Raw genomic sequence first — 144,179 nt, 5'->3', positions numbered from 1 at the left:
CAAAGAGAATTATGAAATATCTCAAAGGAACATCAATTGTTGGGTTATGGTATCCTTCTCAATCTCCCATTCATTTAATTGGCTATTCAGATTCTGATTTTGCAGGATGCAAGCTAGATAGGAAAAGCACAAGTGGCACTTACCACCTTCTTGGTTCAAGCCTCATCTCATGGCATAATAAGAAGCAAGCATGTGTGGCTCTCTCTACTGCAGAGGCTGAGTATATAGCTGCTGGAAGCCGTTGTGCATAAATCCTATGGATCAAACAACAACTTGCAGACTTTGGATTGCAAATCATCAAGGTCCCTTTGATATGTGACAATACAAGTGCTATCAATCTTACCAAAAATCAGATTCAGCACTCAAGAACTAAGCATATTGAGATACGCCATCATTTCATCAGGGATCATGTAAGCAATGGGGATTGTGAAGTGAAGTTTGTAGAGACAAAACTGCAGCTAGTTGATATCTTCACAAAACCATTACCAAAAGAGAGGTTATTCTTTTTGAGAAATGAGTTAGGTATCCTTGACCTTCAAAATCTTTCCTAAATCTGTTTTAATATCTGTTAGAGTCTATTTGTGAAGACAAATAGGGGAAGAATTGATTGATTCTTGTGTATCTTTCTCTGAAACTGTTTAAATCTGCTGAAATCTCTGATATCAAAACTGTTTATGCTTCTACGGATAGAAACAACTGATTGTTTCGTGTAAACAACCGATTGTTTGTCTGGAATTCTGTTTTCAATATGTGAAAATCTAACTTGCTGCTGTAGGAAGCAGTATATATCTGTTTTTGCAGGAACTGCTTCAGATTCAATCAAATCCAACACAAGCAACCAGGGATTTGTCTTCATCAAATAGGGGGAAATTGTTGAATCAAGTGTGTTCAAGCTTTGAAGAATCCAAACCCTTTGAAGGTTGATGGAAGGCTGGATGTGCTTGTTGTTGTTGAGCTGTCTTTAGATAGGATCTGGGGTAGATTATCTGTGTAAATCCACCCTTGATTGAATCCAAAGCTTAAGCATTCTCAAACCTTTTAAAAGAAAAGTGTTTTTCAAACTAAGTGAAAAACAACCTGTTGTTTTGTCGAAACAACCGGTTGAAAACTGTTTTTGATGGTTGACTTGCTGTCAAACCAAAACAAACGATTGATTCAAGCATTCAACCGATTGTTTGTTTTGAGACCATAACAAAAAATTGTTTTGTGCTTTGAATGAGCATTAAATGATTTTATAGCTGAATACACTCTAGTTTTAAATGCTTTGACCAATCTTTGAATGCAATAAATAGTTTGTTTAGATTATGTAACAAACAACAACTTAGTTTTAATAAAAGAAAAACATATTTGAGTTTTTCATTGATTTTGCTTTTGAGGAGTTAGAGATTGCTTTTGAGATTGCTTGGATCAAAAAGAGTGTGATATAGGATTTTCATCTTGTATTGATTTCAGATCTTTTCTGTAACAAGTGTAATCCTTTGTACCTTTCAAGAAACTCTGTGTGTGAAACTGAGAAGTGCTGTGTGTTCTTGAGGTTGTCCAGATCAGCATTCTTAGTGGTGTTTGTGTTGAGCCAAAGGAAATGTGTGTCTTGAGGGGATCAAGGTCACTTCTTTGGTGGTGTTGTAAGTAATCTAGGGTTGACTGTTTAGTGGATTCCCCAGTGGTTTCTGGGAAGACTGGATGTAGCTCTTGGTTAAGAGTGAACCAGTATAAACCTGTGTGTTCAATCTCTCTATCCTTGAACTCTTTAAATTCAATTTTATATTTGTGAACTGGTATAAACAACCGATTGTTTCTGTGAAACAACCGATTGTTTTTCTGCTGTTGTGCTTATTTGCTTTGTGTTTTTGGTAAACTGAATTTTGATTCAAGTTTTCTCAAAGTAATTTCATTCTATACTTAAAAGTTTGTGAAAACCCTCTTTAAACCATTCACCCCCTTTAGTTTAAAGCCATACATTCTAACAATCTCAGCTCAGCATTTTGAGAGAGAGATACAAGAAGGTGAAGAATGTTTTGTGCTTTTAGCTTGTTCTATAGTTACTGATAAAGTACAAAAATATATGTTTGTAGTTCAAGACTTTATGGATGTATTTTCTGATGAGATTCCTGGACTTCCACCTAAAAGAGAGATAGAGTTCGCAATAGACTTGATTCCTGGAGCAAGCCCTGTGTCAATTTCTCCATATCGAATGGCACCAGCGAAGTTAGCTGAATTGAAGAAACAAATAGAAGACTTATTGGAGAAACAATTCATTCGACCTAGTGTTTCTCCGTGGGGAGCTCCACTGCTATTAGTGAAGGAAAAAGATGGTTCATCATGTCTATGCATAAATTATAGACAATTAAATAAGTTAACAATCAAGAATAAATATCCTCTTCCTAGAATTGACAATATGATGGACTAGTTGCATGGGGCCGTTGTCTTTTCTAAGATAGATTTGCGTTTAGGTTATCACCAAATTTTAGTAAAAGTAGAAGATGTTCATAAGACTGCTTTTAGGTCAAGGTATGGTCACTATGAATTTTTGGTTATGCCATTTGGCGTGACCAATGCTCCAACTATCTTCATGGATTATATGAATCGAATCTTCAGACCTTTTCTTGATAAGTTTGTGGTAGTGTTCATAAATGATATCTTGATCTATTCTCGTACAAGGAAAAAACATGCAGAACATCTCAAAACTACCCTGAACATTTTGAGAGAAAAACAGTTATATGCCAAACTTTCAAAATGTGACTTCTGGATGTCAGAAATACAATTTTTAGGACATGTTATCTCTCCACAAGGAGTATCATTAGATCCTTCTAAAGTAGAGGTCGTACTTCAGTGGGAACGTCCTAAAACTGTTACAGAATTAGAAGCTTTGTGGGGTTAGCAGGATATTACATGAGATTTATATATAGGCTTTTCTAAAATAGTGGCTCCTTTGACCCAATTGACTAGAAAGGATCATCCTTTTGCATGGGCTGAGCATTGTGTGAGAAGCTTTGAAGAGTTGAAAAGAAGGTTGACTAACACTCCTATATTGATAATCCCTAAAACCAATCAGCCTTTTGAAGTTTTTTGTGATGCTTCCTATCAGGGATTAGGTTGTGTTCTGATGCAGAATAAGAAAGTTATGTTGAAGATGGATGAAGCTTCTTATCTGCTGTCCTAGTATGTGTTTGATGAAGAAAATTGCTAGTTTGCTTTGAAGGTTGTAATGTGTTATTAGGTTATCTTGTATATAGGTTAGAGTGAGTTTAAGGTTGCCTTTTGCTTCATGACCTACTCTATATGTCTAATCAAGGTGGTAAGATCAAGCACAAGAAGTGGCTCAATGTTTTCCTAAAAGATCTTTAAGTTTTCTAAAAGAAATCAGATTACTGCACAAAAGTAAATCTGTTTATTTGTAAAACAATAGATTTATTTTTGAACTGCTAAAGTGTTTATCAAAATTTTGTTAGGACACCAAAAAGTTGTTTCAGGCAGTTATTTCTGTTAAGATGAGCTGACAGTTTTTCAGAAAAACAATCTGTTTGTTTTGAAATTAACTAGTTCTTTTTATAACAACTTTTTAACTGTTTTTTTTAAAAAAAGTTGTTAGAAACTTATTTCTATATAAAGAAAGGCTTTTCTCATGTGAAAGTTTTGTTGAGCAATCACGTTTTAAACAGAGATCAAACGTTTTCAGTGAGTTAGAAGGATTTGAATGAATTTTTGAAAGGTTTTTCAAAAAGAACTTCAAGAGTGCTTGTTCTTTGGATGCCTTGATTTTGGTAAAGGTGTTGGTGCTGTTGTGCTGCAATTTGGGCTACTGTTTTTCCGTTTCTTGCATCTTATTTCTGGTGTTCTCCTTCCTTAATTCATTCTTGTGTAAGAGTGTTTGGGTAAGTCAGTTCTTGATAGGGTTTCTTGAAGTGTAAGTAGTATTGAAATAGGGTTTTTCAGCTTTGAGTGCCTTGTTCTTGTAGGGTTCAAGAACTTCAAGGTGTTGTATTGATTTGAATTTTTTTTAGTGAATTTTACCTTGGAGTGAGGTGAAACTGGATGTAGCTCTTTATGAGTGAACCAGTATAAACTTTGATTACATCATTCTTCTCAATCCATGCACTCTTTACTGCTTAATTGAATAATCTGTCAGGAAATAAATCTGTTCTTTTAAAATTGAATATGTTATTTCTGGGCTCGCTCATACTGTTCTTTCTTATTCTAGAAAAATGTTTTAACCACAATTAGACTTTCTGAATATGAGATTTCACTGTTTTAAGACAAATAATTTCTTTACAATATCTTTGTTAAAGATTCACTTTCTTTAAAGAATTGTATTAAAAGAACTTGTGTTGATCTCTTCGTATAAATCTTGTTCTTATAGCTGCTGTGAAATAACTCATCTAGTTATAGAAAATTTCTTTGTTTGATCTCAATACTAATCTGAATCAATTATGTTTTCGATAAAGTGTGCTGAACAATAAATCTGTTCTTTTTAATATCAATTTGTTCTTTTTCTTCAGAATTTCTGTAAACCAGTTTGTGTTTGCGAAAATTTTATAATTTCAATTCACCCCTCCTCTCTTGAACTTAGACACTAATAGAACCAACAAGTTGTTGCCTACGCTTCTTGTCAATTAAAGGTGCATGAAAGAAACTATCCAACTCATGATCTAAAATTGCTAGCAATTGTCTTTGCTTTAAATATATGGAGACATTTTCTTTATGGAGTTAGTTTTAATGTGTTCAGTGATCATAAAAGCTTAAAGTATTTGTTTAATAAAAAGGAGCTTAATATGAGGCAGATAAGGTGGATTGAATTTTTGAAAGACTATGATTTCTAGTTGGTATACTTCCATATGAAGGAAAATGTTGTTGCAGATGCGTTGAGTCATAAAAAGATACAAATATTGTCACTTATGATTAGAGAGCTAACATTGATTGAAGATTTCAGAGTATGAATTTGGAGGTTTCCATGTCTTCAAATTACATTAGTTGTAATACACTTGTTATAACTAATGAATTTCTGGAGAAGGTGAAGGAGAAGCAGTTGGAAGATTCGAAATTGAAGAAGTTCATGGACTTATTTGTTGAAAACGAAGCTTAGATGCCTCCAAATTCATGAAGACTGCCTGAAGACTTTGTTGTTGTGTTTAGGATTTAGTTCTAGGTAGTTTAGAATTTGCTAGATCCACTCTTAATCCAATTCACAACTGAATCAATCTGGTTTTAAAAAGAAAAATGTTTTTCAAAGCTATGTGAAAAACAACCTGTTGATTTCCTATTTTAATTGGTTTTTTTTCCTCAGCCTGTGTGAAGGGTCTTTTGAACTGTTTTGGTTTTGGTTGACTTAACTGTCAAAACCAATTCAACCGGTTAAATCAACATTTGAACCGGTTGATTTTTGAATTTCTTAACAAATTTTCATAAAACTGTTAAAATCTATTTTCCGTTATTTACAAATTGTTTTGGCTCATGTTTAACTGATTAAAACAAATAGTTTAATGAGCTATAAAGCTGTGACTACCGTTCTTATTTGATGAACACACACCAAGTGATTGAGAAGAGGTTTTGTGAAAGTTTGGATTCAAGAAAGCAAGATTGCCTTGAGTTGTGCTTTGGTTAAAGAGTGGATTAGGAGCAATTGTGATTTCCTTTAATCAGGTGTAATCTATTCCATATTCTCTTGTAATTGTTTTTCAGTTTGAATTCTTGAAAACTGTGTATCTGTAAGGCCAGAGGGTTGTTCTAATTGTGTGTGTGAAGTCAAAGAGGGTGTGTTCTTGGGTAGTCAAGATCACCTCTTTGAGGTTGTGGTGTGTTGTAATCTGTTGTTGGTTACTTAGTGGAATACCCAGTGGTTTTCTGGGGAATGGATGTAGCTTTAGTAAGGAATGAACCGGTATAATTGTTTGCGTGATCTTCTCTCTCTTTCTCAATCATTTAGAATCTGTTTGGATTGTGATTTCATTTCTGCTGCCATAAACAATCGGTTAAATCGTATTTTCAACCGATTGTTTTTATGATCACAGTTTTAATAAATTTGTTTTCTTGGCTAATATGATTCTTTGATCTGTAAATCATCATCAATCTTCATTCTTAGCAAGTATTTTGCAAAAAACTTGCCTTAAACAATTCACCCCCTCTTGTTAAGGCCATTAATTCTTACATTATTAAATAATGATAAAGCTAAAGACTTCTCTTTAGGATTTGATGGTATTTTGAGATTCAAAAATAGAATATGCATACCAGAGGATAATGAACGAAAGCAAACAATGTTATTTGAAGGTCATAAAAGCAAACTCAATTTACATCCAGGAATGACCAAGATGTATCAAGGTCTCAAGAAGTCTTATTCATGGCATGGCATGGAGAATGATGTAGCCAAGTTTGTAGTTGTTTGTTTGACTTATCAGAGATTGAACATCAACGGCCTGGAGGCATGTTAACTCAATTAGATATCCCAGTGTGAAAATGGGATAGTAACTCAATGGATTTTGTTACCCATTTACCACGTACTTCGCGAAAACATGACTTTGTTTGGGTTGTAGTGGATAGGTTGACAAAGACGACACACTTCCTACCTATAGATTTGAGAATCTCTATGCGGAAGTTACCTCATATTTACATAGATGAAATAGTCATATTGCATGGTGTACCCTCCAGCATAGTTTCAGATAGAAATCCCAGATTCACCTCCATATTTTGGAAAACACTTCAAGAAGCTTTGGGGACTAAACTCAAACTTAGTTCAGGATACCATCCTCAGGCTGATGGACAATCAGAGAGAACTATCCAGACCTTAGAGGAATTGCTCAGGATTTGTGTGCTATATCATTTGGGTAGTTGGGATGAAATTCTACCTTTGGTAGATAGAGTTCACTTACAATAACAGTTACCAAGCTAGCATAGGAATGGGTCCTTTTGAGGCATTATATGGAAGAAAGTGCAATACACCTCTATGCTAGTTTCAAGATGGTGAGAGTGTGTTAATTGGACCAAAATTAATACAACAAACCAATGAGAAAGTCAAAATGATTCAGGAAAGATTGAAAACATCTATCAGCAGGCAAAAGTCTTATGTAGATCAAAGAAGAAGACCTTTAGAATTCTTTGTGGGTGAGCATGTCTTCTTTAGAGTTACATTGTTCACTGGTGTAGGATGAGCACTCAAATCCAAGAAATTGACTCCTAAGTTCATAGGACCTTATCAAATTCTCAAAAGAATAGGTCATGTGGCTTATGAAATTGCTTTACCTCCTCTTTTAGCTAACATTCACAATATTTTCCACATATCCCAACTAAGAAAGTACGTATCTGATCTTAGCCACATTTTAGAGTCTGATTCAATCCAGAAAATTTTGTTGAATCAAGTGTGATCAAAGCTTTGAAGAATCCAAATCTTAGCGTTTGATGAAAGGCTGGAGTTGCTTGAAGTTGCTGATGTGTTTTAGAGTAGGATTTGGGGTAGTTTATCTTTGTAATCCACTCTTTGTTGAATCTAAAGCTTAAGTGTTTTCAAATCTTTTAAGTTTAAAGTGTTTTGCAAACTAAGTGAAAAACAACCTGTTGTTTTGTCGAAACAACCGATTGTTTTATACTTAGGTGTTTTTGGAAAAGTTTGAAAACTGTTTTGGATGGTTGACTTGCTGTCAAACCAAAACAACCGATTGATTTGCTCTTTCAACCGATTGTTTGTTTGAAATTCTAACAGAAACAGTTTTTTTAGTTAAGTGAGCTTTAAATGATTTTATAACTGAATACGCTCCTGCTTTAAATGCTTTGACCAATATTTGAAAGCTATAAATAGTTTGTTAATGTTTTATAACAAACGACAAGAAAGAAAAACAGATTTGAGTTTTTCAAAGAGCTTTCCAAAGATTTGAGTTTTCACTTTGAGCTTTGGTTATTCAAGAGAGAAGTGGAATATGATTACTCTGTATTGATTTTAGTTGATTCTGTAACAATGTAATTCGTTTTGAAAACTGTGTACATTCTGGTGTTGAAAAGCCAAGAAGGGTTGTGTACCATTGAGGTCGTCAAGATCAACATTCTTGGTGTGTGTGTGCTGAGCCAAAGGAAGTGTGTTTCTTGAGGGGATCAAGGTCACTTCTTTGGTGGTGTGTGTATGTAATATGATTTTGATTACCTAGTGGATTCCCAGTGATTTCTGGGAAACTAGATGTAGCACTTGGTTTAAGAGTGAACCAGTATAAACTGTTTGTGCATCTCTCTCTTCCTTAAACTCTTTAATTTCAGTTGTTGTTATTTTTACTGGTATAAACAACCGATTGTTTTTGTGAAACAACCGATTGTTTTTTTGGTGCTTTACTGTTTTGAGCTTTGTTTATTGGCTAACTGAATTCCTAATTTGGTTTCTAGCAAAGAAATTCATTCTAGCTTAAAAAGTTTGCGAAAAACCCCTTTAAACAATTCACCCCCTCTAGTTTAAAGCCATACATTCTAACAAATTTGTCATTTGAAGTGAAGCCAATAAGAATTTTAGATTCACAAGTGAAACAACTCCGTGGAAAAAGTATTCCAATTGTGAAAGTATTGTGGGATCTCATCTTTGGAGATTCCACTTGGAAAATTGAAGAGGAGATACAAGCATCATACCCTAATCTCTTTCTTGGTAAGTTCATTTTCGAGGACAAAATTTTTTTGTAGTTGGAGATAATGTAACAATGTAAATTTTAAGAAACAGAACCCCCCACCACGATTTTTCTTTCTTCCCTTTCTCTCCATCCCTCCCTTCTCTCTTCTCTCTTCATTTCTCACTCCATACATCATGTTATATTTAAGGAGTTAAGGAACATTTTTACCCGATCAAATTTTTAAACAGAGCCCTTAAATCTTGAAGCTTATCCAGACTTAAAGGATAAAGTTCTAGAAGTTGCTTAGAAAGCAAACAATTAAGGTAAGAGAAGCTAACTTTAACTTTTAATAGTATCCTAGGCTAGAAGATCTGAAAGTGGAAGGGACGTAGTCCCAAATTTTAATTTCTCTTGCAGGGATGTTATTTGATAAAATTGTTTGATTTTATATTGTGTGAACATGTATAAATATTATATTTTGATAGTTTGAAAGTTAAATATTGTTTTTGATGTTGGAAAAGTTCTTGAATGCTATGAATTTTAAAATGTTATGTGATTGAATGATATGTATTATATATGAATGATGAAAATTGTATGAAATTGATGTCATATATTTGGGATAATGTATGAGTTGTTGTTTGATGACATTAAGTATGAAAAGCCCATGTTTAACAAAGATCCTCTAGCTTCATTGCTGATCTAAGTCATATAGACTGAGATATCAGGTGGTGAGAAGCTTAGAGGGAGTTCATACGCACCAGGTCCCGCTGTAGATACTCGGTATTGGATGTTTGAACTTACCCTGATCCCTTCTATTGGATTCGTTGCTAATCTTTGGATCAAGTGTTAGTCTTTACTAGGGACATACTTAACACGAAATCATTTTTATGTTGCAAAATACATAACAAACACAGAAGCAACAATATGAAGAACAATGGAGGAAACAAACCGATAAAGAGATGAAAAAAATCAACATAAATGATAAAAGTAAGGAACTTTGATTAAAAAAACCCAAAAAATTAAATTTATGTTGCGAAAAAACTTAACAAATAGATTAAGAGAATCCGCAAAAAAAATAAAAGCAAGCATTGTAGAAAAGAAATGATAAAGAATACCTGTTCTTCAAAAAAGGAAAAGAAGAAATGAGAGAAACGTGAAACATAAGCATAACATATGAGAGAAATGTGAGAGACAGTTTTGGAAGGAATGCAAAGGGTTAGGGTTTAGGAAACGAAAATGAAGAGAGTGGAAGGAATGAACGTTTATATAAGCACTACGTGGCTTCATGTGGTTACGCCATTTGTCAACGTTTCATTGGTTCCTTCCTTCAGATTTTGCACATTTGGTAAAAAAATTAATTTTTTTTACTGAAATTTCTTTATTATTTATTAGTTATTTGTTATGTAATATTTCTTTTATTTATTTTTATTAGGTGTCATTTGTTTTTATAGAATATCCTATTATATGTTACACCTTGAATTATAGTTTGAAGTGAAATCACATTGTGACATTCAATTTATATTACAAAATGACAACATGGATATGTCCCACAATTTCATACTGTGTAAGTTGTTGTTTTGACCATGCACAAACTGATTTTTATTAGAATTGTGGTTTATGCCATCAAAAAAATGTTTTGTAATTCAATGTTTTTTTTGTATGATTCATCGGTCAATACCTTTATTACTGAAACAATAGTATAACTAGTAGTATAAGTCATATAGACTAAGATATCAGGTGGTGAGAAGTTCAGAGGGAGTTCATACGCACCGGGTCCCGCTGTAGACACTATTGGATGTTTGAACTTACCCTGATCCCTTCTATTGGATTCGTTGGTAATCTTTGGATCAGGTGTTAGTCTCTAGTAGGGACATACTTAATGAGTTTTCTGGAAGATGATAGATTCATGTGTAGTCAGATGGATTGAAATGAAATCTAATGATTGTGATTAAAAATAAATCCATGTGTGGTCTATATGAATAATGTAATTGATATTGAAATTTTATATGACAACATTTAAAGAAATGTTTATAAATAATTAGTTTGATTAGTTCTTTTTGCATGAATTAGATATGTTATGGAGTTTATTTTCATTAGTTTATCCTTACTTTTATTGTTGTGTTTTGAACTACGATAATTATATTATGTACACGAGCAGATAATCATACATGTGTAGGAGGATTTCTACTTCCATGACCACTGTCCTGCTATCTTAATTGACCAACCCTTTGTGAAGTCTAGGTTAGTGCGCAGTTGGGCACCGTAACCCAGCTTCCGGTTCATTCCGCATCGCCAGTTCTGCTTACCAAAAATGGCCCGTCCTAAAAGGTTTTAGGATGTTTAAACCTTATATTGTAACTATTTGTATTCTTATAAGTCATAATTTTATAATAAAAATATTTTGAAAAACTACAAATTTATATAGAAACCAATAAATAATTTATTGAAATAATTAGATGTATTTTCTGAGATGTTAGATAATATAACTATTAAGTAATTGGAATTGTAGTTTCTATATATATAGTTATATTGAAAAGGAAACTGTTTTGGTTTCCGTAGATACAACTTAGTAAGTTACGAACTTAGGAGTTAAAAGACCTTGAAAGTTTCACCATCCATGATTGAATGATTAGCCCAACACTTTTCTTGTCTTCATTTCTGTTCCTAAGTCCCTCGTTGTCTCCTCTCTTTTACCTAGCTGTCTTATTTTCCTTCTCTATTTTTCCGTTTTTTAATGGCACAAAAAAGACCAAAGTATCAAACTGAAAACAGAACAGTGTATTGAATACAAAAAAAATGCAAAAGGAAAAGATATTTTTTGGATGAATGAGTATTATTGTGTACTTTTTTTTTTGCAAAAATATGAACAAATAACATACATGAAATGTATAACAATATAATAAATTACGTTTGCAGATATTTTTCCCAGATAATCTATTTTTTTTTTCAAAAATTAAACTTCTTAAATTTTATTTATACAAATAGATGAGTTTACTCTTTACATGTTAGAATTCAGCATCTGGGGAACTGAGTTCATACCTATGAACAATGGTCTTTTTTTTTTTTGTTGAATAATCTATTTTTTTAACTAATTTCTATTATTTCTCTCTCTCTGTCTTTCTTTTTCCTTTTCTTTTTCTTTTTTCTTTTTCAATTGTGGGTGTCTCTCTCTTCTCAACAAACAGATTATTTGTATTTGTTGTCTCTGAATTCTAAGTGGTTTCACTGAAAGCTCAAATTTGTCTTTCTTTCTACCGTTGTCATTAGAGATGACTTCCCTGAGAGAGCTTCTAACAGAAGAAGGATTCTACAAAACAACTCCAAACCTCAACCCTTTGAAGCCAAAACTCAAACTCTCACCACAAACACCAGAGATAATAATAAACTCACTCCCTCTACACATTTGCAACGATCGAAAAAGCCTTGATTGCTCCAACAACAGTAACTTCGACAACTCCACGATACGAAATGGGTCTTGGTCTTTTCATTCCAACACTCAAAGGGTTGGTTCAGTTTCTGAAATTTGGAACAGTTCCAAGTCATTTCTATCACCGGGTTCGAGAACCGTGGGACCTCCCATGAATGAAGTAGCCACCAGGGCAGTGGTTTCTGTCCTCAGTGGCTACATTGGAAGATATGTGAAAGATGATCATTTCAGGAAAGTACTCAGAGACAAGTGCAGTTCTTACTTGATCAGAAGGAGAAACGGTTCTGGGTCAGAAGATGAGGTTCTGGTGAACATGAAACTAGGCATGGAGAATATTCACAGGTTGGCGCAGGATCAAGGGACAAGGAAAGAGATAAAGATGGAAAGCTTAAGAAATTCCATTGAGCTTTTGACCGTAGTTGCTTCATTGAACAGTAAAAGTAAAACATCAAGGGAAGTTGGTTCAACTTGTGGAATACCCAATTCCCATATCTCTGCTTGTGCTCAGCTCTACTTGGCAATCGTTTACAAGCTTCAGAAGAACAACAGGATTTGTGCTAGGCACCTGCTGCAAGTGTTTTGTGATTCTCCATTTTTGGCTAGGACTTACTTGCTTCCTGACCTTTGGGAGCACGTATTCCTTCCTCATCTTCTCCATCTTAAAATTTGGTATGCTGAGGAACTCGATGCACTTTCGGCTTCGACTGAATGTCAGGATGCGAAGGAGAAGACAATGAGGACATTGAGCAAAGTGTATGGGAAAAAAGTGGATACAGGAACTGCTTTGTTTGCTTTGTATTACAAGCAGTGGCTTAAAGTTGGGGCTAATGAGCCTTCTCTTCCTGTTGTTCCATTGCCATCAAGACCAAGTCGCGGATCATCACGAAAATTATCTTCAGATTCTTTTGTTTTGCATTCCTCAATCAACAAAAACTTGTAAGTGACATGAATATTTTGCATTCATTGGTTCGTTCATTCTAGTTATGTTTTCACAAGAAACAAACCAGGTATATGGTACTTATGAGTTTTCTGTGTTTTGGTTGCTTGCAATAGATACAAGGAGGTATTTGGTCCCAAACAAGAGCTGAAATCTACCACACTGGCTGATCAAAATGGATTGCTGAAAATTAGATGGGGCCCTCGGAATGATGAAAATTTGTATGGAGATGAATACAACCGCAGTTTACTTCAGGTAAGTTTGTTTAAGTGTCTTCATTGAATATCAGATTGAAAATATAGAATGCATTTGAAACATATAATATCTTTTTATTTCTCTCCATTGACAGAAACAAGACACAGTATTCCTTGGAAAATCTTCAATGTTAATTGACAATAGTTATGCTGAATTAAAGCCAGGGTCACAGAGATTGGACTATGTTAAATGCTTTTCTTGCAGGAGTATGCAAGCAGAAAGCTTGGTGGACAGCAGCAACTACACATCCTGCAATGCTTCATTTAGAAACGAAACAACTGTTCTTTCAAGTGAATTTGTTCGAGCTATTACAACTATATGTTCATCAGATATCCTCAGTGAATGTGAATTTGCAATTCGTGTGATTTCCAAAGCTTGGTTGAACTCTCATGTTGACCCTCTAATTGAAGAAGCAGTGTCACAATCTAGTGTAATTGAAGCTATCCTGGAGGTACTGTTTGCCTCAAGTATAGATGAAATTCTAGAATTGGCTATATCAGTTTTAGCAGAACTAGTAGGGAGGAATGATGCAATTAGAGAAATTATACTGAGCTGGGATCCACAACTAGAAATCTTTGTGAGACTTCTAAGTAGGACTGGTCTGTTCCTAAAAGCTGCCGTTCTGCTTTACCTGTTAAAGCCACAAGCAAAACAGATGTTATCACCAGAATGGGTGCCACTTGTACTTCGAGTGTTAGAATTTGGGGACAAAGTTCTAACCCTCTTCACAGTACAATGCTGTCCTCAAGAGGCTGCAATTTACTTTATAGACCAATTTCTTACTGGTTTTGATGAAGATAAGAATTTAGAGAATGCTAGACAGGTTGTTTCTCTTGGAGGATTGACCTTTCTTACGAAAAGAATTGAAGAAGGAGAGGTTCACCACAGAAACAATGTTGCTTTGATTATTTATAGTTGCATTCATGCTGAAGGAAGCTGCCGGAGTTTTCTCTCTGACAATATAAAGAAGAGTTCTTTACTAGAACTCATTGTTCTCAGCAATAGTAAAAGTTGCAGTGGATGTGCCTTTACTGTGCTAGCTGAGTTACTCTATCTTGATAGGCATGTTTTTCATTACCTAACTTTTTGTAGGGTTTTTTTTTTTTTATTTCTTTCCTTTTATCCTTCTTCTCTTTGTTTGCTTACTTTCTTTTAGCAAAGTGCTGACACGAGTCTTTTGAAATTATCAGAACCACCAAGATTTTAAATTTCTTGAGGGGACTTAAAGATGGATGGGGTGGCCTAAACACAATGCACATTCTGTTCATGTACCTTAAGAGGGCCCCACCCGAAGAACGTCCTCTGGTTGCAGTAATATTATTGATGCTTGATATTATGGTAATTCTTTCAGCCTACTAATCCTACTACGGAAACATTAACCTATTGTTTGGAGAAAAACATTTCGGTGAATATTTTTCCAAGTTATTCTATAACCAATTGTTTCCAAAATCAAGCTCTTAGACTGTTTAACCGTCCATTAGTCCGTAATGTATCAAATTTAGTTTCTTGAAGAGTTCATAAATGGAAAAGCAGTTGTTTTGCAGGAAGATCCTTTCAAAGAGAGCTTTTATAGAGCAGAAGCAATTGAGGCAATTGTGGTTGCTTTAAATTGTCAAGTATGTAATGCTATAATACAAGAACAATCAGCAAGAGCTTTACTCTTGTTAGCAGGACACTTTACTTATACAGGAGAATCATTAATGGAGAGAACAATTCTACACCTAGCTGGCTTTCAAGAAAATTGCATAGAAGATTCCTCTTATGGCAAGGAAATTGTTGTTTATGATTCAGCTCCCAAGGTAGTCATTGGATTATAATTATTGCAATTTCTGTAAACAGGAATCGTTTAAGTATCACTTGTTATTCAAGTTATTGATTGGTTGCATGTTGTTGATTAGAATGAAGAGGAGAATGAAGCTGAAACATGGCGAAGAACAGCAGCCTGTGTCATGTTCGAAAGTGGTAACCATAATTTACTAAAGGCACTTTCAGATTCTTCAACCAATGGAGTCCCGAGTTTAGCACGAGCTAGCCTTGTAACAATTTCTTGGATGAGTAGCTACCTTCACTTAGTTGATGATAGAAAGTTCCCACCGATGCCATTCTCAATCCTCACGCCACTGCTGCTAAAATCCTTGAATTATGATAAGGATGTTGAGGCAAGAGTGTTGGCTTCATATTCATTGCTATGCCTTGCAAAAAACTCAGGTATGAACTAAGAAACCGTTGCCATATCTTCAGAAATATTATCTAAAACTTCTCCTGAATGGGACAAGTTGCTTCAGTTTTGCTCTCAAACTTTTAGATTTGGCATCAGAACAAAAAGGGGGCTTCAGAATATATTATTATAAGTTAACAAGATTTTAATTAGAATTTTGCATCCTTGTTTAACTCCTTCTTTTGGCTAACTTCTAGCAGGATGTGTCTCTTTCCTACAATCACTGGATAAAGATTCAATCAAACATCTTCAGAATCTCTCTCTAGTTACGTGGACTGCCAATGAACTAATTGAAATCATCTCCAAAAGCAACTTGCAATACAAAACAATGAAAAGCAAAGCTCATTCTTGAATTCCGTGTGTTGAATTGTTCATTCTCTTTCATACACGCGTGATTGTAATCACCACCCTTGAGTTTGCATAGCTGATTAGTTTGAGTGGCATTGTTTCTACCAAAAGTCTACTTGTTTCATTTTATGATAGCTTATGGTCTCACAACCTGAAAAGCTTGTTGAGCCAAAGAAAGAAACAAATATCACGGGGAAAACAGTAAAATAGTCTTGGGTGCTAAATCATATCCAATACAAGTAGTTGCCCATTCATCAAGCTATTATCCTTTTGTTCCAATATTACAAAAGTGTCCTTATGTCAATGTCTTTCTAACATCACCCCACGAAAGGAAAAGGAAAGAGGACAAAAAAGAGATGAGGAAAAGGGGGGCACTTTATTAAGCATTTTGCATGGATTACAAACTTATCTCTTGCGTGGTTGTGCATGTGCACCTCCATGCTCGAGGCTGTGACAGAGTAAAGGACAGAGTAAAGTAAGCACCCCCCCCAACCCTCTCTATAAGGAAAAATGAATCTCTTGACAAACATGTGGATGTGAATGTGACCATCCATTGCAGGAACTGTTTTTCTAAGCTTATAGTAACTTCAAAATTAAATCCATGTACACACATAAGCAAGCACGTAATAAACTTGGATTAGTACTAGTGTCCTATTTCGAAGCAACTTAGTTTCATAAAGACTCCTCAACCCTCTTCAAAGGTGTCTAACACTCACTCTTTCTACAACCTAAGCAAACTGAGTTTCACCCATTAATTATATGATTACACTTTTAGTTAAGTTTCAATGATTTACATGCACAAAGAGAAACTCCCACACTTGAGTAATAATAATGAGTATTGGGAAATCTAAATGGAAAGGATTTTCACAATGGTTCACAACCCAATTTCAAGAGAATATGACACTTCTCAAGTTGTTTTTAACTGTATTTGTTTATTTTTATAGAAAAATGTTACTTTGAAGTCATTTATTTATATTGTAATTTTGGTACATGAACCTATCAACACTGGTTTTATATAATATAACATTTCAAGTCACACTTAAACTCTAACTGGCCTCTTTTGTTCTTTAAATTTTCCAACAATTGGTTTTAAGAATAAATGAATATGGTAAGAAACCATACTCAAGAAACTATGCAAAGCTGAATAAGTTTTTGCAACACTTAGATTCCAAATGTCAGCTACTTTCAGGCCAAAAAGAAACATGCTTCGCTGGAACACAGCTCAAGTCCCACGTCATCTATACATTGATGTTTTGGCTCTCTGCATATGGCCTTTGGTACGATTCATAAATCTTGGCATCTAATGTAATGCTAATTTCCCATATATATAAAGACAAAGCAAGTTTTCTTCAAATGGTTTCTATATAGTCGGTTGATATACACTATTTTCCTCCCATTAACTGAATCACCCATCTATTAGAGCAACAAAGTTAGCCTAGTTTATGATGCCATTTGTCTTCTTTCATTGGAAGAATGCTAATACAGTTTTTGTTATTATTTAAATCTGTATTGAAAATTACAAAATTTTATATGAATCACATTTTACTATGTGATTCTCCTACAACTATACAGTGTATACATGAACTAATTATGAATCATTCTTTGAGATGAATATCACATGACTAGGAGGATTCAGCAATGAACATAAGTTTTGTCTTTGAAATCCTCCCCCACGGCCAATAGTAGCTATTTTGGTACTGTTATTATTCCTTCTCATTTTTAAGCTCCATCCAATTGGGTACCAATGAATTGTGCAGCAAATGACAGGGTTTTTGATGAGCCATGTGCTTGCAGTGGCTGGCCACTAGTGTATCTTCCATTGTCTTTATGTGCATTAGAGGAACCCCATCTGTAAGAAAACAATGAAAACAGCCATATACATAGTAAAAAGAGTAAGACAACAATCCAAACTCAAATTTTGCAGGAAATATATGACCAATCATCCTCATTTTTCAATATGCATGGTCCCCATTCTTCACTCTGTTCACATGCTGCTCTCAGTTCTTGGTCTCCAATAGTGTCTCATCTGTGGAATGTTGGAATAATATTGACGAACCAAATACTATTCAAAGTTCAAACCCTCTCTTTGCACCAGAAAGTACACGGTACGAAAATTGATGAGAGTGGAATGTACCACATAACATTTAAAACTGGTTAAGGGAAAAGTGGGAATAAAAAACTATTAATCTAAAATCTAAGTTTGAATATAGGTTCAAATGTAATGTTAGATTCCATTAGAATCGCAATAATCCAAATAATAGTTACAAGATTGTTGGAAATGCAATTAGGGGTCTTTCATGGTGTGTTTGATTTATTAAAAAGTTATACACTTATTTAATATTTTATTTTAAATAATAAATAATTCTTCCTTTACTTTTTATAGAAATAAATAAATTGAAATAATACACACACATATATATATATATTTAAAGTTTAAATTATATTATTGAATTTATATTTTAGATATAATGATTTTTATATATAAATAAATGTATATATTTTTTTAAAAAATTACTTGAATTCTCTTAAATCTAATTACTATTTTATAAAACGAGTTGGCTTATAGCTTATAGGGCACCTCGACGTGAGCCTATATGTAGGTCGCCAAAAAAAGTATCCCATCAAACAAAAAGTCTGATTTCATCAATTAAATATAAAATTTCATTTAAGAGTAATAAAATAAATCAGTGCAGTTTACATTTGCCTATCAAAAAGGTAAAAATTAAATTGTCTTTCAACAAGAGCTAATTTTTTTATCATCTTGCAAAAGTAAACATGCCAAATAGGAAAATAAAGTTCAAATGATTTATTTTATAAAATTAATTAATTTAAATAATTAAAGAATGTAAAATACATTAATAATTCAATTTATATTTTATTTCAGTATTTTATTAAAGAAATAAAATCTATAGAATAAACTAACAATAATAACAAATATTTTTTAGATCAGTATAATTAAAAAATGTATATAATAAAATTTTAAACTAAAATTTTATTTTATTTTTCATTTTCTAAAACTGAACTAGCAATTCCACTAAAATCTACTGGGTTGATGAATTAAGGACCGGACAATAATCCTAAATAAGGCAAACAATAATAGATTAATAAATTAAAATACTTACTTCGACCAACTATTAAAGTGAATTCACATATAAGTCTATCAAATTCGAAGGAAATTTTATTATCATTAATAAAAGTTTTTAGAAAATAATTTTTGAGCGATTAGACAATAGTTTTACAATCGCAATCTATCAACACGTAGTTTATATTATTGGAAAATAGACAACGATTCTAAAATCATCGTTTATAAGCTACATCTAGATGACGGTTCTTTTCACAACCGTAATGTATAACGAAAATCAAATATAGGTATACACAGTTCCAAGAAGGGTATACCTGTCGTGTATACCCCTTCTCTAAAAGGTATAAATGGTGGTTATGGGCATAATTGTCGTCTATTATGGTCGTTTTTAATTCATTATGTTTTATGTGTTTTCCCTTCTTATTTAACTAACATGTTCATTTAAAAACACAGCCAGATACATAAATTCAAACACATTCATTCAAAGAAGCAAATTATATATATATTGAGAAAATATATTACAAACACTAATACATATTCCTATCTATCTAATTTCTATACTATTCATTAGTTATCCTAAAGTTATAGTAATTAACGAAATATGTGGCCCAAACATTTCTCACATAACCTAGGGCTTCCAAAGGCAGTGGTTGTTCCATAAAGCACTACAAAGTAAGGTTTAAGTTAGTGTTAAGATACATGTACTTTTATTATAAAGAATAATTTAAATATTATTACTTGTTCCCAATCTTTTCGAATGCCTAGTCTTACAATGATAACCATCCATTGCATAACGTAGTAGTGACACTCATAGCCTTCCAGTTTTTTATTACATTACAATTCAATATAAATTAAAAGTTAATATTGATATTTTGATAAACAATGAAAAGAGAAGACAAAAATTACAAACCTGTAGGTTCAACCATGTCATCTTTTGACAATTTGCACTGGTTAACCTCTGAGTATGTTATATCCATGCCATTCCTTGATTAATTGAAGAAACCTTGTTAGTAGAAGTTTAAGTATTATACGTAAATAAGTTTATAATGTAATTACACATCAACTATTTGTTTCAAATGTGTGGATGACTTCTTGTATAGTGAACAAAACCACACAACAATATTATCAACTACGGATAACAAAAGTAACTGCCAGTGACCCCTACATCATCCATGAAAACAATTAGTAAATATTTTAAACATGAAATACTAATAATTGACGACTTATAATTGAACTTACTCATTAATATAAGGACAAATATATATTTGTTTTCCCTTTGGTGATGTATGATTGGGTTTCAAATTTCTTTGCTCCAATTGGATTAATGAAATAGGGATCCAAGAATCCATAAACATCTTGATTCCCGTCATTAATAGAAACTCCAGAGAAATACCTACAATTTATTAGTTAAAGTGTAATCAATAATAATTTAACAAAAAGTAAATTGAAATATAGGTGAAAGATACTTACATCATAAAAAATTGAACGATGGTTATATTAAGCTCCTGGTTTCGAATTGCAAATTCTAAAACATTTGACATCTATATGTACAGGGGATGCCAATGTTTCTTCCAAAAAACGTATCATTCCACAGAACCTTGAGTGGGTTTGTACCAATAGCCATAACAACTGATAATAACAAAGCTATAAGATTGTCAATGGGAACCAAAAGCTTCTTTTGCGGACTTGGTTTCTGACGAGGTCTCTACAAAATAAAGAAAATTTGTATTAAATTAGATATAATACATAAATATAATTTAATAGAATGAAATTAAAGTCTTATCGAGGGTTCTGGAATAATTCGAACAAGGTGTATGGGCCAGGCTATGAATGTCTGAACTGCCTCAAGCACAATAGTTACCTCATATGTGGAACACGAGCATCAACAACTCGTACTTTATCCACCATAACCTTCACCACATCAGGGGGGAGAGGCATGTTATGTAAGGTAGTGGCCTCTTCAAGACTTTTCCAATGGCCACCACTTGAGGAAGGATGCTGCCTATATAAGTAACTCACATTAGCTTATCTGGCCAATGACACCCCTTGACGCTGTAGGAGCTACAAAACTCCCCTTTGTGCTCCTAAGAGTGGGAACAACAAGCGGCTCAGCACGAAGTTGTTGCGATAAAAACTCCTATCGCAACAGTCGATTCTTCTCCTCAAACTCTAGCCACATCCACTCACACTCATGTTGCATCTTCTGACTTAAATCCTCCATTAATTGTTGTCGTATCTTAGACATCATTTCTTCGTTGGTCACTACGGTGGAGAGGGGTATGAATTTCGTGGTGCAACTACAAAATATTGTCGAATTTCAACCCCTTTTCCAGCTGCACGTACACGATAAGGGTGCTTAGGTCGTCCAATAACTTGATGCATGATATCTTGACGACAATGAGGTACAAAGTTACCTTGGGAGTTTTGCTCAACCAAGGAATCCTGAAAGAATCCAAAATTATATAAGTTTTTAATATAATTAATGTTTTAAAATAAATGAAAAAGTAGATGAAAATAACTTACAATGTTTTTAAGACTATCCGTGATTGCTTAAAACTACATGTAACCGAGTTTTTCATTTGGGCCATCTTCCATTTTTGGTGGTGGATAGGTGGAGATGGAGGTTCATTGACCCTTGTTGATATGATTCCAATAACATGAAAGAGATATTATAAGGACATGTTATGGATTCAACTTGAGTTGGAATATGATTAGGCACTTTCTAAGAATTGGATCAGTGTTCTTAACATTCAAGAACTCACCAAATCACAAGTAACCAAGCTAAACTCTTATAGAAACCCATGAAAAGGCAAATGAACCGATTGAAATACAAAAGAATACAAAAGAACCGAATGGAAACATAAAAAAACACAAATGAACCAATTAAATCTCCATGAAACTCAATTAACAACACAAGAGCAGCAAGCTAAGAAGAACTACTGAATGAAAACACAAAACAAACAAGATTAACCGATTGAAATTGAAAGAAACATCTAAGACATGTTTTAGAATTTGTTTTGGAATGAAAATGGATGAAGAAGATGAAATGAAATAGGGAACTTATGTGGTTGGAGTTCTTGGAGATGAACACGCCACTTGAAGGATGTAAGGCTTCAAGATGAGTGTAGATGGCGCCACTTGAGGTTCCAAGAATGCACTCAAGATGAGATTAGAAGAGGAGAAGACACAAGTCTCTCAATCACTCACCAATTTGGGAGAATTTAGTTACTCAAAATATCAAATCTGAATTTCAAGGAATCAAGCCCTCCTTTTATAGGAGAAGGACCGGTCATGAGTTTACAAGAAGCTTACAAAGGAAGCTATCCAAGGTTGCCTTGCAACTCTTCCACTTCTAACGCCTAAAGTGGAGAATGAAGGGATACCTTCTAGACTTTTCCTAAAGGTAATGGGATACCCATAGACATCTCCACGAGGCATAAGTTTGGACTTCCTTTGATTAGGAAAACGATCCTTTCTCAAGTGAAGCCAAACCCAACCACCAACATCAAACAATAATGCTTTTCTCCTTTTGTTGGCAAGTTTAGCATACTTGCCAACTTTCTTCTCAATTCGTAACTTGATGTCATTATGCAAATATTTTATAAAAGAAGCCTTTTCAAAACCATCCTTTCATAATACATCATCAAGTATAGGAATAGGAAGAAGATCAAGAGGTGTGAGGGGGTTAAACCCAGACACAACCTCAAAAGGAGAATGGGATGTGGTAGAATTTACTACGCGATTATAAGCAAACTCAACATGTGGTAGTAAATCCTCCCAAACCCTTGGATTCCCGGAAATAAAGCATCACAACATTTGTCCCAAAGTTTGATTAACCACTTCAGTTTGACCATCGGTTTGGGGGTGGCAAGTAGTAGAAAATAAAAGTTTAGTACCAAGTTTCCCCCACAAGGTCTTCCAAAAGTCACTCAAGAACTTGGAATCCCTATCAGATACTATACTTCTAGGAAGTCCATGTAAACGAACAACTTCCTTGAAGAAGAGATTTGCAATGTAACATGCATCATCCACTTTGTGGCAAGGAATAAAATGTGCCATTTTTTAAAAACGATCCACTACACAAAGATGGAATCCTTACCCTTTGATGTCTTGGTTAGTCCTAAGATGAAATCCATAGAAATATCAACCCAAGGCATTGAAGGGATAGGAAGAGGGGTATATAAACCATGGGGTTGCATTCTAGATTTAGCCTTTCGACATGCAATACATTTATCACACAAGTTATGAACATATTTTTGCATATGAGGCCAAAAGAAATGCTCATGTAAAACATCTAAAGTTTTGGCTACCCTAAAATGTCCCATTAATCCACCCTCACGTGCTTCTTTAATAAGAGATTGTCTAATAGAGCTTTGGGGCACCCAAAGTCTTTTGCCTTTAAAAAGAAAGCCATCTTGGATAAAAAAAATGTTTGTGTCCACCCTTAGCACACTCTTGATAGATAAGAGAAAAATCAAGGTCATCATGATAAAGTTCCTTGATGTGATCAAACCCAAGATATTGGGAACCTAAAAGATTTAGCAAGGTATAACGTCTAGAAAGTGCATCGACCACAATATTAATTTTGCCTTGCTTATGCTTGACCACATAAGAAAATTGCTCAAGGAATTCCACCCACTTAGCATGCCTCTTATTGAGCTTGTTTTGGCTTTTCAAATATTTAAGAGATTCATGATCACTATGAATCACAAATTCTTTAGGAAAAAGGTAATGTTGCCAAGTATACAAAGCTCTAACAAGTGCATATAATTCTTTATCATAAGTGGAATAATTGAGATGACTACCTTTCAATTTCTCACTAAAATAAGCTATGGGGTGGCCCTTTTGAAGGAGAACAACCCCAATTCCAATATTTGAAGCATCACATTCTATCTCAAATGTTTTAGTAAAATTAGGAAGGGCTCAAATGGGAGCATTAGTCAATTTTTTTTAAAATATCAAAAGCCTTTTGTTGCTCTTCTCTCCATTTAAAAACCACATCCTTTTTTACTATATCATTTAAAGGTGAGGCAATTGTACCAAAGTCTTTCACAAACCTTCTATAAAAAGAAGTAAGGCCATGAAAACCTCGTACATCATTCACATTGGTGGGTGTTGGCCAATTTTGAATTGCTACAACCTTTGATTGATCTACATGCACCCCTTTAATACTCACAACAAACCCTAGGAATTCTATATTATCAAGTGCAAACATACATTTAGCAAGGTTAGCATACAAATGTTCTTTCCTAAGGGTTTCTAATACTTGTCTAACATGCATCTTATGGTCAATCAAAGACAAGCTATAAATGAGGATATCATCAAAATAAACAACCACAAACTTGTCAATGAATGGTCTTAAAACATGATGCATGAGACACATGAATGTACTTGGTGCGTTAGTTAAACCAAAAGGCATAACTAACCACTCATACAAGCCAAAGTTGGTCTTAAAAGCGGTTTTCCATTCATCTCCCGATTTAATACGAATTTGATTATACCCACTTTTAAGATCAATTTTGGTAAAAATTTGTGAACCATGCAATTCATCCAACAAATCATCAAGCCTAGGGATGAGATGCCTATATTTGATTATAATGTTATTTATGGCCCTACAATCGGAACACATCCTCCATGACCCATCCTCTTTAGGGACAAGTATGATAGGCATGGCACAAGGGCTCATACTATCTTGAACCCACCCTTTAGCAATTAAATCTTCTACTTGTTGGCGAATTTCTCTAGTTTCACTTGGGTTGGTCCTATATGCGGGACGATTTGGTAAAGAAGATCCCGGAATTAAATCAATTTAGTGTTCAAACCCTCTTAAAGGTGGAAGTCCTTTAGGAGGATCTTGAAACACATCATGAAATTCCTCTACCAAATTATCCAAAAAATGTGGACTATCCTCAAGTTTTGCTAACTCAAGAGGTCTAGGAATAGCTAAAAAGATAGGAGTGTGAGAAACTATTACCTTGTTGACCGCATGGCTAGAGATAAGAAGGGCCTTCTTAGAACTCTTTGTATTTTCACTCTCCTTCTTTTTCTTCATAAGAATTTGGTCCGCATGGACTTCTCTTGGAGAGAGAGATTTTAATATGACCTTGTGTCCATGGAAGTCAAAAGAAAGTTTATTGGTAAAGCCATCATGAAAAACTTTTCTATCAAATTGCCATGGCCTTCCCAAAAGAACATGTGTAGCTTCCATTAGTATAACATCACACAAGACCTCATCTTTGTATTTACCAATAGAGAAATTTATGAGGACTTGTTTGTTAACAATGATTTCGCCCACCTCACTTAACCATTGTAACTTGTAGAGCTTTGTATGAGAGATAGTAGGCAAACCAAGCTTATCTACTACTCTTGTACTAGCCACATTGGCACAACTACCCCCATCCACTATTAAAGAACAAATGTTGTTTTGAATGAGACATCTTGTATAAAAAATATTTTCTCTTTAACTTTCATCAAAGAGTTGTAAAACTTGACCAAGAAGACGTCTCACAACCAACAAATCTCCTTCAAGTGAACTTTCGCTCTCATGCTCACTTGATGGCCTAGAAGGTGAAGAATGCCTAGGTGAATCAGAATCATGATCACTAACTATAATGCCATTATGCACATACATATTCCTTTTAGAAGGACAATTAGAAGCAATGTGACCATATCCCAAACATTTAAAGCATTTCTTACTAGACGATTTGATTGGTGATTTAGGAGTAGAAGTATAAGGCTTAGACTCCTTAGGTTTGAAAGAAGAATCCTTAGAAGGAAGTTTAGAAAAAGATTTTTTATTTTTCCAAGAGTTGTTGTAGTAACCATCATTGGGAGAGTTTTTTAAAGCATTTCTCTTAGCATCTTCAACTTCTACCTCTTTCTCTTCTTCTTCTTGATCACCATCACCTGTATCAATTTCAGAAGCAGTCGTCGCCTGTCTTGATTGCTCATTCTCATTTACCAAAGATTCCTCGAGCTTACGATACCTTGCACGAGACATTAGGCACGAGGTCACATTCTGGGATGTTATGTCTTGAGCTTTCTTCCTACGATCCTATTATAAATGAAATAAACAAAGTGAAACAAATAATATTAAATAATTAGTGTTATGATAATAAATAAAATAATTAAGTAATTTCACTTACTGTTTACTCTTCAGATTCACGACTTTCAATGAAAAGATGTCATGTCTCCTCATCAATATTGGAGCACTTTGAACAAGGATTTTGGCCTTTATTAGGACCAAAAACATATTTCGTCGTCAACTGAGACTTAAACTGATGAAATTTAATGGCAACCAAAGATAGAACCTTCAATCTCAGGCTCTACACATTAGGGATATCAAAATGCATCTAAAAAAAATACCATGAAATTAAAATTGATCAATTAATATTAAAAAGCAATATATGATAACAATAATAATGTATACATTACTAGGACATCCTCCCAGAGCATGTTCTGGTCGACCTCAGTCACATGATCCCACGAAGGTGTCAATATGGAGATCCTCCCTTGAGCAACAACTCCAAGATAGTTGATGAAAGTATCAACATTAGAATCAAAAGGCACTCCGATTGTTTTACTCTTAGGTGTTTTGAAAAAGGTTGAAAACTATTTTGGTGGTTGACTTGCTGTCAAACCAAAACAACCGATTGATTCGCACATTCAACCGATTGTTTGTTTTCAAATCATAACAAAAAACTGTTTTGTGTGTTGACTGAGCTTTAAATGATTTTGTAACTGAATGCGCTCCTGTTTTAAATGCTTTGACCATTATTTGAAAGCTATAAATAGTTTGTTCATCTTTTTTAACAAACAAGAACTGAGATTTAATCATAGAAAAACAAATTTGAGTTTTCCACTGATTTTGCTTTCAAGAGTTAAAGATTGCTTTGAGCTTGCTTTGATCAAGAGAGAGTGGAATAGGATTTCATTTGTATTGATTTCAGTTCATTCTGTAACAAGTGTAATGCTTTTGTACTTTGTGTAAACTCTGGTGTGATAGGCCAAGAAGTGTTGTGTGCTCTTGAGGTTGTCAAGATCAACATTCTTGGTGGTGTATGTGCTGAACCAAAGGAAGTGTGTTTCTTGAGGGGATCAAGGTCACTTCTTTGGTGGTATGTGTAAGTAATCTAGGTTTGGTTACTTAGTGGATTCCCTACTGGTTTTTAGGAAACTGGATGTAGCTCTTGGTTTAAGAGTGAATCAGTATAAACTGTGTGAGCAATCTCTCTCTCCCTTAAACTCTTTAATTTCAGTTTGTATATTTGTCAACTTGTATAAACAACTGATTGTTTTTCTGGTGCTGTATTAAATTGCTTTATGTTTTTGGTTAACTGGATTCTGAATCAAGTTTTCTCAAAGGAATTTCATTCTAGACTAAAAAGTTTGCGAAAACCCTCTTCAAACCATTCACCCCCCCCCTCTAGTTTAAAGCCATACATTCTTACAATTGGCATCAAGAGCTTGGTTCTTGAAATTTATTCAAGTGTCGTCCTAAAACCGTTTTTATATGGCTGATAGATTACCCTTTAGGGAGGGTGCTTCAATCAACAAACCACCTCTGTTTTGTGGTTTGAACTACCAATTTTGGAAAGTCAGAATGAAAATCTTTGTTGAATCCCTTGACAAAGGAATTTAGGATGCAATTGAAAATGGCCCATTTGTTCCAAAATTTGAAAAAGATGGATCTTCCATTGAAAAACCTTGGTCTCAATAGACTGATTCTGAAAGCAAGAAGGCCAAATTTGATTGCTTTGCTAAAAACATCATAACTTCTGCCTTGAATTCAGATGAATTTTTCAGGGTCTCTCAATGCAAATCAACAAAGGAGATGTGGGACACCTTGGAGGTAACTCATGAAGGTACCAATGAGGTGAAAATAGCCATAAAGCATACTATAATCCAAGAGTATGAAATGTTTAGAATGCTCAAGCGTGAGACTATTGTTGAAGTTCAAAAGAGGTTAACTCACATCATCAACCATCTCATGAGCCTTGAGAAAACCTTTGAAAAAGAAGAGCTAAACATCAAAATCCTCAAATGTCTTGATAGATCTAGGCAACCTAAGGTAATTGCTATCTCTGAATCAAAAGATCTAACATCATTAAGTATGGCTTATTTGTTTGGCAAGCGTAGGGAACATGAGTTGGAGATGAATAGACTCAATGTTCAAGAAAGTGAAGACAAGCATGTGAGAAACATTGCCTTAAAAGCTGTCAAGCACAAAGGCAAGCAAGAATCCAGTGATGAAAGTGATGAAGAGAACCTTAGCTTGCTATCTAGAAAGTTTAGAAAATTCTTGAAAAGGAACCGCAACATAGACCATCAACAAAGAAAGGTATGGAAACAAAAAATCCAATGATTTTAATTCCAATAACTATACTTGTTTTGGTTGTGGTGAGCAAGGGCACATAAAGGCAGATTGCCCAAATAAAGAAAGCAAGGAGAAGAAGCCAAGCTACAAAGAAAAGAATTGAAAGTCAAAAAGGGCCTATATAGCTTGGGATGAAAATGAAGTTTCCTCATCAAGCTCCTCATCAAGTGAAGATCAACATATGTCTAATGGCTGATGAAGATGATGATTGCAGCAGCTCAAGCACTGTAAGTTCAAATGCTTCCCTTAGTGCTGAAAGCTATAGCCAATTGCTTCAAGCATTCAAAGAAACTCATGAAGAAGCTAACTGATTGGCTCTTTCAAACAACCGATTAAAAGGGCTTAACAACTGGCTTGAAAAGAGAGTTAAGGCACTTGAAGAAGAGCTGGAAAAATCAAAAAGTGATTTTGAAAATCTGGAAACTAATTGCAAAAACTCTTCTTGCAAGTGTGACACTCTCATTTGTGAAAATTGTGAAAATTTTGAAAAGAAAGTACATTATCTTGTTAGTACTGTGGATAAGCTTTCAAAAGGAAAATCTAACTTTGAGAATGTCTTGGCATCTCAAAACTGTGTTTTTGGAAGAGCTGGATTAGGTTTTAATCCACAAAACAAGCAAGATAATTTTTCAAAACAGCCAGTAAAACAACCGATTGTTAAGTCGAAACAACCAGTTGTTACATGCTTTTATTGCATGAAGAAAGGTCATTCTGTCAGATTCTACAAAATAAGGAAATATTCTATTCCCAGAGGCTTTATGAAATGGATTCCCAAAGGTTGTGAGGTTTCAAATGAAAAATATAAACCAAATGGACCCACATTTGTAAGGAGACCAAACCTTGTTGCTTGAATTCATGTTTATGCAGGGAATCTAGAAGAACATGAGGCTCTGAGTCATCTGATCAGGTTCTTGGAAGGAAAAGATTAACATTGGAGCTGAATCAATGTTATGTACCAGTCCAAGTTTCTCTATAGTCAAAAGAGGCTTCTTGATCACAAACAAATGACTCATTGAAGGGACTTCATAAAGGATAAGACCTTCCTTATCTCTGTCTTTAATTCTTTTTAAATTCAAATTCATGCTTAAATATCTCTTGTTAAATGTTCAATTACACCTACCTTGAATTCTTTCTGCTCATTCTTAAAAATTCAAAATCTGTTTTACTACTGCAGAAAAACAATCGATTGTTTCCTCGAAACAATCGATTGTTTCCTCTTTGACAGCACTGTGAAAGAATGAATTTAATTCTTTTTTAAATTTTGTCTATTGCAGATCTCAATTACGAAAGAATCCTGAGTCAATAAAGTTGTGTTGAAAGCCTGATCATGTTCTGGAGGAAGTTACAACATGTCATAAAGGAATATATTCCAAAATCTTGAAAAATCCAAGAGCTTTTATGACTAGTCAAAGAGCACATGCAGGTCTTGGTCAAGTCTTTTCTCTTTGAAGACTGAAACCCACTCACATCAATTGATTGCAGTATGGTTCAATTTCTCTTTAAATTCTAGTGCAGGTGTTGTCTCTCACAAGAACAATCAATTGAGCCATCTCTTGCAACATCTCTTGCTCTCTTTGTGTGAGACTTCTTTGCCTCTTTTTCAGCTATCATGGAATCCATTCCTCCTACATCAAAGAGGATCAAAACAAGAGTTGTGAGGTCTGGAGGGAGACTTGAGGACTGGTTTTCAGGAGATAATGAGCTCATTGAAAGGTATCGCTTTGAAACTAGCACAAAGGTGATCAACAACCCCAAAGTTGTTTCCTTTGATTGCTTGAAAAGCCAAAAGTTAGACAATGTGAGGAAGCTTCTCAAAGACCAGTTGCTGAGAAGGTTCTTGGAGATGAAGGGAAACATATACCCTGATTTGATTCGGGTATTCTACACCAATCTCAAATTTGAAGGAAACAATCTTGTTTCTCATGTGAAGGGTGTTGACATGGAGATCACTCATGATGTGTGGACTGCTGTAGCTGGCCTGAAATAAGTTGGTCTAAGGATCAACAAGGGAAATCTTGGAGTAGTGGAGGATTTTAACAAAGTCCAATACTACAAGAGTTGCTTGAAGAATCAACAAGCCCAAGTGAGAACTTGTTCGGTTGGAGGCTTGAAGCTGGATGAAAGGGTGCTTGGTCTTATTGTAACTTGGATTCTTACTCCAAGGGGGAGCAACCATTCTGTCTTAACAGAAGAAGACCTTATATACATCTACTGCATCATGAAGAAGATCAAGATCAACTGGATCCATATCATTGAAGAACATATGCAAAAATCCATGAGGTTAAGTGACTACCACTATCCCTATGTTGTTTTAATCTCTAAATTCTTGCTCTATTTTGAAGTGAATCTTGAAGATGAGACCTCTGAGTTGGTTAAGTCAACACAAGAAATGAACAATGGCTCTGTAAGCAAGATGGGATTCACCAAAATAAATGGAAAATGGGTGAGCAAAGATGGTGATCATGGTGGTTCATCAAGTGCTGCAACTGTTGATTTTGATGAAGAAGATCAAGCTGCTAACATGGATATTCACCATGAAGAACAGCCTGCAACCAATTTTGGTGCAGGAGATCAAGGAGATGAGATGCCTTCTATGTCTTCTTTTGAAAGATACATGGTGAATAGGCTTGATGGCTTTGCCGAGAATAAAAGAAATCTCCATGATTTGTATGTGAGCAACTTCCAGAGCATAGACAACAGATTCAACAACATGGATACTCGGTTTATGACCTTGGATGAACAGATTAAAGTTGTTCAGAATCAGATCTTTGAACTTCAGTATGGCAAGGATGATTAAAGGAAAAACAACCGGTTGAATGCTCGAAACAACCGATTGTTTTTACCCTGTATCAGTTTAAGTGATTTTGTTTTTTAATTTCTGTATAATCTGGAACAATTTCCTTTTTATCTTTTCTTATTGTCTATTTGTGAAGACAAATAGGGGAGATTTTATGTTGTGTTGTCTTTTATTTTCTACAAACTTTATGTTTTGTTTAAGTGAACTTTAATTCTGTTGTTTTCTGCTGATATGTTGGTATTCTAACTGCTGATATGCCGTTTTTGTTTTACTGCTCTAACCTTCTATCAGAGATATTGTACTTTGCTTAAACTTTGTTTTGCAGGAACTACTTCAGATTCAATCAAGTCCAACACAAGCAACCAGGGATTTGTCTTCTTCAAATAGGGGGAGATTGTTGAATCAAGTGTGTTCAAGCTTTGAAGAATCCAAATCCTTTGAGTTTGATGGAAGGTTGGATGTGCTTGCTGTTGCTGAGGTGCTTTAGAATAGGATCTGGGATAGATTAACTGTGTAAATCCACTCTTGATTGAATCCAAAGCTTAAGTATTTTCAAACCTTTTGAATTGAAAGTGTTTTTCAAACTAAGTGAAAAACAACCTGTTGTTTTGTCGAAACAACCGATTGTTTTACTCTTAGGTGTTTTGAAAAAGGTTGAAAACTGTTTTTGATGGTTAACTTGCTGTCAAACCAAAACAACCGATTGATTCGCACATTCAACCGATTGTTTGTTTTCAAATCATAACAAAAAACTGTTTTGTGTGTTGACTGAGCTTTAAATGATTTTGTAACTGAATGCACTCCTGTTTTAAATGCTTTGACCATTCTTTGAAAGCTATAAATAGTTTGTTCATCTTTTGTAACAAACAAGAACTGAGATTTAATCATAGAAAAACAGATTTGAGTTTTTCACTGATTTTGCTTTCAAGAGTTAAAGATTGCTTTGAGCTTGCTTTGATCAAGAGAGAGTGGAATAGGATTTCATTTGTATTGATTTCAGTTCATTCTGTAACAAGTGTAATCCTTCTGTACTTTGTGTAAACTCTGGTGTGATAGGCCAAGAAGTGTTGTGTGTTCTTGAGGTTGTCAAGATCAACATTCTTGGTGGTGTATGTGTTGAGCCAAAGGAAGTGTGTTTCTTGAGGGGATCAAGGTCACTTCTTTGGTGGTGTGTGTAAGTAATCTAGGTTTGGTTACTTAGTGGATTCCCTAGTGGTTTTTGGAAAACTGGATGTAGCTCTTGGTTTAAGAGTGAACTAGTATAAACTGTGTGTGCAATCTCTCTCTCTCTTAAACTCTTTAATTTCAGTTGGTATATTTGTCAACTTGTATAAACAACCAATTGTTTCTACGAAACAACCGATTGTTTTTCTGGTGCTGTATTAAATTCCTTTGTGTTTTTGGCTAACTAGATTCTGAATCAAGTTTTCTCAAAGGAATTTCCTTCTAGACTAAAAGGTTTGCGAAAACCCTCTTTAAACCATTCACCCCCCCTCTAGTTTAAAGCCATACATTCTTACAAAATGTTCATATATAAATTCCCTCACTGTGGTCTTTACCGGTTGCATGTACATCATCAACTACATCGTCATCTTCATTCATTATCATTGGTGTCAATGAACGAGGGTCACCATTTTGAATATTAGACAAGTCATCATCAATGGCCTCCCTTTTTTTTCCCGTGTAAAACGACATACCAATGTTCTAACGTAGGATCTTTGACGTAGAAAACCTGAGATGCTTGTTGAACCATTATAAATGACTTATCTCGATAATCTATCTTTCGAAAGTCCACTAATGTGAATCCTGATTCATCAATTTTTACCCCACTTATTGTCAACCCATTTACACTTGAAAACTAGAACAAAAAACTTAGGATAGTCAACCTCCCATATCTCTTCTATAAATGGCTTTATGAGCATATATGTAAGGTATAACCTCATCAGTGTTATTCAATATATTCAAATGTGCTTGCAAGACTTCTGACCGAGATTTACTTACCACATGTACACCACGTAAACATTTACTTATAGAACGTCTGTGTTGCCATGAGTTGGTTGGAAGACCTATTGGATTTGCTTTTGACATGTACTCTGAACAGAATTCAATACTTTCTTCAGCTATGTACCTTTCAATCATTAAAGCTTCTGGACGATAATGATTTTTGACATACTCTTTCAAAATTTTCATATATCGTTAAGATACATTCATCTTAAGTACGGCAAGTGCACCGCGTTGTCAGAAGTAATAATTTGTCTCTAAGGACGAATATCGAACCCACAACGAACAGTTGAATAATCAAGTAAAAGATTCACTAAATATAAAGCAAAATAATAAAATTTTGTTGAGATTTGTTATGATGACAATGATTAATAAGAAAACAAGTCAAAGAGTTTGTTACTTCAATTGGAAAAATAGGGATTGAGGTTCATCTTTATCACTTTTTTGTATTTTGATTAGCATGACAATATTGTGTCCTTTGATTGATATTGATGCCCATATAAAAATCATTTATATTGATTCCTCGCAAATAAAATTATTAAGATGCTTCCTAAATATCGATTCCTCGCATATTTATAAAAACAACTTATCATTAAGAATTGATGTTGATAGCAATTAACATTTCAAATCTATTTATAGAATTCAAATATGTTAAGCATTATCGTTTGGGGTCAGAACCTTAGAAGTACTTTTCAGTCAAATCTAAGTTTTGAGATCATGGAAAACAATACATTACAAAAAAAACAATAATACCAATCATCAATCAAGAACAAAATATTATGTTTAGATATCACTTCAATACATAAGAGTTTGAACTTATTACTCCTAATCCCAAAGGATAGAATTAGCCACACATGATGGCTATTACAAGCAGGGAGAGCAAGAAAATAAGATTCTGGATGTTTCTCATTGACATCTACCTCTTTTAGGGTTTTCTAATAACTTCTCTTCTCCCAATTTGATTACAATTCACTCAATGATGTTTTCCTCTCAATCATTGATTCACTTATGTCTAGGGTTGTGCCTCAAGCCTCCTATTTACCTAATTTGCTTGGGCTTAAGTGACTTCTCGCTTGGGCGCTTATGGGCTCGCTTGGGTGAGTTTTACGTAAAGAGGCCCAACGTTACAGGAGCAATCTCGCTCAAGCGAGAATGAGCTCGCTTGAGCGAGATCCACTGGTGACGTCTTGGCTTTTTGCGAGTTTGGGGGAGCTTTGGTGATGTTGGTGCATTCTAACTTTCCCTTTTTAGCTTTGTATATTCTCCTTTTGTCCAGTTATCTCAATTCTTCCTTAGAATCCTGAAATTAACACAATTTTGGGAATAAATCAATCTTATTTAAATTAAAATCACAAAATATGTAAAAAGGTATAATTTCATAAATTAGAGATTATTTTATACTTATTTTATCAATTAATACCCATAAGTGTCTATATTTTAATATGAAATATTACTGAAATTTGGAACTTATCAGTACACAGATCCAAACAATCTAGCATATCTTACCAGATGCACAACTAAAGGAACAATGATGTCAAAAAGGATGGAGGAAAAAACATCTCCAAGTCACACAAGATAACAACAATTTCATCTTCATGTTCATGTAACTTTATTTGATCATTGAATTTACAACAAATGGAAGAGAAGAATGAGCACATACGGGTTATGATATGTCTAACATTTTTTGGTAAGATCCCGTGAATAGCTACCGGCAACAACTCTTGCATCAATATGTGTCAATCATGAGACTTCAACCCAATTAGCTTGAAATCTTGCATTGATACTACACTCTTCACATTTGAGGAATGCACTTGTGGTGCTTTCACACCCTTTAGACATGCTTTATGACCTTTAACACTAGACCCTGATAAGTTATCATATGTCGGAAAGTCATGGATGGTGCAAAATAACATGAAATACATCTTGAAAGTTTCATTAGCAAATCAGTATAATACTTTAACACACTGATCCTACATTAAATTAAATCTTCAATTAGGGGACTTAGATTAACATCTATGGTATTTCCTAGTTGTCTTCGACTGGATATTATCATAGAGAACGTCATGTATTTTCGCTTCATGCACAATCAAGGAGATAAGTTGTAAATAACTAGTAAAACAGGCCTTGAACTATGATTTGTACTTATATTACCAAACGAATTCATTCTGTCTGTAGCTAAAGCAAGTCGTATATTTCTTGACTCTTTACAAAACTTTGGAAAATCGTCATCAAATTTCTTCCATTGAATAGAATTAGCTAGATGACGGTACATGCCATCACATTTTCTCTCATTTGCATGTCATCTAAGATTTTTAGCATTATTTGGGTTTGCAAACAAACGCTTCATCCTTGAAATGATGGGAAAATACCACACAACCTTCATTGGGGGCCCATGCTTTTCCATTTCTTCAATAGTATCATCATCTTTTTGTTTCAACTTATAATGTGATAATCCACTCCTCGAATAAATTTTTAACAATTCAAAATCCTTCATGTATATAATACAATCATTAGGACATGCTTGTATCTTTTTATACTCCATACCCATCAGACAAAGAATCTTTTTGGCCTTATAATTACGATTCAGTGGAGGCAAGAGGGGCCACAGAGACACAAGAAAAATGAGTTTAATAAAAAGAAACCTTACCAATTCATGTTCCATGCTTAGTGGAATTCTTCGGGGCAAAAGCATTCCTCCCATGCCAATACTTTGACTATAACAAACCCTATCATATGCTTCCATTGTGGAGGACCTCATCTAAAAAAAAATTGTCCCACAAAATTTGTGACTTGCTTCAATTGTGGAAAATTGAGTCATTATCGGAAAAAATGCAGAAAGCTAAAGAAGGAGCAAAGTAATAGAGGAAGTAGAAGTAAAGGAAAAAATCAGATTGAAAGACCAAAGACAACAGAGTATTCATTATTTATTAATAGTAGTGAAGTTGTTCAATCTGAATATCTAATCTAAGGTAAATGCATCATAAATGGTCACTTCATTAATGTATTATATTATTCAGGTGTACTCACTCCTTCATATGATTTAATTGTGTCTACACTACCAATGTCCTAGTCATCACTTCACTTCTATGCACAAATTGTCATATTTTTTATAACCAATAGGTCTTTTTCTGTAAATCTTATGTCTACCCTTATCCCATTTGGATATTGTTCTAGGGATAGAATGATTATCTTCCAACCATTTGGATGTACAATATCTATCTACTTTAAAAATAAAGAAAATTCTAGACATTAATAAGTATCCTATTGTTTAAAAATCATATTAGGAATTTAAAACTTTCACACATTAAAATATACATCAAAATCAATTTTATCATATTTTATTCTACAAATATATAATCATAATCATTTTATCAATAACAATTATATAGATAATTTCTTACATTGTAATTCTTATTGTATTCCTTATTGTATTCCTTTATAGTCTCAGTTGCATGCTAGATGTTTTTGTTTACTCTTTACATTAATTTTTGATGTACAAGCATTCTGTTAGCTTAGTAGCTCTCATACTAGTACCATGATATCATTCATATACTAGGCTCATTTACTTTTTATTCGACTAATGTAATGTTGTACCAACAACAAATTAATTTGACCTTTAATGTTCCTTTTGTATTTCTCATTTCATTGCTTTATAATTCAGTATTAGGATTATGTTTTTGTAATGCTAATAATCTTTGTTTCAGGGTAGCCAGGAAGGATGGTATAATGGGGAAGCATCACAACTGAATCGGGATTGTGGACTTAAAAAGAAGTCTAATACTAAGAAGAATTTACGGTGTTATGAGTTTGAAGCTAGGGTTTTAGACTACTATACCCATTTTGAAAACATTAAAAAAATTAAAGAAAGGAAATGGGAAAGGGTAATGAGAAATATAAGTGAGAAAATAACCAACCCAAATATTTTCAACCATCACATTCTATTTTGAGTAAGAAAAAGAAGGTTACCTAGAAAACCTAGATGGAGAAAAAACGCACCTTGGAGAAAACCTGTAATACAATAAGAATAACATATAAATGAGAAAAAGATAGTGTAGCCAAATATTTTCAAAAATCGCATTTTACTTTGAACAAAAAAAATTTACCTGGAAAACCTAGATGGAGAAACACATAATGCACATAGGGGGAAACCTTAGACAAAACGCACTCAAGGGAGCACTGAGTGAAGGTGTGGAAAGGAGGAATTTCAAATTTATTGTTACTAAGGGAGAACTAAGCATGGAACACATATTTTCTATGTCAATTTCTATTTTAACCAAAATAATTTAATCATTCTCTAATTTATTATGACAGGTTGTTTATAATTATCATAGAAAATTATCATAAATCCATAGAATATACTTTCTATGTTAGTTTTTATTTTAACCGACATAATAAGTAACATGCTATTTACTATTATACCATCACCTAATTTATTATGATGGGTGGATTACGATCGTTATAATAAGTCATCATAAAATAATAGTTTTGTACTAGTGTACCATAATTCAATCTATCTAATATAACAATTTGATCCATTCTAACAATAATCAATGCACAAAATAATCGATTTCCTAATTGGAATGAATGTTTACAACACTCCATTTGATAAATTATAAATACAAGACACATGCGATCACATATGATGTCCTAGATTGAATTTTCCTCTATCAATGGCCCAAAAATGAACACAAACAAAGCATAAGGCATTGTTCATCCACATTATTTCCTAAACATTGTGCACAATTTCTTTAGCAAAGTGTCAATCTAAAAGCGATGTACCAGATTAAATCTGCCTCTTTTATACTCCAGAATGAACCTACACAAAGCACAGGACATTGTTTACCCACATTATTGTAGTAATATAAAGCTGAAAAACACGAAAATATTTGTTTCCTAAGGCGTGAGTGATCATTGTCCATAAGGACTTATCCACAGTATATTGCACAAGTCCCCCTAGATACAACATGAACTTCTCGGATAATTTCGATGATATAAGAACTACCAAACAACTCTTAAAAGAGTAAGAATCCAGGATATTGAAAATTATTAGAATAAGAAAAGATTAAGAAAGAATGAGAGAAAGGGAGAAAGGAAACCGTGAGAGAGATACATTATGTTGGAGCAAAGAAGAAGATGTGTATTTATAGAAGGAAAAAATGTCGGAGAAGAAGGTGGAACCTGTTTGGAGAGAGTAGAGAAGATCTAGATCAGGTGAGAGCAAATTCAAGGATAGCTCATTCAAAGTAGGTGACAACATCTAGAGGCATCCGAAGGAGGCGGGAGGTTGAGAACCAGTCTCAGAGGTTTCTGCATGTCATCCTCTTCTATCTCCTCTGTAACGACCTAGGAAGGTTGTGCCTTTTGCGATAATAAGATTTTAGTAACAATACCCAACATATTGGAAAAGATAGAAGATAGAAAGAAGAAAGAAGGAAATCTTGGATTCGGATAAAATGTAATGCATAAGAGCTAGTATAACAAGCTATATGAACCTCCTACATTGATGAACTTAACTCACAGTGTAGTTGGTATAACAAGCTATATGAAAAAAAAACTTAGTATGTGTTAGTGGTTTATCAATCACAATACACCCCCACAATTCTTGTTGTTATCGTTGTGTTGTGCTTACTAAACCATGTGTGTGCCCGATATTCATGAGTGTTATAGAGATCTCGCCAAGATCTCATGCAAGTGGCCCCACTTGACACTCATATATGTGATTTCATCAAGTGTATGCTGCAAATCATAAACTACCCATAAGGGATATGCAAATCATTAAAACTTTGTTAATCATTAAAACTCTTTTACCTCATAATTGTTGAAGATGGTTGTTGCCCCTTCAAGACATGTGTTTGATGAAGCCATTTGTGTAAATTTCATTTGTATTTACATTTGCTTTAAGAATGTCTTAGGTTTAGTTTAGAGGTTGGTTAGAGTAAGGTTTTTGCTAGGTAACTCACCTCTTAATCCCTGACCATGTGATAAGAGCAAGCACAAATTTTCTGAAATTGTTTTTCACATGTTTTGCAAAAATACCCATACTGCATAAAAAATAAATATGTTCTTTTCTAAATGAATAGATTCTTTTTTAAATTGATGCATTGACTAAGGCCTTTGAAAATTAGTCTTCACTCTCTCAAAACGACTGTGTTTCAATAGTTAAGTTTTTTCTGTTATCGTTTTGAAAAATGAATTTGTTCATCTGTAAATGAATGGATTCTTTTTAGTCTGGTGCCATGTGTATCTTAAAAGCTTTTTTCGTTTTATCCTTGCACCAGTGTGTTTGACTAAGTCTCCTTCACATAACAGATTCTCTAACTGCTTTTGAAAATAAATCTGTTCATTTTTTTTTTCAATCTGTTCCTTTTATAACTGCTTTAACTGTTTTTTGAAAATCTGTTATAAGTTGTTTTTCTATAAAAAAAAAAACTTGTTCCTGCGTTTAAAGGTGGATCATACAATTGAGAAAACAAGTTTTACAACAGAGAATTAAGGATTTACAGAGAATTAGCATGTGTTCTTGAAAGATTTTACAAATCAAAAGAGTGCTTGTTCTTGGTTGGCTCTAAGGCTTGGTTTGATGTGCTGCTACTGTGTGAGCAATCTATTCTACTGGTCTAAGGCAGATTTCTGCATCCTCTATTAGGTGTATTCGTTTCATATTTCGAATTATTGTATAGTGTGATTGTAAGCTCTTCTTGATAGGGTTTCTTGATCCTCTTGACAATTTTAACTGCAAATTTTATCCTCTTGATAGTGCAGTATTTAGCACTTTCACACACCACAGGAATGGACAAATTTGATCTTAAATCAATTTAGTGTTAGAAGAACTAACGAGTGACTTGTTTTTAACCATGTGAACCTTATGCATGTGATCTCCAATCACAAAGGTTGGGTTTTCATCACTTGTTTGTTTGTAAGTGGCTTAAGTGTCATTCCCCCTCGATGTTTCTAAAACCAATTTTCTTCCTAGGGGTTTGTCAGAAGATTTGCCAAAGTTTGTTCTGACTTGACATAGTCAATATAAATCGTTCCACTCTTAAGCAAATGTTTCACTAAATTATGTCTCAATTGTATGTGTTTGTTTTTTCCATTGTAAGTTTTATTTTTAGCTATAGCTATTCCGATTGGTAATCACAATGCATTGATACAGATGGGGTTGGTTTTATTACTAACAAAATATTTGCTAAGAAGTTTTTTAACCACTGAGCTTCACTACTAGCCATTTCGAGAGCAACAAACTTAGATTCCATTGTTGTTGATCTTACAATAATTGTTTTTCCAATTGATATCCATGGAACTGCACCACCCCCAAATGTAAACACAAAACCACTAGTGGATTTTGTCTCATTTGAATTAGAGATCTAGTTAGCATCATTGTACCCTTCTAGCACAATGGGAAATCCATTATATTCAATGACACAATCTATTGTACCTTTCAAGTATTTCATGAGCCTCGCAAGCGCATCCCAATGATCCTGACTAGGACATTTGATATGATTCCTGTACCGCCCTGGTAGTCGGAAGTGATGACGTGGCATCAAGCTACAGTATAGGCATGTTGACAAGATGCCAGATTTGCAGAAGGGAAGGAAGTCGGGGGGCTCGTGTAGTCGCCAGTTATTAAGTTGGCGTGCTCCGATCTCCAGCATACCAGAACCGGCGATCACCGGGTTAAAGATGAAGTCGCCAGATGTAAACTCAGGCGACCAAGTGATTGGAGATCGCCAGAGCAAGCACATCGCAGAAGTGAAGGTGGTGCAGATTATGAAGGCGGCCGACGAGACCACAGGGAAGGTGTACGAAGGCACCCTAACTCGCCAATTCTAGTAGAGATCGCGCTCCCAAGTTAGCTATGCACTGGGCAGTACCATGCATAAGTAACTTAACCAAAAGAGAGTCAGAAGCAGCGCCCAAGTCAAGGAGGCTCCAGATGATGGCACGTGTACGTTTGGATGCGAGCCACGTGTCCAGATGCGTAACTGCCAGGAGAGAGAAAGTGACCAGGTATATAAGGGTTTCCCAACGAACTTTTGAGGTACGCACGTTCAGATTGTATTCTTTACGCTTGCGAGTTCTTGAGCATACTGTGAGAGAGAATTGGTTCACGGTTCCTTGAGAGTTCTTGAGTGTTACTCTGGAAGTATTTGGTGGTTCAGTCACTGACTTGGGCGTTGGAGTGCGATCGGCCGCAGCGGCGCCGCTCTGTTCTTTTGCAGGTTCTTGAGGTGGATCGTGACGAAGGACGGAGATTGAAGCGGTGCACACGTCGATCCAAGTTTGACGAGGCAAGTTCCAACGTTCTGGTCAACAGGCACGTCGATCCATTCAGAATAACCGAGGCGCTCGGGAACGGCGCCTACCGCTTAGAGACGTTGGAAAGAGGGGCGATTCCTCGCACTTGGAACGCCACGCACCTCAAGTTATATTACAGTTAAGAACTTTGTGTTGAAGCTGGAGGAAGCTTCTTCCCTACCAAGGCTTGATGTGTGTTTGATGAAGAAAATGGCTTGAGTGCTTTGAAGATTATAATAGGTTTTTAGATTCATTTGTAATTAGGCTTGTAAGTGTGTATGATTGCCTTTTGCTGTGTAACCTATCCTAGATGCCTAACCAAGTCTAGATCAAGCACATGATGTGGTTAAATGGTTTTTGAAAAGCCTTTTAAAATGTTTTTAACAGTTTTAAAACAGTACACAAATAAATCTGTTTTATGGAGAAACAATCTGTTTATTTCTTGAACTTAGACACTAATAGACACTAATAGACCCAACAATTGACCCCTCCCCTCTTGAACTTAGACACTAATAGACCCAACAATTGGTATCAAGAGCTAGGGCTTGTATTTTGCTCAAGTGTGTGTATGATGTCTGTGTTTAAAATGCCTTTTGCTGAAGGTGCATCTATTAATAGACCTCCTATGTTTGGTGGTGTTAACTATGCTTTCTGGAAAATCAGGATGAAGATCTTTATGGAATCTATTGACATGGGAATCTGGGATGCAGTGGTCAGTGGACCTTTTATACCTATGCAGGTTGTCAAAGATGAAAAATAAAGAAGCCTTGGTCTGAATGGAGTGAAACTGAGAAGAAGAAGGCCCAATATGATTCTTTAGCCAAGAATATCATCACCTCTGCACTGAACATGGATGAGTTCTTTAGAGTCTCTCAATGTAACTCAGCAAAGGAGATGTGGGATGTACTAGAGGTGACTCATGAAGGAACTGATGATGTGAAACGGGCAAGGAAGCACTCACTCATTCAGGAGTATGAGCTGTTCAGAATGCAATCTAAAGAAAGTATTGCAGATGTGCAGAAACGATTTACACACATTGTAAATCACCTCACTGGCCTTGGTAAAGTCTTTGACAAGGAAGAGCTTAACATTAAGGTATTGAAATGTCTTGATAGGAGCTGGCAGCCAAAGGTAACAACAATCTCAGAATCCAGAGATTTATCCAAGATGTCCACTGCAACACTTTTTGGAAAGCTGATAGAACATGAAATTGAGCTGAAAAGATTGAAAGAACAAGAAACAGTGGAAAAGAAGGCCAAAGGAATTGCTCTGAAAACTACCATAGAACATGATACAAGTGAGGAAGAAGGTGATCCAGAACATGATGAGACTGTAAATCTGCTCACCAGAAAATTCAGCAGATCTCTTAGAAAGAAAAACCGTGACAGAACTCAGCAAAGAAAGAGGTATTCCAAACAACCTACTGATTCAAATTCTTCCAATTACACGTGTTTTGGATGTGGTAAACCAGGTCATATAAAAGCTGATTGTCCAAACAATCAAAGTAAAGAAAAATCAGCAAGCAAGAGGAGTGACAAAGGGAAAGGTAGAAGAGCATATATCTCATGGGAAGAAAATGATGTATCCTCATCTAGTGATTCTTCAACTGAAAGTGAAAAAGCAAATCTTTGCTTCATGGTGAATGATGAGGGATCCAACTCTGACTCAGTAAGTAATTTTTCCACTGATTCTGAAAACTATGATCAACTGCTATTAGCCTTTAAGGAAACACATGATGAAGCAAACAGGTTGGCTATAATGTGCAACAGATTGAATAGAGTAAATAGGGTACTTGAACCAAAGGTTAAAGCTCTTGAAGAAGAACTGCACAAAGCTAAAACTGAATTAATTAGTCTTGAATTGACATGTTTGCATGCATCAATTAAAACTTGTGATAATTGCAAAAAGCTGGAAAAACAGGTTGAGTATTTGTTAAAAACACTTTCAAATTTCACTAAGGGAAGAGAAAATCTTGAAACATTATTAGGTTCACAGAATGGTGTTTTCAATAAAAATGGTTTAGGATATAATCCTGGAATGAAAGGTAATGTGAAAAAGCTGTCAAGTTTCTTTGTTCCTTCCAAAACAGTTTTTTCCTCTTTTAGTAATTCAAAAACAATGCATACTGCAACATGTTTTTATTGTATGAAATCTGGTCATGTATCTAGAACATGTAAGGCTAGGAGATATCTTGTTCCTAAAGGATTGGCCAAATGGCTTCCTAAGGAAAGGTGTTAATCATGCTGGACCCTAGACTAAAGGGGTACCATATATGCTAAATCTGTTTTGTTGCAGAAAAACAGCAGGAGAAACCAGTGGTACCTAGACAGTGGCTGCTCAAAGCACATGACTGGTGATGAGACTCAGTTCATAATTCTGAAACTCAAAGCTGAAGGGCATGTCACATATGGAGATAACAATAGAGGAAAAATTCTTGGAAGAGGAGATGTTGGTACTAAAGACTCAACTACTATTGAGAATGTCCTATATGTTGAAGGGCTAAAACATAGTCTTCTAAGCATTAGCCAGCTGTGTGACAAGGGATACAAGGTCAATTTCGAAGCAAATACTTGTACAATTTCAAATGAAAATTCTGGTAAGGTGCTGTTCACTGGAAAAAGGGTAAACAACATTTATCTCCTAGACATTATAAAGAGCTGTTCTGAAAATGAGTGTTTGCTATCTAAGGACCATCTAGGACTGCTAGCTTAGCTGGAAATTACTATGCTTTGGTGATTGTTGATGACTTTTCAAGATATACATGGACTTTGTTTCTTGCTTCTAAAAATGATGCATATAAAGCCTTTAAGAAACTTGCTAAGGTTCTGCATAATGAGAATGAAAATAGGATAAAACAAATTCGTAGTGATCATGGGGGAGAATTTCAAAATGCAAAGTTTGATAAATATTGTGAAAAACATGGGATCATACGTAGTTATTCTGCTCCTAGGACACCCCAACAAAATGGTGTTGTTGAAAGAAAGAATAGATCACTAGAAGAGTTAGCTAGGACTATGCTAAATGAATCTGGTTTACCTAAATATTTTTGGGCTGATGCTGTATATACTGCTTCTTATGTGCTTAACAGAACATTGATTAGACCAATTCTTAAGAAAACTCCCTATGAATTGTATAAAGGTAGGAAGCCTAGCATTAGTCATCTTAGGGTGTTTGGCTGCAAATGCTTTGTTTTAAATAATGGTAAAGATAATCTGGGGAAGTTTGATCCTAAATCAGATGAAGGAATACATATTGGTTATGCAATAAATGGTCATGCTTATAGAGTATATAACAAAAGATTGCTTGCTGTTGAAGAATCTATACATGTTGTGTTTGATGAAACAGATTTTTCTGTGCCCAAATCTGTTGTGGATGAACCTGGTATGGATGATTTAAGAAAAATTATGCAACAGAATCAATCTAGTGAGCTTGATGCTACTAATCCAAATTCTGTCAAAGAATCTACTGTGAATGCAGGACTGCCTAAAGAATGGAAAACTCCAAGGGATCTCACTCTTGACAATGTAATTGGTAAAATTGAGAAAGGAGTCTCAACAAGGAATTCACTCAATAACTTCTGCAGAACAGTAGCTTTTGTGTCACAGATTGAGCCTAAAAGCCTGGAAAAAGCACTGCAAGACAGCAATTGGATAACAGCAATGCAGGAAGAGCTGAACCAGTTTGAATACAATGAAGTGTGGACTTTGGTTCCAAGGAAGCATGAGATGAACATCATAGGAACCAAGTGGGTGTACATGAACAAGATGGATGAACATGGAGCTATCACTAGAAATAAAGCAAGACTGGTTGCTAAAGGGTATAACCAAGAAGAAGGTATTGATTTTGGTGAAACCTATGCACCAGTAGCACGTCTTGAAGCTGTCAGACTTCTTTTAGCATTCTCCAGCATACAAGGTTTCAAGCTGTTTCAAATGGATGTCAAGAGTGCATTTCTAAATGGCTACATCAATGAAGAGGTGTTTGTATCTCAGCCTCCAGGATTTGAAGATCACAAGAATCCAGAACATGTGTTCAGGCTTAAGAAAGCCTTATATGGATTAAAGCAAGCACCTAGGCAATGGTATGAAAGGTTAAGTGAATTTCTGCTGTCTCAAGGATATAGCCGTGGCAATTCAGATAAAACACTCTTTCTAAAGAAGAAAAGTGAAGATATCATACTTGTGCAAGTCTATGTAGATGATATTATCTTTGGATCCACAAATGAAGAGATGTGTGAAGACTTTGTGAAAACCATGAAAAGTGAGTTTGAGATGTCAATGTTAGGGGAAATGAATTTCTTCCTTGGTCTACAAGTTAAGCAACTCAAGGATGAGATTTTCATAAGCCAAGAAAAATACTGCAAGGAACTGCTCAAGAAGTTTGATATGAACCAATGCAAAGCAATCAGCACTCCTATTTCAACAAGTTGTCAGCTGGATCAAGATTCTGCAGGAAAATCAGTGGATCAAACGAAATATAGGGGTTTAATTGGTTCTTTATTATATCTAACTGCCAGCAGGCCTGACATTATGTTTGCTGTATGTCTATGTGCTAGATATCAATCTGATCCAAGGGAATCACACTACAATGCAGCAAAGAGAATTCTGAAATATTTGCAAGGATCTAAGGATGTTGGATTGTGGTATCCTAACAAGGTATCTTTGAATTTGATTGGTTTTTCAGATTCTGATTTTGCAGGCTGCAAAGTTGATAGAAAGAGCACAAGTGGGACTTGTCACATGCTTGGATCAAGTCTAATCTCTTGGCATTGCAAGAAGCAAGCTTGTGTTGCTCTCTCCACAGCAGAAGCAGAATACATAGCTACTGGAAGTTGTTGTGCTCAAACCTTATGGCTAAGGCAGCAGCTAAGTGATTTTGGTATTCTGTTAAATAACATACCTATAAAGTGTGATAATACAAGTGCCATAAATTTGTCTAAGAATCCTGTCATGCATTCTAGAACTAAACATATTGAAATTAGACATCACTTTTTAAGAGAACATATAGCTAATGGAACATGTGATATACAATTCATTGGTACTGAATTTCAATTAGCTGATCTATTCACTAAACCACTTGCTAAAGACAGGTTTCACTTTCTTTTAAATGAATTGGGTATAATTAGCTTGAATTGTCCTCTGCAGTGAAAATTTCAATCTGTTGTTTTATGTTTTAACATGTTTCGTTCCCTGTTTTAGAAATCACAGTTGTGACTAGGAAAGAGAAAGATTTATTTTTCTCTCTCTCACTTTATTGTTGACTGCTTTTACGGTTATTAACCAGCAGGCCTATGCCAATTAGCTTGTGGGTATCCCAACTGATTGGATTGTGTGTAAGTGCAACAGATTTGATTTATCAAATTGAAATCTGGTTCCAATATATTCTTGTGCAAATCAATACCTGAATCTGCTACACCACAGGAATAAAATCTGAAGCATATCAAATTGAGTTTATTTTCAATCCATAATTGCTGAAATCTGATTTAATTGATTTTCTTTTACAATTGGTGATTTCTAAAATCTGATTTAAGCTCTATATAAACCTAGCTCAAATCAGTTCTCTCTCATACTTTCTCACTTGTGCTATAAGCTATCCAGGTTCACACTTGCTTCACCACAGGTTTCGTTTCTGTTCTGAGTGATGATTTGTGCTGTTTTTTTTCTTCTAGAATTGTATGTTAATAAACTAGTGCAGGGAAAAACAGATTGAGCATGGCATCCTCATCACACAGAAGGAAGAAATTCAAGGAGCAATCCAGCAGCAACCAAGGCATTCTGGAGAAATGGTTTGCTGGAGATTCTGAAGCAATGACAAGATACATTCATGAGACAAGCAGGAAGCAAGTCAATGCACCCAAAGTGCTGGAATTTTCCTGGCTGAGAGAAGAAAATCTGACTGAAGCAAAAACCTTGCTCAAGCATCAAAAGCTGAAGAACTTTCTAGAGATGACTGGAAATGTATATCCAGATTTGGTGAAAGTTTTCTACAGCAACTTGGTTCAAGATGGCAAAAATCTGGTCTCCCATGTGAAAGGTGTGAAGCTGAAGATTACAAGGGAAATATGGAGCAATGTGGGAGGAATCAAATATTTTGGAATGAAGGTAAGCAAAGGGAATACTGCTGGAATCCAGGGATTCAACAAGATGCAGTTTTACAGAAGTTGTGTGAGGAATCCTGCTGAACCAGTGGCTAGATTTCATGCTGGAAATCTCACAATCATTCCAAGACTCCTTGCCTACATCATTGCTTGGCAGCTTACTCCAAGAGGAAGTAATCATGCAACTCTCCATGAAGAGGACTTGATTTTGCTATACTGCATCATGAATCAACTCAAGGTAAATTGGGTAAGTACTATGGTGGAGCATATGCTCAAATCCACAAGGTTACCAGACTATCGCTTTCCATATGCAATTTTTGTGTCAAAGCTAATTGATTACTTTGAAGTTGACACTACAAATGAAAGAAATGACACAATTAAGGCAGCAAGTGAGATAGACAACTCCACTCTCCTCAAGATGGGATTTCAAAAGGAAGATGATAGCTGGATATTCAGAAGGAATGCTGCAAACAGAGTTGAAAATGAAGCTGCTGATCCAGAAAATGAAGAAGAAAATGCTGATGGAGTGCAGAACATGGATGCATCACCAGTACACTCTGCTGGACATGAGGATATTGCTGCTACAAACCAAAATGCAATGGTTGCATATGAGGCACCTGAGTACAGAGGTGAACCTCTGTCTATGTTTGAAAGACAAGTGCTAAGCAGGCTGGACACACTCACATATGAGCAGAAAGCACACTATGAAATGACCTACGCCAGGTTTCAACACTTGGATGACTAACTTGAAGGAGTTCAAGTGCAGCTAGCTGAGCTTTATTACAACAACAAGTGATCCTATTTCTAAGTCTTTATCTTTTATATGTTGTTGAGCAATTTGGAATTAATATGTACTGTTTCGTTTCTGCACTGGTTTTTAGTTGTTTTGTGATTTGTAATGAACCTCTATGGTTTATTGGTTTTATTTGAACTGTTATGTTTGGCTATTATTGTTTCTGTGGTATTTTGTGCTCCCATTCTGTTTGATGAATCCAAAGGGGGAGAAGAATAGCCTAGAGAACAGCCTAAGAATAGCCTGGTACAGGTTCTGCAGATGATATTCACAGTGGCTGCTGATATAATTCAGATGTTAAATCTGCAGGTATATCATTTCTAAATCTGTTGTTCTGCTTTAACACCTGTTTTCTTTGTATACAGTTCTGTACAGATTTGGTCATGATCTTCCTTCAAAGCTGTGCAAAGCAAAGGGAATTTGTCTCCATCAAACAGGGGGAGATTGTTGAAGCTGGAGGAAGCTTCTTCCCTACCAAGGCTTGATGTGTGTTTGATGAAGAAAATGGCTTGAGTGCTTTGAAGATTGTAATAGGTTTTTAGATTCATTTGTAATTAGGCTTGTAAGTGTGTATGATTGCCTTTTGCTGTGTAACCTATCCTAGATGCCTAACCAAGTCTAGATCAAGCACATGATGTGGTTAAATGGTTTTTGAAAAGCCTTTTAAAATGTTTTTAACAGTTTTAAAACAGTACACAAATAAATCTGTTTTATGGAGAAAGAATCTGTTTATTTCTTCTCTGTTAAAAAGGCTTTCGTTAAATGGCTTTTGAAAAGCTTTTTAAAATGGTTTTAACAGTTTTAAAACAGTACACAAATAAATCTGTTTTATGGAGAAAGAATCTGTTTATTTCTTCTTTGTTAAAAGGCTTTTCTAAATTTCTGTTAAGGCACCAAGGGAAAGCTCAGTTCGTTATTTCAGTTAAGCTGAGCTGGCTTGTGTGTGATACTTTAATCTGTTTCACTGAGAAAGAACAGGTTTATTCCTTGGTGAGTTGAAAGGTTTTTCACAAGTTAGTTAGGGCTCCAAAGGTACCACTCAGACAGTTATTTCTGTTAAGCTGAGTTGGCAATTTTTACAAAATAAATCTATTAAGTTCAAAACTGAATCTGTTGTTTTCTTAACTGCTTTTCAACTGTTTTTTGAAAAGAAGTTAGAAACTGTTTTCTATATAAACAATGTATCTCTCACATGAACAAGTGCTGAGGAATTACGCTTTTGACAGAGATCAAACAATTTTCATGTGAGAAGAAGGATTGAAAAAGTTTTTGAAAGGTTTTCCAAAGAGATTTTCAAGTGTGCTTGTTCTAGGAAACCTTGAATCTTGGTGAAGGTGCTGGTGCAGTTCTGCAGCAAATTGAACTACTGGTTTTGAGTTCTTGCATCTTCTTTTCAGGTGTAATCTTTCCTTTATTCTGTTTTGTAAAGCTGTAAGTGTTAGTCACTCCTTGATAGGGTTTCTTGGAGTGCAAGGTGTGCTGAAATAGGGTTTTTCAGCATTGTGTGTGTTGTTCTTGTAGTGCTCAAGAACTGCTGGTTTTGTAAGTGATTGGCACTGTTTTTAGTGAATTCCACCTTGGGGTAAGGTGAGACTGGATGTAGCTCTGTATGAGTGAACCAGTATAAAAACGTGTGTATCTTGTATTCTCATCCCTGCACTCTTTTCTGGTTTTTGCTTAAATCTGTCAAGAACTAAATCTGTTCTTTTTAAATTGAATCTGTTAATTCTGGGTTAAGTGAAAACTGTTCTTCCTGATTTGTTGAAGCTTTCTGATCATAAACAAGGTTGCTGCATATAATGGTTTAAGTGAATTGTGAACAAACTGATCATTCATTAAAACCTGAGAAAGGGTCATACTTCTTGAAATCTTGTGTTGTGTAGCTTTTGATTGATTTCTAAGCACAGCTGTATCCTTCATCCTCACAATATTAAGCTGATCTGGTTCTGTTATATTTCTTGTTGAACACAATTTTACATTGAACAAAATTCAAATTGTGCCAAGACTGCTCTGAAGAATCAATCTGTTTCATGTAAAAACAATCTGTTCTTTTTGCCTCTGGAATACTGAAAAATTGTGTGTTCTTGCGAAAATTTTATAAGCTCAATTCACCCTTCCCCTCTTGAACTTAGACACTAATAAACCCAACACTTTGTAAGTAAAGACTAGCACGAAATTATATTACAATGTCTCTGTCAAAACAGTTTGAAGGGGGCACTCTTTTTCCCTAAGGAGGGTTTTTAACGAGGCCACCCAATAAAGAGAAGTTTTCAAAGTTTAAGTTGTTTCAGATTGCATGCCTGTTGTTTTCAGAAAGTTTTGAAGAAAGACCTTGTCACTTATATGTGATTTAAGGCAAGTAAAGATATATTGCATGCTTTCTAAAAGGTTTTAAGTCCTCATCGTCTTTCGGCGATCGGAGGCATCAGTTAAAGTTAAAGTCCTCATCGTCTTTCGGCGATCGGAGGCACGAGTTAAAAGACCTCAACGCCCTCGCGTGTTCTGAGGCGAGATAAAGACCTCCTCGCCGTCGACCGAGTGCAGGCGAGGAAGAGTGAAAAGTCCTCAGTGTTTCTGGGGGCGAGAAGATGTAACCCCTGGGGCAATGTAGAGGCACCAGTAAAAAGTCCTCAGTGTTTCTGGGGGCGAGAAGATGTAACCCCTGGGGCAATGTAGAGGCAAGTTAAAGACCTTCTCGCCTATGAGCGAGTTCAGGCAAGATAAAATCCTTCTCGTCTCGAACGAGTTCAGGTATGGTGTAAAGGGTGGAAGAAGTTTGGAGGATGGCTAAGGTAGGTTCGAAGAGAACGCCTAGCCACCCGGTCTCTTGTTCTGAAGCTCAAGGAGGTAGAGAAGGATCCGAAAGGCGCCTCTGCCCCCAGATAAAGGAACAATGGCCAAGGTATGAAGCCAGAAAGAAGCTGATATCGCCAAGAGTCTTTGGCGACCAGGAAAAGTTCAAGCAATGGCGAGAAGTTAAGACCCGTTTTGACAAGGTAGATCGGGTGAAGCGATATCTTAAGCCATTAGTTGAGTTAAAGTTCGTTGTTTGAAGAGTGATTTTGCGCTAAGGTTCATTGCCTTGAGATTACAAGTTGTTAAAGTGATTGTTATTTGAAATCGAAGTGGTTCGAAGCAGTTAAGTATGTGATCGCGCTTACGAAATCGCTAATTTAATTTCTTGAAGCAAATTGTGCAATGAAAGTTAAAGCAGCCAAAGAAGTTATAAGAAGAAATACAAGGACTTTGTCATTTAAGTGAGTATCAGATTCAAGGCACATATACAAAAAAAAAAAAAAAAAAGTTCATTACAATTATGTGCAAAGGGAAAGCATAAAGGTAGTGGATGGAGGGAATCGATCAGTCTTCAGCGGGAACAACCTTCCCATCCACCACCTCGTTGTTGAGGGACACCATGCTAAGATCTAGATCGGGGAACAAGCAGGCAAACTGTTCCCGAGCGGCCTCGAATCCAGCAGCAAGAATTTGGGCAGAACTCAGATTAAGCTCTTCGATCTGTTTCTTGAGTTCTTCAGTTTGTTTCTTCAGCCCCTCGTTCTGCTGCTCCAGCTCTTCAGCTTGCTTCTTAAGTTTTTCGATGGTTTCCTGAGCTTGAAGAAGGTCTTCAGCAACCTTCTTGGATTCTGCCTACACCTGGCCCAGTTCAGCAGCAATCTTCCCTTTTTCTTTGTTGGCTTCAGCAAGCTTAGCCATGGTGTCGTCCCTCTCCTTCTCCACCTGCCCCAGGAAGACCTCCCGATCGGCTGACCTTTGTTCCAGTTTTTTCACCTTGGCGGCATCAGTTTTAATCAAGGCCTCCAGGTCAGCCACTTTGACGCGATAAGGCACCAGCTTGCTCTCTAGCTCGATCTTCTCTTGAGCCAAGAGCTGTACCTTATGGCGGAGATCGGTGGCCTCCTTGCGCGCCACCCGGAGCTCGGTGCTCATTGCATCTTCTACTCGGGAGTGTTCAATCTCGGCGAGTGTCAGATTGCAGGATAACTTCTCCGCCTCAATCCTTATAGTGCTATTCTCAGTTCGAAGGGCATAGAGGTCATCCTGGAGCTTCCTGGTGGAGCTCTCCACAGCTTTAGATATAATGGCGGGGAAATCCTCCGCCATCATCTTTAGTTTCGCTGAGAAAGGCTCCCACATCCTCGTGACCTCAAGGGAGAGGTTTGCTTGTGGAGGCACCGGGTGGGCTCGTTGTTGGTTTTCGCCGCCACCTTCTTGAATTGGTTGTTCAGCGGGTGCTTCTTGGCGTGGTGGCGACGTCGGGGATTCAGTGATAAGAATTGGAGAGTGGTGAGCACCTTCATCCCCGATTGGTGCGGCGTTTGCGGTGGAGGCGTTTGAAGGAGGACCCCCTCCAGCTGATATGTAAGGCGTGGAGGTGCTCGGGGGGTTCTCCAAGAAGTTGGCTTCGGCGCCCTCAAGGCGCAGATGCCAAAGGCATTGCTTGGACTGGAGAGGCCAGAGCTGGTGGAAGAGGCAATGTTGGAGGCGGGGCAGGTGTAGATGGTGGTGTTGATGTTGGAAGAGGGGGTGGAGCAGATGGTGAAGAAGGTGCCACCCTCTTCCTCTTCGTGACGAGGCCATCTTCAGTTGCCTCGTCGTCTTCCTCTTCCTCCTCATGGACTACTTGGGGGGCTTTCCTCTTTGGTTTCCTGAGGACAAGCTTTTTGCGTTGGTTGGCCATCGGGGGGAGTTTGGCCTTTGGGTGGCGATCTGCCCTGAGCAGCGGCGATCTCCACCACAGAGTTTGGCACGGTTTGGGAACCCGATGCCAACCCGCGGGTTCGGGCGAGCGCCCTCAGTTCAGCGAGCTTGCCCTGGCCCAACATATGATCTGCATAAAGCAAAAATGCATGGGTTAGCTCAGAGAGAAAATAAATGCATAAGGCAGTATGCAGCAAAGCAGATAAATGGTGCAGAAAAATAAAACCAAAGTCTTGCGCACAACGCACAAGACGCCTAGAAACAGTTAACAGAGGTGATATCGAAAATAAAACTTAGACGTTGAGGTGAGTTCTAACCTATGCGAATTTCAAGTTGATCTTCGAAGAACTCGAAGCAGATGAGTGTGGTGGTGAGGAAGGTGATGTTGGCATCTGCCACACTCTTCCAGAAGAAGCAGAGGTCCCTGTCCAAGGCACCCATGCTATCAGGACTCCTTGGCCTCCTGAAGCTACTTTTGGACTCTTTGTTCCCCTTGTTTACCCAATACAAGGGGAAACCGTCGAGCAAAGAAGCGTCCTTGTCATTGGGGCGCACCTGGACGAACTTGCCTTTCCAGTCTTTGTAGGATTGCTGGAAGATAAAGAGGATCGACCTCCCAGCAATCCCGTTCAAGCTTACCCACAGGCGATCTCCTGGGTGTTTGGCTTCAAAAAGAAATAAGAAAACGTCCACTGACGCTGGCAGCCCCAAGTGGTCGCACATTATTTGGAAAGCCCGTACGAACGCCCAGCTGTTGGGATGGAGCTGGGCGGCGGCGATGTCGAGCTCGGTGAGAAGCTCCCTTTCAAAGCGAGTAAAGGGAAACCTAAGTTTCACCTTCTTGAATAGAGTGGTGTAGATGAAGTAGAACAACCCGCCGTTGTTCCCCTTGTCGTCGGCACACACGGGCAGGTCGGGGGGGCAAGGTAGAACCGTCATTCTGTCGTCATGCTCCTTGTGAAACGATTGGTGAGGCTCATCCCCTTTCGTTAGTCGAAGAACCGCCCCAGCAGAGTTTACTGAGGAGGTTTCCTTCAGCAAGGTCGAGGTGGCCCATGGGTACAGTTTTTTGAAATCTGGAGAAGGCACGGAGGCTCCTCCAGCGACGGGTGGAGTGGCCTGAGCCAAGTTGGGGCGGGAGGGTGCAGGCCTCTCAGCCTGAGAAGAAGAAGCACCGCGTGCTCGCGGTGGGTTGTGTGCTTGTGAAGAGGGGTTTCGTGATGAAGGAGGAGGATTTGGGGTGATCTCTGAGCGAGTCATTGCGGAAGCTGCAAAGGAAGAAGAAAAGAAAAGGTGATCAGGACTCGCAGAGGCTGACTCGATCATGAACGAAGGGTGAAAAAACGAACGAACGAAGGTTCGTTGCAACGAAGACGAATCCCTAAGTTACGAAGAAGGAGAAATAGAAAAAACAACCCACAACGTATGCACCAGACAGTTAAAGGATGATGCGAATCGGTTAAAATGCAGGAAAATCCAGCAGAAGAAGGAAAGGAAGTACCTTTTTATGATCGGAAGAGTGATGAAGGAAGTTGGTGATTCAGGAGGTTGAAGAACGTTGAGAGCTTTTTGCAGAAGAGAGTTGGAGCGTCTGAGAATACGAAGAAAGTGATGGAACAGTGGAGCGAAATGGGTTTAAGGGTTTTTCGAAATGGGTTTGGGAAGCGCAAACGTTAACTGAAGGTAACTGTTGATGAAGCCACGTGTCGAACGATGGGAGGAGTGTCTGGTGGAGCATCAGAGAAGCAGAAAGTACAACCGCTTGAAATTCTGCGCCAGTGCCACGTAGATCGGTATTGACGTGACTCTTTTAGTCTTTTCGCTGGACAAAGTCTTCGCTTAAGACTGGGGGGCTTGTGTACCGCCCTGGTAGTCGGAAGTGATGACGTGGCATCAAGCTACAGTATAGGCGTGTTGACAAGACGCCAGATTTGCAGAAGGGAAGGAAGTCGGGGGGCTCGTGTAGTCGCCAGTTATTAAGTTGGCGTGCTCCGATCTCCAGCATACCAGAACCGGCGATCACCGGGTTAAAGATGAAGTCGCCAGATGTAAACTCAGGCGACCAAGTGATTGGAGATCGCCAGAGCAAGCACATCGCCGAAGTGAAGGTGGTGCAGATTATGAAGGCGGCCGACGAGACCACAGGGAAGGTGTACGAAGGCACCCTAACTCGCCAATTCTAGTAGAGATCGCGCTCCCAAGTTAGCTATGCACTGGGCAGTACCATGCATAAGTAACTTAACCAAAAGAGAGTCAGAAGCAGCGCCCAAGTCAAGGAGGCTCCAGATGATGGCACGTGTACGATTGGATGCGAGCCACGTGTCCAGATGCGTAACTGCCAGGAGAGAGAAAGTGACCAGGTATATAAGGGTTTCCCAACGAACTTTTGAGGTACGCACATTCAGATTGTATTCTTTACGCTTGCGAGTTCTTGAGCATACTGTGAGAGAGAATTGGTTCACGATTCCTTGAGAGTTCTTGAGTGTTACTCTGGAAGTATTTGGTGGTTCAGTCACTGACTTGGGCGTTGGAGTGCGATCGGCCGCAGCAGCGCCGCTCTGTTCTTTTGCAGGTTCTTGAGGTGGATCGTGACGAAGGACGGAGATTGAAGCGGTGCACACGTCGATCCAAGTTTGACGAGGCAAGTTCCAACGTTCTGGTCAACAGGCAGGATCAATTCCAAATAAAACTAACAGTAGAATTGAGAATTTAGGGTTACAAAATGGAATCAATTAAAAAAATAAAAACAATGAAAACCTGGATAGAGGAAGGCGCCACAAACAAAGTTTGATAAGCCTAAGGATGACCGCCACAAGAATTGGTAAATTCTTGATAAGTTCACAAGATGCAGGGAAGAACCCTAGCAAAGATATATTCTCTATTAAATTTCCAAAACATTCATTCTCATTATGAATTCCAAAAGTGTATAAATACAATTTTAGTTATAGGTCTTGTCTCGTTTGAAAGTAAATAAAGAAAAAATACAATACCTATATTTCAAGAAATGGTCATTTGTCCCAGTGGTTAAGTTTATACTTTTAATTGGTTATGAGTTCAAATCCTATCTGCAAGCAAAATAATAATAATAATAATGTTTTATTCTAATATTCCAAGCATGTTGTGCATGTAATCAACTTAGTCTTTCTCAAGTGTGGGCCATTCAACAATTGGGCCTCCAAAAGATTAGCTACCTTGTGCTGCAATGTCTCTTCACCTTGGATGTCCACATCAACATTGAGTGTACATACTCAGTCTACGTACTGCATAAGCAATATCCTCTCTCAGTGTATTGTTCTTGGGATATTAACATACTATCTCCCTTCCTTATGATTTTAACTCCAAGAATCACACTTGTTTCAACCATATTTTTCATCTCAAACTTAGAACAAGGAAAAGTTGTTTTAAAAAAATATCATCACATGTACCAAAAATTAACATGTCATCACATATAAACATACACACATTTATCAACATCATTGGTAGAAAAAACTTCACAAAGTAAAATATTATCAAGTTTTTCATGCCATTGTTTTGTGCTTGTTTCAAACCATATATAAATTTTAAAAGTTTGCATAATTTTTCCTTTTGACCTGGAACTACACATGATAGGTGTCTTCTAGCTGATTGCATCTTTTCTTAAATTTTGGAGGAACTTGGCGGAAGCAAATGGAGGAAATGGATCAAGGAGAGCTCCAATGAAGCTAAGATTTCCTTGTAGGTGCATGAAGAGTAGGGAAAGTGATTGGTTTGGCCATATCATTTGAAGAGGTGAAGAAGAAGATCAAAGGTGTATATCTTATAAAGGTTTACACAAGAAGGTGTTTAGGCTAACACTTTGGCAGCATAATACTCATAAAATTAATCCTAGAAAACTCGAGCCAAGCACCTCATTATATAAGAGAGAGGTTTAGCCATTGGTTACAAGAAATGAGAGGGAAATTCAAACACTATTTAGTGATTGAATTAGGCACCAATTTAGAGTCACATGGCAAGCATGATCAAGTGTGCTCCATGTGACCTAATTTGATCTAAATGACCGACCTAAGATAAATGTGGGTTGCAATTAAGCTTTAATTATACCCTAGGTAGATTTTTATATGCATAATCCTAACCCTAATTCACTTAAGAAAAATTACAAGTAAATTTCCTATTCTACTTAAAGTAAGAAAATAAATTCTACTCTAAAAAAATTTACACTAGACTATGGCATTTTTTAACATATATAAAAGGGTGTCTCTACCATCAGTGGCAGAGTCCCAATCTTCTCGTATCCTCCTTGCCATAGTTCTTGTGATGGGTCCTGAGCTGGGGCCTCCTCCATCAACACATCCTTCAGGTTGAGTCATATAAATTCCTTTGTATTTCACCATTCAGAAAAGTTATTTTAACATCCATTTCGTGAATTACTAACTTATGGATAAATGTCAGGGCTAGCAACACCCGGATAGAGGAAATCCTAGTAACTGGGACAAAAGTATCAAAGTAATCTATGTTGGGTTTTTTAGTAAAATCTTTCGCTACTAATCTTGCCTTATATTTCTTTATGGATCCATCAAGATTATACTTCTTCTTAAATATTCACTTACAACCAATGGGTTTTGCTCCTTTAGGTAAATCTACTAAAGTCCAAGTATTATTTCTCTTAATTGAATTAATCTTAGTTATAATGGTCTTATCCTGATGTTTAGCATTACAAGCACTAGTAGCTTTTAAAAAACTTATTGGATCATTTTCAACTAGATAAGTGTAAAAATCATCTCCAAATGAGATTTCCTTTCTTTATCTTTAACTTCTACTAACATCCTCACTCATGGAATCACTATCACTATCTATAGGTTATTCAAAGGTACCACTACTCTTGAAAGGAAAGATATGTTCAAAGAACTAAACATTTTTCGCTTTACTAGTGTTACGTTCAATTATATCACTATTAAGAACTAGAAACCTATAGGCAGTACTATGTTCAGCATATCCTAAGAATATACAATCAGATGTTTTAGAACCTATTTTCCTTTTCTTAGGACCAGGTAATATCACTTTAGCTAAACACCCCCACACTCTTAGGTATTTCAGATTAGGTTTATAACCTTTCCACAACTCATAAGGTGTTTCTACTAGTTTTCTTATGTGGTATCCTATTTTGTAAAAAACACGCAGTAAACAGAGATTCACCACACATATTATTTGGAGTATTAGAACTAATAAGCATGACATTTAAAAATTCTTTAAAAGTCCTATATTTCCTTTCAACTACTCCATTAAACTAATTTGAATATGGTGGGGTTACTTCATGAATAATACCTGTTAGAATGTATGGCTTTAAACTAGAGGGGGTGAATTGTTTAAAAAGGGTTTTCACAAACTTTTAAGTCTAGAATGAAATCACTTCGAGAAAACTTGAATCAGAATTCAACTTGCTAAAAACACAAAGCAAATAAGCACAACACTAGAAAAACAATCAGTTGTTTCGCAGAAACAATCGGTTGTTTATACCAGTTCAAAAATATAAAACTGAATTTAAAGAGTTCAAAGGATAGAGAGATTGAACACACAGGTTTATATTGGTTCACTCTTAACCAAGAGCTACATCCAGTCTTCCCAGAAACCACTCGGGAATCCACTAAGCAATCAACCCTAGATTACTTACAACACCACCAAAGAAGTGACCTTGATCCCCTCAAGACACACACTTCCTTTGGCTCAGCACAACACCACTAAGAATGCTGATCTTGACAACCTCAAGAACACACTACACTTCTCAGCTTTACACACAGAGTTTCTTCAAAGGTACAAAGGATTCCACTTGTTACAAAAAAGATCTGAAATCAATACAAGATGAAAATCCTATATCACAGTCTCTTTGATCCAAGCAATCTCAAAAGCAATCTTCAACTCTTCTAAAGCAAAATCAGTGAAAAACTCAAATATGTTTTTCTTTGATTAAAACTAAGTTCTTGTTTGTTACAAAATCTGAACAAACTATTTATTGCTTTCAAAGACTGGTCAAAGCATTTAAGAGTGAACTAGTATAAATTGTTTGTGTGATTCTTTCTTACTCTGAACTCCTTTAAATTTTGTTTTAAGTTGTTTGATTTTTCAACTGATATAAACAACTGATTGTTTCGAAGAAACAACCAATTGTTTTTTTGTTGCTTTGCTGTATAATTGTTGATGTTCTAAGCCAACTTGATTCTTGTTCTGGATTTATACATAGAATTTCAGTAAACCTGAAAATCTTTCAATAACCTCCTTTAAACAATTCACCCACCTCTTGTTTAAGGCCATATATTCTAACAATTGGCATCGAGAGCTTGGTACTTTAAAAATACTCAAGTTTGATCCTAAAAATCTTTTTTCTATGGCTGAAAAACTACCTTTTGGGGAGGGTGCCTCAATAAATAGGCCACCTTTGTTTTGTGGTTTGAACTATCAGTTTTGGAAGGTTAGAATGAAAATCTTTGTTGAATCTCTTGACAAAGGAATTTGGGATGCAATTGAAAATGACCTTTTTATTCCTAAATTTGAAAAGATGCAATTGAAAATGGTCGCAATTGACTGATGCTGAAAATAAAAAGGTCAAGTTTGATTGCATTGCCAAAAACATCATAACCTCTACTTTGAACTCTGATGAATTTCTCAGGATCTCAGAATGTGCATCTGCTAAGAAAATGTGGGATACTCTAGAGGTCACCCATGAAGGGACAAATGATGTGAGAGAGTGAGGAAACATACTCTAATACAAGAGTATGAGATGTTTAGAATGCTTAAAGGAGAATCAATTGTTGAAGTACAAAAGAGATTCACTCACATTGTCAATCATCTAATGAGTCTTGGAAAAATCTTTAACAAAGAGGAGTTGAACATCAAGATTCTCAAGTGTCTTGATAGATCTTGGCAATCTAAAGTCACGCTATCTTAGAATCAAAGGACTTGACATCTTTGACTACAACCTCCTTGTTTTGAAAGCTTAGAGAACATGAGTTGGAGATGAATAGACTCAATGTTCAAGAAAGTGAAGACAAGCATGTAAGGAACATTTCCTTGAAAGTTGCCAAGCACAAGAATAAGCAAGACTCAAGTGATGAAGAAACTCTTAGTTTGTTGTCTAAAAAGTTCAGCAAATTCTTGAAGAAAAACCGCAACAAGAAATCCAACAAAGAAAGGTATGGAAACAAGAAAACTAGTTATTTTAATCCTAACAATTACACTTTCTTTGGTTGTGGAGAACAGGGGCATATAAAAGTTGATTTCCCAAATAAAGAAGGTAAGGAAAAGAAGTCAAGCAATAAAGAAAATAAAGGGAAATCAAAAAGAGCCTACATTGCTTGGGATGAAAATGAAATCTCTTCATCAAGCTCCTCATCAAGTGAAGATGAAAAAGCCAATTTGTGTTTGATGGCTGAAGGAGATGATGATTCAAGAAGTTCAAGCAGTGTAAGTTCTTCTGCCTCTTTAAATGCTGAAAACTATAGTCAATTGCTTCAAGCTTTTAAAGAAATTCATGAAGAAGCTAACCGATTGGCTCTCTTGAACAACCAATTGAAAGGGTTAAATAACTGGCTTGAAAACAGAGTCAAGACACTTGAAGAAGAATTGGAAAATTTCAAAAACTGATTTTGAAAATCTTGAAATGCATTGCAAAAAGTTTTCTTGTTTGTGTCACTCGAAAGCTTGTGAAAATTGTAAAACTCTTGAGAGTAAAGTCCACTGTCTTATAAGAATTGTGGATAAACTTTCAAAGGGTAAATCCAACTTTGAATCTGTCTTGGCATCCCAAAAATGTGTTTTTTGAAAATCTGGTTTGGGGTTTAATCCTCAAAACAAGAAAAATGGGATTTCAAAGCCTTTTCCAAAAGTGCCAGAAAAACAAACGATTGAAAGATTGAAACAATCGGTTGTTACATGTTTTTACTGCATGAAGAGAGGTCACTCAGTTAGATTCTGTAAAATTAGGAAATATTCTATTCCTAAAGGTACTATGACATGGATTCCCAAAGGTTCTGAACTTTCCAGTGATAAAGGTAAATCAAAAGGAACCATATTTGTAAGGGGTCCAAATCTTGTTGCTTGAATTTGTTGTGTTGCAGGGATACTAAAAGAAGCATGGGCTCTTGAGTTATCAGATCAAGCTTTTGGAAGAAAAGGATTTTGTCTGGAATTGAATTAAGGTTTTGTACCAGCTTAAGTCCTCTTGAAAGTCAAAAGAAGCTTTCTTGATCATGAATAATGACTCATTGAAGGGACTCCATGACAAAAGGATAAGACTTTCTTTGTCTTTGTTTTTCTGTTATTAATCCATGCTAAAATCTTCATCTATTTGTGTTATATGTGTACAATTACATTTTTATTCTTCTCTATTTTTGTTTTAAATTCAAACTTGTTGCTGCTTCAGAAAAACAACAAATTGTTTCCTCGAAACAACTGATTGTTTCTTCTCTGACAACACTGCATAAAATTGATTTAATTTCTTTATGCATTCTATCTTTTACAGATTTCAATCTTAAAGGAATTATGAGTCAATAAAGCAGCAATAAGAGTCTGATTTGATTCAGGAGGAGGTTACTTCTTATCATAAAGGGAATATATTCCATATCTTGGAAATTCAAGTGCCTTTATGACTAGTCAAATCCACATGTGTTGACTATGTGTTTTTCTTATATGGGCTGACGTGGTTACTGTGCAAGCTTGACCAGATTCCTCTTCTTGAAGACTGGAACCCACTGTAACCAAAGGATCAAAGAGGATTTATGTTTTGCTATGAAACCCTCTACAGCTGTTTTTCTACACAAAAACAACCCATTGGCACATCCCTTGTTGAATCTTATATTCTTCTCTGTTTTCCTTTTCTCTCATTTTGTTATCATGGATTCCACTTCTTCATCATAAAAAAAGGATTAAAACCAGGGCTGTAAGAACAGGAAGTCGTCTTGAAGGTTGGTTTTCAGGAGATAATGAGTTGATTGAAAACTATCGCTTTGAAACAAGTAGAAAAGTGATAAACAACCCTAAAGTTGTCTCTTTCATCTGGTTGAAAAGTCAAAAGCTGGATGATGTGAGAAATCTTCTCAAAGGACAACTGCTAAAGAGGTTCTTGGAGATGAAAGGAAACATGTATCCTGATCTTATTCATGTTTTCTACACCAATTTAAAGTTTGAAGGTAACAATCTTGTATCTCATGTCAAGGGTGTGGATATGGAGATTACTCATGAGGTGTGGGCTACTGTGACTGGCTTAAAGTATGCTGGATTGAGAATCAACAAAGGGAATATTGGTGTGGTGGAAGATTTCAACAAGATTCAATATTATAAAAGTTGTTTGAAGAATCCTCAAGCACAAGTAAGAACTTGTTCTGTTTGAGGGTTGAAGTTGAATGAAAGGTTGTTAGCTCTCATTGTAACTTGGATTCTAACACCAAGAGGGAGCAATCATTATGTTCTCATTGAGGAGGATCTTGTTTACATATACTACATAATGAGCAAAGTCAAGATCAATTGGATCCATATCATCAAGGAACACATGCAAAAATCAATGAGGTTAAGTGACTATCATTATCCTTATGCTATCTTGATTTCTAAATTCTTAAACTATTTTGAAGTTTGAGATTTCAAGATTCACATCAAGCTTTGGATTTTCAAGTAAGAGTGGAATAGGATTGCAATTGTATTCAATTCAGATTGTACTGTGATCAGGTGTAATCCTTTCTAAACCTTCTGTATTTTTGGTGTTGTGTTGCCATGGAGTGTTGTGTGTTCTTGAGGTGTTCAATTGAGTGTGGTTTGCCAAAGGTAGTGTGTTTCTTGAGGGATTCAAGGTCACTACTTTGGTGTGTTGTGTTTTTGTAATTTGGTTTGATTACATAGTGGTTTACCCAGTGGTTTCTGGGGACTAGATGTAGCTCTTGGTTTAAGAGTGAACCAGTATAAATTGTTTGTGTGATTCTCTCTTACTCTGAACTCCTTTAAATTCTATTTTAAGCTGTTTGATTTTTCAACTGATATAAACAACTGATTGTTTCGAAGAAACAACCGATTGTTTTTCTGTTGCTTTGCTGTATAATTGTTGATGTTCTAAGCCAACTTGATTCTTGTTCTAGATTTATACATAGAATTTCATTAAACCTGAAAAAGCTTTGAAAAACCTCCTTTAAACAATTCACTCACCTCTTGTTTAAGGTCATATATTCTAATAGATGTGAGTGATCAAAATTTCTTACTTTGTGCCCATGCTTCATTTCTTGCTTATAGTCAATCCAAAATTTTGAAATCTTTTCTATCAGTAGTTCGGACACAAATTTGTCAAGCAAGGCTATGCTTTCTGCTTTGATATCTTCGAGCAACTTATGTTATTCATTTATCTGAATTTTGATGTCCTTGTTTTCAGTCATCTCCCAGTGATAGTAGTTTTCGATCATGAACCTTTGTCAAATGACTTCTTCAACAATGTATTTGAGGATAAGGGAATCCCAAATATCTTTTGCTTCCTTATAAGAGCAATAAACATCAAACAAATATTTAGATAATGCATTGAGTAAGGTGTGACGATATACCTTATTTGCATGGGTCCAAACATTAATTTGTTACACAAGAAAGCTTGAGTCGGGTTTAGAAGTCTTAAGTGCAAAAGCAACTTTGTACATGTCCAAAAGGGTGGACACGTATTCTTGGCAGCGTCGGAAATTTTGACCGGTGAAGACTTCAATTTGCGAGACATCCATAAGTAGTTTCGTAAAATGGTTTAAGAATAAAAAACAACATTTGACGTCTCCGGAGTAGAGTTTTTGTTCAAGATGGGAGCTTTGATGTATCAAATCCACATGAAGCCTGAAGTTGTGTTGTTTTCTAGGTTTGGGTTTAGATTAGGGTGTTTAGAATCTTTGTAAGATCAATCCTTGAAATCCTACACAAAGCTTGATTAAATTTGTTTTAAACAACTAAGTGTTTTTCCAAGCAAAGGGAAAACAACCTATTGATTTATCGAAATAACCGGTTGTTTGTCACTTAGCTGGCTGGAAGTTTTGAATCAGTTGTGTAACTTTTTGACTCATTCAACCGGCTAAATCGTGCTTTCAACCGGTTAAATGTGTGTTTTCATAATAGAATTTTGAAAACATGTTTTAAATTGATTTAGTGAATCAAAACTGCCTACAATGATAGCTTTTCAAAGGCTATAAATATAGCTTCGTTTTCAAATAAAAAAAAAAGAAAAAAAATACAACAAGTATTGATTCAGATTTGAGAAAGAGATTTGGTATTGAAAGTGTTTTTAAAAAAGAGCAAGATTGCTTTTAAGCTTTGCTGTGCTGACAAGTGTCGATCATAGGATCTCTGGTTCTGTAAATCCATGTGCTTTCTATTCTATTTAGTATCTTGTAATTGTACATCTTTTACATATTGTTTGTGTTTGAAATCCTGTAAAGACAGAGGGTGTTCTGTCTTGAGGTGTTGTGTGTGCAAAGGGGATGACTAGGCTTTGTGGGATTCAAAGTCACCTATTTGTGGTGTGTACTTGTAATCTGTGATTGATTGCTAGTGGAACTCAGTGGTTTGACTGAGAATCAGATGTAGCTTAGGGACTGAGTGAACCAATATAATCTCTCTGTGTAAATCTCTCTTTCCCTCAAAATTTCTAAAGTGTTTGATATTTCGCTACTATAAACAACCGATTAAATTGTGACTTTAATCGGTTGAAAGTTTGATAACTGTTTTGTTGGATTGTTTGATTGCCTTTCTTAAGTGCTTATCTAAGTTGTTTATTAAGGATTCATTCTGAAGCAAGTATTTGCAAAAATCTTTGATAAAACAATTCACCTCCCCCTCTTGTTTAAGCCATCAATTCTTACAATTGGCATCAAGAGCTAGGTTCTTGAAAATTACTCAAGTCCTTGTTTTTGTTTTTTGAAAAATCATTTTGATGGCTGATAAAATGCCTTTTGGGGAAGGTGCTTCTATAAACAGGCCACCACTGTTTTGTGGGGTTAATTACCAGTTTTGGAAAGTAAGAATGAAAATCTTTATAAACTCAACTGATAAGGATATTTGGGAATAAATTGAAAATGGTCCCTTTGTACCTCAAGTTAAAAAAGATTATGTTTTAGTTGATAAACCTTCATCCGAATGGACTGAGGCAGAAAATAAGAAAGCTAAGTTTGATTGGATAGCTAAAAATATTATAACATCTGCTCTAAGCTGTGATGAGTTTTTCAGGGTTTCACAATGCAGCTCGGCCAAAGAAATGTGGGACATATTAGAGGTCACACGTGAAGGAACAACTGATGTTAAGAGAGCTAGGAAGCATGCTCTAATTCAAGAGTATGAACTCTTCAGAATGCAAAAGGGAGAATCTATCTGTGATGTGCAGAAGAGGTTTTCTCACATTGTGAACCATCTTATGAGTCTTGGTAAGAAGTTTGATGAGGAGGAGCTTAACATCAAGATATTGAAGTGTCTTGATACAACATGGCAACCAAAGGTCATTGCCATCTCTGAATCAAAGGATCTCACCTCAATGACTGTTGCATCTCTGTTTGGTAAGCTTAGAGAGCCTGAGCTTGAAATACATAGACATTTTGTTCAATAGAGTGAAGACAAGCACAACAAAAGCATAACTCTTAAGGCTTGCAAGCAGCAACCAGATTCCAGTGGAATTGAAGAGGAGAACATAAGTTTGTTATCAAGAAATTTCAGCAAATTCTTGAGAAAGAGACAAGCTTCTAAAAGGTATGATGCAAAGAAACCTAGTGAATTCAATTCTAATAAGTATACTTACTATGGTTGTGGAGAACAGGGTCATATCAAGGCTGACTGTCCAAACAATGAAGTCAAAGAAAAGGGAGACTTCAAAAAGGAGAAAAAGGGAAAAGCTAAGAAAGCATATGTAGCATGGGATGACAATGATGTCTCATGCTTTGATGTATCAAATCCACATGAAGTCTGAAGTTGTGTTGCTTTCTAGGTTTGGGTTTAGATTAAGGTGTTTAGAATCTTTGTAAGATCAGTCCTTGAGAGTCTACACAAAGCTTGATTAAATATGTTTTAAACAACTAAGTGTTTTTTCAAGCAAGGGGAAAAGAACCGATTGATTTATTGAAGTAACCGGTTGTTTGTCACTTAGCTGGTTGGAAGTTTTGAAACTGTTTTTTGAATCAGTTGTGTAACTGTTTGACTCATTCAACCGGTTAAATCGTGGTTTCAACAGGTTAAATGTGTGTTTTCATAACAGAATTTTGAAAACCTGTTTTAAACTGATTTAGTGAATCAAAACTGCCTACAACGGTAGCTTTTCAAAGGCTATAAATATAGCTTCGTTTTCAAATAAAAAAAAAAACAACAAGTATTGATTCAGATTTGAGAAAGAGATTTGGTTTTGAAAGTGTTTTTCAAAAAGAGCAAGATTTCTTTTAAGCTTTGCTATGGTGACAACTGATTATAGGATCTTTGGTTATGTAAATCTAGGTGCTTTCTATCCTGTTTAGTATCTTGTAATTGTACAACTTTTACATACTGTTTGAAATCCTGTAAAGACAGAGGGTGTTCTATCTTGAGGTGTTGTGTATGCAAAGCGAGTGAGTAGGCTTTGTGGGATTCAAAGTCACCTCTTTGTGGTGTGTACTTGTAATCTGTGATTGATTGCTAGTGGGACTCATTGGTTTGACTGAGAACTGGATGTAGCTTAGGGATTGAGTGAACTAGTATAATCTCTGTGTGTAAATCTCTTTTTCCCTCAAACTTTCTAAATTGTTTGATATTTCGCTGCTATAAACAACCGATTAAATCATGACTTTAACCGATTGAAATTCTGATAACTGTTTTGTTGGATTGTTTGATTGTCTTCCTTAAGTGCTTATCTGAGTTGCTTGTTAAGGATTCATTTTGAAGCAAGTATTTGCAAAAATCTTTGATAAAACAATTCTCTCTCCCCCCCCCCCCCCCCCTCTTGTTTAAGCCATCAATTCTTACAGTTTTTGTTGTTGTTGTCCATATTGTAAGCCATAAGTCCTTACGATTGTAGTAATATAAAGCCGAAAACACAAAAATATTGACTTCTTGAATTTCCCAAGTCCCCTAGGTTACAAGACTAGACCCCACCAAACCTCAAGAGAGTCTCAGCAGAAGAAGAACCAGACAAAGCAGAATATGTCCCTGTTGTTGGCGCCTAAGATGGTGCCCTGTTGGTAGGTGGTTGTTCTGTTACTATTTTATGTTCTCCTTAGAGATAAGATTATTTTCTGTTGTAGCACCTCAAGAAAAGGCGCCCATAAACATAATATTTTCCTATTACGTATGTTTTCAATTGAGATTAAATTCTCATGAGAGAAAGTTGTTACAAGAGATAAGCTATTTTAAGGTATGTTGTTTCTGAGTCTGAAATTGAATAGCTCTTACTGACTTAATCAACGGAGTCACGTTTCAGTATAACAAGGTTTAGAACAGATTCCAAAAAAGACAAACCAAAGTTAAAGCTAGTAACCAAAGTCAACTAGCGAGAAAGTGAACCGAGAATAAATGTAAGTAAAATTAAAGAATTGTCAGTAACTTTGTTTTATTATGGTTTATTTGAGAAAAGAATTCCAACAATCGAATTTAAGAAACAGTATCGAGATATCAGTCAAAAGAAACTCAAACATGAGAATGAAGTTAGTTAGAGCAATGACGACAAAATAACCCCTCAATAACTCCGCCACGTCCTCACACCTTTTTCTTATCTCCTACAAAACTTCTCTTCGGTCTGTCCGCTTACAAACTTAAACCCAACTCAAGGAAATTCTCGTAATTCCACTAACCCCCCTATAAATACACCCTTCCCATTCTGTTCCTGTGTCTGTTAGTGTTTTACTTCAGAACTTTTTTCTTTACTTAATTTAATTTTCTTCAGTTAGTTATTTCGCTCCCGATTTCTCCAATTACAATGGAAAGAGGCAGAGACAGTTATGGTGACCGTGGCAGTGGCAGTTATGGTGGCGCTGACGGCAATGCTGGCCGCTACAATTCCCGTGACCGATACGGCAGTGCTGGTCGTAGCAGTTACGGTGGAGGTGACAGTTACAGTGGCCGTAGAGGAAGGTTTTACCAACGTCCTCAGCTAAGTAGTGGCAATGAACAAAGCTCTACTTCCCAACCACAACCACAAGCCCGGTGGCAACCGAAGGTAAACCCTTCTTCCGCTGGTGAATCTTCAGAACCTCACGGTTCTCAACCTCAAACTGAAACTGAAACTGAAAAACAGACTATTCAAAATCCAGGTATTGAGCGCGCCACTCTTACTATATTTATAGCTTAAAAATGCATCAATCTTTATGAAAAATGATAGTAAGAGTTGACTTTATATTTTAAATATTTTACAGAAGTTGGAGCTTTGAGGATATCAGAGCAGAAAGCAGAGAGTATCAGACCAATGCATAGGCCTGACAAAGGGGGAACAATGGCAGCTCAAAGAAACGCGCTTGAGGTGAACCATTTCCATGTTGTGTTCGATGAAAAGAGAGTGATATTCCACTACGATGTGGATGTGAAGGCCAAGGCTCCACCCATGAACAATCGGCCTCAGAAGATTTCCAAGTTTCATCTGTTGCTGATTCGGGATAAGCTGTTTTCCGATCACGCGTTCCCGAGTTCGGCGTACGACGGCGAAAAGAACATGTTCAGCGCGGAGCGGTTGACGGAAGGAACCTTCGATGTGGAGGTGGTGAAAGGTGGGGACGCAAGAAGAATGGTTTGGTATTCCGTAACTCTTACACTTGTGAAGGTGCTTGAACTCCGCAAGTTGAGAGATTACTTGAGTGGAAAGGTTCTTTCGATTCCTAGAGATGTTTTACAGGGCTTGGATTTGGTAGCGAAGGAGAATCCCGCGAAGCAGTGTGATATGGTTGGGTGCTGCTTCTTCCCCAAGGACCATCCCATAAGTCCGAGAGAATCTAAAGGGATAATTGCAACAGGAGGGTTTCAGCAGAGTCTTAAGCCCACTTCTCAGGGCTTGTCCTTGTGCCTCGACTATTCCGTTTTATCGTATTTTGGGGAGGACAAACCGGTGTTGAAGTTTCTGCACGAACAGATTGAGAACTTCAATTTGAGGATGTTTCCCAAGTTCAAGAAAAGAGTTGAGGATTTACTTGTCGGGTTGAAAGTTAATGTGACCCACCGGAGGACGAAGCAGAAATACACTATAACAAGGTTGACACCCATGGTTACGAGCAAGATCAGATTCCCTGTTTTGGACACTGATGGATGGATTCCAGAACCGGAGTGTAGTCTGATTGATTACTTTTTCAGGAAGCATCAGGTGGAGATTCAACACAAGGACATTCCTGCCTTGGATTTTGGAGGCAACAAGATGAATTATGTACCCATGGAGTTGTGTGTGTTGGTTAAGGATCAAAGATGCCCCAAAGGTAACTTACTGAATACAGATGCTGGCAGTCTGTTGAGAAGCATGTCACTGGCTCCTGCAGGAGAGAGGCGAAATAAAATAAGAACTATAGTGAAATCAGAGGAAGGACCCTGTGGGTAAGGGAATTTAATTTCATGAGCATGCCTGGTTAGTAATTGTTGCAATGAATTTTGCATTTGCAAATCATTTGTGTTGTCACTTTCTTCTTCTTTTCTGTCTACTAATTTCTCAACTGTTGTGATCGGTAAGTAAATATTTTACATTGTTAGGCATATATAATATTCAAAATATTATTATTGAATATTTATGCTTTCTGGAACTTTTGATGCTTCTTTTCCTTGGTTCTTACAGTTACTGTTTGATCGAACAAGCTGCTTGCAAGAAATTACTTGGTTTTATTAGTATAATAGTATGGACGGTTTCTGGTACTTTGGTGTTTCTTTTTCTTTTTTGTTTCTCCATCCCGCTTTGATTGTTCAGCAACGTTATTTTTGAAATTGGTGAAATGAATTAAATGCCAGGGAGTTGCACCAAAATGATTGCATAGCTTTGAACACAAGCACACATTCTCAAATGTTCTGTGCATTCTTTCCATATTTGTTGGCTTGATTGTGTTTTTGCTACATAAATGCAAATTGATTTATAAATTATATTTGACGAAAGCTTTCTAAATGTGCAGCGGTAAAATAGGAAATGTAATGGTTATGGCACTATTTGAGTACTGATTTAATTTTTGTAATGGGAGAACAAGTAACTTCATAATCCAAGAATCTTTTTAATTTCCACTTTATCGCCTTGTGTATATATATACTTTGCCATGATTCTCTTTATCTGCCCTATCTTTTTTTTCTACCTGAATTTGTTAGAAACAAAGGCCTCACAGAATCTCATTTGACAGTGGTGGTGTTATTGAGAATTTTGGAATGCGTGTGCACACTTCCATGACAAAAGTGACTGGACGTGTAATTCAGCCCCCAGAATTGAAGATAGCTAATCGAAGTGGTGAGATTATTAGTATGGCACTGGAAGTGGGGAAACCTCAGTGGAATCTAAAGGAAGGATCAATGGTTGAAGGCAAGCCGCTTAAATGTTGGGGCATTCTTTATTTTTCTGATTCCAAGTGCCAATTTAAAAGCGAGCAGTTCACTAAAAATCTTCGTAGGAAATGCGGATTACTCGGCATTGAAATGGGGAAGCCAGCTTGGTCTGAAGAATTTTCTATCTCGATTCTTCGCAAATACGATTCGCTGTGTGAAATACTTAAAGAAATTGATTGTCAGGTTCAACAAAAATGTGAACAACGGCTGCAGATTCTTCTTTGTGTGATGGCCGACAAAGATTCAGGTTACAAGTGCCTCAAATGGATTGCTGAGACCAAGGTTGGGGTAGTGACACAATGCTGCTTACGTACTCATGCTAATGATGCGAAGGACCACTTTCTTACAAATCTTGCCCTCAAAATGAATGCCAAAGTTGGAGGAAGTAATGTAGAGCTCATGAATAGGCTTCCAAACTTTGACGGCCAAGGTCATGTTATGTTCATAGGAGCTGATGTTAATCATCCAGCTTCCAGGGACATCAACAGCCCATCAATTGCTGCCGTAGTTGCCACTGTTAATTGGCCTGCTGCAAATCGCTATGCTGCGCGTGTTTGTGCTCAACGTCATCGGGTTGAGAAAATTTTGAATTTTGGGAGAATTTGCCTTGAACTAGTTTCATATTACAATAGGTTGAACAAAGTGTGGCCAGAAAAAATTGTTATCTTTCGAGATGGCGTAAGCGAAAGTCAATTTCATATGGTTCTCACGGAAGAGTTGGAAGATTTGAAATCAGTGTTTCGTGATTCAAACCACTCGCCAACCATCACTCTTATTGTTGCACAAAAGCGACATCATACTCGATTTTTTGTGAAGGATCGAAATTTCAATGTGTTACCTGGAACAGTTGTGGACACAAAAGTAGTACATCCTTTTGAATTTGACTTCTACCTTTTTAGTCACAAGGGGATATCGGGTACAAGCAAGCCCACTCACTATCATGTGTTATGGGATGAGCACAAATTTACATCTGATGATTTGCAGAAACTCATATACGAAATGTGCTTTACCTTTGCAAAGTGCACTGGACCTGTATCTTTAGTTCCTCCAGTGTACTATGCTGATCTAGCTGCATATAGAGGCCGGTTGTACTATGAAGCAATGAATGAAACCAAATCTGCTCGCTCTGCCACTACTCGATCTTCTTCGGCAGTTTCTAATTTAAATGATGAAGGGTGTTACAAGTTGCACCCCGATGTGGAAAACCTTATGTTCTTCATTTGAATGCCTTACATTTGCTCTGTAGGTTGTGGCACTAGAACTCTGCTCTCTTTGCATTGGGACAAACTGCTTGAAATAGGTCAGTTTGTGCGTGAATCTAACGGCTCACTTGAAACTATCTTGTCCTTTGTTATACTTCTGTAATTGTGTCAGATATTGTTCATGTTTTAGTCAGTCGGTTTTAGTTTTAAATAAAGGTATAGTCTTCCATTTCTCAATTTTTCCTTTTCTTGATACGGTTGTTTCTAATTTGGAATGCGTAATTTTATCTGGATATTTATTATATTTTATGTATTATTATAGCCATTTTTATTCTCCTAAAAAGGTGAAAAGGGAATGAATATAAGGGAGTAATTAAGAAAGCCTTAAAAGTAAGAGAGACATACCTCGACTAGGGCTCGAGACCATATTTAGGAGTTTTATTTTATTAACAAGATTATCAATGCTCATTATTTTATTTTATTTTAGCTTTTAGAGTTATTATGTTACCGATTTATTTTATATTATGTGTTGTCATCTATGAAACTCAGATACTTCTCTTAAATGGCATATCGGTATCATATCAGATACTCATATCAAACACCGACACTTGTAGGACACGTTTTCGTGAAATGACCAATTCAAAAAATATTTGATGGATTTCTGACGATTCTATTATGGTTCTAACACAATTTTAAAAAGAAAAAATACATTAATTTTCTAAAAACTCAAACTTATTGTATAAAATTTTATTATGATTATAAAAATACGAAACAAATCATTTTGAATCAGTAAACATCTTTCTGCTCCAAAAACTAATCTGGAGCATACTTGTGCACATAAATCTTTATTGTCAATTTATATAATTCATAATTATATAATATATAGATTTGTGTCCCCGTATCCTACATTTTAGATATTATACGTATCTTCGTGAACGTATCTGTGTCGCATCAGTGTCTGTGTCAATGTTTGTGCTACATAGGTTGTCATACCTAACTTTATCATTGAATCTCTAGTTCTTCATGAATACTTTTCAATTTTTGGGATCATATATAGTCTTAAGCTTGACATTAATGCTATGCTTAACATTATCTTAGGCATCACCAATACGAGTTACTTAATATATTATCAAAGAAGTTTACCATTCAATTTTGCTCCCATAAACAAAATGTAAAACCTCGAAAGATATTTTTGAAATAGTAGCATTAAATAGAGGGAAATAAAACTTATATTTAAGTCCACCAAACATAATCATTCTTTTGCTTATGAGTTCAGGGAGAGAAGTAAATAATACAACAGAAATCAAATATAAAAGCAATACAAAACCAACCAAGTAATATCTATGAATGAACCGGCATCTGCAACAAGTTTTGGTACAAATTTTGAAAATATATATTAACCTTGTATAATTTAGCTACGATCAAAGTTTCTGCTATGATAAGCGTACACAGCAATTATCTTATATATTTTTAGTACACAGAACATACTCGGCCAAAGATATAACAGAATACCAGCCATTCGGCAATTCATGTTTGCCAAAAGAGTACAATTTTCCTTGGTGAAGATGTGGGTAACTGTAGCAAAATGTTTCGAAGCCATCTCATCGTTGAGATCACGACAACAAATAGTACTGGAATATCTTATATTAAGCATTGGAATTAAAAAGCAAAGGGTAATTTGAGGTTAATCGGAGAACTAGTTACCTTACTTAGAACCATGCTTACCATACTCATCTACTCTGTGAAGAGCATCCATGAGAACATCAGTTGTCCAATCCTTTACATCATCCTGTGCACAGCATACGAGGATTTCAGTCACTCATAGTGTGTTTGGATTAGGTTCATAGTGAGAAATTATCAACTAATTTTTCAAGATGAAGGTAAAATAGCAAATACATTCTATTTTTCCATGGTATATCACCATGATTTTCATAGGATGATACGATAGAATTGATTGTTGTGTTATCTAAACACATTGTAATTCTAAATGTTTACTAATTCCAATGCAATAACTTATGCTGATTCTTAAAGTTAAGCAATTTAAAATATCATTAGAACAAATGATGAATTCTTAAAGACGTTGCGTATGTAAGAAAATGCAACTAATACCATTGCTTAGCATTACAAAAACAATTTTTCAAGTCAAAATAAAGATCTCGTGAGTAGAGAGATAAAAGAGGACTTACTAAAAACAACTTAAAAACTCAGGTTCAATTCTACCAACGGAATGAAAATTGGTAAGAAGAGTGTGTCTGCAAAACCATTCAAGGTCCCATTGACTGTGAATCCAACAATTTCTCTTATGATTTGTTTGGTTTTGAAAAAGAAATAGAGGAAATAAGTTGAGAAAAGATAAATAATTAAGAAATAAAATTGAATGTTTAGTTGTTTGGTGAGAAAAGAAATAGCTGAAAAATACAAAGAAAATGTTTTGAAAATTGTGTAATTTAATAAAAATAGAGAGATAGGGAGATAAAATAGTAAAGTGAATCCCATAATATTACAGGTACAGTAGGTTTTCCAATCAAAATTATGGTTTTACTATGATAATTTGCATTTTATTAAATGCATTGCATATTACTAAGGTGAAACTCTACCAAACAAACCAACAAAATTCATTATCTCCCTCTCTTCTCTTCCCCCTTCTCCCTCCCAAAAAAAACCCTTAGTCATGTTTAGTTTCTTAAAAAGTGAGAAATGAGTTTCAATACACATTTATCTATTTTCAAGAAACTAAACATGTATGTGAGAAATTGTTGGATTCAGAGATTGAATAGTTTTGCAAACACACCCTAATTGTTCAAATTTTGCATTGAAAATGCTCGTCAAAGCAAGTGATAACTGCCCAAATCATGTTCGAAGAAGAATATTTCATAGATTATGTACACAAATCTAATAAGAGTCTGAGAGAAGTTAATTTCAACCATAGTTATATAGCTGTCTATTCAAGATCAGTTTCTTTGGAGAAAGCATGTTCTCGTCGAATACAAAGCCAACACATATATAGAGAAAGAAAGTAAAAAATACAGTAAGGGGAGAGTGATTACCATACGCAATGGTTCTCCAGTTCTTATTCTGGAATTAGGACGCGAAAAGGTCGACTCAAACGGAGTCCTGGGCCTGATTTCTCGAAACTTCTCCCACTCCTCTCGGGTGACCATTCTAACGCTGCCTTGACCTTCAGGAGCATTCTCTATCTTACGCTCCAACAACTCTTGGGATTTAGATTCATCATACTGTCACCGGTTACATCCATTAGTCACAACTTCATTTCATCGAACACGTGATTTGCAACAAGATCGATCACTAGAACCCTCACATTCATATACTTATTAGTTTAAATTGTGAAGTTGGAAGGTGGCGTACGTACCATCATGAGAAGTTTGGCTAGGACAGCGATTCCGACGACGGCGACGACCATGGGCATGGTGGCGGTGTCGAGGTACGACAGGGATTCGGGAACGGTAACGATAAACTGGTCCTTGCTTTTCGGTTGCCTCATCTTCCTTTTCTTCTCCAATTCCAACGCTCTTCTCTTCAATGCTTCTGTGGGCACATCACCACGAAGAGTGTGCAACAATCTGCACTTCAATGCGTTCATCCTCAGTTACCTTTCTGCGAATTGATGTCTTCAATGGCCCTTTACTTTGTATTCTGTATATATAGTATTAATAAATATTCCCTTTATATAATTAAAATTTATTATAAAAGTATTTAAATATGTCCGTTATATTTAAATATTTTTTGTATTTTAATTTTTAATTTTTCAATTGAAAAACAATTTATAAGACATTCTTTTATTATCATGATTTGTTGTTTTGAATGTTCTTTAAATAAAGTAGTGTTACTGAAGGACAAAGTTCATTGGTTTTACAAATAATAAATACTTATTCAAAAAAATTATTAATTATGTTTAGCTAGATTTTTTTCTCAGAATAAACTAAAAGGGTAGAAAAACAATCTTTTACCTTTTATTTACAGAATTCGACTTGTTTCATTTTTTAGAGTAAAACTCAAACACAAGACATGTCAAAACAGATGGTTAACCGTTTTATCCTATTTCACACAAAGAAGATATAACCTACTATTTAAAGAAACACCTATTCTAAATAGGTTTGTTCTAGTAGTCACTCTCCCCAGGATTACTCTCCATGACAAAGCCTTGGAATATGTCAAGTCTTTGATAGCCCAAAAATGCTGAAAACCTTTGATGGAATGGTTCAAGTTGTTTAATTGCAAATAGGAGTAGGTCGAGCTGATTGTGAATATCCTATCCTGCTCCCCCACCCATGTCCACTTATCAGAGTTCATATTCAAATTGACCCTACTGATACACTTCACCAGTTTAGGCTTTAGTGTTGCTTCCCACAAGAATTGTTCTTTTCCAAGCTAGCAGCCATTCCATTCCAGAGTTCTGATATACCACAAATTCTTGTATTCTTTAACATTAACATTTTGATATAGACTACAATTGAGGAAATCTATACATGATTATGGTATGATTATGGTGTTCTCTAACCATTTATCCTCCCAAAACCTAACAACATTTCCGGACCCCACACTCCATGATATATTATTTGTCAAACCAATTGTCTTCCTTAATTACCTTAGCAAGATCTCTCTCCCATCAACATTGGTGTTTGACTGAACATGTACCATAATTCCTACTACTTTCCTTACCATACTTGGAGATTAATACCAACATCCATTTCCATATAGCTATTAAAGCCTTATTGAACTTTGTTATGTCTTTTATACCTAGTCCTCCTTGCTCTTCCAGTTTTCATATCTTCTCCCAACTAATCCATGCATTTTTCTTGTCTTCACTCCCCCAATTTTCTCTAAATTTGTGTTAACCTTTGGCAAACCAACACATGTGCTTCATAAAATGATAGGATGAATAGAGGTTTTGATGTCAGCACTAATTTAATAAGACAAATTCTCCCAAATAAGGATAGATGTTTCTCTTTCCACTTTGAAAGTTTAACCTTCACTTTAGAAATTAAAGGTTCGCAAAACCATTTTTTCCTTGGATTCCCCCATACAGGAAAACATAGGTATGTGAATGGAATGCTCATAATATTGCAATTCAAAATGTGAGAAAAGCTATGCAACATGTCCCTGTCGATCCCAAGAACCTTAATGCAAGATTTATGGAAGTTCACCTTCAACCCTGATACTAGCTCAAAGCATCTAATGAACGTTTTGACAGTAAAAATATTTTGGTGAGTAGCCTCGCTGACAAAGAGGGCATCATCTGCAAATTGTAGAATATCTACTTGCACTTGTTCCATCCCAATCCTAAGTTCTTGAAAAACGTTTTTCTACAATGCTTGTCTAACTAACCCCGATAGACCTTCAACCACTATAAGGAAAAGAGGATGCTTCCAAATAGCCCTTAATCCAAGAAATCCATTTCTCCTGAAACCCAAGCCTCGCCATCATATAGTATAGACACTCTCAACGTGCAAAATAATACGCTTTCTCATGGCCCACCTTAATAATCACTGCACTTTTCTTTTGTCTCCTAACATCCTCTACAACCTTATTAGCTATCAATATCAAGGAGCCTTCTACCCTTTAGGAAAGCAAATTGTGAAGAGTCTATGACTGAGGGTAAAACCAGTTTTAGCCTATTAGATAGAATCTTCACGATAATCTTATACATTGACCCCACTAGAGATATTGGCCTGTACTGTTCGATTTTTATCGGATCCTTAACCTTGGACACAAGGGCAATGAAAGATGCATTACTACCTAGAGGGAATTTCCTTGTCGCATCAACAATATACTGCTTGTATCCTTCAAGGCTTCCCAATTACTCTTGAGGAAATTAAATTGAACCCATTAAAGCCATAACTCTCACTGATTTTTTCTATTAAGCTTGCATTCTCGTGTACAACAATTGCTTTAAACTCTACATTCCCATGCCTTACCCCATAGTCCATAATTGATGCAAACCTATTTTGGAATACCTTATTTGTATCATTCCTAACCAACATTGGTTCATCAGCATATCCCATTAACATTTCCCTTTAATCTCATTCCTCATTCTCCTTCATCTAATGACAAAGTGATAGAATTTAGAGTTCTTATCACCTAACTTCGTCCAATTCACCCTTGCTTTCTACCTTAACATTATATCTAGCTTCTCATTAATGATTTTCAAACTGCTAAGTACCTCTAACACTAGTGCAAAATGTTAAAACAACTACTAGTTTTTAAATGCATTTTTATCGTTAGACGCAGTCTTTCAAAATGCGGTGACATTTTTGTAATTAAGTTCATTCAAGAATGCAGTTATTTGTAGTAGCCACATTCATAAATGAAGCGCTTTGATTTACAAATGCGGCTTTTTCTATAGCTGCATTCTTAAATCATTTTTACCCTAACTCTGAAGCGTTCCATTTACGCTTTCATACTTTCATCCTCTTCTTTCGCTTCTTTCGTTGTTCCTGCTCTCTTGTTCCTCTCTTCTTTTGCGAGCTGCATTGTCTTGTTTTTGTGCCATTGTAAGTTCGTTTGAACTCTACTTCTTCTTCTTGTTTTCGTGCCATTGTTAAGTTCGTTCGTTTCTCTTACTATTTTTGTTTCCTTGCATTGGTAAGTACTATTCATTTCCTTCACATTTCATTTCTTCGTCGTTGCTGCCGTGTCCGCTGCCACCGTCGTTGCTGTCGCTTCTGTGTCACTCTCAACGTTGCCTTCACGCACAAGGTTGGTGTTTTATTTTTTTTTTAATGTTATGAATTTGTTTATTTGTTTATTTATTATAATTTTCATTTTTTAAAATTTTTATTATTTAGTATTTATTATAATTTGTATTTATTATTAATTTATATTGTGTTAGTTGTTAGTTTAGAATAGAATTATCATGTTGGTATTAAGTCCGAGGGTGTTCGACCCTCGACAATTGATACGTCCTAGTTTTGAGTCTGGGGGTGTTCCACCCTCGGCAAACATGTGAGATAGAACACTTATTAGAAACACTTGAATGAATACTAGAGAATATAATGGATCGAAATTGGATTAAGTATGTTCACATAAGTGATGAGTACGAAAAAGGAGTAGAAGAATTCATACAATTTGCTGCGAATAATAGTGGTCATGATGGAGCAAAGATCAGGTGTCTGTGCGTTAACTGTTTGAATGGAACGATATTGGATGTTAAGATAATGTGGAAGCACCTTCTATGTGATGGGTTTCTTCGTTCTTATACAACTTGGACATGGCATGGTGAATTATTAAATTTACCACATGTTTTCGTAACTGAAAAATATGTGGGGTCCACTATGGATGATGCAGTACATGATGATGTAGATGTGATCGATTGGAGGACATGATTCGTGATGTGGGAGCTGAGTCTTTTGCAGAAGCGCATGGATATGGAAGTATGTCAAGTGATGTAGAGACTTCACTGCATCCTGGATCAACTAACTTCACACGGTTGTCGGCAGTGTTAAGATTAAAACAATAAATAGATAGATTGATAAAAGCTTCACATAATTGCTTCAGTTGTTGAAGGATATGCTTCCAAAGAAAAATACTCTATCTAATCGTAATTATGAGGCCAAAAAGATTATTTGTCCAATGGATATGGAGTATAAAATGATACATGCATGTCCTAATAATTGTATATTATATAGGAAAGATATTGAATTGTTGAAAAGTTGTCTGAGGTGTGGGTTATCACGTTATAAGTTGAAACAAAAAGATGATGATACTATTGAAGAGATAGAAAAGCATGGACCCCCAACGAAGGTTATGTGGTATCTTCCCATCATTCCAAGGATGAAGCATTTTGTTTGCAAACTCAAACAATGCTAAGAATCTTAGATGGCATGCAGATGAGAGGAAATGTGATGGCATGTACCGACATCTAGCTGATTTTATTCAATGGAAGAAATTTGATGATGAGTTTCCAGAGTTTGGTAAAGAATAAAGAAATATCTGACTTGGTTTAGCTACAGACGGAATGAATCTGTTTGGTAATATGAGTACAAATCACAGTTCATGGTTTGTTTTACTAGTTATTTAGAACTTACCTCTTGGATTATGCATGAAGCGAAAATACATGATGTTGTCTATGATGATATTCGGTCTAAAACGGCCAGGGAATGACATAGATGTTTATCTAAGTCCCTTAATTGAAGATTTGAAATTAATGTGGGACCAGGGTGTTGAAGTATTTGACGGATTTGCTAATGAAACTTTCAAGCTGCATACCATGTTATGTTGCACCATCAATGACTTTCCAACATATGGTAACTTATCAGGGAATAGTCACTACAAGAAAATAACGATTTAGTCACCAAATTCAACAACCGAAAAATAGTGGTCGCTATTTGGGACCGAAATAGTCACTGATCACTCTTAGTGTCAAATTTGTGACCGAAATAGCGATCAAATGAAATGTTGATGATTTTTGTTAGTTTTACGACCGAAACAACGACCGAAGATGAAAGTACAAAATAAAATTAAAAAAATAATTATATTTACGACCGAAACTATTTATTTGTTAGCGACCAATGTTTTTCAGTCGCTAAAAGAATTTGCTAAATTCTGCCACCGAATTAGCGACTAGATATTTTTTATATTTTTAACTACCAATTATCTTTTAGTCGCTAAATGAAATTGTTTATTTTTGTCACCAAATTAACATTTATATTTTTTTATTTAATTTTGAATATATTAAAATAAATATATAATAATTATATTTATAAACATATAATTTTAATTGAAATTATAATCTGGAAAATGTAACCTGAAAAAAAGTCTTTCTCACTTTGTGAAATTTTTTTTGTACCCAACTCTGTATCTCATCGCCTCCGAAGCCATAAACCTTTACTCGTTAGCACAACTAGTTTAGGGCGAAGCTAAATCCTTCGTTCATCCTTTCTTCGATTCCAAAATCGTGTCACCGTCGTAACAATGGTTCGTTCTTTAACTTCAGTTAAACTTTCTTCGCGTTTTTCGAAATCCCTCGCTTGCATTTTCTGATTCTGTTTTTGTGTAGTCGTAGCCCCAAGGGGATTACATAGAGCATCACCGAAGAGACTATGGCTACCGCCTTGATCACTTTGAGCGCAAGCGCTAGAAAGAGGCTTGGAAAGTTCACAAGCGCTCCGCAATGACTCAGAAGGTTTTGCCTCTTTTTATTTGGAATTTGGAATTTGAGTTATATGGTTGTATTTTTGTGAATCTAATTGGATTTTAATTCGTGTGGAACAGGCCCTTGGTATCAAGGGAAAGATTATTGCCAAGAAAAATTATGCTGAAAAGGCACAGATGAAGAAGATGTGAGAATTTTCTCATTTTACAGCTTTTAATATTTTTTTTGGATTGATTTTCTGTATTTGCTAATGTTGTATGTTGTTTTGTGTGTGTGTGATGTGGGGGAGCGTTTAATTTGTTATTGTGTTGCATTTTTAGCGTTGATGTAAAATAAATGTTTTTGGTTGATTTGTTATGTCTAGATTGTTTTGAATGATGTGTTTATTAAAGGTTTGTTGATTGATGTTCGATAACTAGCTTGGTAGTTGTTAAGTTCATGAGATAATAATGATTTACCTCTATTTATTCAAATGCATATCTTTATTCATACAGAATTCAAACAAAATATAACTGGAAACTAATAAACTTCAACATGTTCAGGCTCTTCATTTCCATAACTGTAAAGATGTAACACTTAGTTATATCAATCACAAGAACAACCCCAGAAATCATATAAGCATAGATATGTGCAATAGCCTAGAGATATCCCAGATTCACATTATTACACCAGAGGAAAGTCTAAACACGGACTGGATAGATATCTCCGGATCATTCAACATCTTTATACATTCTTTTATAATTTTTTTTATCAATAAAAAATTAAATAAATTAAGGGACACTTCAGGAGTGTCTCAACCCTTATACAAAACTATCACCAGCTAGTCTAAAAGGCACGAGAAAAACAGAAACTAAAAAAGTCTGCATAACACACCTGTATAATAACTAGCCAAGCCTAATCTTTATACATAGTTCCACCATTCAAACTGGTAATTAATCCACCCTGATTCCTGTATCACTGTTTGTTTGTTATCACTTTCCATTGATTAATTAACACATATTGATCACAGGTGATGACTGTATTGCCATAAACTCGGGTACTTCTTTGGTTAATATAAGTGATATTTTCTGTGGACCTGGCCACGACATCAGGTAAGTCCCAGTCCAAGTAAATTTGCACATGATTATTATTATATTTGAATTAACGTGAAATTCCTTGTGATGTGTTTGGTGAATGAAAAGCATTGGGAGCCTGGGATGCAATGGAGAGGATGCGAGAGTTGAAGAGATAGACGTGAAGAATTGCACCTTCATCGGAACTTCGAACGAAGTAAGAGTGAAGACATGGATGGTAAGGAAGAAATGAATTAGAAAACAGGTTAAATGAGAATGATACTAGAATGTATTTTTTTTTTGTTTAACTAGGAAGGAGGGTTATGCGAGAAAGAAACATTGAAAGAACATATGAATTGTTATAAACTTTTTAATATTTAAGTTCATATATTACAAATAGATTTTGTCAATAAATTCATTTATCTACTATTTCATTTTGTTAGAATGAAAGATTAAGTTTAGCATATTTTTTTTCTTTTATAGATTTCCTCCAGATTTGTTGGCAATGTTGATGACATAATGTTTTGTCCTGCATAATCATAAAGTAAATGACTTATATAGTTTGAGGCCTCAATTATCATATAGTGTGAGTTTTTTTTTCTTGTTTCCTACACACTCTTAATAATATTACTTATTATTTTATTATATATTTTTAACTTCAGTGATATAATATTAGTACATTTTTACATGACAGTATGCCATAACCCCAAGCAAGCTTCAATATAATAGAAAGTTATCCAACTTTTTTGACATTTTGGCCACATCCACGGATAGAGATGGCAAAGTTTAACACCCCATAATTTACATATAACTACTACAATAAAAGTTCTACCAGATTCTATATAAACTTGGAGTTTTTCAAAACATTCCTAATACATGATTATGATTTATAGAAATATAAATATTTACATATCCATAGCTTAAAATAAAACTCTGAAACCTCTAAGGCTCTCCTACACCTGTATGGTCATCTGCTTGTGTACATAGTACAGTCATCGCTGTTCAAACACAACACGAAAAGCAAGGGTAAGCTAGTGCAAAGAAAATCCATAACATAATTCATGGAAATATAACCAATTTAGACTAATAATTTATAAACATTTCTTTAAATGATTTCATGTAAAATTTCAATATCAATTCCATCATTCATATAGACCACACATGGATCTATTTTCAATCATAATCATTGGATTCAATTTCAATCCCACTTCATCTTCCGGAAGACTCATTAAGTATACCCCTACCAGAGACTAACACCTGACCCAAAGATTACTAGCGAATCCAATAGAAAGGATCAGGGTAAGTTCAAACATCCAATACCAAGCGTCTACAGTGGGACCCGGTGTGTATGAACTCCCTCTCGGCTTCTCACCACCTGATATCTTAGTCTACATGACTTAGATAATCAGTGAAGCCAGAGAATCTTCGTTAAACATAGGCTTTTTATACTTAATGTACCATCAAACAACAACTCATACATTATCCCAAATGTATGACATCAATTTCATACAATTTACATCATTCATATATAATACATATCATTCAACCAGATAACATTTAAAAAATTTATACCATTCAAGAACTTTTCCAACATCAAAACAATATTTAACTTTCAAACTATCAAAATATAATATTTATAAAGTTTAAATAATATATAAACAAACACACAATATATAAACAAATAACATCTCTGCAAGAGAAATTGAATATTGGGACCACGTCTCTTCCACATACAGATCTTTTAGCCTAGGGTTCTATTAAAAATTAAATTTAGCTTCCCTTACCTCAATTGCTTGCTTTCCAAGCAACTTCTAGAATTTTATTTCCCACAATCTTGATAAGCTTCAAGATTTACAGGCCTAATGCAAGTTATCCAAACAGAACAAAAAATCAGTATATAATAGAATAAGTTGAGAGGGTTAAACTTCTCAACTGACCCCACCAAGATTGATGACTAAATCCTAAGGAAAAAACAGAGAACAAAGGATATTTAGAGTAAAAATGAACTTACTCTGTTTAAAAATCTGATCGGGTAGAAATGTTCCTTAACTCCTCAGCTACAACGTGGTATGATCAAATTCTAAAATAGATGAGGATTAGGAGAGAAAATTAAGAGAGAGGGAGAGAAGAGAATATGGAGAGAGAGAAGAAGAAAAATCAAAGAAAAAGGATATTGTGGTGGGAAGAATGGTTCTCTATTGGTTTTTAAAAAAGCACTTTGTTACACAAAGTATTAGTTAAATTAGTGTTGTCTTTTCTTCATCTGAAACCTATTTTTCTTCATATTCTAACTTGTCATTACCTTTTGGTAAAATTTATGATATTAACATAAATTATGATTTTAGGTTTTTGTTTCCACAGCACGTGATAAGAACTATCCTGTGACTGTTAACCTATGACAACCATAGGTAATTTATAAATTTGCGGTTAAAGATAAACACTATTTTTTATTAGTAATTCTCACTTTCATAATTTAACAAGTTTATATTTTAATTATATTTTATCTTTTATCAAAAAATGTTGCAGAAAAATGCCATCACACAGAAAATACGGTTCGGGTTACTCAGTCCAGTGCAAATTTTGTTGTGAGGATATGATAGATCGATATTTTCTTCCACTTTTAGAAGGGTGAAAGTTGAAGACTATAAAAGAGACCGATTATGAGAGGATTAGTTGTATGACTTATGTAATTTAACTCTTTTAATTTGTTTACAATATTTTAAATTGTGTAATATAATTTACCTTTATTATCTATACTATTGTTTTCTACAGGAAAAAAAATTAAAAAGTATAATAATAATAATAATACAAATAAAATTAGTGATTGAAATATTGGTCGCTAAAGTTCTGAAACCAAACCTAGCAACTGAAATCAATTTGGTGGCTAAAAAGCCACTAAAAGAAAAATAGCGACCGAAACTGGTTTAGTCGCTACTCTCCACGAAAAACAAAATTAGCGACCGAAATATGTTCAGTCGTTGTCATGAGAAGTTAGCCACCAAATTAGCCGTTAAATTTTTCTTACCTACGTAACCTCTTTAGCGACCAAATACGGTGGTCGCTATTTTATATTATTTCAGCGACCGAATTAGCAACCAATTTTTTCATTAGGTTTTGGTTGCTAATTTGGTCACCTATGATTTTAGTGACCAAAATTTTCTGTAATCGAAAAATTCGGTCGCAAAATTGTGATCGACTAAAAAATGGTCGCTAAGTAGTTTGCGACTAGGGTTTTTGCTACCATTTGCATTCGATCGTTATTTCGGTCAGAACATGCTCTGAAAGGATGTTCTAGTAAGGTGTACATTATTATTGTTATCATATAATGTTTTTTAATATTCATTGATTAGTTTTAATTTGGTGATGTTATTTTGCAAGCAAATTTTAAAATTCCTAATGTGGAACCGCTTCAATCAAAGATTATATCCAATATCATACTTAAATTTCATTAGTTTAAGTCAAGACTGACGACGAAATATATTTTTGGCAAGCTTAAAGGCGAAAATCCTTGTTTAAAGTACAAACATATTGATGAAGAGACATGACGTCTTTTTGTTCAAAGTCATGAAAATGAAGCTTGGAAGATAAGTGAAGTTACTTAACTATTTTTATTTATATAACATTAATAAGTTAATATTATTTAATTCACTTTGTTTATTTCATTTATGACAGGATTGTCGAAAGAAAGCTCTAGACATAACTTTAAAGAATGTTACCCCGCACATATTGTATCGTTCGGGGTATCGAAAGCTAGAGAAATCACCGATGGAGGAAAAGGTGCAATCCAGACAGGGAACTAGGTCTGAGATTGATTTAGGGGTCACTACTCCTCAAACACCACCTTTGTGCCATGTTAAAATGGAATAGGGCTCGAATTAAAAAGTCGGGTGCACCAAGTTCTGAGCAATTAAGGGTTATCATCAACAAAATTGTAAGTTATTTTTAGCCTATTTTGCATTTATTTTAAAGCATTAATTACATTTAAAACTGATATGATTTTGGTCTCTTGCAGGATTCCTTGAGCTCCCAAGGTAATTTTGTTCCTGAAGGTCGTCACGATATCCTGGTTGAAGCAATTGGATGACCTGATCATTGTGGTCGTGTTCGTGCAGTTGGACAAGGGGTTGGACTTAAACTATATTTTGGAGTTTCACAATGACACTCATCCTCCTCCCCCCAAGAGACCAAAGCAAAAATGACGAGTAAGATACGTCAAGAGTTAATGGAGGAGATGAGAAAGGAGACTGATCGGTTGCGGCTAAAGTTGCGACAAGAGTACCTATATCTCCATTTACTTTATGTTAAATTATTATTAATTATGCTTTAACTAATAACTCGTAGGATTTTTAATGGAGTTTGTCTCACTAAGGAGAAGAAATGTGTATGGATTCTTAGATCCTGCATATACTAATCCCATTGGAACAAAGACAAATGAAACCACTCTTCACAATGTTTTTCCCATACCTTTGTTCATGCGGAGGAGTTATAGCGTGAGGCTCGCGGGGCGGGAAGGATGCACGGTGGAGGTCCGATGAGAGCCATTGGCGAAGACACGATGCGACGTGGTAAGGGACTTGGTGGAGATGCAGTGCGAAGCGGTGGAGGTCCAAATGAGACGTGGCGCAAAGGGGTATTAGGGTTGCTTGCGGTGCAAGGGGTAATTTAAAGTAACTTGTTTGGTAATTCACCACAACAAGAATTAAGTAAAATTGAAGGAAGACATAGTCAAAAGTGGGTTTATTGACCATGATGGGGTTATTTTTTTTTTGTTTTTACCAAAATGGTGTCCGTTTAAAAAAAATTATAAATTTAGGCAAGTCGTGCCTAATTGGGACGACTTTATATGCAGAAGTCATACCAATTAGGCACGACTTCTGCCCTGTCATACTGAAGTCATGCCAACTTGGCACGACTTCTGCCCCGTCATACTGAAGTCGTACCAACTTGGCACGACTTCTGCCCCGTCATACTGAAGTCGTGCCAACTTGGCACGACTTCTGCCACGTCATATTTTTTTTTTTAATTTTATTGTTTATATATTGGGTAGTAAGTTATGTAATTTTAAAAATTAATTTTATATATAATTTTTTAAGAGTGTTAGTTTTAAAGAACAAAAAATTGGATAATTGTGTATGGATTATGTTTGAATTGAATGAATAAATACATAGATAAAGAAAATGAATGTTCTAAGAGTGTTATGAATGAATAAATACATAGATAAAGAAAATGAGGAAATTAATAATCAAACTTGAATTGAATTTTATTATTAAGCTTGTTTGTGCGGACAATTGCTTTTATTGTAACCTTCCGTTCTACAATATGAACAATTTTTTGGCTTATTTTGGAATTGAATCATCCATTTCGTTACGAATGCGTTGAGTGCTAGGTCTTCCTGGTTGATGTCGACGCATGATGGAGTCAGGTAAGAAATTTGGTCCCGTGTAAGTAGACCAATAATCTTGATTTCGAACTGGATTAAATTGGACCTCATAAGCCTTTAAAATATTATGCAGACTGTATACTGGGGCCACAAATGTCGTTACCCGTAAATGAAAAAATGAGCAAACAACAATTACATGTGAACAAGGCAGATGTAAAGCTTGAAATTCCCCACAATCACACCACCATTCATTTAATTTAACTGTGTATGTTATTGGGTAGCGTCGATGTTCGATAGTCAGCATATCTTGTACGTCAAAAACTGGATTTTCTCGGTCATATCTTTGCACATGGCACATAGCAGATTGTGCTTCATTCTTTCGTAGCAGAGCGACTATATCATCTGGGAATTGATGTTCGGCTCGCAACATGCATTGTATTTTGGTCGCTCGTTCAACAAACCAAGCATTTGTTCTTTCAAATATGGTCTTAACCAAAGCACAAATCGGTAAGGATCGGGACCCTTTCAAAACGGAGTTGATGCTTTCAGCAAGATTTGTTGTCATATGCCCGTACCTCTTGCCCCCGTCATAGGCTTGTGTCCATTTTTCCAATGGTATTTGATCAATCCAAGAGACTGCCTGTGGAAATTCTGCTCGCATAGCTGATAACTTTGCTTGTAGAGTTGGCTGCTTCATTTCATAACTTGTAAGAATTTTAAAAAAGGTATTAAAGAAAAATGTTGTGAAATGTTTGAAGTGTGTGATTGAAGTTAAGAAATTTTACCCATGTTGATTAGTTTCCGCTTTAAGTCAACATTTTTAAAAATTATATATAATAATGATTAATAGAAATTAAGTAATACGAAAAAATATTTTTACAGATTCTTAAAACATTAACCATATATAAAATTATATATAATAATGATTGATAGAAATTAAGTAATACGAAAAAATATTTTTACAGATTCTTAAAACATTAAATATTAAATAAAATTAGACACACCTATTTTTGTTACCATATAAAATTATATATAATAATGATTGATAGAAATTAACTAATACGAAAAAATAAATTATATATAATAATGATTGATAGAAATTAAATTATACACTTTGAAGTCTTTTGCCAAACCACCTTGTTGGGAAACGAAGCCGGAGAAAGAAATCTTATCACCAACTACATATGAAATCTATTTGTGGACATTGTTTTGAAGAAATCCATCTTCCAGTTTAATATATAAATATATAGACTTCTACACTGTAGAACCTACGTGTGGGCACTGTAGCTGAGTTCGTAGTCTTCATAATATATACGGTAAGTTCCCAACCAGAAAATTATATTTATTTTATAGTTTAATTTATGAAAACTGTTATAGAATTTTTTTTCTACTTTTTACAATAATAATCAATTATTATAGAAATCTTGTTTGAAAACATAATAATCTGTGAATAGTATATATATAATTATTTTTTAATTATTTAATTATTTTAAAATAATTACGGTATTATTTGACTTATTTAAAATATATATAATTATTTACAATTAATTAATTATTTGAAAATAATTACAGTAATTATAGAAGTATTTTTTATGGCATCCAGCCGTCATCTACCTTGTGATATGTCTCTATTGCGCCTTCAAAATAAGCATGTTACTAAATTCATTTAGGAGGGTAACGAACGATTACTACAACCAAGACGACATGCCATTTGGGTTATTACCCACCTCCAATTTGTAGATTCTCGAGTCATTCATATGATAACTGTAGCTGGATTTGGACATCTACTAAGCATTCCCTCTATCGACATTAACCATCACTTGATCACTGCACTAGTTGAGAGATGGAGATTAGAGACCCATACTTTTCATTTTCCACTTGGAGAGTCCGCAATCACATTACAAGATGTGGCTCTACAATTAGGTCTTTTCATCGATGGTCAACCTGTCACTGGATTCACAAGTGGGGACATGGTTGAAGCGTCCCAATACTTGTTAGGGTCCATCCCTCCCCCGAATGTAATTAAAGGGAACACCATAAAATTATCATGGTTGAACAACAACTTTCAGCAATTGCCGGCTGATGCTACAGACGATGTCATTGCTCAACATGCTAGAGCACATATTCTTTCATTAATTGGGAGTTTGTTAATGCCAGACACATCAGCAGGCAGAGTACATCTAATGTATATGTTATTATTAGCTGACTTGACCCATGTCGCCACTTATAGTTGGGGTTCAGCTGTGTTGGCGTATCTTTATCGTGCATTAGATCATGGAATTGACTATCACCAAAACAACATAGGAGGTTGTATGCTACTATTGCAGTGTTGGGCCTGGGAACGGATTAAAACCCTTTCCCCAATAATTGAGTCATTAACTCCTGAGGACATTGTCGCCGGACATGGTTTTCCACTAGCCAAAAGGTATATTTTGATATTTAATGTCTCATCTATGCAAATGAAGTTCGATGTCCAATGTTAACAAATTTGTTATTTATACAAGGTGGTCTCGTACATCGTCACAAAGGTACGACCCACCTACGAGGACAATTAGTTTGATAAGGAAGACAATTGATAATTTACAGTCAAAAAAGGTTCGTAAAAACATCAATTTATATTCTGAATCCAATGTTTAAGTATATATTTTGTCAAATACTAATAATGTCAAGTATTTTGCAATTCTTGTGGACTCCATACAGCAGGCCAGACGTCGTTGTATTAATCACTGCTGAGGTTTCTCCAGTTAGTAGGGCAGTTGTTCCCCTTATTTGTTTTGCCACTATTGAATTTCACCAAGCTGACCGGGTTATGCGACAATTTGGTTTTCGACAAGGTATTCCATCAGAGCCACAAAACTTAGATGAGTTGCACAAAGAAGATATGAGGGGCAGAACATACAGATACTGGCCGGAATACCATCAACGGTGGATAGTAATGTGGACTGATAGACATAATCATCTAATACAAGACATTCAGTTTAATGGTAATGGTCATTTGCATGATTCCACAACATACATGCAGTGGTACATTAACCATACTATTCGTTACATATCGGCTCAGGAATCGTCGTCTGACGAAGATGTAAGTTAATTCATATTCATGCCTTTTATTTTTAACAATAACAACATGTTTATAATGAAGTTAACAATTGTTTTTTAACAGTATGACATGCCACAGGAGCCCATGGAACCGGAACCGCAACCACAACCGCCTTCGCATCCGACTTATCACCCTTCAAGGTTTCTTATGGTCATGATTTTGATGTTGGTCAATCCAGTTATTTGGGTCTTCCACAACCATCCACATCCACACACATGGATCATCTTCGCCACCTCTCACTTCATTCTCCACACCATCAGATTCCTTGCACGTATAACTTTTTACCTTCTCCTTCAGGTACTTTTTCCACTCCACCAAATATATTTGGAACTTCGGCATTCACCCCTCTTTCTGCATATAATCCAACATCATCCATGCACTATCGACCCACAATGTCATCACCAGCATCTCATAATGAAGCCAATAACAACGATGATGAACATGTCGTTGATGATCCTCTTCCACGAAGACCTCGGCAACAAATACGAAGACCACATTGTGTCACGTCTTCCCATAAATAATTTACTTCTAGTTCAACTTCATAGTTTTATTTTATATCTTGAAATGAATCTTACTAATTTGTTTAGTTCTAATTAATCTCTTATCATCATTACGTGTTCTGTAAAATCATTACTTCTCAAGCTATTTATTTTTGCAAATTCACAACAATAATTCTCTATTTATTTTCCAAATACAATAAATTTTCATTTATGTATTTATTTCCAAATTCAATAACAATTTTCTTCACTTTTTAATTAATCAAATAATCAAGTTATTGCATTACATTACCGTCAAACATGATCCATACACGATTATCCAATTTTTTGTTCCTTAAAACTAACACTCTTAGAAAATTATGTATAAAATTAATTTTTAACATTACAGAACTTACTACCCAATATATAAACAATAAAATTAAAAAAAAAATTATGACGGGGCAGAAGTCGTGCCAAGTTGGCACGACTTCAGTATGACAGGGCAGAAGTCGTGCCAAGTTGGTACAACTTTAGTATGACATGGCAGAAGTCGTGCCTAATTGGTACGACTTATGCATATGAAGTCGTCCCAATTAGGCACGACTTGCCTAAATTTATAATTTTTTTTAAACGGACACCATTTTGGTAAAAACAAAAAAATATAACCCCATCATGGTCAATAAACCTCAAAAGTGTTTGTAAGATTCGTACGTCAAGTGGGGGTGCCTTGTAGAGTTTCGTTTAGCCATTAATAATTCACCAGGCTCAAATTTTTTACTTAGCTTTAATCTTACATCTATTCATTTCATAGTTCTCCAGTCCTTAACTATCATTAATTTCTCCCTCCGTTACTTATATTTAATTTAAGGTTTTTCACACTCATTAAAAAATAATAATAAGTAAGTTAATGAATATGGTTTATTAAATGTTTTTACATTTTCATTTCATATTTTGAATATACTGAATATATTTATTTATTTTTATCTAATTGTTACTGTATAGAGTACTGTAATACGCAATAGGATACATCAGTGGAAAAACAAATGCAGATCACTTATTTATTTTTATTTGTTTAGTCAAAGTATTTGGTTTAAAGAGTAAACATTAACAGTGACTTGTGGATAGTGCATCACTGTCAAACCTCCTATCTTAATGGAACACGTAAAAGATTACTTTGAAAGATATGCATGTGTGTGTGTGTGTGTGTATATATATATATATATATATATATATGATATAATTGCTTAAACCAGACGTAAGAGAAAACTAGGCCCATTTTGCCATAAGAGACATGCCACCCGCACCTAAAAACACTGCTAGGTAAGATTTTAGTTGAAGGGTGATGCTACCCTGCAACCTCGGGCTCATGAAATCAGCAGAGAGAAGGTCAACCAAAGCCATGTAGATCAAAAGACCAGCAGAAGAAGCGTTGAGCAACCCCACAGTGATTAGTGCACTTGGGCTGTTCTCTTTGTAGGTCGTGGACAATGCAATTCCTAGGGCAATTCCAAATGGGGTTGTCACGGAGAAAAAAAACACCATGATGGCCTTCTTTAAGAACTTGTACTGAGCCTGTTCAAAACAAAGGGTTAGTTTTATCAACATAGAAATGGAAAACTTAATTATGCATGTTCATACTCTTTCTGGTACATATATATACCTGCAGAATGCATCCTCCTAGACCCATGCCTTCAAACATTTGATGGAAGCAAAGCGCTGCTATAAGACCTTTTATGGTGCATGTGTTGTTTGAGGCTCCCACGCCAAGACCTATAACCACTGAGTGAACCACAATTCCAAGTTCTAATACCTGCATTTTCAACCTTCATTTGCTTACAATAATATTAAATTATATATTCACCTGCTTAAATTATCATCATCTGGATTACTGTAATATTTTTGCACATCTGCCCCTCGTGTATATAACTGAGTTCACTTATTTTGGTTAGATTTTCCGATTTTATATAGTGGGAAGCGTTGGTATGTTATTTGAATCACACGAGTCATGAGCGAAACAATATAAGAGATCAAATATCACCTCTAACTTAAAATTCATAAGATGATGAATTTGTTGGTTTTTTTTCTCTTAAATAATGTTCTTCTTACTTATCTCCATCCAATTTAAGACTTTCAATTCAATAATTAAATTTTTCACAATCTTTTCCTCAATACAAATTCAAGTGTTTGTCTTTTATCCAGGTGTATATTCTTTATGCATACATGACTTCAATTATTTATTTTTTCAAGGTACGGACAAAAAAAGTCAATACGTAATTGGAAGTATTTGAATTCAATAAGTCATAAGTTAATTTATATAAAATTTTTGAGGTCATCACAAAATCTTAAAATAACAAGTTTGGATGTATTTTTTTATTGTTAAAAAATTATTGAATAAAATTAATGTTAGAAAAAAATTAATCATTATATTAAATAAACTATATATTAATTTAAAGATTAAAAAATTATTAATATCTAAAATAGTTTTTATTATTAATAAAATTTATAAATTAATTTTTAAATTGATATCTAATTAATTATTGAGATAAACTCCATACATCTTACTTTATAAATAGACTCTAAAGTATTTTGAAAACCAATTAATTTGAATTATTTTTAGTTGTTTAGTGTCTTATATTTTTAATAATTATATATTAATGAAAAAACTTTTTTTTAACAGATAAAAATTATATTATTTATTTTAAAATATACATTACAAAAATACCTAGTTTTTTTACTTGTTCTATTATACAATTTAATAATATATAATGATATACAATATAAATATTAAATAAATATTTATAGCAAATCAGTATCTGATTAAAATACCCTAATTATGGACGATGCAAAAGCTTTAAAAGAATTATTATATGATCTAAAATCATCATGTCCTGGTTTAGTACCTTATGACAAAAGTTAACAAAACTGTGTTTACTTTGCATGAGAGAAATAGTGAGCAACAAAACTGTGTTTACTTTGCATGAGAGAAACAATTATTACCATGGCAACAACACGATAGCGTAGAAGCTGTGAGTTTTGGCCTTCTGTCTTGTTCTCAGAGTGGTGGTGGTGGTGGCCATGGAAATGGCCAAAGTTAACAGCAGAAGCCATCTCTCGGTCTCCACCACCTGCAGGGCTGCTCTCAGCTGGAATAATCTCAGTCCTAGACTTCTTGGTATAAACACTAGTGGCCAAAGAGTCCACCATCATCGTTATTAACGCAGAAAACATAGCCACAAGTCCCGAAAACGGAAACTCATGCCACGGTTTCTCCTTCAAGCAATCAGACCACAACATGTCAAAGGAATCGGGAAGCACGTGCATGAAGCCCGTTCCAAGAATTATACCAGCCGCGAAGCACTTCACAATTATGAAGAGATCGTTTTCAGGGCTCAAGGCTGGGACTGAACGTGTCACTAAGGGTAGTGTCACACCAATTATGCTAGAGACTAAGATGGTGAATATGGCTATGAGTTTTAGTGGCAGGGCTTTCTTTTTGTTGTTGCATGTGTTTGTTGATTCAGCTTCACAGTCAGCCACAGCTTGAGGTGTGAGAAGAGTGAAGAGAATGAAGAAAACAAAGATCATCTTGAAAAGAGTCAGTGAAGTAAAGGCCATTTTGGTTGTCTTTCTCAAACTCTACATGTCACTCACGTCTCACTGTGATTCTTTATATAGACGATATCTGTTTTCTTTAATTAATAGCAGCAAACAAGTTCACCACATACGATAAAATAATTCCATGAGGGATGCATAACACCAACTAATGTTATTAATAGAAAATTAACCGTACAAAATGGGTACTACGGCAAGGATCACAGATCCATTGCAATAGAATATTAGAGAAAATGTTTGTATATAGAAATTGGTACTGAAGTCAATGCATATGAGAGAGACGGAGGCAAGTGGAGATAATTTAGGTTTTGCATAAACGAACTAGGATATGAAGTGTTTCATGGATCATGCTGTGTTGAAGTAGTCAGATAAAGATGCTATTTATAATCTATAGCGATGGTTTAAAAAATTATTATTAAAAGAAGAAGTAAACTGCTACGTAGGTGCGCCCCTGATAAAATATCCGAATTCATCTCTTCATCATGTTGTTTATGATGAGTGCATCATTGCTCTTTCCCTCTTCTCCATTTGACTATGTTTGCTATGGATATATAGGGTTTAATAAATAAATTTATCTCATTATATATTATAATAGATAAAATAGTATTTCAATTTGTAATTTGTCACTATATTATTATTCTCAATATTAACACTATGTATTATCATGTGAAACTTCAAAAGAGTTATTATATGATATAAAAAATATTACAAAATAAAAGTACTATTTTATGTAAAAATCAAACAAATATGTCATTTTATGTTAATTAACATTTATCAGTTTGTTCGACCACTATTATTTTTTTATATTTTTTAATTTAATAAGCTAACTACTTATTAGTTTTACAATAGCTTAAAAATTAGTTTATTATTACAATTGACTAATGTAAAATCCGAAAACATTGGCATATAGGGGCTTCGGTTATTTGTTAAAATCAATGGTCCATATGTAGCATTCTTGATGTTTTGAGTTGACTTTTAGGCTAAAAGTAAATTTCTAGACCAAAATTGGTGGGACAGGAGTAAGAGATATTATGAATATCTTCTTTACATATTTGGACTATGGGTAGGGGAAATCAGAGTTTGACCAGCTTTTGGGTACCTTTGATTAATAAGTTTAGAAAAATAAAATAAAATTGGCATCTTGGAAGGAAAACATTTATCTTATCATTTGCGGGTAGGATGTGTTTAATCAAAGCAGTGCCAACTGCTTCGCCCTTGTAATTTTTTAATCTTTTTTTTTAAGATGCCACAACAAGTGCAAACCAAATAAAAAAAAACTAATTGAACTCTATATGGAGTTGGGGGCAGTGAGAATAAGAAGATTTGTTGGGTTAATTGGGGGATATATCCATGAGTTCTTCCGCCAGCCCCATAAACTTTTAAAATAGATAAATTACTCTTAGTAAAAAATTAAAAATAGAAATTTTATTTTCCACCGTTGTGTGAAAAAGAAGGTGTTTGGTGCTTGGTGTGGGGGTGACGGTACTTCTTGTGGTGGTACTGGCGGTACTACTGTGGTGGTAACGATAGTGGTGATGTCGGCAATGTTGCTCTAGTGATGTTGTTCCCGGTTTGCTCGTCATTCTTAGGTAAATTCTTCATTCAATCTGGTGCCTTAAATAGTTATTTTTATATTAGTTAATCCACTGGATCAACGGATCACACAATTTGTAACCATTTATGCGAAGTAATCATGTTACGGATTACGTAATATGGAAGTTAGTTCCGGATCCAGAATAACATTCCAAATTACTCAATCCGTAATATAACATTATGTTCCGCATTATTGTAATCCATAATGTTTTTCCAGTCCAGAACTAAGTTTCATATTATGTAATCCGAAAGAGAAACACAAAATTAAAGTGTTTTGAATTAAGTAATTCGTACGTATACCGGATCCAAAGCTAACCAATTCACACTTCCGGATTGTGTAATCCGGTACTAAATGAACTATGGATTATGTAATCCTGAAGTCTTTTTAGAACTTCAAATATGCCTTACGGATTACATAATCCAGAATTCATTTTGTTAAAAATTGACTTATGGATTACGCAATCCGAAAGTCATTTTTAAGTTGTCAAATGCTTTACGGTTACCCAATCCGGAAGGTATTTTGTAGTTCTAAAGTGAGTTATGGATTACACAATCCGGAAGGGAAATTGAATGTTGTTTTTATTTTGCATATTTGTGTGAATTTATGAAAATTATAATAAAATGCAAATTTATGTTTTATGAATGAAAGTGTAAGTATGGACATGTAGGTTGGATTGATTACAAAATGATATGATGAAGTAGAAATGATATGTAGTATGGAAGAATTAATGAATTTTGTGCATCAACATGAATTGGTTGAAGGGGACTATAGTACCCATTTTACAATAGATAAGGTGTTTTCTTCGCGAGAAGACTTAATTGAATTGGTTTGTAGGGTTGGTTATGGACTTGGTTTTGTTATTGTCATTATTAGGTCTGACATAGCAAATGGAAAACAAGGGAGAAAAACATATGTCTTGTTAGGCTGTGAAGGGGGGAGGGGAGGGGTAGTTACATAAAGTACAAGGATAGTTTGGAGGTTAGTGTAATTGATACTCAAAAATCTCAATGTCCCTTTAAATTGCGAGGTAAACCTATTGGAAAGGGTCAAGGTTGGGTACTTAAGGTAATTTTTTGTACTCATAATCATGATTTGTATGATACATTAGTTGGTCATCCATATGCAGGAAGATTAAAAGTGAATGATAAGCCGGGTAACATACTACGTACTTTGAAGGAGAATAATGAGGATAATATGACAACAATAAAACAAGTATAAAATGTAAGATACTCGTACAAGGGATTAGTTATAAGATCGAGAATTGAATTACAACCGTTAATGATGTTGTTAGACTGTGACAATTATCTTCAATGGAGTACGTGTCATGAGTCTTCCAATATTGTTAGTGATATTTTTTGGACTCATCCTGATGTTGTAAAACTTTTGAATGCATTTAACATTGTATTCTTGATGGATACGACTTACAAAACAAACAAATATGAACTGCATTTGCTTGAGATTGTTGGTGTGACTTGTACAAGTTTGTCTTTTTCTGATGGTTTTGCGTTCTTATCTAGCGAGAAAGAAAAGAACGTCATATGGGCACTACAAAAATTTAAAGGGTCACTTTTGACATCGCATGTGAGGCCTGAACTCATTGTTTGTGATGGAGATCTTGCTTTGATGAATGCCATCAATATTGTGTTTCCTAAAACAACAAATATTCTTTGTCGGTTTCACATCAATAGTTAAAGAAAAGTGTAAAATGTTGGTAGATTCTGTCGAGATTTGACAAGTTGTGATGGATTCATGGAGGACTATCATTGATTGTACAAAGATTTCTAAATTTGATGGGTTTGTTAAAAACTTTTAAACTATTTGTTCACTGTGACCATTAATTGATGAATATGTGAAGAACACATGGATTATTCCACACATAGAAAAGTTTACAAATTCGTTAATGCATTTAGAAAATACAACATCAAACAGGTATATCAAAATATACTTTTACTTTGTTTAGAACGTGTATAACGTTAAATTGTTTTATGTTTTATACTTATACAGGGTTGAATCAACTCATTGGCCTTTGAAACGAATATTACAAAATAGCATGGGAGACTTATGCTCGTGTTGGGATGCTATCAACAACATCCACGAACATTACATGATCGTCTAGTGTATACCGCCACGTCATCTGTCACGCTCCAGGATAACTGCAACGCTGCCTCCGTACTCTCATATGCGTCAGTGCCTTCAGTGACCTGACGACAATCTATCATGCACTAAAGGATACTAACAATGCGCCTAAATATATCCTGCACCAACTTCAAAATAAATTACACTTGTCAAATATATTATTTAAGAACATAACAATAAAAAATCTTACCAAATGTGCATACTCATCTTGAGACGAGGGACCTGCTTGCTCAACATTTGGACTACGAAGGTGACGACGTGGTACATGTACAACACTGGGTTGATCTCCAACCTCACCTCTACAAATGTATGGGTGTGACATCATCCTAAACCAAGACATGTCAGGAACACATGCAGATGGACTAGAAGCAACTGTCAAACCTGTCACCAAGTGGTGATCATACTACAACCACCTTTGATTAATGACATGTGCACCAAGACCCTCAGCCGACATTGGTGATGATGGAAAGCTATGCTCATAGTAAAATTGGTGCAACACATGATCGGGCATATGTCTCTTAATAAGCTGCCCAATCGCAGGTGACTTGAGAATAAATAAATGGTCTCAAATGGTCTGCTCAACCTGTGGTCCTCATATGGAGTCCAGATGACGTCATCGTGTGTGAGTCCATCCAACAACACCCGCACATCACCAACAACACAAATCTGATGGGCAAAACTATATCGTGTTCCCCGCAGGTATACCTCGTCATATGAGGGATTAATATCCTTTCTTCCCATGCCCGAGAAGTGCTCATAAATCCATGCATGTGTAATTCGATCATATTAATTGTAAACTATTTAATACAAAACATTATGGAATAATGTAACATGTGATTGCTAATTTATTTATATGGTTTCATACCTGAACTAGTGTCGCATAACTGCCAAACTGTTTCGTCTTAAAATAGCATGCATGCCCCAACTGCTCATATAGATGTGTAACTGTTGTTGCTCCCCATGCGTATCCACAACATATATGTAGATTTTTGAATAACAACAAGTACGAAATAGAAACAAAGGTGATACTTTTATCTGCAAAAATAGTGCATCCAACTTGATGCAATAAGTAAGCCCTATCAGCACACTCTCAAGACTCCTGAGCGCAACATCCCTCGTATATATCTCGGAGCCAGCTCAATCGTACGTGGGTGCCTCGACATTGCTTCATCTCAGTCTTTCCACGAGCCTCCCCCACCCCTAGTAACTCAACTAAAATTATTTCAACTTCATTGTACTCTAAGGGCACATATGTAGGGAATTGACCCAAATTGGGGAGGTGTGAAAGAGATGACACATCATCAAGTGAGATGGTCATCTCACCTACATGAAGATGGAAAGAGTTCATCTCCCTGTGCAATCTTTTGACAAAGGCTGAAATCAACCCCTTGTCCCCCACCTCATAACTTATATTACAAAAACTAAACAATCCAGAATTTTGTACAAGAAGCTCAATATCAGCACAAGGCATCCCAAATTTACGTAATTTCCTATCATGGGATACCAATTTAAGTTCTCCTCGATCTTAATATAAAATTTGTATATATTCAATATAATTAAATCAATTTAAATAATAATTAACACAAACAATTTAATTGAAGGTTTTTTGGTTCTTACCTCACCCTCCCAGAGCTTAACAACAACATGGTTAACAAAAATTACCAGTAAAGACATATCAAAAGGTCCTCCAGGAAACCCTTCTCCTTGGTCTACTTCGTCATCATCCCGTAATCCTTGTTTATTGTCATTATCAATATGAACATCAGCATCAATCATTTCCTTAACATCACATCGGTCTCTTCTACGGACGGTTGTCGTTGGTCTTCTACGATCATGACCCTGAGATCCAACACCTTTTGTTTTAGCCATATTTGTCCACAACACAATGTGAATTTTAATTATTTACAAATAAGATAATGAATAATATAATCATCAAGTTGTGTACGTAATATAAAATATAAAAAATGTTTTTACAGAAGTGGTTGGAACCTTGAACACAAAAAGTCAACGCTGAGGATTACATAATCCGGAACACAAAAATTGTAACTTCCAAATTACGTAACCTGGAACCTAATTGGACAAACCTACCAGATTACGTAATCGAGAACCTTACCAAACAACTACCAATACTGTATTACGTAATCCATAATTTATTGCAACCCTAAATCCTACCAGATTACGTAATCCGAAACTTCTTGAAACCTTTAACCCTATCGAATTACGTAAGCCAAAACCTAACTAAACACTCACCAGATTACGTAATTTGGAACCTATTTAACCATAAAAAATACCGGATTACACTATGCCCTTTCAAATGCTTCCGCCATATTGCAATTAAAAATGAAAACCAATGAAATTACTAACCTGTGGATGAAGAGGGCAGTGGTGAATAGTGGAGAAGGAGAGGTTTAGAAGGGATGAGAGCTTTGAGAGAAGGAGGAAAGCTTTGAAGGAGGTGGGAGAGGGGGTGGGAGTTGCACCGCTGGGGCAACGTGAGAAAGTAAAAGTAGGTTAAAGTTAAATTAGGTTATATTTTAATTTTTTTTACTGAAGGGTATAATGGTAAACTCGCTTTTAGTATGGGTGGCGTAAGAAGTCATGAATGTGCAGGAAGAAACAATCATATATGTGACAAGAAAAAGGAAGGGGAATCAGGCTCAAAGGTTTGAAAGATTTTAATTCAACTCTACTAGTTAAGTGGATATGGAGGTTGGGCCTAGAGGGAAAGGAACTTTAGAAATAAATACTTGAGTCAAAGTATGGTGGGTGGAGAAATATGAAGGATAGAAACAATAGTAAACACTTTTAGTGGTATTTAAGTGGTGGAAGGAAGTTAAAGAGTTATGCAAATCTTAAAATGGAAGTTGGTTTGATGAGAGTAAAAGGCGGGTGTGGTGGGTAATTGAAAAAATTCCTCTTAAGGAGAGCATACCTAGAGTGTATGCTAACGCAGTGCATAAATACATAAAAATATTGAAAGCAAGGTTTTGAGAGAATGATCTTCGAAATTGGCACTTAGCATGTAGAAAAGAGTGATTTGAGTGAGAGAAGCCTTTGGTTGAAGGACTAATGGACAGTAGGCTACATGACATTCAACTTCATGTTGATAAGGTAAATTTGTTGGGTGTCGAATCTTAGCAAAAAACAAAGCGTTCTTAGTTTAGTTAGTCTATGATATACATTATAAAGGTATTGAGGGTAAGATTAGGAAAGATATTCTCATATTTGTGGAACTCTAAGGCTCTTCCTAGTGCCAAATTCTTTGCTTGGTGTGTACTTAAGTGGAAGGTAGCAATAAAAGTTAATTTGGGTAGGAGAGGAATATTACAAGGTTATCTGAGGTGTGCATTGTGCACATCCCAATTTGAGTCTCTTAGTTATCTATTTTATGAGTGCAAAATCGCATGTTTGGTCTGCAATAGATGGTTTGGTATTTCTAATGTAATACATAATCAACCTAAAGATCATTTCTATTAGTTTAGAACTGATTTACTTAATGAAAAAGGGAACCGAGTTCGGTAAGGGGTCTGTGTTGTAGTGATTTGGAATATCTAGACACAAAGGAACAAGGTAATATTTAACAATGGAAAAGTAGATGCAAAAAATATTTTCAATGTAACACAACTAAAAATCTAGGCATGGATAGGAATAAACACAAAAAATCTCAGTCACATACTCAAATTGGTCCTAAACCTAAATGAATGTATGAAAATGTTGGGATAGGTGTAATAAGGTATGTAAATCTCAGCTAGTGTCATTGTTCCTTTCTATGATCTAGCTTTTACTCTGGTCACTATTGTTCCTGGAATGGTTTAGTTATGTTTGTCGGTGTGAGATTGTACCGCCCTGGTAGTCGGAAGTGATGACGTGGCATCAAGCTACGGTATAGACGTGTTGACGAGACGCCAGGTTGGCAGAAGGGAAGGAAGTCGGGGGGCTCGTGAAGTCGCCAGTTATTAAGTTGGCGTGCTCCGATCTCCAGCACACCAGAACCGGCGGTCACCGGGTTAAAGATGAAGTCGCCAGATGTAAACTCAGGCGACCAAGTGATCAGAGATCGTCGGAGCAAGCACATCGCCGAAGATAAGGGTGGTGCAGATTATGAAGGCGGCCGGCGAGACCATAGGGAAGGTGTGTACGAAGGCACCCTAGCTCGCCAATCCAGTAGAGATCGCACTCCAGGACAGCTATGCACTGAGTAGTATCATGCATAAGTAACTTAGCCAAAGGAGAGTCAGAAGCGGCGCCCAAGTCAAGGAGGCTCCAGATGATGGCACGTGTACAGCTGGATGCGAGCCACGTGTCCAGATGTGTAACTGCCAGGAGAGAGAAAGTGCCCAGGTATATAAGGGTTTCCCAACGAACTTCTGAGGTACACACGTTCAGATTGTCTTCTTTACGCTTGCGAGTTCTTGAGTATACTGTGAGAGAGAACATTGCACGGTTCCTTGAGAGTTCTTGAGTGTTATTCTTGAAGTATTTGGTGGTTCAGTCACTGACTTGGGCGTTGGAGTGCGATCGGCCGCAGCGGCGCCGCTCAGTTCTTTTGCAGGTTCTTGAGGTGGATCGCGGTGAAGGACGGAAGTTGACGCGGCGCACACGTCGATCCGAGTTTGACGAGACAAGTTTCAACGTTCTGGTCAACAGGCAGGATCAGAGATGAAGTCATGAATTGGATCAATTATGTGCTGCTCTTTTATTGTTTATCAACTGTGGGAGGTAGATTGTATTCCTATTTTTAAAGGGATATGGAGTTCAGATATAAGATCCAGAGTATATAGAGAACTATCATTTGTTAGGTATTTCAAAGAAATGGAATACCTTCATAGTTGTAAAAAGGACATGCCATTATTTTTTGTTGCATAGATGGAGGAAATGGAAGGACCTACTGATTCAGATGTTGAGAATCAGTAACAAGTTGTACGTCCAAGTTTGTTGACAAGTACAATGCAAATATGAAGCTTAAGATTATTTGTCTTTCTGGATACAAGTATTGAATTATGTAGTGATGCTACCCATCCTTCTTTAAGTCCTGCTAAGCATTTTGTAGTCATTGTTATACACAAGACTTCTTTATACCCTTACAATCCAAAGAAGATATCTACATCATTTTTGCACTGGGAGCATGATGCACAGGTTATTGCAAATCATGGTGATTTTTGGGACTGTTTGTGAGAAGGAAGAAGTTTAGGATGTGTTTTTTTTTAATGTTTTTTTTTATGGTACATGGCATTGTAATTTAAAGTTTCTGAAATGTTAAAATATAGGGCTACATAACCTAATATATTTTTTATAATAAGGGTTTAAATATCTCATAAATATTGTAATTTATTTTATTCGATTATTTACTGACAATTAAATAAATTTATTTTATGAAGCTTATCATACTTATTTAAATTAAAAAAAAAAGTTTAAAGTCATAAAAATAAACATTTTTTAGGGTTTTAGATCTCAGTTTTAACAATGAATTGTGACCAATTTATCCAAGAGGCTTATTATTGTCAATTATAGAAAATTTTGTAAATGATATACCAAATAAAAAATTAAAAGAAAATCAAAAATAAAATCTATAAACTTTTTGAAGATACCTACTTAAAAACTGTGATAAAATAAATTTAAATTACCTTTCTAGACTCTTCCTAATATCCTTATCTAATTAAAATGATCAAGCACTCATTCATTTTAAGCTTTACTTTGAAAGGTGAATATAATGAGATAATGACATATAATCTTAATCAACTTTTGTCAGCTGGCGTGAGTCATTTTGAGGAAGGGTTGTACATGTAATATGTCTTTTTATATTATAGGTTTTTTTTTATATGGATTGGAGTATCCCTACTAATCCTATTTATTATATTTTTATTGTAGATAAAAAAAACTCATCCAAACTACAAATTTTATACATAAAACTTCGAAATGCTTATTCGGAAATATAAAAAAACAAATTTCAAATATTATATTATAATTTAATTATTTTCAAATATAAAAAATATTGTAATTTATTTGGCTATGGCTAAAACATAAGGAAAGCTCGTTCTCATACTCTTTCTCTGATTGGATCCTTAACCCACTTCAATGTCTATTGAGTGTTTGTTAAATAGGGGAGGGATGGTGTATGCTAGTATTTATACACTGTTGTGGGGCTGGTTTGTGGCAGGTTTAGGGTAGTCGGTGGTCGTCGAAGGTATGCATCATCGCCGTTTTTGAAGAAGACCAACATGATCGCCGGACGATAAAGAGGCGATCTCCGTGCGTGCGTAGTCGGTGGTCGCCGAAGTGGTGCATCATCGCCGTCTTTGAAGAACAGAAGTTCATTGGAAGTGTGGGGCGATGTGGATGACGACACGTGGAAGGCCAATATGATCGCCAGTCGATAAAGCGGCGCTCTCCATTCGTGCGTAATCGGTGGTCGCCGAAGGTATGCATCATCACCGTGTTGAAGAAGACCAACATGATCGCTGGTCGATGTGGCGGCGATCTCCGTGCGTGCGTAGTCGGTGGTCGCCGAAGTTGTGCATCATCGCTGTCTTAGAAGAACAGAAGTTCAGATATTGGAAGTGAGGGGCGATGTGAATGAGGACACGTGGAAGGCTAATATGATCGCCGGTCGATAAAGCGGCGCTCTCCATGCGTGCGTAGTCGGTGGTCGCCGAAGGTATGCATCATCGCCGTTTTTGAAGAAGGCCAACATGATCACCAGACGATAAAGAGGCGTTCTCCATGCGCGCGTAGTCGGTGGTCGCCGAAGTGAAGCGGCGATCTCCGTGCCTGCATAGGCGGTGGTGGTCGAAGTTATGTATCATCGTCGTACTTGAAGAACAGAAGATCAGATAGCCGGAAATCGCCGTGGTAGGCACATCGCCGGGTTTCCAGAAAGCTTAATTGAAGCTGTTGGAGGTTTACGTATAAAACTGAAGACCTAGGCAGGGAATATTTTATTTTTATTTTTATTTTTCAGCAAAGAATTAATTAAATTAAATTAGGGACACTTTAGGGGTGTCCCAATCCTTATACAATAAAACATAAAACCTATTCTACCAAAAGATTATAATTAGCCTACTTAACCAAACACACATTGGTTAAAAAACAGCCCCAAAAGCCTACAAGGCCAACTTCACGTAAAGAACTCACAGACCACTCCACATAAAGATTACGTGTTAACCAATGAGGCCTTAAGGATACACACATCAACCATTTCCATTCTCTTTTAACCACTTCAAAAGAAACTGTACTCTGCCAACCCAAATAATGATTTAGCACCGAAACATACATTGAAGTAGTCCTTCGTGGTTACTCCAGTTTTGGAAAGTGCTTGGTAAAACTTGATCTTAAAGTGCTTCCGACTTAGTCTTCAGATTTTTCTCCCACAATCTTGCGAAACATTAAAGACGTAAATCCGACCGTCTTCCTTCAAGGTACTTTCTGTCTTCCTACTCCTTTTACTGGAATGAACCTTGCTCCCCTTAAAGGAGTAAATCATGATCCCCACGGCTGGACCTGCATCAAGAGAAAACAACCTTCCCACCACACAAATCTAACACAAAGAATCAAGACAAATGACTTCTACAATCAAATTACACCACGTCCATCCATGCAAACATCTTATATAGAAGGTTGTAAGAACTCCTTTAATTTACAAACAGAAGTATGTGTGAGATTGAAGAGAAAAAAAAACAAAATTAACAGAATTAAAAGCTCCGCACTTACCTTATTACCATATTGATACAAGTTAAAGGTGATAAAATCCAGTCTGAAAAGGAGAAAGTGACTTTCTTATCTTTATGTTTCATCCACACCCATGATTGTACTTGTGCCATAGTGAAAATTTCCTCTGCATCTACCTTTACTTGATTGAAAGTGACCCTATTTCTATGCTTCCATATACTCCATACAATTGAGACCCAAAGACTCTTCCAAAGTCTATTGCCTTCCTTATTAAAGCAAATACTATAGAATTGTTCGAGATGATTAGTCAACACATAGGAGGTTGAGAGAGGCAGCACTAGCCATTGGGTGTGGAGGTTGCGGAAAGTCACTCTCCAAGTACCATTCAACGTGGTGGGAGGACCTAATGGTGTTATGGTGGTGTGAAATTGCTGTTTAGTGTTTTGAAACAGTCCAACATTACAATAGTAGTAGAATGGGGCTGTTTTTATGATATATCTTTTTATCCCCTGTTTTGGGATACCTCGTGGAGGTCCTAAAAAACAGGGTTTGGGTTTTGTAAAGGGTTGGGATACCCCTTTTGTATCCCCTTAATTTAATTTAATTCTTTGCTGATAAAAAAAAATATTGCTTAAATGTTTAGGTCAAGGGTAATTTAAATATGTTTTCCCCCTTAGGGTGTGTTTGGATTGGGGAGGGGATGCGTGAGGATTTGAGGGAGTGGATGTGTGAGGATGTGAGAAGAAAGTGAGATTGGTATGTTAGAGTGGATGCGTGAGGAAAATTTATGGGATTTTGTGAGTGATGTGATCAGTGTGAGAGAATTTTACTTTTTTTTAAAGGTGTAAAATGCTATTTTACAAATTTACCCTTGCCTATTAAAAAAATTTAATAATGAAATGAGTTATTGTTTAAAAATAAACAACTTTCGCATATTCATAGATTTAAAAATTATAACTAAAAAATAAATATGTATTAAATATAAATAGGTATAATTTAAAAATTATAATTATAAAAAAATATGTATTCAATAAATTAAATAAAAACAAAACTTCAAGTAATTTATTAAAATATTAAACATGTACTATAAAATTGGAAAATAAATCAGAAAATAAATCAAATATTATATAAATAAAAAATATTATTATTTAATATTAAAAAATATATAATAATGAAAAATAAAAAATACTACAACAAAAATATATTGTAATTAACAATAAAAAAGATTTTCATAACACATTATTATCAAATAAATTATAACTCATAATAATTATACACAAAAATAATATATTAATATAAACACAACAACAAATTAAATAAAAACAAAACATCAAGTAATTTTTTAAAATATTAAACAAATACTATAAAATTGAAAAATAAATTACATCTTATATAAATAAAAAATACTATTTTTTAATATTAAAAAACCTTACAGTAGTGGAAAATAAAAAAATACTACAAATAGTAAAATAAAATAAATGAGGGTAAATTCGAAAATAACACATGTTGACTTAACTTTCCTTCTATATCACAAAATCCTGGATCCAAATAACAGATATTCTCTCACTTCTTTGCCTTGTGAACGGTATATCCGCATGAGCAAACAAACCCTTAATCTTGTGATACGATTTTTAAGGATAAAACCATTATAGAGCTCTAAGCTCCAAAACGAACAATACCTTGGTGCAGTGATTGACCCTAACGATATTATCTCAATGAACTTGGGGTCAGAACAATGACGTCATCTGTGTGAAATGAAAAAGTTGTTCCGAAGACAAATTTTCACTCCCTTAACCCTCAACTTGGAGGAATGTAAAAGTTGTTTTAAAGATGAATCATCATTTCTGTTATACCTCGTCTGGAGCACTTATTTCGTGACACCCAATAATATCACATCGCTTTAAGAGTTAAGGTAAAAAATAACTTAAATACACGTTCTCCCCTTAACCTTTCAAGACGAGTTTTAAACTTTCAAGACGAGTTTTAAAGATAAATTCTTGAGAGAATTTTGAACTTAAAAAAAACAATACATGTGGTAATTGTTTTTGCAATGTTATCTCAACATAAATAAATTCACAACAATACTCATTTGATAATGTTTCATATTAGGAGTGTTAGAACGAATTAGTTATTCAAAAGCAACTTTATATTATTTTGCAAAACATTTTCTTACAATTATATAGCGTAATCCGAAAACTTTGACATATAGGGAAGAAAACAACAGTTGAAAAGAGTATAATTTATGAAATTAACGCTTTAATGATTCGTAGTAAGTAAGAAAAGTACATTGATTTAATTTCTCATACAACATTTTTGCTCTCTCCTTTATTTCCCACTCTTGAATTAGAAAGATTAATCCATATACATAATTAAGAGTCCAAATTCAAATATACTACCCCAAAAATAGGCAACTTTCATGCGTCTCCCAAAGTCCACCCTCAACTCTTGAACTGGCTCTAGTTGTTTCTTCATTGATGCTAACGGAGACAGAGAAAAGTAGACAATGAAAGTAACGTGCTGCCACTGCTACAAATAATTAATAGTTGAGAAACTTGTTTAATTTCAATTCTCGACTTAATATAGGAAGGCACAACATATATCCTTCTTCCAGTATTTATTGCTTTTAAATAGTGGGTATTCTCAGTTTCCCATTTCTCTATGGCACTTACTACTTGGTTCATTGGCTTTCATTTGGCATTCGTTTATATTTTCTTTCTCAACATCTAAAAACTTATACCCTATACACCAACTTTCAGCCAAGTAATGCTGTTTGTTAACATGTCATTTCTCAATTGTAAAACAATTTAAACTTTTGTAGCTATACTACAAAAATAATTAAATATAAACTAATTTAAAAATAAAAATTTATTATTCATTATATTGACTAAATTAAATACTATTTTATAAACTAAAAAATTATTTATATCTAAAATAGTTTTTGTTATTAATAAAAAAATATAAACTAATTTCTAAATTGTTATCTAACATTAACTATCAAGGTTTTAACTACTAACAATTTTATATTATAATATTGACTAATTTAGAATCTAAAATATTTAGTAGTTAAAACTTTGATAACTAATGTTAGATACTGATGAAACACTGACTGATAGAGCATCCACTGTGCTAGCCCAACCTTCCAGAAGGATGACCACGAGCATGACACAAGACCCAGGGTTAGGTCACCTCATTCCATAGCCAGTGACTCAGAGCCTATTATGCCTCAGAGGATTATCAAGAGCAGAGCCCAAATTATTGAACCCGAGCACCAACTATTTTCCCTGCTTTGTATTTCAGTAGAATAGAATTTAATTAACATGAATTGAGCTTGTACCAAAAGCCCACATTTTAACCTAGCTTCTAGAATACGCTACCCTTGTGCTCCACTCTTTTTGACCTAGCTTCTAGAAAGCCTTCTACGTGTGTGACACTATTCTAACCTAGATTCTAGAAGGCTTTTTTCATGTGTCGCCCCTTCATACTCTCTTGCTCCCCCAGGCACCTTAGGCGATAAATAGAGTGTCTTACCCCTTATAAATCACATTGAAGGATAATAAAGAAACTGCTTAAGTGATTATTGAGTGTTCTAAATTCCCTTTGAGTGTTATCTAGGCAGAGAATGTTGCAAGTGGCGACTCCTTTCCTCACCCATCTTGGAGCTCTCCTCCTCTAAGTGACATGACTCATTCCACCTTTCCATCTCCATGATTCCATAATTTGCATAAGGCTTCTTTTCCTTTTTTTTCATTTTTTCCTTTCATTATTCCGTCTATTCTCTTTCAATTCATTCTTTATTGTCATGTTTAATTCTGAGTCTAATCATCATAAAAGTTGTCTTAAGTAGTGGTTCCTTACATAGAATGCAAGGGTTCATATAAATTGAATCTGAATCCAAATTTCATTTCAGAATTCGAAAGTGAATAAAAAATATGCATGAAAAGAATATGGAAAATTTGAATCCATAGAAACAAAGAAAATTTAGTGCATTAACATTGCAAAATTCAAGTTGCTAAAAAGGATTCTATTTGTGTGGCAAATTGTGTTCATAACACTACAAGAAAATCATGAAATAGAAACCAATTTTTAGAGACAAAAAATAATTAGTTACTATAGTGAATAAATTAGAGGCCATTTTAGAGACTAAAAAAATTTTGGTTTCTAAATTAGTTTCTATTATTGTTAATGGACCTTGGGCTAAACAAGAGGCCAAACGTGGTCTCTTGGAACGATGCGCGCGGTTTGTTTCTCCTTATTATAGGAAGGAACTCTTATTGAATCTCCAACAACTTCATCAAGGAAATATGAGTGAGATGAGTATTTTTAAGATTTAGAAATTACTTTGACTAAGGTTAATATGCATGAAAGTGACGAGTCAAAGATTACTAGGTTTGTAAGTGGGTTAAGGAGAGAAATACAAGATATTGTAGAACTTTATGAGTATAATTCTTTTAAAAATACTCATAATGATGGCTTTTACAAATCATCTTGGAAGGACAAAAATAAATTTCAAAACAAAACTTTTCCTTCCAATTTCTCAAAAGAACCCACCTCACAAAATAGAATTTTAAAGACTCCCCTTCTAATTCTACTCCTAAATCACCCACCAAAACCTCAAGTAGAAAATGTTTCAAATGTATAGGTTTTGGGCACATTGTTGCAAATTTCCCTACTAAAAGAACCATGATGGTAAAATGGGGTAATGGTGAGTGACCATAGTTCCCAATCCTCTAGATCTAGCTCCCTTTCCTCTTCAAAATACCCAAGTGAGGAAAAATGTGAAATACCATGTGAAGGTGACTTGTTAATGGTAAGGCACATGTTGGGTCAACTTCAAAAACCTTTTTTTGATGAAAATAAAAGAGAAAATATTTTTCATACCCGGTGCCTTGTCAATAACAACTTATGTTCCATGATAGTTGATGGGGGTAGTTGTGTTAATGTGTCAAGAACAAGAATAGTGGAGAAACTTGGACTACCCACCATCTCTCATACAAAGCTCTATAAATTACAATGGCTTAGTGAAGATGGTGAATTGATTGTTAATAAACAAGTCCTTATAGCTTTCTCCATTGAAAAATATAAAGATGAGGTATTATATGATTTTGTGCCCATGGAAGCAACACATGTTATCTTAGGAAAGCCTTGACAATATGATAGAAAAAGTTTACATGATGGTCTTACTAACAAAATCTCTTTCCACTTCCAAGGGCATAAGGTCATACTAAAATCTCTCTCTTCGAAAGAGGTAAATGAAGACCAACTAAAAATGAAACAAAAGAGAGAAAATGAAAAGAAATGAGAGAAAATAATGTTATCAAAATGAGCCTTCCCATCTCTCCCAAGGAAGTAAAAAAGGTAAGGATGCCTCGAAAGGAAATATTTATAGTTTATCCAAAAAAATGTTTCAAGTTAAATTCTTCTCTAGATAGTTCTAAATGTTTGGAGTCTTTATTAAAGGAATTCCAAGATATGTTCCAAGATCCTTCTAAAGGTTTACCACCCCTAAGAGGTATTGAACATCAAATTTATTTTATTCTTGGAGCTTCTTTACTAAATTGATCTGCATACAAAACCAATCCGAATGAAACCAAGGAGATCCAAAAACAAGTCAAGGGGTTATTAGAAAAGGGTTGGGTCCAAGGAAACATGAGTCCTTGTGCCATGCCTATCATTCTTATCCCTAAAAGGAAGGGAGTTGGCGTATGTGTACAAACTGTCGCGGCATAAACAAGTATTTACCAAAATTGATCTTAAAAGCGGGTATAATCTAATTTGAATTAAACCTGGAGATGAATGGAAAACCGCTTTCAAGACCTAGTTTGGATTGTATGAGTGGTTAGTCATGCCCTTTGGCTTAACCAATGCTCCGAGTACCTTCATGCGACTTATGCATCATGTCTTAAGACCTTTTATGGGAAATTTTTTAGTAGTCTATTTTGATGATATCTTGATATACAACTTGAACATAAAAGACCATAAAATGCATGTTAGAAAAGTACTAGAAACCCTTAGAAATTGATTTTTGTATGCTAATATTGAAAAATGTGTCCTTGCAATTGACCATGTTGAATTCTTGATGGAAAAGTGCCTTAATCCTTTGGAGAATTGTTGGTGGAGTTTGCGGAAGATCAATGGATGCTCACGGTCAAGGCTCTCCTAGGAGATGATGGTTGCCTTGGAGGTGCAAGTTAGGTATGGAATGTGAGTGGTGAGGTCATCTCACTTTGGTAGAATGAAAGTTTGAAGATCAATTGTCTAACCTAGAGAGGTAGGAGAAGGCTAGTGAGATTGGCACAAAATTGGCAGCAATTCACAATTAGATTAATCTTGAAAATACATGAGGTAGGCTCCTCCTTTTATAGCAAAGGAGGACCGAATTTGGCCAAAACAAATGGAGGGAAATTTGAAAGCTAAAGGTTTGAATCTTGGCGCCTAATTGTAGCTCACATGGGAAGTGTGACTAGGTGTACTCCATGTGCTTCAATTAGGTCTAAATGACCGACCATGGTTAGATTAGGTGTTTCTAGAAACCCTAATTTAACCTAGGTTGGTTTTTAGATGCCTAAATTCAACCTAATTACAATTGAGCAAAAATACAAGTAAAATTCCTATTCTACTTTTGACAAAAATAAATTCTATTCTACACTAGATTTTATGGCTTCTTGAACATGTATAAGAAGGTTTCTCTGCCATCAGTGGCAGCATCCCAATCTTCTTAAGCTTCTTAGCCATGGCTTTAGTGGTTGGCCCAATTCTACACTTTGGTGGGCTTGCATTTGAGTTGGTGCTTGGGCCTCTTCCATCATCCCCTCCCTCTTGAAAAGTATTTTCCCTCAAATCCAATGCTTCTTCTTATTCGTTATTACCTACAAAAAGAGTGAAATCAATGACATTAAAAGTATCATGTACTATATAACGCAGGTAATCAAGTTTATATGCATTGTTATTGATTTTCTTGAGGACTTGGAAAGGTCAATCACCTCGGGGACTAAGTTTAGACTTTCTCTTAGTTGGAAATCTATCATTACTAAGATGAAGCCAAACTAGGTCTTCTTCCTCAAAGATTATTTCTCTCTTCCCCTTATTGTTATGTTTTATATATTTCTCAGTTTGTTGTTGTATTTGTTCTTTAACCCTCTCATGCATTTTCTTAACAAATTCAGCTTTTGTAGCTCCTTCCTTATGCACAAAAGTATGTGGATTAGGAAGGGGTAACAAATCTAAAGGAGTAAGAGGATTAAACTCATATACAACTTCAAATGGTGAAATATTAGTAGTCTTGTGAACTACCCTATTGTATGCAAACTCAATATGGGGAAGGCACTCATCCCAAGATCTGTGGCTACCCTTCATGACTGCCCTAAGCATAGTAGAAAGAGATCTATTGACTACTTTCGTTTGTCCATCCGTTTGAGGATGATAAGACATTGAAAATTGGAGTTTAGTGCCAAGTTTTTCCCAAATGGTTCTCAAAAAATGACTTATGAATTTTGGATCTCTATCCGATACTATGCTTCTAGGTAACCCATGAAGTCTTACCACTTCTCTAAAGAAGAGTTTAGAAACATTTTGAGCATCATCCACCATGTGGCATGGAATAAAATGTGCCATTTTGCTAAAACGATCCACAACCACAAAAATGGAGTCAAAACCTCTTGCAGTCCTAGGGAGTCCTAGAATAAAATCCATGCTAATGTCTTCCCATGGAGCACTTGCAATAGGTAAAGGAGTATAGAGTCCATGAGACATTGTTTTAGATTTAGCTTTTAAACATGATATACATCTAAAACAATGTCTTTGAACATCTGGTCTCATATGAGACCAAAAGAATTTTCCTTTTAAAAGATCAAGAGTCTTATCAACTCCAAAGTGGCCCATGAGACCTTCTTCATGAGATTCCTTTACAAGGAGTTTTCTATGTGTTTCTTGAGGTGTACAAAGTTTTCCTTCTTTAAAAAGATATCATTCTTCTATTTGATGACATAAGGAAAATGTTCAAGGAATTCCATCCATTTTGCGTGGCGTTTGTTCAACTTATGTTGACCTTTCAAATATTTTAAATACTCATGATCACTATGAATGACAAATTCCTGAGAAACTAGATAGTGCTCCCAAGTCTTTAAGACCCTCACAAGTGCATAGAGCTCTTTGTCATAGGTGGGATAGTTTAGGGTGGCTCCATGAATTTTTTCACTAAAGTAAGCAATGGGATGTCCATCTTGCAACAATACGCACCTATGCCTACTCCCGAGGCATCACACTCTAGCTCAAAAGTTTTTGCAAAATTTGGTAAGGCTAGAATAGGTGCATTAGTGAGTTGAGCTTTTTGCCTCTTGAAGGCTTGATCTTGCTTCCAGGTCCAACAAAATGGAGCGTCATTCTTCACTAACTCATTGAATGGTGAAGCTAGAATTGAGAAGTTAGGCACAAATCTTCTATAAAAGTTTGCTAGACCATGAAAACTCCTAACGTCTCCTACATTTTGTGGTGTTGGCCATTCTTGTATGGCTTTGATTTTCTCGGGATCAACATGTACCCCATTTTTGTTAACTATAAAACCCAAAAACACTACACTATCAATACAAAAGGTACATTTATCACTATTAGCAAACAAACTATTAACTCTAAGCACTAAGAGAACTTCCCTAAGGTGTCTTAGGTGGTCTTCTAGGCTTTGACTATAGACTAATATATCATCCAAATAAACTACTACGTATTTACCTATACAATCCCTTAAGACATGATTCATGAGCCTCATGAAGGTGTTATGTGCATTAGTGAGATCAAAAGGCATCACTAACCATTCATATAGTCCAAATTTGGTTTTAAAAGCGGTTTTCCACTCATCACCCTCTTTAATTCGAATTTGGTGATATCCAATTTTAAGATCAATTTTAGAAAATATGATGGACCCATGCAATTCATCAAGCATATCATCTAGTCTTGGAATTGGATGCCTATACTTGATGGTGATGTTATTAATGGTTCTACAATCACAACACATTCTCCACTTTCCATGCTTTTTTGGCACCAACAAGAGAGGTACAACACAAGGGCTTAAGCTCTTTTTAACCCAACCCTTATCCAACAAATCTTGTACTTGTAATTCTATCTCCTTTGTGTTGAACCAAGTGGTCTTCAAGCTTTGAAGAATCTAAATCCTTTGAAGGATGTTGAAGCCTTTGTTGTGCTTGATGTTGCTGTGCTGGTTTAGCTTAGTTCTGGGGTAGTTTGGATGTTGTAATCCACCCTTTGATTAAATCTAAAGCATAAGGCATTCTCAATCTTTGTGAAAGTAAAATGTTTTCAAACTAAGTTAAAACAACCGATTGTTTTGTCGAAACAACCGATTGTTTATACTTAGGTGTTTTTGAGAAAAAGATTGAAAACTGTTTTTAAAATGGTTGAACTGTTAAGTACCAAAACAACCGATTGATTCGAGGAAACAACCGATTGTTTGTTTTGGGACCATAACAGAAAAATTGTTTTTTCTTTGACTGAGTTTTAAATGTTTTAACTGCTTACGCTCCAGTCATTAAATTCTTTGACCAATCTTTTAATGCAATTTAAGAGTTTGTTAAGATTTGATAACAAACTACATCTTTGAATATATTCAGAAAAACAGATTTGACAATTAATCTTTGACAAGTTTTTGCTAAGAGTTTTTGAGTTTTTCAAAGAGCTGAGATTGCTAAGAGTTTGTGATTGATCAAAGTGTATGGAATAGGATTCTGCTTGTATTGATTTCAGATTATCTTCTGTAACAAGTGTAATCCTTGTACTCTGTTAAACAAGTTTCGTTTCTGTGTTTGCTGAGATTGGCTATGTGTTCTTGAGGGGATCAAGATCAGCAATCTTAGTGTTGGTGTGTTGGCCAAGGAGAGTGTGTTTCTTGAGGTGTTCAAGGTCATTCTCTTGGTTGTTGTGTAAGTGATCAAGGTGTGGTTGCTTGGTGGATTTCCTCAGGGTTTCTGATAAGACTGGATGTAGCTCTAGGTTTGGAGTGAACCAATATAAACAATTGTGTACAATCTCTCTATCTCTAACTCTTTAAATTCAGTTTTATTTTGTTGTTTGTTGGTATAAACAACCAATTGTTTTTTTCTGGTACTGCAGCTTTTGCTTGCTATTTTGGCAAATTGAATTTCTGAATCAATTGTTTCTTGAGATAATTTCATTCTTGTTTGAAAAGTTTGCAAAAATCCTCTTTAAACAATTCACCCCCCTCTAGTTTAAAGCCATCTATTCTAACAATTGGCCTCAAGAGCTTGGTTCTTGAAAGTTATTCAAGTTGATCCTAAAAATCTTTTTTAAATGGCTGATAGACTACCTTTTGGGGAAGGTGTTTCAATTAACAGATCACCTCTGTTTTGTGGTTTGAACTACCAATTTTGGAAAGTAAGAATGAAAATATTTATGGAATCTCTTGACAAAGGAATTTGGGATGCAATTGAAAATGGTCCTTTTGTCCCAAAGTTTGAAAAGGATGGATCTGTCATTGAGAAACCATGGTCTCAATGGACTGATGCAGAAAGCAAAAAGGCCAAATTCGATTGCATTGCCAAAAATATTATAACCTCTTCTTTAAATTCTGATGAGTTTTTCAGGGTCTCGCAATGCAAATCATCAAAAGAAATGTGGGACACTTTGGAAGTCACTCATGAAGGAACAAATGAGGTGAAAAGAGCTAGAAAGCATGCTCTTATCCAAGAGTATGAGATGTTTAGAATGTTTAAAAGAGAAACAATTTCTGAGGTGCAGAAAAGATTCACGCACATTATCAATCACCTTATGAGCCTTGACAAGACCTTTGATAAAGAAGAACTGAACATCAAGATCTTGAAATGTCTTGATAGAGCATGGCAACCAAAGGTAACTGCTATTTCCGAATCTAAAGATCTAACATCATTAAGTGTTGCTTCTTTGTTTGGAAAGCTTAGGGAACATGAGCTAGAGATGAATAGACTCAATGTTCAAGAGAGTGAAGATAAGCACACAAGGAGCATAGCCTTGAAAGCATCCAAGCACAAGGGAAAGCAAGATTCCAGTGATGATAATGATGAGGAAAACATTAGCTTGCTGTCAAGAAAGTTCAGCAAATTCCTAAAGAGAAATCGCAACAAAGACAACAACAAAGATAGGTATGGAAACAAGAAATCCAATGATTTTAATTCAAATAACTATACTTGTTTTGGTTGTGGTGAGCAAGGTCATATAAAGGCAGATTGTCCAAACAAGAGCAAAGAGAAAAAGTCTAACTACAAAGAGAAGAAAGGCAAGACAAAAAGAGCCTACATAGCTTGGGATGAAAATGAGGTGTCATCATCAAGTTCTTCATCAAGTGAAGATGAGAAAGCAAGCATATGCTTTGATTGGCTGAAAAGTCAAAAGCTTGATAATGTTAGAAGACTGCTCAAGGATCAATCTCTCAGAAAGTTCCTGGAGATGAAGGGAAACATATATCCAGATTTGGTGAGGGTGTTCTACACAAACCTAAAGTTTGAGGGAAACAATCTAGTTTCTCATGTGAAAGGTGTAGAAATGGAGATAACTCATGAAGTATGGACTGCTGTTGTTGGTCTCAAGTTCTCTGGTCTTAGAATCAACATTGGAAACCTTGGAGTGGTGGAGGATTTTAACAAAATCCAATTCTACAAGAGTTTCTTGAAGAATCAACATGCTCAAGTAAGTACATGCTCGGTTGGAGGTCTAAAGCTTGATGAGAGATTGTTTGCTCTCATTGTAACTTGGATTCTAACTCCAAGGGGGAGTAATCATTCTGTGCTAACTGAAGAAGATCTGGTATATATCTTCTGCATCACCAAGAAAATCAAACTCAATTGGATCCATATCATCAAAGAACACATGCAAAAAGCCATGAGGTTAGGTGATTATCATTATCCATATGCTGTTTTGATATCTAAATTTCTACTCTATTTTGAAGTTAACCTTGAAGATGAAACTTCTGAGTTGGTCAAGTCAACTCAAGAGTTGAACAATGGATCACTCAGCAAGATGGGTTTTACCAAAGTAGGTGGAAAATGGATTAGTAAGGATGGTGATCATGGTGCTTCATCTAGTGGTGCTGCTAATCTTGAACAAGATGAACCTACTGATATGGATGTTCAACATGAAGATCCGCCTGAAGATTATCAAGATGCTAGACATAGTGCTGGTGCTAGAGATCAGGAAGATGGAATGCCAACCATGTCTTCTTTTGAAAGATACATGATCAATAGGCTTGATACTTTTGGGGAGAATCAAAGGAATCTTCATGATCTGTGTGTTAGCAACTTCCAGAACATTGATAACAGATTCAACAACATGGATGCAAGGTTCATGTCTCTGGATGAACAGATTGAAGCTGTCCAGAATCAAATCTTTGATCTTCAGTTTGCTGATGAAGAAGAATGAAGGAAAAACAACCGATTGGTTATCGGAACAATCGATTGTTTTCTTGCTGTTATATCTGGTTTTAAAATTTCTTTCCTTCTGCTGTTGCTGCTTTAATTCAGATGTAATAAAAACAATATCTTGTTTTATCTCTTATCTTTGTCTATTTATGAAGACAAATAGGGGGAGATATATGCTGTGTTTAAGTTTATAAGTTTTGTTTTTTATTTGTTAAAACAGTTTGGGAAGAGTAATATTTTTTCTGATATTTAGCTCTGAAGTTTATTTCTGTTTATCTGTGCTAACTAAATATCAGAAGTTTTATGCTTTGTTCAAAACTGTATTTTGCAGAAACTGCTTCAGATTCAATCAGGTACAACACAAGCATCAGGGATTTGTCTTCATCAAATAGGGGGAGATTGTTGAACCAAGTGGTGTTCAAGCTTTGAAGAATCCAAATCCTTTGAAGGATGTTGAAGCCTCTGTTGTGCTTGATGTTGCTGTGCTGGTTTAGCTTAGTTCTGGGGTAGTTTGGATGTTGTAATCTACCCTTTGATTAAATCTAAAACATAAGGCATTCTCAATCTTTATGAAAGTAAAATGTTTTCAAACTAAGTTAAACCGATTGTTTTGTCGAAACAACCAATTGTTTATACTTAGGTGTTTTGAGAAAAGGATTGAAAACTGTTTTTAAAATGGTTGAACTGTTAAGTACCAAAACAACCGATTGATTCGAGGAAACAACCGATTGTTTGTTTTGGGACCATAACAGAAAAACTGTTTTATCTTTGACTGAGCTTTAAATGTTTTAACTGCTTATGCTCCAGTCATTAAATGCTTTGACCAATCTTTTAATGCAATTTAAGAGTTTGTTAAGATTTGATAACAAACTACATCTTTGAATATATTCAGAAAAACAGATTTGACAATTAATCTTTGACAAGTTTTTGCTAAGAGTTTTTGACTTTTTCAAAGAGCTGAGATTGCTAAGAGTTTGTGATTGATCAAAGTGTATGGAATAGGATTCTGCTTGTATTGATTTCAGATTATCTTTTGTAACAAGTGTAATCCTTGTACTCTGTTAAACAAGTTTCGTTTCTGTGTTTGCTGAGATTGGTTGTGTGTTCTTGAGGGGATCAAGATCAACAATCTTAGTGTTGGTGTCTTGGCCAAGGAGAGTGTGTTTCTTGAGGTGTTCAAGGTCATTCTCTTGGTTGTTGTGTAAGTGATCAAGGTGTGGTTGCTTGGTGGATTTCCTCAGGGTTTCTGAGAAGACTGGATGTAGCTCTAGGTTTGGAGTGAACCAGTATAAACAATTGTGTACAATCTCTCTATCTCTAACTCTTTAAATTCAGTTTTATTTTGTTGTTTGTTGGTATAAACAACCGATTGTTTTTTTCTGGTACTGCAGCTTTTGCTTGCTGTTTTGGCAAACTGAATTTCTGAATCAATTGTTTCTTGAGATAATTTCATTCTTGTTTGAAAAGTTTGCGAAAATCCTCTTTAAACAATTCACCCCCCCCCCCCTCTAGTTTAAAGCCATCTATTCTAACACTTTGTTTCCTCAGGATTAGTTCTATAGGTTGGTCTATTGGGTAGACTAGCTCCCGGAACTAAATGAATTTGATGTTCTATACCTCTAAAAGGAGGAAGTCCTATGGGGCCTTCCTTAGAGAATATATCATCAAATTCTTTTAAAAGCTCTTTTACTTGAGGAGGTAAAACACAAGTCTCAAGAAGTGTGGCAGTGCATGCAAGTGTTCCTTTACAAATTAAAAGGCTTAAAGGTTGTTCAACAAGAAGCATATTTTCAAATGTGTTTCCAACTTTTTCTTCTTCTTGAATGACCTTGTGGGATGGAACACTCTCCTCCCACTCCTTTTGCTCCCTAAGGGCTTTTTTTTTTCTCTTCATCCCTCTTTTGTTTCATTTGTACTTGATCTTACCACTTGTGAATGTGATAAAGGATAAAGTATAAACTTCTTTTCTTTGTGGGTGAAGGTAATCTCATTGGTTAGACCATTGTGCATAGTTTTCTTGTCAAATTGCCAAGGTCTACCCAACAAGATGTGACAAGCTTCCATGGGAACTACATCACATAAAACGTTATCTTTATAGTTGCCCACAGAAAACTCGACTTTCACTTGCTTGTCTACAGTTAGTTCCCCATCTTCATTGATCCATTAAAGTTTCTAAGGTTTAGGATGAGGGACTAATTGTAGATTTAGCTTTTCAACCATTCTAGCGCTACAACAATTGTAGCAAGAGCCACTATCCACAATGAGAGAACAAACATTTTCTAAAGCTTTGCATCTTGTATGAAAAATGTTCTCTCTTTGTGTCTCTAGGTTCACGCTAGATTGATTGTTGAGGGCTCTTCTAATCATCATTAACTCCCCCTCACATGGATATACTCTCTCATTATTCTCCTCCCCTTTCCCAATAGGTTCATCATCATAGCTACTATACTCAAAGCATTGCCTTGAAAACTTAGAGTGGCTAAGGGTACTTTCCTTTCCTCACTTACTTTATGGCAAGTAAAAAATTGTTCTACCTTCATTTCCCAATCTAGATAGGCTTCTACATTTTCTTTCTCATGGAAATAAGGTAGATCTACCCTAACCTCCTTAATACTTTCTTTTTCTTTTCTTTCTCTTCTAGTTCGCCTAGGGGGTGGTTGATAATATTAATTTATCCTAAGACTTTCTTTCCCAAAAGATTCATGACTTTTAGAACTAGATGCATGTGAACTTTTTTTAGATTTATTAGAGTATTCATCCCTTTTTTTTAGCCATTTTCAGCTCTTTGATTTGTTCCAAATGTCTATATGAGAGTGATTGAAAGTCCTTTGCTAATTGTTTTAAAAGAGTTTTAATGGACTTTAGATCACTTTCACTAGATTTAGAAGAATGAGCTGACATGATTAAAGTTTTGTGTTAAAAGTAATTTACCCCAGAAAAGACAAGGAGAGTAATGAAGGTAGCTTTCCAGGAAAGAGAGGTGAATCACTAGGATCTCTTAAGTACCAAGTCTTTCCTTGCCAAAATCTATCCCTCAAGACTTTTCACAAATTTGTTTCTAAGTAATTTACTTAGATCACAATTAAGAATGAAAAACACATTTTTATGCAAGAAAATGAAAAGCAATTAAACAAAACAAAGCAAGTAAACAATGCAAAGCACTACAAGAAAATCGCTAGTTACATACAGTTTTTTACATACGGATCAAAATCCGTATGTAAAATGGACATTACATACGGATTTTAATCTGTATGTAACTCCGACATTACATACGGATTTTTACATACAGATTCTGATCTATGTAACTTCAACATTACATACGGATTTTTTACATACGTATGCAGATCCGTATGTAATGTTAGTATTACATACGAATAATAATCCGTATATAAATAAATAAAAATTTTAAAAAAAAATTTATCCGTATGTAACGAATTTTTTTTTTAAAAAAAAACTTACATATGGATGGAATCCGTATGTAACGACTTTTTTTAAAAAAAACTTACATACGGATATCCGTATGTAACTATTTTTTAAATTTTTTTTTAATTTACATATGGATTTGATCCGTATGTAAGTTTTTTTTTTAAAAAAATTATATACGAATATTTTCCGTATATATATTATTTAAAATTTAATTGAAAATAGAAATTTTTACATACGGATTTAATCCATATGTAAGCTATTACAAATTTAGTTAATTAAAAAACTAGAAATAATGAGTTAACGTATTTTATGTTATTTTACTAAAATTAAAAAACAAGAAAATTGAGAAAGAAAAAACAATAAAAAATAAAAAATATTGAAAATAGAAATAAAAATATAAGTGATCTTAACGTGTGTTATATCGTAAATTAATTTAATTTTATATTTTATTTTGATTATTTAAAAGTTAATTAATTAATTACTTAAAGTAATTAAATATTTATTTAAATTATAATAATAAATTATATTCAATTAAAAATAACCAGATAAAGAATTTTAAAAATAAATAACATAAAAAATTAAATGTGATTTATGTTATTTCTTTAAAATTAGAAAACAAAACAATTGAGAAAAAAAAACAATAAAAAATTAAGAATATGTTGAATTTGAGTTTGAACCCGGGTTTAGGGTTTAGGGTTTAGGGTTCTCAGCCCACCTTCACTTCAATAAAATATTTTTTTTTACTATTTAAAGTTAATATATTGAATTACTTAAAGTAATTGAATATTTATTTAAATTATATTAATAAATTATATTCAATTAAAAATAATCAGATAAAGAATTTTAAAAATAAATAACATAAAAAATTAAATGTGATTTATGTTATTTCATTAAAATTAGAAAACAAAATAATTGAGAAAAAAAAACAATAAAAAATTAAGAATATGTTGAATTTGAGTTTGAACCCCAGCCACTTCACTACAGTTCTCCACTCAGCCCACCTTCACTTCAATAAATTTTTTTTTTTTTGACTATTTAAAGTTAATATATTGAATTACTTAAAGTAATTGAATATTAAATTATATTAATAAATTATATTCAATTAAAAATAATCAGATAAAGAATTTTAAAAATGAATAACATAAAAAAGTAAATGTGATTTATGTTATTTCATTAAAATTAGAAAACAAAATAATTGAGAAAAAAAAACAATAAAAAATTAAGAATATGTTAAATTTGAGTTTGAACCCCAACCACTTCACTACAGTTATCCACTCAGCCCACCTTCATTTCAATAAAATATTTTTTTTTTACTATTTAAAGTTAATATATTGAATTACTTAAAGTAATTGAATATTTATTTAAATTATATTAATAAATTATATTCAATTAAAAATAATCAGATAAAGAATTTTAAAAATAAATAACATAAAAAATTAAATGTGATTTATGTTATTTCATCAAAATTAGAAAACAAAATAATTGAGAAAAAAAAACAATAAAAAATTAAGAATATGTTGAATTTGAGTTTGAACCCCAGCCACTTCACTACAGTTATCCACTCAGCCCACCTTCACTTCAATAAAATTTTTTTTTTTACTATTTAAAGTTAATATATTGAATTAGTTAAAGTAATTGAATATTTATTTAAATTATATGAATAAATTATATTCAATTAAAAATAATCAGATAAAGAATTTTAAAAATAAATAACATAAAAAATTAAATGTGATTTATGTTATTTCATTAAAATTAGAAAACAAAATAATTGAGAAAAAAAAACAATAAAAAATTAAGAATATGTTGAATTTGAGTTTGAACCCAAGCCACTTCACTACAGTTCTCCACTCAGCCAACCTTTACTTCAATAAAATATTTTTTTTTTGACTATTTAAAGTTAATATATTGAATTACTTAAAGTAATTGAATATTTATTTAAATTATATTAATAAATTATATTCAATTAAAATAACTAAATAAACAATTTTAAAAATAAATAACATAAAAAATTAAATGTGATTTATGTTATTTCATTAAAATTAGAAAACAAAATAATTGAGAAAAAAAAACAATAAAAAATTAAGAATATGTTGAATTTGAGTTTGAACCCCAGCCACTTCACTACAGTTCTCCACTCAGCCAACCTTTACTTCAATAAAATATTTTTTTTTTGACTATTTAAAGTTAATATATTGAATTACTTAAAGTAATTGAATATTTATTTAAATTATATTAATAAATTATATTCAATTAAAATAACTAAATAAACAATTTTAAAAATAAATAACATAAAAAATTAAATGTGATTTATATTATTTCATTAAAATTAATAAACAAAATAATTAAAAAAAAATAAAAAAATAAATGTTGAATTTGAATTGAAACCGGGCACCTTAACGTAATCTTCTAAGCCCAGGTTCACTTTACTTTCACTGGCCCATGTATTCTTCATTAGCCCATGTATTCTTCAGCAGCTCACTCCACGTATCTTCATTCACTAAAACCTAAATCACAGCAACTCCATTTCCAGAACGACACCAGCGAACAACAACCCCATTTCCAGCGAACAGCGAACAACAACCCCATTTCCAGCGAACGGCGAACAGCAACCCCATTTCCAGCGAACGGCACCAGCGAACAACAACCCCATCTGCCACACCGCACGCACGATCTCTTTCGGTTTCGCCACCACCGTGTGACCTCCGGCCACCACCGCTGCAATCGTTCAGGTTTTGTTTAATATGTAACAAAAATTGTAGGAAAAAATAGAATCTACTTTTTTGTATGCTGCTCTCTTTGTTTGCAGGAAGTTGCTGGTTTTTTGGTTTATTTTGGCATACATGGTTTATGGTTTATTTTTGGGTTATTGAGCTGGGAATGTGCAGGGCTTTAGTTTGTCTCTGTAAAGTGATACATTATACATTGTATGAGCTGATGTATATTTTTATGTTTCTGTTATTGTGGTTTAATGAATTTTTGTATGAATTTATTAGCTATAAAACTTGATAATTTTAAAATAAAGATAGCAGTGAACTTTTTTTTATGGTTCACTTCCTCATTTGAGTCAATGTAGGCATAAGTGATAAATCCATAATTCAAAAAGTCAATACAATCCAATATCTTGCCATTGGGTAAATTCTCATTACGATTTCTTATGTATAAAATTCTGTAATTTAATGCATGAAAAATATTTTTTTATTACTAATTATAATACCTAAAGAAGATTTAGGTAGAGTTTGTAACACAAACTCTTACATGTTCGTTTCTAACACGAACTCTTAAATGTTCGTTTATAGCACGATCTTTGAAAAAATCGTTGACTTTTTGTCAATTGCTTTATGAACAGAACATGGATCAGTTTCCATCAAATCGTGGATGGATGTATGATAGGTGTTATAGAGGAAGAGGTGCTTTGAAAGAGTCTTTTATATTGGGAGTTGAAGAGTTTATAACCAAAGCTTGCCAACAAGAATGTTATCTGAATGATGGGGGAATACGATGTCCATGTACTAAGTGTGATTGTACAAGAATTTTGGAGGAAAGACTTGTGAAGGTTCATCTCTACAAACATGGTTTAAAATCTAATTATTGGATTTGGAGTGATCATGGTGAAGACATGGTAGAAGGTGACTTGGATAATATCGATAATTGCATGCCTTTGGAAATAATTGGAGGTGCACACCTTTAGTCACAAAATGACCAAGTTAGGTTGATGGAAGACATGGTGTATGATGCTCTTAGGCAACAAGAGTCATTCCGAGTACCAAATGTAGATAACATGGAAGAGCCTCCGAACGAAGAAACTCAAAGATTTTATGACCTTTTGTTGGATGCAAATGCGCCATTGTATAAAGGGTCATCTGACTCCAAATTATCAATGTGTGTCTGACTATTAGCTTGCAAATCCAATTGGAATATTCCAGACCAATGCTTAGAGTTTATTTCAAAAATGATTTTAGATGCAACACCTACCAAAATAGGTTTGCCTAAAAGTTATTATGATGCAAAAAGGCTAGTGTTGAAATTGGGATTACAGGCTAAGAGGATTGATTGTTGTGTGGATGGTTGCATGCTCTTCTATGATAACGAATACGGTAAAAATGATGGAGCGTTTCTTCAATGCAAATTTTGTCACAAGTCAAGGTATCATCACCAGAACACCGGACCAAGTAACAAAAAACCAGTTCCTGTAAAGGCAATGTTCTATTTGCCAATAATTCCAAGGTTGCAAAGAATGTATGCTTCAACACAGACTGCGGGACAAATGACATGGCACTATGATAACAGAAGCAGTAATGGTGTTTTGCGTCATCCATGTGATGGCGAGGCTTGGAAACACTTTGATACAATATATCCCGATTTTTCTGTGGAGGCACGCAATGTGCGATTAGGTTTATGCTCTGATGGTTTTAATCCATATGTGCAAGCATCAAATGCACCCTATTCATGTTGGCAAATAATTGTGACCCTGTATAATCTTCCTCCCGAAATGTGCATGTCTAAACCTTATATGTTTTTGAGTTGTCTCATACCAGGCCCATTCAATCCAAAGGCTGGTATTGATGTATTTTTGGAGCCCTTGATAGACGACTTGAAGAAATTGTGGAGTGGTGTCCCAACATACGATATTTCAAGGAAAGAGAACTTGATGATGAGGGCAATGTTAATGTGGACGATTAATGATTTTCCTGCATACGGTATGTTGTCTGGTTGGGGAACTCATGGTAAATTAGTATGCCAACATTGCATGGAGCATTCAAAGGCATTTAGATTACATCATGGGGGAAAAATTCTTGGTTTGACTCGCATCGTAGATTTTTACCAAATGATCATGCATTTAGGAGGAACAAGAATGCGTTCAAGAAGGGGGAAGTTGACATGGATCCTCCACCACCTAAGTTCACACCTACACAAGTTTGGAATAGAGTAAAGGCTTATCCTAAAGTAACTGAGAGTGGTGTGCAAAAAATACATGGTTACGGGGAGTGGCATAACTGGACAAAAAGAAGCATCTTTTGGGATCTTCCATACTGGAAAGACAATATATTAAGACATAATCTTGATGTTATGCATATTGAAAAAAACTTCTTCGATAACATTTTTAATACTGTCATGAATGTGACTGGGAAGACAAAGGACAATGACAAAGCACGAATGGACTTAAGTTTGTATTGTAGGCGAAGAGACTTGGAACTGAAGTCACATCCTAATGGAAAGATGTTGAAGCCAAAAGCAAATTACACACTTGCAACAGAGGAAATTAAACATGTGTGTCAATGGTTAAAAGATCTTAGGATGCCTGATGGATATTCTTCAAATTTGGCTAGATGTGCTGATGTCAATAAGGGAAGGGTGCTTGGTATGAAATGCCATGATTGTCATGTATTCATGGAATGCCTACTTCCCATAGCATTTAGTTCCTTACCAACTCATGTTCTAAATCACATTATTGAGGTAAGTCATTTTTTCAAAGATTTGTGTTCTACAACACTAAATCAGGATGATCTTACTAGGATGGAACAAAACATTCCAATAATTCTTTGTAAGTTGGAAAGGATATTTCCCCCGGCATTTTTTATTCTATGGAACATCTCCCTGTCCATCTAGCATATGAAGCCAAACTTGGTGGACCTGTCCATTATAGGTGGATGTACCCATTTGAAAGGTAATAATAAGAGTAATTAGTCTTTATTTAATGTGAAATATAACTATCAATCATAACATATTTCTTTGATTATAGATTCATGGGATATGCTAAACGATCAGTGAAGAATAAGGCTAGGGTAGAAGGATCTATTTGTGCATCTTATTTGCATCGTGAGACAACTCACTTTTGTTCACATTATTTCAACAACTTCATGTTAAGACCACAACATTGTAGAAATGAAGTGGACATTGAAAGTGAAAGGCTTCCATCAATCTTATCTGTATTTGACCAACCTGGACGTCATTCTGGGAGGAAGATCACTCATTGGTTAACTGATGAAGAATTGAACTCAGCTCATGTTCATATTTTGATCAACTGTAATGAAGTTAAACCATACCTCGAGTAAGTCTCATGCAAGATATTCTTTTAAAACACTGTTATTGATTCATTAAGTTATCGCTAACCAAATGCATTGACACTTATATATTCACAGTTCTTTCTTACATTGTAATGAAATTTCCGAATCACATGCCTCGGCTCGTTTACATACAGATTTTCCTTTATGGTTTAGGACACAAGTATGTATCAACAAATTCTCTAATTTACTTTTTTTTGACTTCTTTAACCATTTCATAAAAAATTAATGACATTGATATATTTATAGGTTCATAAAGACCCTTTAAATGTGAATAATCAACACTTAAGAGATTTATCACTTGGTCCTTTAAGGTCTGTAAAAGAGTGGCACACCTTCTTTGTGAATGGGTACAAATTCCACACTCATGCATGGAGCGAGGGAAAGAAAACAATAAATAGTGGGGTCCATGTAAAGGGTCTTATAGAAGGAGGTGAGGATGATTTCTACGGTGTAATTCAACACATATATGAGGTGGAGTACAATTCTTCGACCTCAGATAACAAAGTTGTATTATTTTACTGTAATTGGTTTGATCCATCAACAAGAGGTACACGAGTGGACTCCAAATATGGTATTGTGGATATTCGAATGGATAGAAGATATGTGCCATTTGATCCTTTTATCATTGCACATAATGTTCGACAAGTTTATTATGTACCATATGCAACATCACGCAGAGACAAACGTGGCTGGTGTGTTGCAATCAAAACGAAACCCAGAGGTCGTATAGATTCTGATGATGTAGAAGTTGAAGTGCCATATCAAGTTGATGAAATGTCACATGTTAATGAAGTGATTGAAGTTGAAAGGGTTTCAGGATTACAAGATTTAGAGGCTAAGCTTGAAGAAGTTGACATAAACAATGTATCATCATTTGAAGATCAGATAGATGAAAAAACAAATGAATGGGAAGAAGACAATGAAGAGGGAGAAAGTGAAGATGAATATGGAGATGACTTTGACATCTCTAACTCTGAATAGACTTAGGAAGCCAATGTTAACAAATAATATCTATTGTACGAACTAGTATTGTATTGTTGTTGTTAACATACTGTTTATTACTCCAATTAATTTGAGCTTTATGTTTGCTCCATTGATAAACTTATATAACCTTCATTATCATTTCATGCCATATATATAGATGTCATCAGGAGGTTCTGATCAACCATCACCGAGTAACAACCAAAAAAAGGGGAAAAGAAATTATGTGATAAAATTGTTATCACGATTGAACAACCAAAATCCATCATCAAGTCAACCCAATACACTTATTCCTTCTTCAGTTCACGGATCTACCCCACCAGTACCAGATGCTACCCAATCCACCCCACCAGTACAAGATGCTATTGCATCAACACCATCTCCACGTGTTGGTTATAATGCATCAACCCCACCAGATATTACACCATCCCCATATACAAATCTTGGAGGGACGCACTCAGCTTCTGCAGCGAATAACTTAGAGGACGAGGTCCTCTCAGCTGGTGATCGTCCTCTGATTCAGCCTATTGGGGGAGGGTAAGAATATAAAAAAATTCAATTTATATAATTTATTATTATTGTCTTATAATTTTGACTAACTTTGTTTTGGTATTTAGGTTTTATCCATCAAAAATTGCATCAAAGGCCATCACTGCCACCATCAAGCAACAATTTGGTGAGCCATGGCCAACATGGGGGGCAATCCCAAAGGGTGAACGAGATATATTTTTTCAACGTTTTAAGGTACTTGTTTTTTATTCCCTTTAAATATTTTATATTTTACAATTTGGATTGATGATTCTTGTTGTTTTGCAGAGGAAGGTCACATGGAGGGCTGAGGACGAGGAAAAAGTTAAGAAAAATTTCCATACAAAAGCTTCTCACACCCTTTCACAAATGTTTAAAGATGCTCGCCAAGAAGGTAAACGACCAGAATGGATTGACAATAATGTTTGGAACAGCCTCCAAGAACACTGGAACGTGGCTGTGTATCGATCCAAATGTGATACAGCTAAAAAGAATCGTTTGTCTGAAAAAGGTGGATGTCTGCACACTGGAGGATCTATTAGTGTTCATGAACACGCTATTCGTTTGGTATGATTTCCATATAAATTTTTTATATTAATCTATGATTAATTATTATCTTTTTAATTTATGAAATGTTTTCTTTATAGACAGAGGAGCTTGGCCGCTCAGTCCATGTTGATGAAGTGTTTCAACAAACACATATAGGGAAGAGCACTGGAGATTTTGTTGATGATAGATCAAGGCGGACTCATGTTAGTTTTTTTAAACTTTTTTTTTCATATACATTAATTGGTATGATAACAATTATTTTTCATTTTAATAGGAAGATTTTGAAAGTAGATTGTCTTAAGCATTATCTGAGTCACAATCTACATCAATATCTACTCCATTAGATCCTGCTGAGGAGGAAAGATTGAGAAGCCGTTGTTGGTTAGAAACTGTAGGTGGAAGGTACAAGGGACGAGTATATGGGATTGGACGTGTTGATCGTCAGGACGACTGTGTTGGTCGCTACATACAAGAAACACAATCATCTTCTAGTAATAACAAGGCTAATTTAGAAGAAATTGTTGAACTTAGGCAGCATATTGAACGCATGGATGCAAAGTTTCAAAACTTTCAAAACTTTCAAAATTTCATGATGCAATATCTACCACCTGAGGCAGCAGCTGCAGCATAACAGTTTTTTCAGCAACCAAATACCTCGCCACCAACTCAACCGAATCAACAGTCAAATGAAGTCCAACAACATCATAATAATCATGATGAACAACAAAATTCACCCGGTGAAGATTATAATAATTATTAGCTTCTCTAGAACTTTGTTTTAATGAAATACATTTTAAATATTTAGATATTTGAAAATAGTAAGTATTGTATGTATGGATAACTTTGAATGTGATGAATATTTGTCTTCTGAAAACTGGAATGTACTGGAATGTTGATGGATGATATGCAGGTGTAGAATATGGGATGCTTCCAAATACAAATAGTTGGTGGTGCTGTGTACAATGTTACATACCGATAAATTCGTATGTAAGTCTGCTTGTTAATTACATACGGATTTTACATACGGATTTATCCGTATGTATTACATACGGATTTTACATACGGATTTATCCGTATGTATTACATACAGATTTTACATACGGATTTATCCGTATGTAATAACACACGGATTTACATACGGATTTTACATACGGATTTATCCGTATGTAATTACATACGGATCCAAAAATCCGTATGTAACAGTTACCTACGACAGTTTTACATACGGATTTTTGTCCGTATATAATCCGTATGTAAATGGGTTTTATATACGGATTTTGTATGTTACATACGGATATTGGCTGTATGTAATTTGAGTTTTTCTTGTAGTGAGCAAGTAACTAAAACACAATTAAAGTTTACTAACTAGAAAGCTTTAAAGCTACGCATATCCTAAGGTGAGGCTTCTAGACACTTAGAGCCATTGAAGACACACTCACCGTCTAATGCATAATTATTCCACTAATTAATCAAGGTTTAATGCAATTACAATTCAAAAGAAATACAATGGAAATTGGATTACAAAAGGAAATTTAGAACTCCTTCTTGTTGTGACTCTTGCTATTGGCACCCACTCTTTGTATATTTTGTAAACTCACTTTCTGCAGCAGTCTTGTTCAACCTCTCAAGTATAGTTAAATTAAGTCTTCAAAACAACACCTACTAAGTTATAATGGACTCACCACAAAGGTTAATTCCAAACTTAACCAAGCACCACTTTTGAAAAATTTCACCAACAACAGAGGTCAACAAATATAAAGCAAAGAAACAATTCAATTTGGAATTGGACAACAGAAAATGGAGTAATAATATGACACAACTTGAAAGAGTATTGAATGAATATGACAACCAAACAAATAAGGCACTCAAAAAAAGGTGGCACACAAATTGAACCTAAAGAATGACACTAGAATTGATTAATAAAACCAAAACAGTACTATTGGAATTTTGAGGCACAAAATGCGTGACTTAAAATATTTATGCTGAACTGTATATTTTGAATTTGAATTTAAAATTTAAGTCACAAAAAATTCAAAATCTTAGTAAAATTTTGGTTCTAGAATCACACCAAAACAATACACCAATTAATTGTGATAAATTTTTCAAATATGTTGTCAAATCACTATTTCTGTTCGCGCCAAAATGCACACTTTTTGTATTTGATTTATCATTTTTTTTTCTATTTTGAATTTTGACTCAATTTTTTTTTCTAACACATCAACCTGTTTAGATCCAGAATTTCATAATTTTTCTCCAACGAATTTTAATTTGATAAGCAAAAAAAGCCAGCACAAAATCAAAACAGAGGAATCCTAATTCTGGAATTAAAAACAATTTTGGAAACTTCAAAAACACAATGAAATTGATATGTAAGAACTTATGTGGATCTATCACTCAAGCATGAACTCAAATCTAAAAGAAAAAAATGCACCAAAGGATCACACAATTCAAAATATAAACTGGACTAAAAAAACAAATCAAGAAACCAAATCAATCAACAAAAGTACTATTAGAATTTGATGACAATTCTTGGAAACACATGACTTGACAAAACATGTATAGATTCATAAAATCAAAAGACTCAAGAACCAAACAATTTTCACCGATTGAATCATCAATAAATACTCAAATTCTACAAAAACAAAACAGTATACCATAACCCAATGAATCCTACATAAAATTTGCAATATAGAAGCTCAAGATCAATTTGAACATGTTTACACCTATTGGATTGAAGCAAAACAACAACTAAAATCAAAATCAAGACTCCATACAGCAAGACAATCAAGAATACTTGAAGAAAAACACGGAATTAACATGAAAAACAGAATCAAAATCAAGATAAGGCACTTATCTCTTAAAGACCATAACTCATGATACCAAATGATGGAAAAGTGCTTTAATCCTTTGGAGAATTGTTGGTGGAGTTTGCGGAAGCTCAATGGATGCTCACGGTCAAAGCTCTCCTAAGAGATGATGGTTGCCTTGGAGGTGCAAGCTAGGTATGGAATGTGAGTGGTGAGGCCATCTCACTTTGGTAGAATGAAAGTTTCAAGATCAAATGTCTAACCTAGAGAGGTAGGAGAAGACAAGTAGTGAGATTGGCACAAAATTGGCAGCAATTCACTATTAGATTAATCTTGAAAATACATGAGGTAGGCTCCTCCTTTTATAGCAAAGGAGGACCGGATTTGGCCAAAACAAATGGAGGGAAATTTGAAAGCTAAAGGTTTGAATCTTGGCGCCTAATTGTAGCTCACATGGGAAGTGTGACTAGGTGTGCTCCATGTGCTTCAGTTAGGTCTAAATGACTGGCCATGGTTAGATTAGGTGTTTCTAGAAACTCTAATTTAACCTAGGTTGGTTTTAGATGCCTAAATTCAACCTAATTACAATTAAGCAAAAATACAAGTAAAATTCGTATTCTACTTTTTACAAAAATAAATTTTATTCTACACTAGAGTTTATGGCTTCTTGAACATGTATAATAAGGTTTCTCTGCCATCAGTGGCAGCATCCCAATCTTCTTGAAGCTTCTTAGCCATGGCTCTAGTGGTTGGCCCAATTCTACACTTTGGTGGGCTTGCATTTGAGTTGGAGCTTGGGCCTCTTTCATCAATTCTTAGGGTTTGTAGTCAGCTCTAAAGGAGTACATGTAGATGAACAAAAGGTAGGAACAATTAGGAATTGGCCTATACCCACAAATATTAATGAAGTAAGAAGTTTTCATGGGTTAGCTAGTTTTTATAGAAGATTTGTGAAATATTTTAGTACTATTTTTGCCCCTCTCAATGAAATAGTAAAGAAAGATTTAGTATTTAGATGGGGCCAAGAACAAGCTAAAGCTTTTGAAACTTTGAAAGATAAATTGACTAAACTTCCCATTTGACACTACCCAACTTTACTAAGTCATTCGAGATAGAGTGTGATGCTTCTAATATAGGCATTGGGGTTGTTCTCCTTCAAAAGGGTCATCCCATAGCTCATTTTAGTGTGAAATTAAAAGGAAGTCACCTCAATTACTCCACTTATGACAAAGAGCTTTATGCTTTTGTTAGGGCTTTACAAAATTGGCAGCACTATCTTTTCCTCAAAGAGTTTGTGATACACAGTGATCATGATCAATCTCTTAAATATTTAAAAAAGCCAGAGCAAACTTAACAAGAGACATGCTAAGTGGGTAGAGTTTATTGAGCAATTTCCCTATGTGATCAAACATAAGCAAGGCAAGCTAAATATGGTTGCAGATGCTCTTTCTAGAAGACATAGCTTGCTAAATTTTTTAAACACTCACTATCTGGGTTTTGATCACATTAAGGAAATTTACAAAGATGACCTTGATTTTTCTCACATCTTGCAAGAGTGCTTAAAAGGAGCCCACAAAGACTTTTTCATCCATGAAGGTTTTCTTTTTAAAGGAAAAATACTTTGTGTGTCCTAAGAGTCTTTGAAACAATCTCTTCTTAAAGAGGCACATGAGGCTGGATTAATGGGATATTTTTGGGTAGCAAAAACCTTAGATACCTTGCATGAACAATTCTTTTGGCCCAACATGGGAAAATTTGTACACAATTTTTTGTGATAAATGCATAGCATATAAGAAAGCTAAGCTTAGGGTTCAACCCCATGGTTTATATACCCCTCTGTCCATCCTTGACATGCTTTGGGTAGATATTTCAATGGATTTTATTCTAGGCCTTCCAAGACATCTAAGGGTATGGATTCTATCTTTTAGGTGGTGGATCGTTTTTCCAAAAAGACTCACTTCATTTCATGCCACAAGGTAGATGATGATTGTAATATTGTCAATCTCTTCTTTCAGAAAGTTGTTAGATTGCATACACTTCCTAAAAGTATTGTATCTGACATAGACTCTAAGTTCTTGAGTCACTTATGGAAAACATTATGGGGAAAACTTGGCACTAAACTGATGTTTTCTACTACTTATCATCCTTAAATAGACGTACAAACAAAAGTGGTCAATAGAACTTTGTCACAAATGTTGAGATACCTTATTTCCAGGAATTCAATGGTATGGGAGGACTTACTTCTTCATATTGAGTTTGCTTATAATAGAGTAGTTAATTCTACTACTTCTCACACTCGTTTCGAGGTGGTGTATGGGTTCAATCCCCTTATACATCTTGACCTACATCCTATTCCTGTACTTGAAGAGGTGTTGTGCGAAGATGGTTTTGAAAAAGCAACATTTATTTAAAACTTACACCAAAACGTCAAGGGAAAAATAGAAAGAAAGGTAGGCAAGTATGCTCAACATGCAAATAAGGGGCGTAAAGAAATTATCTTTGAACCTACGGACTGGGTATGGATTCACTTGAGAAAGGATAATTTTCCTACTGAAAGGAAATCTAAATTCCTTCCATGTGGTGATGGTCCCTTTCAGATCATTAAAAGGATCAATGATAATTCTTATGAGTTAGATCTGCCTAACACGTATTTAGGGAGTAATTCTTTTAATGTTAGTGATCTAACTCCTTTCTCTACAGGTGTTTCAAATTCATGGACGAATTCTCTCCAACCTGGGGAGCATGATGAAACCCTGACTGATAGAGCATCTAGTGAGCTAGTCAAACCTTCTAGAAGGATAACTAGAAGCATGACACAAGACCTAGGGCTAGGTTAGACTCATTCCATAGAAAAGTGACTTATAGCCTATTATGCCTCAGAGGATTATCAGGATCAAAACCCAAAATATTGGACCTGAGCACCAACTATTTTCCCTCCTTTGTATTTCAGTAGAATAGAATTTAATTAGAATGAATTGGACTTGTACCAAAAGCCCACATTTTAACCTAACTTCTAGAATACACTCCCCATGTGCTTCACTCTTTTTGACCTAACTTCTAGAAAGCCTTTTACATGTAAGACACCATTCGAGCCTAGATTCTAGAAGGTTTTCTTCATGTGCCGCTCCTTCATGGCTCTCTTGCTCCCCAAGGCACCTTATGCTATAAATAGAGTGTCTTACCCCTTGTAAATCACATTGAAGGATAGTAAAGAAACTCTACTTGAGTGATTCTTAAGTGTTCTAAATTCCCTCTGAGTCTTATCTTGGTAGAGAATGTTGCAAGTGGTTTCTTTCACCTTTCCATCTCTATGATTCCATAATCCGCCTAAGGCTTCTTTTCCTTTAACTTTTTCATTTTTTTCCTTTCATTATTCTGTCTATTCTCTTTCAATTTTTCTCTATTGTCATTTTAATTTTGTGTCTAATCATCATAGAGTGTGCGTTTTTCTCTTTACTCTTTTGAAGAGAACCTTCACACTTACTTAACCACTTGGTTAAGTTCGTGTCTAGTGGCAATCTTCATTTAGTTATCACCTTATCTTGCTAATCACAACTTAATTCAAGTGAAAATCATAAAAACATGTGTAATTGCAATTCAACTCATATAAGATACCAATTTAGAAGTTAGTTTATCAATTTTTATTAATAATAAAAATTACTTAAGATATCAATAGTTTTCTAGTTTATAAAATAATATCTAACTTAGTCAATATAGTAATTTTTGCTGCTTGTGGTGGTATTTTTCGTGGGAGTATGAGAGAGTTTATTGGTGGTTTATATGCTTTTCCTGGATATTCAATGTTTCGGTTGCTGAGTTCTATGGTGTGATTCATACAATTGAAGAAACCAAAAAGATAGGTTTTCCATGTTTGTGGCTTGAATTTGATTTTGCCTTAGTTTGTGTTGTATTTACTGTTAGAATTAATGTTCCTTGGACCCTTCATTATAGGTGGAACAAATGCCTTGATTATTTTAGGAAAATTTATATTTAGAATTTCTCACATTTTTCGTGAAGGCAATGCTTGTGCTAGTAAGCTTGTTAATTTAGGTTTCATTCATAAGGAGAAATTTCATTGGTATAATAGGCTTCCATCTAGCTTATTCTTAGAATTCTTTATTAATACTTATAGATACCTAAGTATCACTTTTCTTAGGTTGTTTTTGTTGAACCAAGTGGTGTTCAAGCTTTGAAGAATCCAAACCCTTTGAAGGATGTTGAAGCCTTTGCTGTGCTTGGTGTTGTTGTGCTGGTTTAGCTTAGTTCTGGGGTAGTTTATATGTTGTAATCCACCCTTTGATTAAATCTAAAGCATAAGCATCTCAATCTTTGTGAAAGTAAAATGTTTTCAAACTAAGTTAAAACAACCAATTGTTTTCTCGAAACAACCGATTGTTTATACTTAGGTGTTTTGAGAAAAAGATTGAAAATTGTTTTTAAAATGGTTGAACTGTTAAGAACCAAAACAACCGATTGATTCGAGGAAACAACCGATTGTTTGTTTTGGGACCATAACATAAAAATTGTTTTATCTTTGACTGAGCTTTAAATGTTTTAACTGCTTACGCTCCAGTCATTAAATGATTTAACCAATCTTTTAATGCAATTTAAGAGTTTGTTAAGATTTGATAACAAACTACATCTTTGAATAAATTCAGAAAAACAGATTTGACAATGAATCTTTGACAAGTGTTTGCTAAGAGTTTTTGAGTTTTTCAAAGAGCTGAGATTGCTAAGAGCTAGAGATTGATCAAAGTTTGTGGAATAGGATTCTGCTTGTATTGATTTCAGATTATCTTCTGTAACAAGTGTAATCCTTGTACTCTCTGTGAAACAAGTTTCGTTTCTGTGTTTGCTAAGATTGGTTGTGTGTTCTTGAGGGGATCAAGATCAGCAATCTTGGTGTAGGTGTGTTGACCAAGGAGAGTGTGTTTCTTGAGGTGTTCAAGGTCATTCTCTTGGTTGTTGTGTAAGTGATCAAGGTGTGATTGCTTAGTGGATTTCCTCAGGGTTTCTGAGAAGACTGGATGTGGCTCTGGATTTGGAGGGAACCAGTATAAACTCTGTGTATAATCTCTCTTTCCCTATCTCTTTAATTTCAGTTTTGATATTTGATAACTGGTATAAACAACCGATTGTTTCGGTAAAACAATCGATTGTTTTTCCAGTATTGTGCTTTTGCTTTATGTTTTGAAAAACTGATTTCTTAATCAAGGTTTTCTTGAAGTATTTTCATTCTAGGCTTAAAAGTTTACAAAAATCTTTCTTAAACAATTCACCCCCCCTCTCGTTTAAGGCCATATATTCTAACAGTTTTTTATGGATTTTGGCCTAATCTCCCATATTTGCTTGTATTTTCTTTATTTTCATTCTTTTTAATAATACTATTTTCATGTGGTGACAGATGATTGTTAAAATCTGAAGTCAGCCTAATTAAAATGTCAAGTTTTATAATGATGTCTAACAAAATGTCAAGTTTTTTAATAATGATGTCTAACATAATTAATTATTTTTTATCTTTAAAATTAATTTTTATTTAATGATTTTGTTCTAATGATATTGTAAATGTAAACAACTTATATATTTTTATTTGTTTAGTGAAAAATACAAACTATTTGGTTTAGAGAGTAAACTTGAATAGTAACTTGTGGATCCACTGCATCACTGTGAAACCTCCAATTATAATACGAGAAAGATACTTTCCATTAAAAATAAAACATTCACTTAACAATAATAAATTTATTATTAAAAAATAATTAACAAATAATTAAAATAATAGTTTATTTAATTGTTAATTGGTGGATACTGTTTTTCGTCTGAAACTATCAAAGTTATAATAGAACACGTAAAAGATTACACCTTTGAAGATGTTATTATTGCTTAAACCAGACGTAAGAGAAAACTAAGCCCATTTTGCCATAAGAGACATGCCACCAGCACCCAAAAACACTGCTAGGTAAGATTTTAGTTGAAGGGTGATGCTACCCTGCAACCTCGGGCTCATGAAATCAGCAGAGAGAAGGTCAACCAAAGCCATGTAGATCAAAAGACCAGCAGAAGAAGCGTTGAGCAACCCCACAGTGATTAGTGCACTTGGGCTGTTCTCTTTGTAGGTCGTGGACAATGCAATTCCTAGGGCAATTCCAAATGGGGTTGTCACGGAGAAAAAAAACACCATGATGGCCTTCTTTAAGAACTTGTACTGAGCCTGTTCAAAACTTGAAGGGTTAGTTTTATCAACATAGAAATGGAAAACTTAATTATGCATGTTCATACTCTTTCTGGTACATATATATACCTGCAGAATGCATCCTCCTAGACCCATGCCTTCAAACAATTGATGGAAGCATAGCGCTGCTATAAGACCTTTTATGGTGCATGTGTTGTTTGAGCCTCCCAGGCCAAGTCCTATAACCACTGAATGAACCACAATTCCAAGTTCTAATACCTGCATTTCCAATGTTCTTTTTGCTTACGATAATATTAAATTATACATTCACCAGCTTATATTATTTTGAACTGATTAAGTTTTGTATTTTTTAAAAATGAAGAACTTAATCGCGTTAATGTTAAAATTTATGAGCATTATGATAATATTTTCTTTTTGTGCAGGGAATTACTAGAGATATAACAGTTGAAAATCCAGACTAGTCCCTAGAAGGAAACATGTAGGAGATGACAGTCTACTAGCTGGATGTAGTGTGAGCATAACTCCACACTTACTATTTTTTTGTTTGGTCAGCAAAGTCCACACTTCTTACTATAATCTAGTTTCACAGTGGTTGATTTGAACAATTATAAACATAGACTTTGATGTATTTTGAAAACCAGTTAATTTGTATTAATTTCTAGTTGTTTAGTCCAGTTTTGTGTCTTATATTTTTAATAATTATATATTAATAATAATAAAAATTGTTAACAGATAAAAATGATATTATTTATTTGAAAATATATATTGAAAAAATACCTTGTTTTTTACTTCTTCTTTTATACAATTTTATAATATATATATAGTGATAAAAAAACTTTGGGTAAACTCAATTTTTCATCTCATATTTCGGATCGCATTTTGCAATAGATGTCCTGATCAAACTTTTAGAACATTAACACAAAGACAAATTTGTTTCAACTAATCTAAGGAGAAATGAATGCAAATTTTTAAAAACATCAAGTAAATATTTATGACAAATAACTATATAATTAAAGTTAATTATGGATGATGCAAAAGTTCAAAAGAATTATCATACGATCTAAAATCATCATGTTCTTGTTTAGTAATTTCTGATGACAAAACTTTGAGAGAAATAGTTAGTAACCAAACTGTTTACTTTGCTTGAGAGAAACAATCTTACCATGGCAACAACTCGATAACGTAGAAGTTGTGATTCTTGGCCTTCAGGCTTGTTCTCAGAGTGGTGGTGGTGGCCATGGAAATGGCCAAAGTTAACAGCTGAACCCATCTCTCGGTCTCCACCACCTTCCGGGCTGCTCTCAGCTGGAATAATCTCAGTCCTAGACTTCTTGGTGTAAAAACTAGTGGCCAAAGAGTCCACCATCATCGTTATTAACGCAGAAAACATAGCCACAAGTCCCGAAAACGGAAACTCATGCCACGGTTTCTCCTTCAAGCAATCAGACCACAACATGTCAAAGGAATCGGGAAGCACGTGCATGAAGCCCGTTCCAAGAATTATACCAGCCGCGAAGCACTTCACAATTATGAAGAGATCGTTTTCAGGGCTCAAGGCTGGGACTGAACGTGTCACTAAGGGTAGTGTCACGCCAATTATGCTAGAGACTAAGATGGTGAATATGGCTATGAGTTTTAGTGGCAGGGCTTTCTTTTTGTTGTTGCATGGATTTGCTGATTCAGCTTCACAATCAGCCACAGCTTGAGGTGTGAGAAGAGTGAAGAGAATGAAGAAAACAAAGATCATCTTGAAAAGAGTCATTGAAGCAATGGCCATTGTGGTTGTCTTTCTCAAACTCTGCAGGTCACGCACTTCTCAGTGTGCTCTATTAGATGGTTGTAATACAGAATGTGAGTTTGTGAAAGTTAATAAGAGTGGTTGAGGGAAGGTTGCATAAATTTTGAAAGGTGTCAATGTATCACATCCCTTTCTGTAATTAATAGCAGTAAACAAGTGCACCACAAATGATAAAAAATTCCAGGATGGATGCATACACCAACTAAAGTGACTGCACATGAGAAGGATTAGTGTTATTACTACATAATTAACCTTACAAAATGGTACTACGGCAAAGATCACAAATGAATTGCAATAGGATATTACAATGAAAATGTTTATATATAAAATGGGTACTGAAGTAAATACATATCACATAGACGGAGACAAGTGGAGATTGCATGAATGAACAAAGATATGAAGTGTTTTCTTTGAATTATTCCTACAAGATCAATCTTTAGCATTCATGATTAAGGGAGGAGTGTACAAAGAAGAAAAGAGAAACAGGCAAAGGCATGGAAAAAGAAAACTAAGGAAAGGATTTGACTGAAGTGTATCTATATTATAGAAGACTATAAACCTTGGACTATACACGAGAATGGAAGAATAAAACTAAAAAGCAAAACAGAATCTGAAACAAAATTGAGAAAAAAACATCAGATGCACAACATCATCACGGAAACACGGAAGGCATTAAACTAAACATCTTGCAGTAAGGAAAAGACCTTTTCGAGATGTTTGTTTGAGACATATTAAGATCTTAAGAAAAGCTTGATGTTGGAACAATAAAAAACTGGCTAAGAAGATGAACAACACGAGTAATATCATATAGTGTATTTCACTACAATAAAATCATGAAATAGAAATCAATTTTTAGAGACAAAAAATAATTAGTTGTTATAGTGACTAAATTAGATACCATTTTAGAAACTAAAAAACTTTTGGTTTCTAAATTAGTTTTTATTATTTTTAAATGGTTTCTAAATTGGTGTCTAATTAGCAATCAAGGTTTCTGTCTCTAAAAATTGGTTTATATTTCATGATTTTCTTGTATTGTTTGTAAGGTAGATTAGTCTTCCAATAAGTCTTCGTGAAGAATAGGGATAAGTAAGAGGTTCACTAGTTATGGAAGAAATGTGAAAGGAGAAGTCCATGGGTGTTGAAACGGGTGCAAAGCAAGCATGCCAATCATTAAAAAGATCCAAGAGGTATATTTTCATTGACATAAATGAATTCCTTTGTTGGTCCTTACAACTTCAAGCTCGAGAAAATATGTGAGATCACCAAGATTCTTTATTTTGAAAGTTTCATCAAGCATTGTAGTGATATTGGATCAAGCATTGTAGTGATATTGGTTATGTTTGTGATGTTGCTACCAGTTGGCAACTAGCTTGTTAAGTTGGAATCAGTGAACTTTAAAATAATGAGTGATCTACAAAAACTTATGTAAAATCATGTGAAAATAGAAAACTAGAGACTTTGACATACAATTGGCAGTTAGCTTGTGTTAAGGTTATAAAGTGTTTTGTGTAGGCAACATACCTAGTTTTTCTTTATTTTTTTTACTTGATGAAGTTTCATGTAGACTTTCTCATGTAGATCACCATAAAGAATGATGTTAACATCAAGTCCTTTTAAATGCCAACTATGTATTGCAACCAAGAATAAAAGAACCTAAATAATTGTTAATTTTGCAATAGGTGAAAAAGTATCCATGAAATATATTCCTCTAATTTAGTCTATCCTTTCGTAAAGAGATGAGTTTTGTATCATCAATAGATTCATCAACATTATACTTCACTTTGTATACCCACTTGTACCCAATAACAATTTTATATGCAGGTAAAGAGGTAATGGTCGCTTGAAAACAGGAAACAATAGAGTTGAATTGTGTTTTTAAAAAAATTCAATTTTTTCATGTTATCGTTTGTTTAAATGTTGTTAGATGATAAATGAATATATAAAATATTTGATAATTCTTTGTGAAAATTGATTCTAATATTTTCTTACTTCTTTTAGTTAGTTAAACAATAGAATAGCATGTAATGTAAAACAATTAAGGAAAGAAGTTACTAAGTATTTTTATACTGGTTCGTTTGATCTTACATATACTACATTAATTTCTTGATCAACCAATCAAAATCCACTAAGCAGTTTACCGTTGTGAAGTACAAAGTGAGAACTATTTAATCAAGTCACTTCTAACGAACACTGAGTATTCTTAAAACCACCCACTCCTGACTGAACATCGAGTGTTCTTGGCATTGGCCATTTGGCTCAACATAGATATAACTCAACCGTTAGTTTTGCTCACTAGAGAGGGTAGCGTCTTTGACATATACAAGGTTTAAGCTTTCTCCACGAGTAGGTGGAGATGAAGACAAAGTGTTCTTATAAAGCTTTAGGGCACGTAAAAATTTCAATAGAGTTTTGGCACTTGCAAAGTATGGCTAGATTTCTTATTGTTCTTTTCTTCGAAGCATGTCTTCTTAAGCCTTTAGAAAAGTAGTTGTTATGTTACTTTTTCTGTCCATTGAGTAGCTTTAGATTTTCCTTGTTGTCTTCTTTCTTCTCTCATCATTGTCTAATGAGCTCTGATATTGAGAAGCATTAAATGCATGGCATGGAGCATTAAATTCTTTTTTCTTTTTTACACCACTTATTTGATAGTTGGCAATACTTATCCTCCTCGGTAGAAAATCCTTTTACACCAAACATTGATTAAAAGTGCACACCGTACAAGATACACAGCGGAGTCAGAGTTGAAACTAGCCATCTCAAAGTTGGTAGTCATTTCAGCTTTATCTCATATCCCAAGACATTTTTAAATGTTGTAGCTTGGTTTGGATCTACCTTGGATAAATGTAGAAGACATTCTTTGTTTTTTCATACTTAAGCTTTAGAATATTCTTTATGTTTTTCACCTTGCAGTCTTGATTTGTGCTTATCGTGTGAATGATCTTCATTTAACTTAATAGCCGAAGTATGCTCTATCGTCTGTCAGACAAAGCATATGCATTTATGATTTCATCATTCTTTAGAGGAACCATAGGCATTTGTTATTTGATTAGCTTCTGTCAGACGCAGTTGCTTCATATATTCCACACACTAAGCTTATTTTGCTTCATGTATTCTAAGTATTGCTTGTTCTGCTTCATGTATTCTAAGTTAGGCTTGTTCTGCTTTATGTATTCCAAGCACTAGGCTTACTATATTTTTAGCACATAATATATGTTGTTTTGTTCAAGAGATTTGATTTCTTCATTCATTACCTTTATCTAGGTATCATGTTTTAAGGCATTTTTATAAGTGGTTGCCTTTTATTTTAGTATTTATAGATAAGATCACCTATTGAAAAGAATGAGTGAATCTAACATAAGATATATTAATTTTGTTGATAAGTATGGAGGATGCAAGAGATACTCGATAATCTGGTAAATAAGTAGGTGGAATTCTTATTTTTGTAATCGTTGAGGAGAAGATTAGCTTACATTTAAAGGCTCATCTTGTGTTTCAATATCAATAATTTCATTAATAATATTTTCCTTTCAAAGTAGATTATTGGTAAAATCATCATGATAGGGTAAAGGTAAAGAAGGTTGAAAGATGTAGCAATATCATGTAGAATATGTGATTGAAGAAAATGATCCCCATAAAATTAAATTGTGAAATATCAATGTTATGAGTTTGCATATTCTATACAATATACCTTTTG

At 35.0% G+C, this 144,179-nt stretch overlaps 8 protein-coding genes, 1 long non-coding RNA gene and 1 pseudogene across 13 annotated transcripts in view; 6 read left to right on the top strand and 4 right to left on the bottom strand.

Moving 5' to 3' along the window:
* The first annotated feature begins 11,479 nt into the window (after positions 1-11,479).
* LOC137810844 (putative E3 ubiquitin-protein ligase LIN) lies at positions 11,480-16,023 on the top strand. 4 transcript variants are annotated; one of them, XM_068612313.2, is made up of 7 exons: positions 11,480-12,936; positions 13,054-13,192; positions 13,287-14,254; positions 14,383-14,530; positions 14,737-14,991; positions 15,091-15,400; positions 15,611-16,023. In XM_068612313.2, exons 1-7 carry the CDS (start codon positions 11,843-11,845, stop codon positions 15,760-15,762), a joined length of 3,066 nt encoding a protein of 1,021 aa, XP_068468414.1. In that variant the 5' UTR covers positions 11,480-11,842; the 3' UTR covers positions 15,763-16,023. The 4 variants fall into 4 exon arrangements, 2 of the variants coding, with proteins under 2 accessions (XP_068468414.1, XP_068468413.1); XR_016518499.1 differs by having other exon boundaries at positions 11,574-12,936; positions 14,726-14,991; XR_016518500.1 differs by having other exon boundaries at positions 11,574-12,936; positions 14,726-14,991; positions 15,608-16,023.
* A 51,666-nt stretch (positions 16,024-67,689) lies between these two features.
* LOC137810845 (protein argonaute 2) lies at positions 67,690-71,853 on the top strand. Its single transcript, XM_068612314.2, has 3 exons — positions 67,690-68,157; positions 68,260-69,418; positions 70,201-71,853. The coding sequence occupies exons 1-3, from the start codon at positions 67,824-67,826 to the stop codon at positions 71,621-71,623; spliced, it is 2,916 nt and encodes a 971-aa protein (XP_068468415.1). The 5' UTR covers positions 67,690-67,823; the 3' UTR covers positions 71,624-71,853.
* Positions 71,854-72,970: 1,117 nt separating this feature from the next.
* On the bottom strand, positions 72,971-75,269 carry LOC137810846 (cytoplasmic dynein 2 light intermediate chain). Its single transcript, XM_068612315.1, has 3 exons — positions 74,972-75,269; positions 74,649-74,837; positions 72,971-73,390 (listed from the first exon to the last, which is right to left on the bottom strand). Exons 1-3 carry the CDS (start codon positions 75,200-75,202, stop codon positions 73,307-73,309), a joined length of 504 nt encoding a protein of 167 aa, XP_068468416.1. The 5' UTR covers positions 75,203-75,269; the 3' UTR covers positions 72,971-73,306.
* Positions 75,270-80,346: 5,077 nt separating this feature from the next.
* On the top strand, positions 80,347-82,198 carry LOC137810848 (uncharacterized). Its single transcript, XR_011080979.2, has 5 exons — positions 80,347-80,535; positions 80,618-80,743; positions 80,833-80,900; positions 81,723-81,804; positions 81,895-82,198. It is a non-coding gene; the product is annotated as an uncharacterized LOC137810848 (long non-coding RNA).
* A 4,903-nt stretch (positions 82,199-87,101) lies between these two features.
* On the bottom strand, positions 87,102-87,842 carry LOC137809153 (uncharacterized). Its single transcript, XM_068610291.1, has one exon. It carries the CDS (start codon positions 87,840-87,842, stop codon positions 87,102-87,104), a length of 741 nt encoding a protein of 246 aa, XP_068466392.1.
* Positions 87,843-91,757: 3,915 nt separating this feature from the next.
* On the bottom strand, positions 91,758-94,367 carry LOC137810849 (fe(2+) transport protein 1). The gene is made up of 3 exons (XM_068612316.2): positions 93,719-94,367; positions 92,382-92,531; positions 91,758-92,293 (listed from the first exon to the last, which is right to left on the bottom strand). Exons 1-3 carry the CDS (start codon positions 94,334-94,336, stop codon positions 91,988-91,990), a joined length of 1,074 nt encoding a protein of 357 aa, XP_068468417.1. The 5' UTR covers positions 94,337-94,367; the 3' UTR covers positions 91,758-91,987.
* A 30,549-nt stretch (positions 94,368-124,916) lies between these two features.
* On the top strand, positions 124,917-127,113 carry LOC150029046 (uncharacterized). Its single transcript, XM_090297902.1, has 4 exons — positions 124,917-125,241; positions 125,464-126,271; positions 126,382-127,021; positions 127,081-127,113. The coding sequence occupies exons 1-4, from the start codon at positions 124,917-124,919 to the stop codon at positions 127,111-127,113; spliced, it is 1,806 nt and encodes a 601-aa protein (XP_090154028.1).
* Positions 127,114-127,134: 21 nt separating this feature from the next.
* On the top strand, positions 127,135-128,613 carry LOC137809157 (uncharacterized). The gene is made up of 4 exons (XM_090299401.1): positions 127,135-127,232; positions 127,308-127,616; positions 127,708-127,792; positions 127,879-128,613. Exons 1-4 carry the CDS (start codon positions 127,150-127,152, stop codon positions 128,611-128,613), a joined length of 1,212 nt encoding a protein of 403 aa, XP_090155527.1. The 5' UTR covers positions 127,135-127,149.
* Positions 128,614-128,773: 160 nt separating this feature from the next.
* LOC137809158 (uncharacterized) lies at positions 128,774-130,385 on the top strand (annotated as a pseudogene).
* Positions 130,386-138,221: 7,836 nt separating this feature from the next.
* Positions 138,222-144,179, bottom strand: part of LOC137810850 (fe(2+) transport protein 1) — a 12,045-nt gene continuing 6,087 nt past the window's right edge. Inside the window, exons 2-4 of one of the 2 annotated variants that reach the window (XM_068612317.2) lie at positions 139,850-140,696; positions 138,796-138,945; positions 138,222-138,705 (exon numbers count right to left, since the gene is read on the bottom strand). In XM_068612317.2, the coding sequence (XP_068468418.1) occupies positions 138,400-138,705; positions 138,796-138,945; positions 139,850-140,464 (1,071 nt within the window). In that variant the 5' untranslated portion in view covers positions 140,465-140,696 and the 3' untranslated portion in view covers positions 138,222-138,399. The remainder of the gene's footprint in view (positions 138,706-138,795; positions 138,946-139,849; positions 140,697-144,179) is intronic. The other variant, XM_068612318.2, reaches the window with a different exon arrangement.

Source organism: Phaseolus vulgaris, chromosome 2, assembly GCF_051622355.1.
Source record: "Phaseolus vulgaris cultivar YP4 chromosome 2, ASM5162235v1, whole genome shotgun sequence".
Taxonomy (NCBI): Eukaryota; Viridiplantae; Streptophyta; class Magnoliopsida; order Fabales; family Fabaceae; genus Phaseolus; species Phaseolus vulgaris.
Note: the sequence above shows the minus strand (reverse complement) of the source record. Positions and strands in the feature narration are given on the sequence as shown.

What these genes read in the sequence shown, in the direction of transcription:
- LOC137810844 (XM_068612312.2), top strand. Translation starts at nt 11,843, where the DNA reads ATGACTTCCCTGAGAGAGCTTCTAACAGAAGAAGGATTCTACAAAACA. An exon ending in ACAACCGCAGTTTACTTCAG is followed by an intron (nt 13,193 to 13,286) that starts GTAAGTTTGTTT and finishes CTCCATTGACAG; the next exon opens with AAACAAGACACAGTATTCCT. An exon ending in TATTGATGCTTGATATTATG is followed by an intron (nt 14,531 to 14,736) that starts GTAATTCTTTCA and finishes GTTGTTTTGCAG; the next exon opens with GAAGATCCTTTCAAAGAGAG.
- LOC137810845 (XM_068612314.2), top strand. Translation starts at nt 67,824, where the DNA reads ATGGAAAGAGGCAGAGACAGTTATGGTGACCGTGGCAGTGGCAGTTAT. An exon ending in ACAGACTATTCAAAATCCAG is followed by an intron (nt 68,158 to 68,259) that starts GTATTGAGCGCG and finishes AATATTTTACAG; the next exon opens with AAGTTGGAGCTTTGAGGATA. An exon ending in TCAGAGGAAGGACCCTGTGG is followed by an intron (nt 69,419 to 70,200) that starts GTAAGGGAATTT and finishes CTCATTTGACAG; the next exon opens with TGGTGGTGTTATTGAGAATT.
- LOC137810846 (XM_068612315.1), bottom strand. Translation starts at nt 75,202, where the DNA reads ATGAACGCATTGAAGTGCAGATTGTTGCACACTCTTCGTGGTGATGTG. An exon ending in TAGCCAAACTTCTCATGATG is followed by an intron (nt 74,838 to 74,971) that starts GTACGTACGCCA and finishes AACCGGTGACAG; the next exon opens with TATGATGAATCTAAATCCCA. An exon ending in CTGGAGAACCATTGCGTATG is followed by an intron (nt 73,391 to 74,648) that starts GTAATCACTCTC and finishes TGCTGTGCACAG; the next exon opens with GATGATGTAAAGGATTGGAC.
- LOC137809153 (XM_068610291.1), bottom strand. Translation starts at nt 87,842, where the DNA reads ATGAAGCAGCCAACTCTACAAGCAAAGTTATCAGCTATGCGAGCAGAA.
- LOC137810849 (XM_068612316.2), bottom strand. Translation starts at nt 94,336, where the DNA reads ATGGCCTTTACTTCACTGACTCTTTTCAAGATGATCTTTGTTTTCTTC. An exon ending in GCTATCGTGTTGTTGCCATG is followed by an intron (nt 92,532 to 93,718) that starts GTAATAATTGTT and finishes TTGAAAATGCAG; the next exon opens with GTATTAGAACTTGGAATTGT. An exon ending in TAGGAGGATGCATTCTGCAG is followed by an intron (nt 92,294 to 92,381) that starts GTATATATATGT and finishes TGTTTTGAACAG; the next exon opens with GCTCAGTACAAGTTCTTAAA.
- LOC150029046 (XM_090297902.1), top strand. Translation starts at nt 124,917, where the DNA reads ATGGATCAGTTTCCATCAAATCGTGGATGGATGTATGATAGGTGTTAT. An exon ending in GCCTTTGGAAATAATTGGAG is followed by an intron (nt 125,242 to 125,463) that starts GTGCACACCTTT and finishes TCTGACTATTAG; the next exon opens with CTTGCAAATCCAATTGGAAT. An exon ending in TTTCCTGCATACGGTATGTT is followed by an intron (nt 126,272 to 126,381) that starts GTCTGGTTGGGG and finishes CTCGCATCGTAG; the next exon opens with ATTTTTACCAAATGATCATG.
- LOC137809157 (XM_090299401.1), top strand. Translation starts at nt 127,150, where the DNA reads ATGGAACATCTCCCTGTCCATCTAGCATATGAAGCCAAACTTGGTGGA. An exon ending in GAAGTTAAACCATACCTCGA is followed by an intron (nt 127,617 to 127,707) that starts GTAAGTCTCATG and finishes ATATATTCACAG; the next exon opens with TTCTTTCTTACATTGTAATG. An exon ending in CTTTATGGTTTAGGACACAA is followed by an intron (nt 127,793 to 127,878) that starts GTATGTATCAAC and finishes ATATATTTATAG; the next exon opens with GTTCATAAAGACCCTTTAAA.